We start from the raw sequence: 144179 nt of genomic DNA, 5'->3' as shown, positions 1-144179 counted from the left end.
CAGTCAAAATACCATTTTTGGTAGGTGACTGTATAAAGTGAAAAGACAAAGGAATTAACCGGAAACTGCCTTGGCGTGAAGAGTAATTCAGAGGGAAATGTCAATTCTGCCAAAGTCAATGTGCAGTTTTAACACAATCCTAGTAGAAAAAATCCAACACAATTTTCCTTGAAACTGTATGAACTTTTAGTAAAATTGATAAGAAATGTAAATAGGTAGGAATATCAAAGGATATTTTGAGGAAGAGGAGCAATGGGGGCTGTCAGCTCTGAAAATATATTTTAAAGCAACGATAGTAAAATAGGATCCAAATACTGAAGGAACACTAAACATAGATATCAATTAAATAGAATAGAAAGCCTGGAAAGACATCTTTTCATACATAAGAATGTAGTATGCGGTAAAGAAGTTATAACCAAAGAAAAGTAGAATTTAATGATCCTTGTGGGACAACTGATTACCATACTGGGGGCTTCATGTGTGTTCCCACCACACCCTTCCCCCGGTTTTAAGCGTAACTAAAGAATCAAACTAAGAGAAAGAAAAATCACAGAAAAAAGTACAAGGAAATGTGAAAGGATACTTCTGAGCTCTTTGGAGCAATGAACGCATTGTATGCTTTGAAGCAACAGAAGAAATTACAGAGAAAACAATCAACAGATACGACTACAAAAAGTTTACATTTCTGTAAAAACAAAAATAATTAAAATAAGAAAACATGGGGAAATACATTTGTAGCACACACACGCACAGAGCAATCCCAAATTGGGTTAATATGTATAATCACATGAAGGGTTCCTTCAGAGTGGAAAAATAATTCATGTTATATTCCTACAGCAGAATTCAGTTTAGCCATTAAAATGAGCAAAGTGGATCTTACAGTTTGTCCAACTGGATAAATCTCAACAACATAATACTTAGTTTAAAAAGAGCAAGTTGCAGAATGCTAAGTTTAGTATATTATCACTCATAAAATTTAAAAACTTAATCAATATTCTGTGTGTGTGTATCTATGTGTGTCTGTGTGTGTGGTGATCATGTGTGTGTGTGTCTATGTGTGTGATGACCACAGACTACAAAAATATTAAGACGTGAGAGGGAAAGATACAGAGCAAGTGTAAGTGGTTACCTCTGGAAGAGGTGTGGGAAGTGGGACCTGGGAAATTTATAAAGGAGCTCTAAAGTTATCTGTTACTTTGTTGTAAGTCTGGAATATTCCATAACTAAAAAAAAGAAGACTTATGAATTTCTAAGAAAAAAACCTTAAAACTCCAAAATATATATGTGAAAACAACATAAACAAATAATGCCCAGGAAAGGAGATACACACATAGAAAGACATGCAGGCTCCTTAGTGGCAAAGAAGTGGAGACTAAAATGAGACACCAATCACGTTTCTTCAATTAGTAAAAAACATTTTAAAAAGAAAAAACATTGTCCCACATAGTCCAAAAGTCAGTATGATGTTTTCAAATACTTATACAGCATACAAAATCTTGCCTTTTTGGACTGGAAAGTAAGACCACACTCATCATCACTCCTGAGTCTCAGCAGCACATTTTTTTTTGCAAGAACGTCAAACTTCCTGGAGACAAAACAGACTCGTGAAAGTAGATGAGGACAGAGTCTGCCCTAAGTGTTCCCCGAATGACCGGCTCAATCCTGAAATGTCCCTCAGGTGAAACTTCTCATTCTCGAATAGCCACCAAGTCTCCAAACTTTTCTCAAGACATTCGAGACAATTCATGCTCCTGCAAATCAAATCCAGACTCTTGTGGGGCCCCTCTCCCACCTACCCGTGAGCGGGCGCACACACCCCACCACACACACACACACACACACCAGCGTTTACTTGAAGTTTTGTTTCTAAGGGCTTGTCAGTCAAGACAGAGCCGTCTTTTGTGAAAGGGCACTGCCCCTTCCATGCAGGGACCTGCTCTACCCCCAGCCACTGTCATCAACACTTGGCTTTTTCCATTTGTTTTTAAAGAGAATGGCAGGAGGCGGCAGTGGGATAGAGATGTTGAAGCAGCTGGAGGCATTTTTATTTTTGTTTTTGTGTTTTCACAAGGGAGCCCTAGATATATATATACTGAGTTTCTGGCTCGGTTCAGCTCCCAAAGCTGTTTCTCTGGGATTCCATTCTTCTGTGGGGTTCTTCATCCTCCTGCCCCTCCAAAGTGGTTGAAAAGAGAGACAGAGAAGAAAAAGTCACACTTCTTTTAGAATCTAAATATTTGAGTTGACGAGTAAACGGAGACATGTTTGTGTGACAGTTCCCACCAGGTCGTGTGCCTTGTAGTGATTTCAGACTAAAATAGAAGGGCAGTGGGCGGTTGGCAGGTTCCAAGCCGTCTGTGGGAGAAAGTCCAGAGCCTTGTGCGGATGCGAGAGAGGTGTCGGGATACCAGGGCTGGTGAGAAGGGAGGCAGCTGGAACGAAGTCGGTGGAAGCTGAGTCAAGAGCTCACGGCAGGTGATTCCCTTGGGCAAAAGTTTTCAGCTCAGGTTTGGGCATGCATGGCACAGCGGCACAGGGAGAGTCGACTCTCCCAGAGGCTGCGCCATGTGCCAAAAACTATTCAAAGCACTTGACGTGGAGTCACTCATTTAGTCTTACTGGAAACCTATGTGGAAGATATCATTATCGCTCTGTTTACAGACAGAGACTGAGGCCCAGAGAGATTCCATAACCTGCTCAAGACAACGCAGCTAGGAAGCAACAGAGCCGGGCTTTCGCCAGGCATTCCAGTTAGAGGCCGTGTTATTAGCTGCTGAGCGGCAGTGCCAGATACGTGATCAGAAACCAGGTGGGAAGAGGGGCAAAGAGAGGTCAGGCTGAACTGTCTTGGCGCGGTACTGGCAGGTGTCTCTCAGTGCGGCATGGGGTTCAACCCTCAGGGCATGCACTCAGTGCCCTGGGCCGTATGGAGTGCTAGGGCCACACAGCTGAGAAGCTGGCGCTCTGCGTCCAGGGTCTCATGCCTAGTGAGCTGGAGGCCTCAGCTGAACCCAGGGGCTACGGTAGGATCCTGGCCTGTGAGAGCCAGCTGTTAAATATTTAGGAAGATTTTTAAAATAAGCTTTTTTTACACTTTAGAACAGTTTTAGATTTACAGAAAAATACCAGAGATAATATAGAGAATTCCCATATACTCTGCATCCAGTTTCTCCTGTAACTGACATCTCATATTAGTATGGTACATTTATTACAATTAATGAACCAATATTGATACATTATTATTAACTAAAGTCCCTAATTTATTCAGATTTCCTCAGTACCTAACATCCTATTTCTATTCTAGGATCCCATCCAGGGTACCACATAACATTTAGTTGTCATTTCTCCTTAGGCTGCTGTTGACTGTGAGAGTTTCTGACAGTTTACTTGGTTTTGATGACCTTGGCAGTTTTGAGGACTACTGCTCAGGTACTTTGTAGAATGTCCCTCACTTGAGATTTGTATGATGTTTTTCTCCTGATTAGACTGGGGTTTTACGATTTTTAGAAGTAGACCGCAGAGTTAGTGTCATTTTCATCCCATCCTATCGAGGGTACATTCAATCAACATGGTCTTTCTGTCAACAGTGATGTTGACCTTGGTTGCCTGGCTGTGATGGTGTAGGTCAGACTCCTCCCCGGAAAGTGACTCTTTTCCCCTCTTTCCACACTGTACTCTTTGGAAGGAAGTCATGCACAGCCCACACTTCAGGAGAATATTCGGGAGTTTGGTTAGCCAGTTGTTAAATCTTCAGTAGCTTAAAATCAGCCAGCATGGAAGTATTTACGCCATGGAAATCAGTAAACTCCACCAACCTGGGCTCTTTCTGAAGCACTGGGCTTCCACAGACCACTGATGTGTGGCTTGGGCTGAGTCTCAGGAGATGGTGAGTGGGCCGGTGCAAAGGCATTCGGATCAAGGCCTCACTGGGTGGAAAGGAAGACAACTTGGAGGCAGGAGCAGGGGCTGTGCTCGGGATTAGAGAAGCGTGGCACAGGGGTACAGCCACCTGGGAAGCTCACAGAAAACGTTCTCCAAAGGATTTTTGTATAAACAAGGCTGGGACCTCCACGGACACACCTTGTGTTTTCCCTTTCACAGTAGTAATAATTACCATTGATGGAGTGCCTCCTGTGCACAGGTGCTTTTCATATATACATAAATAATGTCATTCAATCCTCACAAACTTACAGGTAGCTGTTACCAGCCTCATTTACAGAGAAGACCCCTTAGGGGTTAAGGGACTTATCCAAAAATACAAGCAGCAAGCAGCAAAACTGAGATTTGAACCTCCTGTGTGCTCCAGCAGCCGTGCTGTTCTCTCTCTCCCAGCGCTTCCTCTTCCACCAGAACTGGCTTGCCCATCAGGTCTGGGTCAAGACGGTGGAAGGCGGCCCGACGGCGAGTCTCCAGGAGTTGACTGGGGTGAGAGTGGGCGGCCCTTGGCTGTTCAGGATGTCCCGTCAGGGTTCGTGCTCGAGGAGAGCTGGGGTGGCCTCCTCTCTACAGATTCTGGAGGTTTCACTTTGAGTCGGGCAAAGGGCACTGGCATTTGCTGTCTAGTCTTCGAGACTGAAGTATTCCTTCTGCATGATTGTCTGTATTTTTCCCGTGAACTTATCATTCAAGAAGCAGAAATTATGACACCTTCGGCTTCGTCCCTCCATGGAACACTGTGTCTGGGGTGTCTTTCTGGTTTAATTGGATGCATGACTTCATTCTTCTCGAAGGTGATTTTTGAGAAATAGACATAAAAATTCAGCACTAGAATTAGTCATTAGAGTTTTGGTTAATTCTACAGAACTGCATGATCTGTGTGCATACTGAACAAATACGTATAAAAACGCAATATACTTCATTTAAAAAGTTTGAACACAAAGGTCACTTAGAATTCATGTAATATTTAAGGCAAATGAAATGGTACTTGACTTGTTTCCATTTGAGTCAGAGAGTTTAAAGATATTTTAGAATAAATCATCTTAAAGTAGATTTGGAAGGTTAGAATGGGACCTGCTTGAGTCATAAAGAATATTATATTGTTTTAATACATTTCTGTGACTATTTTAAACAAAGACTTCATTGGGCTTATTAAATCTGGGCAATATTTAGGAACTGTTCTTAAATGATGGTAATGCTGTTTTTACTTTCTTTTCACGTCTTCGAGACTGTTTTTACAGTACAACTAGAGGTGCGATGGTGCAAGAGTTACATTCAAGAGAACTTTGTTTTATTTGGTCCACTTCCCTCTCCCCACTCCCTCAGCCCCATCCCCACCCCCACCCTGGGCCCCAGTCACTTCTTTCACTCAGAGACCTGGCCTGAGATGATTGGACCAGGGACAGACACCTGACCGAATGGGGTCTCAGTTTATAGGCCAGCTGAAGCAAGCCTCTTCCCAAGAGTATTTACATTTGGAGACAGAGAGACTTGAGTCAGCCTGTTGATGGCTGGGGAGGGACCAAAGGCCAGGTGGAGTCAGAGCTGGAGTTGTCCATATGCCAGTTGCCAGTCCATAAGTCATGAGGTGACCAGCCACAAGAAACGTAGAAGCTGCTCTGTGGAGACAGACGGGAGAACAGAGCCAGGGCGCAGAGAAGCCCAGGGCTTGAGAGCCCGAGGGAGGAGCCCAGCTCTTTATTTCCTGGTTCAGGCTCTGTGGCCACGTGAAGCGGGTTTTCTAGTTCTGAGCGCCCATGAGATTGCTTGCTATTCATTTTACCAAGTTCTCTAGGGAGGTTTCTCTCACTTCCAAGCAACTGATTCCAGACAAAAAGATAACTCCATAGACCAAATGTCAAGTTCAGGCTACAAAATGGTTCCCCACTCCTTCAGCATCACACCAAGTCACCCAGACTTCAAAGGTCCATGGGCAACACAGGGATGAATATAGGTGAGAGGTAGGATAGGAAATGGGTATATGAGGAGCTTTGCCACGATATAGCTTATCAATGCCCAGCTTCCAGTGTGACATTTCCTGATAGTATTCCCCACTAGTCTTTTTCACCTGCAACTCTACTGGCCAATGAATATGTTCTGCCAAGCTCAGGGCTTGGGACCCTCAACATAGCCCTCACCAAGTCGTGAGTGGCATCATTCCAACAAGGCCGGCCCCTCCTCTGTTCCTGACAGGTGATGGCAAAAATTTCGAGGGATGCCTGAGACAGAGGTTCATTCATTCAATAAATATTTGTTGACTGCGTACTTTGGCTGGGCACTGTGCAAGGTGCTAGGCACACAGCAAGGAGCTAAGCAGTAAATCTCTTACCCGCATGGAATTATATCCTGGGGCGTGGGAGGGGGCGCTGGTGGTGAACACTGTGAAGAGCACAAATCGGGCAGTCTTACAGAATAGCTTGTGCTGGTGGGGCTGGAGGAGGAACCTACCTAGCTGGGCTGGTCAGTAAAGGCCTCTCTGAGGATGAGAAAATTTAAAAATAGAGGAAAAGGTGCGCACAAAAAGCCATGTCCCTATCACGGGACAGAGCTTGGAGAGATCAAGGAACTCAAAGAAGGGAGGGTGATTGGAGCACAATGACAGAGAGAGCACCTGTGACCAGGTAGGTGGGGCGGGACCTCAGGGCTGGGCGGCTGGAGTGGGGAGTGTGGGGTTTAGGTACGTGCTTGTCAACCTTTTTAGCACAAGGGTGATGATAATTACCCTTTCATTACATTTTATTCTATTTTCCAAGGGCCTCATGTTTTGACAAATTTCTGTCCATTCTAATTAATTAGACATTACTACTAACTATGTCTTAGGCTTGTATAACTTAGAACAGTATAATCCCAGCTTTTAAAGGCAAAGAAACAACCGGTTTTGATTGATGTATTGGATTCGAGACGGCTGCAAATTCCGTGATAATCCTCCTATGGCCCCTCCCTGTGACTCAGGGCCAGCCTGCAGCTACTTGGACCAACAGAATGCGGCACCAGTGATGCGATGCCAGGTCTGGGCTGAACCTTAGAGAACTGGCAGTCTCTGCCCGGAAGGCTCTTGGAACTATGAGCTGCCATGTGAGAAGTCTCATTACCCTCCTAGAGAGCCTACATGGAGAGGCTCTGAAACCTCACGGAGAGAGGGGCCCAGCCAAGCCCACCGTCTAGCTGTCCTCGTCATGGTGCCAGGCCTGTGAAGGAAGCCGTCTTGGAGCCTTCAGACCAGGTTGACCAGCAGCTGACTACTGACTCACGATCCCATTCACGCCCCGTGGAGGAGAAGAATTGCCCCACACAATGTGACATACAATAAAAATGGCTGTTTGTTTAAGTCAACGGTTGTTGTTTAAGTTTTGGGGGGTTTGTTACACAGCAAGAGATAGCCGGTGAAGTTAGCATCTGCATTCTTAACATGAATGACAAAATGCGTATTTACATTCAACTTTATAAAAAATTGAAAATAATCCGCAGATCTTCCTTATCAGCGGGAGCTTCAGGTTGGGAACCATTGATTTGTGGTCTCTCCCATATGTACCCCCTTGGTGCCAGGCTGTCCCATATAATCTCCCTCTGCTTCTGATGTATCTGTCCCCAAGTCTGTTGGCTAGACCTCCACAATTTCTTTCCCATCCCACCCACTCCTCTCCTGTCCCATAGCTGCTGGTCCTGTCAGGCGTCCCCTTCATGCATATGGACTATTGCAACCACTTTCTGACTCTGGGGCAGCGACTCTGTTCTTGTCACTGCTGTAAATCAGCATGTGGTGTCTGGCAAAGTAGGTACTCAAAAGGTATTTGCTGAATGAATTAATGAAATGTCCGCTGCAGTCATCAGCCCGCCTCCTACATCCTCATTCTGCATCCTTTCTTTGCATGTTCCTGTCAGGACTGTTGCTCTAGAGCAGAGATCCAGTTGTATCACTCATCAACCTCAAAATCCCCTGGCGATTGGTCCCCGTTACCAAAAGACCAAAACCCTCAATATTGCCGTCAAGATTCTTCAGGATTTGATCCCAGCCTGCCTTTCAGGCTCGTCTCTGGAATGCTAAACGTAGCCCCTCGGAAACACCGTCACCGGAGACACCGCGCACCCCCTCTGTTCACGCTTTGCTCTCCCTTCTCCGATTGCCCACCTGTCACCTTCTCAGTCAGGCTAGATAGCCCCCATTCTTCAAACTCCAGCTCAAATGTCACCTCCCTTGCATGTCCCTGATACCGCCTTCTCCAGTAGAGACACTCGCCATCCCATCTGAGCTCAACATGCTTCCTTCATACTGCTCCTATGGCTCAGCCCATGGACGACCCATCACCTTGCAGCCGTCTGTCTCTCACAAGGGATGACAGAATCCTGCGGGCACAAGGTCCCATCCTACTCATCTTTGTGTCCTCAGTTCCTAACACAGAGGCATGTGCAAAATTAACAATGAAAGCTAAAATCTACTGAGCGCCTGCAATGTGCCAGATATTTTACACAATTGACTCTTTAATCCTCAAAATTATCATTGGAGGTAAGTCATATTGTGGTTCCTACTTTAGAGATGAGGAGACGGAGGCTTAGAGAAGTGGAGTGACTTGCCTGGGGTTGCACAGGTGGCAAGCGGCAGCAGAGCCAGAGCTGAGCCCAGGCAGCCTGACCCCACAGCGTGCGGGTAGAGCCGCCTCACAGCTGCATCCCAGAGCATCCCCGACTGCTCGTTAGAATCCCCTGGGGAAAGCCCTGCTGCCCGGGCCCCCTCCCACAGCACCCAGACCCCTGGACCGCAGAAGCAGTGGACTTGGGCATAGACATGTTCAAAAGCCCCTCAGGTTGAGGACCCTGATGACAAGTATCACCTGGAGCATTTGTTAAATATGTAAATGACCATGTCTCCTTTCCAGAAAGTTCTGTTTCGGTAGATTAGGGTTGGAGCCCAGCAACATCCCAGGTAATTCTCATCTTGAGGGAAGTTTGGGAAATACTGCAAGACATCAGAGTTTCCGGGACTTTTCACTAGGTCATTAACCATGAACTTGCCAATGGCTGTATAAAGACTCTGAGGAAGATTTTTGGCTCTGTCATCAAAACCAAAATGGATGAGCCTTGAAACTTCATTGCACCACTCTTAAGGGGGCCTGGGCTAGAGTACACATCTCTAAAACTGTCCACTGATGGTGCATGACATCAAAAACTAATATTTTGGCAGTACTCATTTATCTTGGGCATTCTACATACTTTAGCCAAAAACTGGAAGAGACGCCTGCACCCCCTTGGCAAGTGTAGAAGGGCCATGCGGGCATGGGGGAAGCAGTGCCTGAGGCTTCTCCACCTCCGCCTCCTCTTCTGAGGCCTCCTGAGCTCCATTTGCCAACAAACACATGCACGTGCATGCACACACACGCACACAGAGTGGCAGAGCAGCTGGTGCTGCGAGGCTGTGCTCTAGACTGACACAGTGCCTCATGGCAGATGCCGTTTTGCCTGCCCCTGCCTCCTAGAGAGCTCACTCCACGTTCCCTTTTGATTGTCTCCTGTCTCATCAGTGCCTCTCTGGGGTCTTGGTCTGCTTGTTTCTGAGCTGTTTCATGATCAGCATTTTGACCAACTCCATTTTATGCTTCCTGACTGTTGTGTTTACTGACCTTTCCCTACGTCCAGAAGGAAATGTCTGATCGTTCACACACAATACTTACAATTTGGCTCCTGTAACCAAGAAAAATCTCTCCTTTGCTACTTTCTTCTTCCCTCTTCCTCACCCCACGGGAAGTCCTAAATCCATCTGTGGACAATGTTCCAGTTCTAGAATTTACCCTGCCAGAATAACCTTCCTAATGGGAAATCTAGTGGGGCCTCCCACTGACAGAGGAGACCACCCCATCTGCAGCTAGGGACCAGAGACACTCCCACCCAGATGTACAGAGACGCAGCAGACCCGGGTTTGATGTATGTTCATTGCTTATTTAATATTCGAGCATCTTTTTCTAAAGATATTTCTATTGAACTCACTTGTGGTGTCACCATCTGGAAAGCATCAAGCCTCGCCCCACTGAGGTAAACCCCTATTGCGTATTTTTCCCTTTTTATGTGAGCCCAGTGGGCATGGAGTGTGCATCTGTATGTTTAGCACAGTTGGCAGCTCTCAAGCACGTGACACCCTCTAAATAAATCAGCCATTGTGTAGCGCCATTAGCAAGCCCTCCTAATGGATGCAAACAGAAAGACTAAATGGGGCTCCAAGGAGCTTCCATGATTTCTTGATGTGAGGTCCTTGTTACATTTTAAAGTAGTGGATTAGGGTTTTAAGAGAGAGTAAGCTATCCAAAAACACATTTTATTTCGTTACAATCAGTTTTTAAATTAGGCCAAATCTTCTCCTAAATCTAGAATCAGACTTATGTCTAAACCTACAAATAAAGGGTTTAGTTAACACTCAAGGACAAAGGCCAACAGGGCCATCCATGCGCTACGGCCGGTTCAACCAATAGAGACTAAAACACCATCCGTGTTAGACAAGAGGGATGAAGCAGGACGAGAATTTATATTTGAGTGGGAAGAGGACTCATATTGTGCTCAGCAGCTTTGCTGTCTTTGCGTCTTGACCAGAGTTAATACAGTTAATTTCCATTTTCTGGCTTTTCCTAAAGTGCTGGTATGGGGAAGTATCTCAGATGTGGTCCAGTTGGCAGATGGAAAATGAGTCTCGATTTTTAAGTTTGTGGCAGATAGGGCAAAAGTGGATAAAATTTATTCATTCAAAAATTTACAGAACACTTGCTGTGTGCCAGATAATGTGGTCACTAGAGAGAACAAGGTACTCCCACCCACCCCACAGGACGCATGGCCCAGTGCGCTGAGTTCCTCAGGTGGAGGTGCTGCGGGACGGTGAATTACGTCTTCCAGGAATGCATTCCAGGCGATTGCACTAAAAAATTACCCATTCATTTGGTGATAAACTAATTTTCCTCTAGGTCCAATAAGTATTATATAGAGACACTGAAAAAAAGTGATTGTAGGTAAAAAGGATAAAAGCGAGATTGATTGAGAAGGGAGGAAAGGAGACCAGCCTGTTGTGCTTTTGCCCTGAATCGCCACGGAGGGGAAGTCATGAAGTCGTGAGGCAGTGCACTCGCACAGGAGTGATCCCTCAGGCATTCTCTTCCCTCTGCACCAGTCTGGCCTTGCATTTCAGAGGTGACTCTCAAGTGACCGTATCACACAGATTTGCCTACTGAGAGCGCCTACCAGGACAGGGGTCCACGCACGAAGCTGTTGGCAATGCCCTCACACTCTCCTCCTCCTGGTGTCACTTGACCCCACAGACTTCACTGCTGATCTTTCCAGCTCCCCTTGTGAGGCTTCTTCCAGCCATCACACGCTCATTTTCTCTGTCATCTGCATCAGCACGTTGCTCTTCTCCAGGCCACTGGGCGGTTCATCTGGCATGGCTCTTGGCAACATTTGACCACACGGTGTGAAATCATATCAAAAACCATTTTGTTGACATAGGACTGAGACAATGTCAGAATCCAGATGTGATATTATGTCATCTGTTTGTCATACATACATCTGAGGGCTGAATTCTGATGGCTTGCCTGCTGTCCCCAAGATAGTTAGACATATTGCATGAAAAAGTATTGTTCTAGCGCAGTTGGTCCCAGCATAGGTTTTGACAATTCTGAGTATTGAAGTAAAATAACGTTTTTCAAAAGAGAAGTGACCCCGTGAGACTGTCGTGAGCATTTCTCCTTTCCCTGAACAAAGAGAGCCTTTCTCAGAAAACAGCAGGTGAAATGAGATTTTCGCCAGGAGGCTTTGTGGAGGAGTAGCACACTCTCTGTTTACAAGCACACACACTAGACGGACACTTCGAGGTCTGTATGCACCAGGAAAGCGCAGAGGAGCTGGATAGAGAGACGCCAGAGCCACACTTGCTCCTGCATGCGAGGACCTGGCAGACCAGCAGGGGTGTAGTACAAGTCAATGAGTCATGACTTCACCGTGTGGAAACTCCTGGAACAGAGGTCTGTACAAGTACACTGGAGGGTCCAAGGAGGAGTCAGTAAGGCTGCCAGAGAGGGCACAGGGAAGAGACAAGGATGAGGCTTTTGTGTCCTCATCTCCTGTCACCCAGCTATCCTCACTTATTGGTTTGAGGAGGTTTTATTGATTCTTTGGGATTTCCTACATAGACAATCATATCATTTGCATACGAAGACAGTTTTATTTCTTCTTTCTCAATTTGTATATTTTTATTTCTTATTCTTGTCTTGTTGCATTAGCTAAGACTTCTAGTATGATATCAAAAAGGAGTGGTGAGAGGTAACATCCTTGCCTTGTTCCTGATCTTAGTGGCAAAGTTTCTTACTATTACATATGACATTAGCTGTAGGTTTTTTGTAGACTTTTTTTTTTTTTTTTTGGTGAGGAAGAATGGCCCTGATCTAACACTTGTACCAATCTTCCTGTTTTGGACATGGGTTGCCTGCCATGGCATGGCTTTATGAGTGGTGTAGGTCTGTGCCTGGGATCCGAACCCCTGAACCCCAGGCTGCCGAAGTGGAGCATGTGGAACTTAACCACTATGCTACTGGGCTGGCCCCTTTTGTAGACTTTTTAAAATCAAGTTAGGAAGCTTCTCTTATCCCTTGTTTGTTGAGAGTATTTTTAATCATGAATGAGGTTGAATTCTGTCAAATGCTTCTTATGCATCTATTGATATGACCTTATGATTTTTTGTCTTTAGCCTGTTGATGTGACAGAATACATTGGTTGATTTTCATATATTGAACAAATCTTGCATACCTGGAACAAATCCCACTTGGTCATGGTGTTATAATTCTTTTTTGTACGCTGTTGGATTTCATTTGCCAACATTTTGTTAATGATTTTTGCCTCTATGTTCACAAGAGACACTGGTCTGTAGTTTTTCTTTCTTGTAATGTCTTTGTCTGGTTTTGCTTTTACAATAATCCTAGCTTCATAGAAGGGCATTGGGGAGTGTTCTCTCTGCTTCTATCTTCTGGACGAGATTGTGGAGAAGTGGTATCATTTCTTCCTTAAATCTTTGGTAGAATTCACCAGTGAACCCATCTGGGCCAGGTGCTTTATTTTTTGGAACACTATTAATTATTGATTCAATTTCTTTAATAGACACAGGCTTATTTAGATTATCTGTTTCTCCTTGTGTAAGTTTTGGTAGTTTGCAGCTTTCAAGGAATTGGTCTGTTTCATGTAAAGTCATCAAATTTGTGGGCATGGAGTTGTTCATAGTATTCTTTGATTATCCTTTAAATGTTCATGAAATTAACAGTAATCACGGCTCTTTCATTCTTAATACTAGTAATTTGTGTCTTCTTTCTTTTTTTCTTGGTTAACTTGGCTAAAGTTTTATCAATTTTATTGGTTTGCTTTTCCCAAAGAACTGACCTTTGGTTTTGTTGATTTTTCTCTATTGTTTTCCTGTTTCAGATTTCATTGATATTGTCTCTAATTTTTATTATTTCTTTTCTTCTCCTTGTTTTAGGCTTAAATTGCTCTTCTTTCTCTAGTTTCCTAAAAGATCAGGCTTTGAGCCACTTGAGCTAGGTATGTTAGTCTGGATGCTTTGAGAAGCAGACACCAAAATGGTTTTCAATATACCAAAGTCAAAATCAAATGCACATTTTCACTCAAAAAATATTCATTCATAGCGTAGCTTTATTTTTATTATTTATTTATTTGGTGAGGAAAATTGTCCCTGAGCTGACATCTGTTGCCAATCTTCCACTTTTTGCTTGAGGAAGACTGTCCCTGAGCTAACGTCTGTGCCAATCTTCCTCTGTGTTGTATGTGGGATGCCACCACAGCATGGCTGGATGAGCAGTGTGCAGGTCTGCACTAGGGGCCTGAACCCGTGAACCCTGGGCTGGTGAAGTGGAATGTGCAAACTTAATCACGACACCACCGGGCTGGCCCCCATACCATAGCTTTATAAATCTTCCACTGGAGCCTTGTTGGGTGGCTAGAAGGAGCAGAAGTAAGGTTCGGAACAGTGGCCCAGCCCCTCCTTGAGTGACACCATGTATCTCCACTTCTCCCAAACAGAGCTGAGTAGAACGTGTCTCAAAAATAGTATGGCTTTAGAGAGCACAGCTTTGTGAAGTGCTGAGGGAGAGCGCTCGTTCATTCCAGAAGTGGACTCTGGTGGTCATCTGATCATATTTTGAGAATCACCAGTTTCAAAAGAATTCGTAGGAATGGCACCCGGGCAACACTGACTTCATCTAACTCTTCTTGTATTGCCCTCAGTTCTGTTTGCCTTTTGCTTTTTTGTTTTTTTGTTTTTCTGTAAAACAGAGTTAAGCATGAGTCACCAACCTGGCTCTGAGTAAAGAGAGCTGTGTAACGAGAACTATGAGAAACAATAACGTTAGTCTTGCAATGCACGGATGAAACTTGAATGAAAAACGCTGTATGAGATCATGCTCGAGCGGATGAACTGAAAGGTTCGATTTTCCCATTTGGCATTTTCTTTTTAGTTGTGTGACTGTCACCTTCTGGGGTATCTGCCCAGCTGGTAATGACCCTTCTCACTGAGGCCTGCGATGAGATCTATAGGGGTGGGCTCCTGGCAACCATCTTCATGGGACATAATGCTTGCCCCCATGTGCTACTCCACAGGGATCTTCTTCATGACCTCCTGGGTCCCAACCCCTCCCGCAGTGCCTGGAACGTGGTAAGTGTTCAATAAGTATGTGTGGAATTGACAGTCCTGGGGACGGAGACCACAGGAGACAGCGCTCCTGTGCTTGAGGCTGGACTATGACCTGTGGGCTCCGAGCTGTGGCGGCCTTGCCTTATCCTGGAGGCTGAGGAGCAGGGCAAGGTAGAGGCCAAGGAGACTTGCAGAGAGAGCTGGGGAGTAAGAGCATGGGCTGGCTCCCACGGATTCTCCAGTTCCTGCCACCAGGCTTTTCCAAGGCCAAGCTGCAAACCACAATCTTTGAATCAATTCCTTTATCTGTGCTTAAACTAGCCGCAGTGTGTTAGGCCGAGGCAACGTAGAAAATTTGGAAGTTGACACGGCAAAACTCTCAGCATGATTAACGGAAAAGCGGGTCACTCACTACCAGCAGCCTTGGAGCTAAGATGGGTTGTAACCTCTGGGAAGTTCTCAGTGAGCCAGCCACCACCCACCCCCTTCTCTCCCACCCATGTGAGCTCACAAGTGTGTTCTGACAGTGACGTGAGGACCCCGGCTTAACACAGTGGGGGCATGAAATGGTTAAACAGTAAAACCCCAGTTTCCACAGAGATATTTGATAATGTAATACAGGAAATACTGTGGAGCCCATGTGGGAGCTCTAAAAGTGAGGTCTCAAGTGGAAAATTTTTTCTCTCGCCGTGAAGTAGCAAATAAACACCGTTTCTCACCGCCATAGCTCCAGGAGACGCTAAGACAGATCCCAGCAGAAATGTTTGGAGCAGAAAGTCGGACAAGAAGCTGCGATACTGCACGTAGAGATTGTGGTTCTGGTCATCAGTAATTGGCGGCAGGCCACTCTGCAAAGTATATGGGAAGTGGAGGGGGCTTCCGAGGTTCTGTGTAATCAAGAATTAACTTATGCAACTGGTGAAGTTTTGGTATTTCAACTCCGAACTTTGAGCGTTCACCAGACGACTCATAATTTTCTGCAGTTAATGATAAAAATGCCATTAAAAAGAAGCGCACACTGGTGTATAACACAAAGCATTCAGATGACAAAAGAAAATTCCAGGCAGAATCAGGACCAAGACGTTTCCCTTGGCCACAGCCGGCGAAGTCTTTCACCAGGACTGGCGAGCAGCCGCGTCAGTGGCTGCTTTTGCTAAGTGATGCTGCCGTATGGAACTGCCCGCCCGCGTCAGGGACTCACAGCAGCCCAGGTTTCCTTCTCACGCCTGGAGCCCGTCTGCTGCAGAAGATGCTGTAGCCCCACTGCTGGCCTGTCTTCCCCACCCGTGTCCGGACTAAGGGAGCAGTTCCTATCCGAGACGCGCTGCTCCGTGGCAGAGCGAAAAGGGAGGGCAGGACCACACCAGTGCTTTTAAAGCTTCTGCTCACAGTGGCACCACCACTTTCCATCCACATTTCGTGGGCCAGGACAAGTCCCATGGCCAAGCCTGCCTGCGATGGGGCAGCACATTCAATCCCCCAGGACAACCGCTAGGGTGCGGCCGAGTCGGGGGGGGGGGGTGCAGGGACTATGCTGACAATCCGACAATATAGCGTGGCAGGGGCTGGGTGTACTTCCACAACCACACTCTCTATGAGTGGCAGTCTGATCTGTGTAATTACGCTTAAGTTAATTGTAAACAGTTTACAGTCTCAATCCATAATGTGGGTTTGGTCTTCTAATTACTCCTTTTCTGGTTCCCCAAAACTTGCATATTAAGGAGTCTCTCAGGAGTTCATAAAAACCACTGGAAGGACCAGATGAAGCCCAGTTGGCAAGTGCAGGGTTCTGACAGAGGGAAAATGACTTCAGTGGGATCCCTCAGAGGAGGGTTTCTCAAGGTGTGGTCCGTGTTCCACCTGCAGCAGAATGACCTGGAGTGCTGGTTTAATAGGCAGATTCCTGGGCTCCATCCTAGATACACTGAGGCTGAGTTTCTAGGGGTGTGGCCTGGGAATCTGCATTTCACAGCATCGTAGGTGATTCTGATGTAGACCAACAACTAAGAATCACCACCTCGGAGAGTCCACCCTTACTGGGGCTCACGGCTGTCGGAGAGCGTCAGCCTGGGTGCTCCTGTCATCAGTTCCTGTCCCGCAGAGCAGGGTCCGGTGTGCTGGCCTGTACCCACGTGCCGGGGGGCCCACCAGGACTTTCAATTTCCCGGGAAGTCGGGGAGAAGAAGGTGCTTTATATGGGATGCTTCTTAACGAGGCTTCCACCCTTTCTTCAGATACATTTTGGCTTATATAGGTCACTATTTTTCTCATAAATCAACATCTGCGAATCATTTTGTCTATTTTTAGAAATGACATGTGACTACATTGAACAATGTTCTCATAAAAAATCCTCTTATAATAGTAACAATTGTTCTAAAACTCGTATTTTAACTGCTTCTCTTTGACAATGTACACTTGGAACAAAATCTGTGATGAAAGCCGAACCATAAGTTTCTAATCCTGATTTTTGTGAGGTTTGCATGTTGTTAAATATTTCAGTTACTGATCCCTAAAATGAAAAATACGATTTAAACATTGATTTTCTGACTGGGCTCTGCCTCTGACTTTCCTGGGCAGCTTTAAAGAGAAAGACAGCGTGTTCTGTGTGGGATGGTTTGCTGTGGACTTGTCGCACGGACCTCTGCTGCTGGCCGGGTCATCAAATTCAACACACTTGCACTTCCTACTAAAAGTTTCCTGGCCTCATTGCCTTAACTGGGCTGGTCTAGCACCCAGTGACACAAGCTGCCCAGAGGCTGCCAGCTCCTTTAGGGCAGTTCAGCCTGCAAGAGTCTTTGTAAGGCTGCTCCCCTTGGCCGTGGACTCTAAGGCCATCACCGTGCCCTAAAAGAGGGGGCATTTAAGTACAAAGCCCTTGAAAGTCTATTCTGTTGTCCAACCTGCACCTCACATATGAATTCCTTCCTAAATTTGGTTGAGCGAGAGATCCACAACATTAAGATCTCAAATGTTATTTTCAAGTTGTTTCTGCCTTTTTGAAGTCAAGTCCATAGTCAAAATGAGGAGGAGACAACTGAACACAAAGTTCAGTTGAGAGAAGGGAAGGGAGAGACGGAGGGAAAGAAGAAAGCAGGAGGAGGAGGAAAGACATTTTTTTTAACTAATTAAATACTTTACTGAATAAATGTAATACCACACAAAACACATTCAAATATTTTCTAAAAAAAGAAAAAATCAATTTGCAAGACCTTTCTATTCAGGCTAATGACAAACACAATGAAGGCAGACATCCTCGTCTAACATAATTGGCTGATTTTATACAGCACTTACACCTTTTAGTCTACAAGTATATTATTAAACGATGTAAAACATCTAATACAACCATTTCTACTAAACTAGGAAATAAATTTCTGAGAAAGAAAGATTTTACAGACCCCATCTTTAATACTCAGCCCCAGCAAAGGGAGGAGGAGAGAGGGAGGGAGGGAAAGCAGGAAGGAGGGAAAGAGAAATGGAAGGAGGGAAGGAGGAATGGAAGGAAGGAAGAAAGCAAGGAAAGAGGGAAGGAGGGAGGGAAAGAAGGAAGAAAGGGTTTCTGCTTTGTCCACTTTGCCTCCGTTCTGCTTCCGCTGTGCTGACCCGGCCTCAGAGCGCCTCTCAGCTGGATCCAGACATCCACACTTCCGCGTCTCTCCAATGACGGGCTCTCTCTCCTGTGGTTCCTAAATTCTGCACAGCCAGATACATGTCACAGGATGAAAAGCATCATGCCCAAGGAACTTCTGGATCTCCAGGAAGTTGGCACAGAAGAGCACCGATGGCGCCGTAGAGTCTCAACTCAGCACCGTTGTCATGAAACCATCACTCGACTCGCTCCCTGGGAAGGGTCTGCTCCCCTCTCTACTGACTGCAAAGCAACAGCTCGTTACGCGGCGTCAGGGTGAACGGTGCGAGTGGCAGACACTGGGCCAGCTTGGGGCACTGTCTGATATTCAGCAAACGTAGACTTAACTTCATTTCCTGGGATTAGAATGTTTCAATATTGCCTTATAAAAATATTCCATTCTGGCTCTTGGGCAGACATCCGTTCAGCAAAGCTGCAAGGTCTTAGCTGCCAGTTTCTCCTGCATTCCTGTTTTTGTCTGTAATTTCTAAAGACTAGTAAGTAGACATGGCACTTTACAAATACACAAAGACAAGGGCCTGGCCTTCGGTCAGAAAAACACAACCCAAATGAAAATAATCCAAGCAGAAGCAGTAACAGACAGCTTCGGGGGTGTGCGCTGGCTTTGGAAAGCTAAATTGAACGTATTTCTGGTTTTGTTTCTGTTTTGAAACGGGAGTGATTTGAAGGAGGGGTGGCCACGTCCTGAGGTTTGCTCGGTTTAATCTGCACAGGCTCGCGGTCCGGGAGGTCACTCAATTCAAAAGCAAAGTTGTTCACACTGACCCCCTCCCCCCAAAGAAACTGCTTTCTATGGCAGACAACTCCTTTTCTCCAAAGGCTTTGTGGCTGACCTCAGCCCCCCAGACAAGTGCCAGCTTAAAGAAGATAATTGCTTTCCAAGGCATTATGCGTCCTTTGTAGAAAATCTTCCTGAACACGCAGCACACCTCTGTCGTGAGGAGACCACACCTGAAGTCACGTCCCCAATTGGTCGTTTTATTTGTCTTCATCAGAAGCTGTACAAATGGCATCAAGCAAGAATCGGCGTTTAACTTCCTAGAAAGAAGCCCGTTCCCGGACACTGTGGCATAATCAGCTAATCCAAGACATATTTGTGTGCAAACCTCAAGTTATAACCCACATATGGTGGCACATCGTTATCCTAAGACTCTGAATTGAACCAGTTATATAGTTCAGGGTGGATCCATCCTAAACTGGAAAAACTTTTCTTTTTACTGATTTATTTTAACAAGTGTAGGGAGGAAATAAAACTCCAAAAGGATGACCTGTTTTACATTTTGAATTGAATGTTGATAAAAATGGAAATACTTCAAAATAAAGGACTAGTGGCAAGGGAGAAGGGAAAGATGCCCACAGAAATAAAGGAGAAAATGTGGAAATAAAAGGTTCTGTTACTGCTTTCTTTTTTACGTTTCCTGATTTAGCTAAGCGAAAAAGGCAAGATGTACAATCGTATAGAGATAGCATCCCTAATGGGAGAGAGACAGAGAGACAAGGATTAATTATCCCTGGGAATTGGGATTACACATTAACTTTCATTTTTGTCTTTGGGCCTTTTTGTGTTTTTCAAACTCCCTACAACGAGTATGTTTTTCTTTAACATAAAAAATCAATAAAATATTAAAAATTGTTTGATTCAAAATGCAATGACCTTTTAACACCAAGTCTGAGCATGTAAGCTGACAGACCCCAGGGTCGCTAACGGTGGAGCTTCTGTGCGCTAGGGCATGCCCGGGCGTGGAGGAGCAGAGTGCACACACCCATACTCCCACACATTCGTCTACAGCTCACAGATAGGTATAAAGACTTTTCCAGCCTAAACGTATTTTAGCAGTTCCAATGCCCCAGGCTGCAGTAAGGTGACAAGATAAAGTGTTCTTCAGTGCTGACCTACTGCAAATGCTCAGCATCCCCATCGGTAGACACCGCCTGCGAGGCTGATTCCGACTGTCAGTGACGCACTGCTTTCTACCTTACATGTGCGACATGCCATGAGCTGAACACAGTGGAAGCTGAAGCGCTGTGTGAAAGCAGCCTCACCCTGGCTGTTGGCTGAAGTTGTACTGGCTGCTTCAGGAGCCACCATCTCTAGATTCTGGCCATCCTGGTGCCTGGCGCAGCTGAGCTGGGAGAGCACGCAGAAACTTGCTCTGGGGGTCCTGTTCTGTCCACAGCGTGAAGTTGGCTGCACGGTGTCTCCTCTGCAGACCCTTCTGTTTCCGAGGCGTTTGTCCTTTGCATCACTTTGTGGATAAAAGGTGCCCTCAGAGACAGACACCAGATCGTTACCCTGGCCCACAGCTTAAAATTATTCACCCCGTTTGTTCCTATCCTTGAAAACCCTTGAATTAGAGGTTTATTTAGGTGAATAAAAGCCTTTTCACAGAAATGCAAGTGCTTCTAAAAGGGTCCCATCTAACACCTCATCTGCGAGGCTGGCTGAGAAACGGGAATTTTGATGAGATGTAAAGGGAGATAAGGGGCAGGTGGGGATGGAAGGACAGGAGCAGCTTGCACATTAAGGCACAGGGGGCACTTTGATGCTGTGGGCTGAGGAATTAGGCACGCACAGGCGTCTGAGGAGGAGCTGCAGCCCTCCACTCTCCTCGCACCTCTAATCCTCCCTCCGCCTGTGCCTTCCTCCACCAGCTGCCCAGCTCTTCAAGCCCCCTGCACTGCACCCATTCCCCACCGTCCTCCCATCTGGGGCAAAGCCCCCCGCCTGCTGGACCCACCTCTGCTGCCATCCCAGCCACCTCACTTGAGCTACTCTCCTTGGGTCTCCAGCATCTTCAACCTTTCTCTCCTCACCGGCTCCTTTCCTCTGTTTGCCATCTAAACCAAGAGACAAGCAACGCTCTCCCTGAACCCATGGCCCCTCCAGCTTCGCCCTCTCTCAGCCAGACTTGTGGGAAGAGTTGCTTGAGCTCCTTGTTTCCACGCCCTCACCTTCTACTCTCTCCTCACTCCTTCGTTTGTCTCCTGCTCCCCTCCCACGGGGAAACTGCTCTTGCCCAAATCACCAGTGACATTGTGACGAAAGCAATGGAAACTCCAATTCTTGGCTTATGTGATCTCCCCTAAGCCCTTGACCCTGGGACCTCCCTCCGCTTCTTAACTCTTTTCCTTGGCTTCTTCGGTCCCACTCTTCCTGGGTGACTTGGTCCACTCTCACTGTCCACATGCTGATGACCCCCATGTCTGTACTCTCGGCCCAGACCGCCCTTCTGAGCTGCATGCCCCATCCCCAACTGTCTACAGGACAACCTACATCCCACAGACATGTCAACCAACATTTCCAGAATGAAACCCATCACATTCTCTCCACACCCTACCAGTCCGATGTCCCAGGTCCTGGGGACGTTGTCCATGCAGATTCCCCTGCTCGGAGAGCATGCCACTTCCTCCTGACCCTCTGACCCGTCACCTAGCTAAGTCGTAGTCATCCTCTAAGTCTCAGGTTAGATGCCACTTCTTCTGGGGAGCCATCCTTGATACTCCAGGTCTAAGTCAGGTGCTCCTATGATTTCAGAAGCTCCCGCTGGTAATTCTTTATTAAATCATCTACCTTCCCACTAAAATATTCACTCCCTGAGGGCAGGGATCTTTCAGTGTTGTTCATTTTATCTCTTGGTCCAGCATGGCATCTGGCACATAGGATGCTCAATAAAAAGGCACTTACTTGAAAAAGGGAAACAGGCCATTTCCAACACTCAGGCCAGGGAGGCGGGGAAGAGGGTCTCCTCCGGCTGCCAGTCTCGCTCCCCACAGCCCCTGTTCCTGGGTTCCAGGCTCCGTACCCAGGCCAGCACCCTTTGCCCCACTGTGCCACCTAAGCACGGCTGTGCAGCCTGGTGTGCACATCCTGGCAGTCTTTCCACCATATATAATGACTTTTTTCCTATGAGAAAATGTATTCTTAGCTTTTGTAATATTTTTAAAAGTTGAGTATGATCTCTGCCATACATAAATCTGGATCACTCAGCACAAATACGTTCCAGGTTGGTTCTTCCAAGTGAGATCAATAACCTTGCCACAGGCTAACTTGTGGAAGCAGTTTGGTTATGTCAGTTTTTGTTTTCCTTTATGGGGCCTAACTTTGCTAAAGAAAAATGTTCAATTCCAATATGGTCATTTAGAAAATGTGTTTTTAAAGTTTCAAATGCTCAATAGTTTTTCCCTTTGCTTTGGCTGGTTATGAAGATTTTATAGGTCCAAATACATATACTTGGATGTTTAATTAAGGCTTGTGGCTAAACTATGAGAGAAAGAAATATTTTTAAAAGTTTATGCATGAGTCATATGATTTCCCCAACTGAAGCCACCACACAGGACACCCTGAACAGTAGGACATCTGTTTGTCTCTTTCAACAGGTTTAGTATGAGATTTTAACAGCAAATTTGAAAATAACGGCGCTAACTCATCACAATGTTGGCAAAGATCCGTCCTGGGCCCTTTTTTCCTCGGCCACTACATCAAAGGATACAGCCATTTAGGGGATCCTGTGAAGCTGTGGTAGACATTTTTAATCAATGATGGGGATGGGGGACCTCACCGCAGCTCTTTGGCCAAAGAAAGGCATTCGTTGAGGGAATAATGAGAGAAGAGAAGAGAAAATGGAGAGAGTAAGTGGTCTGAGAACAGATAAGTTATTCTCACTCTGGTTCCACCATTGGGTAAGATTTGCTCTTGGCGTCATGTGAACGTTCTTCCTCCCAACAGAACTTTCCAGCAGGTGCCTCATCACGCTGCTCAGACAACCACGGCCTGTTAGCCCAACTCTGAGAGCGTTTGCGAGCACTCTTTGTTCTCCTTCATTTTTCGTCTTCCATTTGTCCTCTGAGGTAAACAACTGCATGGAAGATAGGTCGGAGGCAGGACCCCGCCCTACTCCCCGCCTGTGGATCCCGATGGGAGGTTTCTCTTTAACCCCCCACCCACCCATTGATCATGAAGGAAGGCACCCCGTCCCCTTTCTCCTGTCGAGGAGTTTCTCTTCCTGTCTTCCGCCGCCCCCTGCGCCATGCCAAGGATGGATCGAGCATCCCATTGATGTTTAAGTCAGTGCTATTCGGTGTCGTTCAGGGACCAGCAGCGTTAGTCTCGCTGGAGAGTTTGTGAGGAAGGAAAAGCCTCGTGCTACACCTTGCTGGAGCAGGATCTCTGCAAGTGGGGCCCCGGAATCCGTGTGACGAGCTCTCCAGGGGGTTCCCACACAGGATGAGACCCTCGGCTCAGCCGACAGCTGTAGGAATGAAGGGGCAGAGAGGGGTGAGGATTCGTGCTCCTTCCAGTCCCTGGCAGCAGGTCATAAGGCTCTCCGGCCAAACAGGCAGCAACTCTGCAGTGGTCCTAGACAGACCACCTTCTGAAACCAGCCCCAAGAATGAAGGACTGAGCTTTAGCAGCTCAGAAGTTTCTCTTGAAAGTCCCAAATTCCTGTTCTTTTCTCCCAGCGCGCCCCCTGCCCATAGCCACTCTGCAGCAGCCAGTCTGATGTGTTCGCTGTCTGGCGATGCCTTGTCCTCCTCTCTGCCCTTGCCCTTCAGTGAGTTCCTCGTCTCCAGAGATCTGGAACCACCCACACCCCCTGGGAGGCTGGGTTCGGCCAGTCAGTGAACGAGCATTTACAGAGCACTTGGCAGGTGCAAGTTTCACTAACCGGCCCCTCCATTAACCCTCCGCTGCCCACTGCTGCCCGTTCCCTTGCGTAATCCCAGGACCTGGGCATCGCCTGGCCACCACGGGGCACTCCGTCACCAGAACTTAGAAAGCGCTGGTGAGGCCCCTCAGCAGTCGCCGCTGTACTGAGTTTCAAAGCGTTTAGTAAAATAACCATATTAGAGCACTGACCATGAGGCAGAGCAGTGGTTTACCAGTGTGAATGCATTTTGAAGTCAAAGTAAGTGAAACTGTAGGTTAAGCCATGAGTCTAAGGTTATTTTGACACCCCTGCCAATTGAAGTCGGAGGGATAAGAGCAGTCCAGTCTGCCTCTGTGTCCAGCTTATTTCTGGAATGGTTCATTACCCGATATTCATTAAAAACAATCCTCACTCAGATAAGTAGTTGCACATGGTAACAGTTTTTGGTTTTTTAGATAACTTTCCTCACAACCTCAGGACACCCTTCCATCGGACAGACGGCAGGACAGCTTCATTCCACGGTTTACCCACAGGAGGTGTTGACACGGCGCCAGAGGGAACACGCTGGCAGCCATCAGTGGGTTAGAATTTGGCACATGTCTTATGTGACTGTGTCTCTTGTCTTCCTTATATATAGTTGGAAAAAAAATTTAATGCAATTTAAATCAAATGTCGGTGGAAACTCTGAAACCCTTTGCAGCCCTCGGGGGCCTCAAAGAACCACAGTTGCTTCACAGACCAGAGACCAAGACGACAGAGTGAGGTCGCTTACTCAGGTCCCGGGACTTTTTGGGGTCAAAGCCAGCTGCATCTCCTGCCGCCTGACTCCTGGCTCTTCTGTGTTTCCCGTGGACATCAAGTGCCCCGTGTAGAGTCCAAGTGCCTTTTGCTCAGGCGGAAACTTCCAGAGCTGGAGCATGTTTATCCTGCTTAAATGAATGACAGAATGGAATTTCCCCAGAGCCATCTCTCATCTTCAGCCGGAGGGTGCCAGGCAGGGTGAGCGGGCAGCAAGGAGGACCCTGCTGGGCAATGCTGCCTCTCCCTGATGTCTGACCAGGGGCTGGCACTCACGGTCCTCTTGAAATAATACGGCTTCCTTCCAGCCGCTGGGGTCTGGCACGCTCCCCAGCTCTGCTCAGCCTTTCTTTCATCAGGCCTAGTCCCCGAAAGCACTTGCTCGTTTAGATCAGCTGCATCTGGCGTGTGCTGCCGGTGAGCCAACAAAGATATTATTCTCTCCTGTGCGGGCAGGGAGGCGGCAGAGAGGAGGTGGCGGAGAGGGAGAGCCATGGGTCCTGGCACCCGCATCCGCCGTAGAAATCACGGGCTGATCTTCCAGGGCCTTCCTCCTGGCTGCCTGCTGTTTCCAGACTGGCGCCCCGGGGTTGGGGGAGGCCTTAGGGAGAAGGCGGAGGTTCTTGGGGAAAGAGAACTGCTCCAGCAGGGCTGCTGTTTCTTGAGGAAGGCCGCGGAAGCTTCTACCTCCACCCGGGAGACCGGCTCTCCCTGCGGCTCTCCGTGCGGAACCTTCGCAGCCCGGAGCCGGGTGTCCCTCTGCACAGAGCTGAAACGCTGTCCGCCTCCACGCCATGCTGGAGATGCACCCATGTCACCAGGAGAGGGGGTTTCAGTCCCGCAGGCCCCCAACAGCTCACCCAGCAAAGCCACTCAGGTCTAGCAGCTCTCTGGGCTTGCGTTCCCCAGCTGCTTTTGCGGGGTGGAATTTAATTTAAAAAAATACGAGGGTCCTGTGAGTGAAACCCACAGGGCTGGAACCCCAGGCGTAGCTGACACCGATCTGCTGGCTGCCCCACTTCATGAGGAATGTGCCCAGGGCCCACTGTGAGTGAGTCTTTGCTTCCTATTAGAATCAAATGGATTGCCTTAGTATTTTTTTCTCTCACAAAGAAAAGCAATAAACCTAGGAAGGCTGCCTGCTGTTTTGCTCACGCCTAAGCTTTCTCACGCAGTCACCCCAGAGTATTGCCAGTATTTGTCCTCTTCTTCCTTGGCAGAAGAAATGGTTGGTATTTGCTCAGGTGAAAATACTCATATCTCCAGGCTCTCCCACACTTGGGAGCAGTCATGCCACCCAGTTCCAGCCAATGACATGTAAGCAAAGTCTACAGGGTGGGGTTTCTGATGAAAATACGCAAACGTAGAGAATATGGGAATTTTGCACATCCATTTTTCTGTTTTCTTCTTTGCTAAAATGTGGATGTGATGGCTGGAGGCAGAGCAGCCACCTTGCAACCATGAAGATGAAATCCTTACACTAAGAATGGTGGAATAAGTAGCTTAAAGGGGTGTGGGTCCTTGATGACTACCTTGAACAGTTGTGATGCCCCTTGACCGCTTACCTCAAAATGGTTTCTCAGCTGAGCTAAATAAAACCCATTTGGTTAAGACTTTGTGTTTGGGTTTATCTTAAACACAGATAAATGCAATTCTAACCAATCCTCTTTCAGAATACACACACTACACCATCACTTTAACCCAAGGGATGCTCTCGTCCAGCTGGCAGACAGAACGAGACCCTCTTTCCATTTCATAACTTGAGGAAATTGGGGCAGTGGGAGAGTATAAAGTGTGTAACTTCCCTCTTGCTGAATCTAGTCCACCTCCTGGCCCTTGACAGCCTGACCCTGTCTGCAACATTGGCTACTTCCTCCTCCTTGAAGGTTCCTCCTTCCTACTCCCGCGGTAACACTTCTCTGTGCTCCTCCCTCCTCTTTTTGGCCCACTTTCTAGTCTCCCCTGAGTCTCGCTTCTGCCTGCCCCTTAAATGCAGCCGTCCCCCAGGCTTCCCCTTCTCCCCTCATCCCACTCCCTCAGTGGCCATCTGCGGGCTGCCCGTGCATGGCAGCCACCATCACTGCCTAGAACTGGAAACCAAAATGGCATCTCCTGGCCGTGGAGAAGGACACGTACGACGCCCTGTGGAGAGGAAGACGGCCGCTCCCCAGAGAAGATGCACTGCTGGATTCCATCTCTGCACGGTGGGAGGAAGAAAAGAATATTTGCATAGACAAAAATGTCTGAAAGGCTATTTAAACAGAACCTTAACAGCAGGTGGGGTGGAGTGAACGGTTTAAAATCCTTAATTTAAATGTAAAATTAACTCTTTCATCCCTAAGGATTGAGAAGTAGAAATGGCTTCAATGGATCTCCAGTCATTTCTAATTATTTTCCCATTTTTACTCTACAGGTACTTTCTCACCCTCTAGACTGTCACTCATTTATTCATTCGGTGATTTTCTGTTGTGTGACTGCTCTGTGCCAGGTACGTGGGGAACATTGTAAAAACAAACCCTAAGTGCAAGGAGCTCTCGTTGGAAACAAACGGGGTGTATACTACATCATCTGTAAGATGACAGAGAAAGGGCATCATCTGAATACAGTCCTGTGTCACTTAACCATGGGGATATGTTTTGAGAAAAGCGTTGTTGGCGATTTCGTTGTTGTGCAAACGTCACAGAGTGTACTTACACACACCTAGACAGTACAGCTCACTACATACCTCGGCTATAATGTGGCACTAATTTTATGGGACCACCAGCGTGTATGTGGTCTGTTGTCGACCGAAACATCGTTATGCGGTGCACGATTGTGACCCCTGTAGGGGTTTTTCCAGGTAGGACACAACTTGTGTCACACAGCAGCTCCCCCTGGCATGTTCCTAAGTGAGCACCAGTCCTTCCCCCCCGGGCCCAGGCTGATGGCTCCTCCGTGGCCCCTGGAGAATTTCCTGAGCTGAGACTCTGCCCACAGAGTCTGCTGGGCCCATGTTCCCTGGGTGCCCTGGGAGGTGGCATCCCCAGGGTGTTTTCCAGTTTCTCTGATGAACTTTAAGTGCTCCAAAGAGAAAAGTTTAGGAAAGCTTTAAAACGACAACCCACCACACAAGTGTGAGGCATTCCTGACATCCGCCCTTGCCCTTTCAGAACCCTGAGCTCTCACCACTGTTCTCTTTCCCCTTGTCCAGCTCCAATTCTGCACTTGCAAAAATCTCAGGTGATCGAAGAGAACCCTCGCCTCGGTGCAGAACTGGGTGTGATGGTGAACAGCCCCACCCTCCGCCACGTCACTCCCGCCACCAAACCTGCAAACCCAGCTGCAGCCGCTGCTGGCTTCCACCGCCCCTCCCCGGGCAGGGAGAGACGCTGCCTTCCGCTGGTGACCAGTCTCTGCACTTGTCTCCGGATTCCAGCTTTCTGCCTCTTCAAGACCTCTCTCCGTTGACCATCCTCTTTCCGTCCTGTGTCTTCAGCCTCCCTTCCTCTGTACTGGCTCATTCTCATCAGCATGTAAACACACTAAAAGTCTCTTCCAGTTGGGGAACCGTACTGGATGGATTGATTAGTTTATAAATTTTGGATGAGGATGGAGCTCCATGCTGTTCGGGCTGCATCTTGTGCATTTAAAAAAGGGCTGGGCCTCCTGAGGGTCGTAGGCCCATTAGTGGATTGCTTTTCTGCTGAGGGTTCTGCAGCAGTCTTTCAATTCTGAGGTCCACCTCCTGCTGGGCAGTGGCTGGATGGGCAGCACGGATGGTAATAGGAGCTGCCAGCAGGCGCTGTGGACGGCGCACCATTCTCTCCACCTGGACGGACATGTCCTTGAACATGAGTCTTCAAGACCTGTTGGCTCCCGACGCCGCCAATCCTTCAACTGGGGGCGCGGGGGGCTCTGCATATCTAGTTCCCCTTAAATGAGGGCCACTCAAATGTGTGTTTTACGTCTAAAGAACTAGAACACATCCTTGGTGCATAACTGGGAAGTATTTGGAAAACTGGCTGAAAAATTTCATAAAAGGCGTTCCCACTTTCTGAGTATGTGTTCATTAATGTTTTTTGGTTTTTGACCCATCCTTCAGAATTAAAGGACTAATTTCTTCACTTGAATCAGTGTGAGGGAAACTTGACACATTTCCAGAAACTCTCCTCCGTTTACCTGGAAAGAAAGCGGCAGCGGGGCTGGAACCCACCAGCTGTCGACCAGCGTGAAACCGCCGCACCTGAGGAGGGCTTCACGGGGTGACCCTGGGGGGGTCTCAGGTGGGCAGGTGTATGAATTTGGGCTAGAAGCTGACCAAGCTGCAGGGTTTTTGAAGCATGCAGCATGACCTCAGTTTCCTGGGGCCTGGTTCCAAGTCTCATTAGGAAGCGAAGACCTCTCGTCGCTGTTGAACCTCTGCACCCACCATCATCGCCGGGTGTCCCATGGCCAGCTTGCCTAGTGCTGAGGCTTCAATGACCACAGCCCGAGGCTGCCAGCCTCCAGGGTCCCTTGTTGTGAATTTGGTTCCTGAGGTTGGCCTGACGCTCTTTGAGGCACAGAGATTTTCAAAAGTGTAGTGTCTTTCCCCCAGCTCCCCCCAGGAGCGGCCCCCTACCATTGCACGGCACCCCTTCCTCTCCATGAAGGATGCCAACCCCACAGTGCGGGCCACCCCTGCCTGAGCCGTCTGCTGATGTGTTCAATTGTGTTGAAAGTCAAAACAGAGGTCTGAGAACACGATTAGCTTTGAGAGACACCAGGAGAGGTCCCCCTGCAGTCTGTCACAGACGGAGGCGACAGCCTTGGAGGGCCCGCTTGCTTATCCGTGTTGAAGGTGAGTGTGTCCGTGTGTGATCTTCCCACCTGTGCCCAGGTGTGAGTGCGGGCTTTGTTGGTAACAAGTGATTTTGACTTTGAGGGTCTCGTGTGTGCATAACCTCTGGTGTGTGTTTGTCCAGGTCAGAAGGACACCCATCGGGGTCTGGATTGTCTTGTCCCCTTCTTGTCTCGACCCTTTCCCGCAGCAGCTTTATTCATCAGGAGGGAGGACAGCTCCCTGAATGTTTTCGAATCTTTTCCCGTGTGCTCCCGTGTGCTGTTCTCTGGACCAGCCTGTTCCCTTCTCGAGTCCTCCCCTCTGGGTAGAACTGCCGAAGTCCACTTTGTTTTGACTCCAGCAGCGGGACTGACTTGCTCTAAGTTTTATAGCAGGAAACCCTGCGGGTTCTAGCACTCCCTACCGCCTGTTTCCCAGATGAAACTTTCCTGGGGCAGAAGCAGAAAAGAATCAGACTCTTTTGGCTGCATAAATAGATGTGACATTCAAACCTAGAGCTAAATGGAACTCCTTGAATGTTGTAGCTTGTGCAGTGACCTCTAAAGGCACAGTCACTGGGGTTTTCTGATTAATTACTTGCATGCAGAAACTTTAATGCTTTAAGAAAATGGAAGAAACAAAGAAACGAAATACTTTGCAGCCCTGGCTACCTACTGAGATTTACTAAGATTCTGGTGAGGGTTACTTTCCTCTGATGACACTGAGGCCTTTTCTTTGTAAAGAACTGCTGGCAACTGAAGATTTGGCAAACAGAATTCAGAAGGGAGGAAAATATTTCATGCTGGCATGACTCTGGGCCAAGCATAGCATTCACCGAATGGCTGCCCCGTGGGGTCAGCATCGAGACTGAGGGGCAGCATTTATCAAGTCTGAAAGCAGAGGGCGAGAGGGTTCCAGAGCCGAGGAGACCGACACCATCACTGGCCTATGCAAGTGACAAGCGCCCTGCAGACATCAGGGGGTTAGTGGGGCACTCTAGAGCTGAAGTTGTAAAAATGTGAGGGAACATGCCGCTGAGTGTCGGACATTCCAGAAGGGGGTTACGGAGGGGTGGGGTTTTGGCAGGACCACAAGTCCTAACCCAGTCCCACTGGTTTGGATGAGAAGCGGGTTTTCTACATAAGCTGGGAGAAAAAAAATGAGAACAGAAACCTTAGCCAAAAAAGGTTTCTGACCCAGGCACAGCTCTAAGAGGAAGAGGAGATGCAGAGCTGAGTCGGGTGGTGAGCGCTCCCTGAAATGAAAAACTGCCCCGTGGTCCCAGGCTGGGTGGAACCCAAGAAGCCAGTTGGCTCACGAAACAGTTCTTCTTCCTGCCTGCCACGCTGAGGGGATCCTCTTCCTATGTAACGTAGTAAATTCCCCCTGTAAACTCAGCGCGCAGGTACAGCCCGGCCCCACTGAGAAACGGCCAGCTTCATGTTTCCTCGCAGAATGATTTCCTGTACATCCAGCGAGGGGCCCTGCCCACTCCCCTGCAGAGCTCGGGAGCCCAGCCGAGAAGGAAAAAACAAGGCTGATTCATGTTTGTGATTAACTTCTCACCTAATGCTGTAATCCCATACATAGCGCTGGCCCAGCTGTCAGAGCTCGGCTGGGAACGCACACAGCTTGTGGAGGAAGGGCGGGTGGCCGCAAATTCGGCACCAACCTGGGCTCCAGCCGCCCTGCCAGCCCCACCCTCTGCGGGCTGCATCTCAGACGTCACCCCTTTGGGGCCCCTTTTCTGTCTTCCTGTGGGATCTTTCCCTCCGGATGACCCTATGCCACTTTATTTGCACCTCCTTCAGAGTACTTGCCTTTGCTTCATTTTCACTTGAGGCTGGCGACATGTGCTCCTTCTCTTCAGAGCTTCCCAGGTGCCAACCCCAACGCCAGGCGCAAGTGGAGGCCTCAGTAAGTCACAATGAAATGAACTGAACGGCACAGGATGACCTCCCCTGAAAGACTGGACAGGAAAAAGCCCAAAGCGAATTCCAGCCCCTTGTCTGCAACTCAGCTGGTCCGGAGGGCAGCACAGAGGCGACCTCCCTCTGCTTCTCTCAGCCGTCATCCTGGCCCCTTGTTATGATAAACTGCTCGCTCCTAGCTCGGCAGTACATTCAGGAACTGGACAGCTGCCAAGGAAAACTCAGGAGCGATCGTAGGGCTATTGAAATAAATTAATGGCCTATGATAAATTCAGGGCAAACAGTGCTGGCTAATAAGCTTATAAGCCCACAACATCACACGGTTTTTTAAGAGGAGGGGTTTTTACATAAATACGATTTTCAGTAATAAGGCTGATTTTTTTAAAAAAACAAGTAATTTACAGCCTATTTAGCCAAGTAAATGCCAGCCCTTCAAAGCTGGTATCAATACCTTGGGAGACTCTAAACCAGCTCTGTTGTTCTTTTCGGACATCTTCAGGGCTGGGCCAGGAGAAAGGTTAGCTACATTGACTGATAATTATGCTTTTCTGGCTTCAAGCTCCAAATGGTATCACCCAACTTGATTCCCGGCCTCATTCACCGGACTTGGCTCTGAATTACTTTTGACAGCTTCCAAAATTTAAATCCACCTTTCAAAAAACAAACCTTTGCTATTCCTCAGGCATGCAGAGAAGGGGCTGTAAGTTCTGGAGCTCCAAAGAGAGATTCCAGAACTGTTCAGAGCAAGAAAGATGTCTGTGTCGACCTCGCAGGTGACGGTGGCAAGCACGTGAGTCCTGATTTCTGTGTTTGAAGGTCTGTCATGTCGTTTTAGAATCAGAGTTCATACTCACTCATTCTGGTCAGACCATCATCAGGTTCGGTTTGCACAAAGCAGTTGACCCGAATCAAGGAATTTATACTTTAAATACCCGGCCAGCTATGACATTTGCATCAGTGGGAGCCTTTGCAAATCAATATGAAAACCTGAGCAGCCCACACGGGTGTTGGGCCAGCTGGCCACCCTGCGGGAAGCACATGCAGGAAAATAACTGAAAGCAGCCTCTCTACTTGGAACCTGGCATACATCACGCTGATGCGATGTCGAGGGGGTGGGGTGCGTGCCAGCGACGGGGCGGCCCCAGCACTCAGTGGCTGATGGAGAACCTTGGTGCTCGCTGGGTGGCGTTCGGGGCTGGGCTTGGCCTTCACGACAGTATAATGCCGCGCTGTGACCCATTTCCAGATGAGAGTCAGAACCACCCCCAGCACTCACTCTGTGCTTAATGCAAATCAAATCCCAAAGGCCTGGCCCTGGTGGAAATGCTTGGCTGAGCCGCACCTCCAGGGGAACGGGGTGGGGCGGGGGTGGGACACGACTGTGAGCTGAGCTAGACTTCGGGGATTTCCCGGAGGACTAGGCAGAAACGCCTATTACCCGAGACTCCATTCGCATCGCCCCAGGAGGCCCACCTCCTCTCTCTCTCTCCCTTCCTGTCCCTGCTAAGAGCTTGAGTGAATGAAAGGGCAGAGACTTGCTGTGTAAATTCCCATTTGTTAGTGAAGATAAAGCTGCTCCCCCACCCCACCTAAGGCAGTGGGAATGGTACTGCCCTTCCTCCAGCGGCCAGCATGCCCCACCCCCTAAACCCGCCTGCTCTGTCACCCTCGGTGTCTGGTGTCCGCTCCGTAGACTGACGGTGACATGGAAAGGCCTGACTCGAGGGCTCCTAGGTTCTCAGGTTAGTGGACCTCCAGCTGGCCTGGCTTCCGTGGAGTCCTCACTGGGGATGAGCACACGGGCTGTGGCTCCTCGGGAAGAAGAGCCACTGGTCTCCTCTGTCACCACAGGGTCGATCTGCACAGAGGGCGGAAAGGGGAAGACAGAGGAGAAGAAGTTTGTGGTCTACACCCACAGGGCCTTGGCCGTGAAACCCATAAGGGGACGTAAGAGCTAACAACTGAAGCCACAGGGGCCCCTAACCTAAACCCACGGCCAGTACATGCCAGGTCTGGGGCAGCCACCTTACTGCCCCCTGTTCTTCAGGGAATGTCACTGACATTCTCGCCACTATGCTGGAGTCCACAGGTCAGTGGGGAGTGGTGGGAATGTGGCATCTGAGGGGCTTCCAGTCCACCCAGGATGGTTACAAGCATAGATTGTGAAGCTGAACTGCCTGGGGTTGAATCTGGGCCCTACCACTTACTGTGGGACTTTGGGCCCCTTGCTTAACCTCTCTGTGCCTCAATTTTCACTCCTGTAGAAAGGATATGAAAATAGTGCCTTCTGCATAGGGTCACTGTGAGGATTAAATGATTATGCGTATCCAGCTTAGAACAGTGGACACACGGACTGTGCTGTGCGAGGGTCAGCTATTATTGCTTAGAGAGACATGTCAAGAGTCACGTCCCATAAGAATGAGGCCACGTATGAGGATGTGCAGAGAGAGTACCTTGCAGATGGAGATGAAGGAGGGATCCGTGGGGTTGGAGCAGGCAGGGTGGACTTCTCGGGAAAGGCGGGCCTGAGTCAGGACCTTGAGGTTGGTCTACTCTGACTCTTTCCCTCCAGAAACCTAGACTGACCACCCATGAATACAGAGCTGCCACCCCTCAGAAGGGCCTCAGGCTTCTGTTGCCAAGCCCACGGTGAAAGTCGTGGATTCCCCGACTCTGCCCTTCTCCTCCCCACCTGGTGTTTTGGCTTCATCTTTGATTCCTGGCTTGTCCCCATGCCCTCGGGTCAGGTGAGAGATTTCAGCTCAGGTCAAGAAACTCTAGGACAGGCCTTTTCTCAGGAGGAGCTGGGGCCACAAAGTGAGCGTGGGACAGTGTCTGATGTTGCCCTCAAGAAGCTCGCCAGTCTGCCGACATAGTGGGACACAGCTTATAAGTCAGCGTGTCGGGGTGGTTGCCATGGGAGCACAGAGGAGTGGGGCATGGCCCTGGGGCAGAGAGAGGTCAGCAGTCTTCAAGGATGACTGGGAGGAGCCCGACCAGGGGTGGAGGTGGGGTGCAAGGGGAAGAGCTTGAAGTTTAGCTGGGACCTGAGACACTCCTGTGAACACTGGATGGGACTTCGTTTTGTCTCTCTCCTCCCCCAGCTGCCCCCCAGGATTCGCCCCAGCCTGCAGCAGAGTGCCCGCACTTGGCCTGAGCCCACCTGCATCTCTGCTGGGATGGACACAGGCCTCCTGTTGGGCCTGCTCCCGACAGGGTGGGGTGTGTGTGTGTGGCACTCGGGGCAGGAGACATGGCCTAAGAAAGAGCGCTGGGAACACGTGCGGAGTCATGGGCACAGCTCCAGCTTCACACCTGGCCCCCCCTCAGTCAGCTCTGTCATCTGGAGCAGGTTGCTTGGCCTCTCTTGAATTTCGATGACAAAATGGGCAGAATAAGATCTGATAGATTGGTTATGAGGGTTGAGTGAGATCCCTGAGGAATGTTAACAAGCCTTTACCACAAGCAGCAGGCCAGGAGGGGTTGTCAACCCCAGCCCGACTCTGTCCTCCTGCCGTCTGTGTTTACAACAGCATTGAAGTGTACTTAGATTGTTTGCTGTCAGAGCAAATCAGGAAACTCCAAACACCTCTCTTTGAAATAGCTTGTAAAGAGAAGCCCGTGTTCGTCAAAGATCGGGCAGTGAAGGTGCTGGTCTTCACCTCAGCAAGAGGCGAGCTGGGCTGTCACTGTGTAGACCTTTCCAGAGGGTCCTACTGCGATGGGAGGGCTGGCGCCTGGCCTGGAGGAAGGGCCTGCAGGCTGAGGAGTTACATTTCCTGCTTAGATTAAGGAAGTGGCCAATTAGGGCTGATCACGGAGAGGGTTTTGTGATGTGGACACCTGCTGAGGAGATGCTCTCTGCAGACCAAATCATTTCACAGAGGCCACAGAACAGCCACTGGACAAGAGCTTTCACTCAGTGCCAACCTGTCCCCTTTGATGGCCCAAGTGAAATGCTCCCTACCCCTGTACCAAACCTAAGCTATCCATGTTCTCTGTGACTGCGTGTTGAATCAGCCTAGCCAGAGATGCTGAGTCTGAAAATTGCCCAAGGAGAAGAGAAGAGAAAGAGAATAAGAATGTTATTTTCACTGGGCTTATGGCATAGCTTATAACATTTCTAAAGTTTGAGCTACTTAGACTAAAACATAATAAAAATGAGTGATTCAACATACAAGCAAAAATATGAAGACACAAGCCCTCACACAAGGCTGGTGGGAGTAGAAATGAATTTGACCCTATGAAAGGCAATTTGGCACTGTCCATCACAGTCTCACATTTTGACAAATGATCATTTGATTAAGCAATTCCACTTTAAAGAATTTACCTTTCAAGTGTCCACTCTTGCCACTTTTATTTAACATAGTACTGGAGGTTTTGGCCAGAGCAATTAGACAAGAAAAAGAAATACAAGGTATCCAAATAGGAAAGGAAGAAATGAAACTCTCACTGTTGGCAGACGACCTGATCTTACATATAGTAAACCCTGAAGAATCCATTAGAAAACTATTAGAAATAATCAACAACTACAGCAAAGTTGCAGGGTACAAAATCAACTTACAAAAACCAGTTGCATTTCTATACTTTAATAACTAGTGGAAAGAGAACTCAAGAACACAATTCCATTTAAAATCACAACAAAAAGAATAAAATATCTAGGAATACATTTAACCAAGGGGGTGAAAGACCTATACAATGAAAACTATAAGACATTATTGAAAGATCATAAGGAAATGGAAAGATACTCCATGCACATGGATTGGAAGAATAAACATAGTTAAAATGTACATATTACCTAAAGCAATCTACAGATTCAATGCAATTGCAATCAGAATCCCAGTGACATTCTTCACGGAAATAGAACAAAGAATCCTAAAATCAACAAAAGACCCTGAATATCGAAGGCAAGTCTGAGAAAAAAGAACAAAGCTAGAGGCATCACAATCTCTGACTTCAAAACATATTACAAAGCCATAGTAATCAAAACAGTACTGTACTCACACAAAAACAGACACACAGATCAATGGAACAGAATTGAAAACCCAGAAATAAAACCACACATCTATGGACAGCTAATCTTCGATAAAGGAGCCAAGAACATACAATGGAGAAAGGAAAGTCTCTTCAATAAATGGTGTTGGGAAAACTTGACAGCCACATGCAAAAGAATGAAAGTAGACCGTTATCTTACACCACACACAAAAATTAACTCAAAATGGGTTGCTTGAAGGTAAGACTTGAAACCATAAAACTCCTAGAAGAAAACAGCCAGTACACTCTTTGACATTGTTCTTGGCAGCGTCTTTTTGAATACAATGTGTACTCAGGCATGGAAAACAAAAGAAAAAATAAACAAATGGGACTACATCAGACTAAAGAACTTGCGCAAGGCAAAGGAAACCGTGAACAAAATGAAAAGACAATCTACCAACTGGGAGAAAAGATTTGCAAATCATATATCTGACAAGAGATCAATCTCCAGAATATATAAAGAACTCATACAACTCAACAACAAAAAACCAAACAATCCAATCAAAAAAGGGCAGAGGATATGAACATTTTTCCAAAGAAGATATACAGATAGCCAAGAGGCACATGAAAAGATGCGCAACACTACTAATTATTAGCGAAATGTAGATCAAAACTACAATGCGATATCACCTTACACCTGTCAGAATGGTCAAATATTACCAAGACAAAAAATAGCAAATGTTGGATAGGATGTGGAGAAAAAGGGCACCCTCATACACTGCTGGTGGGAGTGCAAACTGGTGCAGCCACTATGGAAAACAGTATGGAGATTCCTCAAAAAATTAAAAATAGAAATACCATATGACCCACCTCTCCCACTACTGAATCTTTATCCAAAGAACTTGAAATCAACAATTCAAAGAGATTTATGCACCCCTATGTTTGTCGCAGCATTATTCACAATAGCCAAGACATGGAATCAACCCAAGTGCCCATTGACTAATGATTGGATAAAGAAGATGTGGTGTATATATATATACAATGGAATACTACTCAGCCAGAAAAAAGACAAAAATTGTCCCATTCGCAACAACATGGATGGACCTTGAGGGTATTATGTTAAGCGAAATAAGCCAGACAGAGAAAGACAAACACCACGTGATTTCACTCATATGTGGAAGATAAACAAACACATGGACAAAGAGAACAGATTAGTGGTTACCAGAAGGGAAGGGGGTTGGAGGTGGGCAAAAGGGGTAAAAGGGCACATGTGTATGGTGACGGATAAAAATCAGACTATTGGTGGCAAGCATGAAGCAGTCTGTAGAGAATACTGATAAATAAAAATGTACACCTGAAATTGCACAATGTTACAAACCATCATGACCTCCATAAAATAATTTTTTTAAAGAATCTATCCTTTAGATATTCTCACATGTGTAACATGACAAATGTAATGTTACTTATTCATTGCAAAGTTATTTGCAAAAGATTTTTAATAACCTAAATGTCCATCAATAGAAGACAGCAAACTATGGAGTAGAATACTGTGCAGATATGTAGGTGTGTGTGTGTGTGCACGCGTGTGTGCACTCTCTATGTGTATAAATATCTCCAAGAAATGTTGTTAAGTCAAAGAAGCAAATTGCAGAACAACATGCATGGTGTGCTACCATTTGTACATATATTACGAACAACTCTGGAAGGATCTTCAAGAAATGAATTACATTGACGGCTTTTGGAGAAAAGAACTAGGTGGCTGGGGGACAAGAGCAGAAGGGAGACTCTCACCATTTACCTTTTTATACAATTTAAATCTTGAATGACATGAATACGTAATGTAGGCAAAACATTAAATAAGAAATAGTCACCTTAAAAATAAATGAACACTTGTCCATTGAGGGGTGAATGGATAAACAAAATGTGGCATATATGTACAATGGAATATTATTCAGCCTCGAAGAAGAAGGAAATTCCAACATATGCTACAATATGGGTGAACCTTAAGAACACTATGCTAACTGAAATAAACCAGTCACAAAAAGATGAACACTGTACGAGTCCACTTACATGGGCTTCCTAGAGGAGTCAGATTCATAGAGGCGGAAAGTAGAATGGTGGTTGCCCCGGCCTGGGGGAGGTGGCAATAGGCATAGATTGTTTAATGAGCAGAGTTTCAGTTTTGCAAGATCAAAAGAATTTTAGGAATTGCATGTACAACAATGTGAGTGTACTTATTGTGCTGAACTGTACACCTAAAAATGGTTAAGATAGCGTATTTTATACGCATTTTACCTCCGCCTGATTAGACTGATTTCCTCATCCCACCTCCAGTGCTCAGATTGCAGCCAGGTAGTGGGATGTGTTGGAGGATTTCAAGGATATGCTCCTCTGTCTGGACTTTCCCTTGGCCAGATTTTCCAATTATCTGACTGCAAATCCAGATTATCTGATTGCTTTCTGCTTTCATTTTTTAATCTGAAAAGTAGGACCTCGATTTCCCAACCCTGATACCTTAATTGGATTACTACATATAGAGGCTAGGCTGAGTAAAAAGGGTCCTTTTGACAACTGGGCGTGCCCGATTGGATGTCTTGTGAATGCTGTTTGTGTTGGTCATTTGCACACAAAGCAGGGAACAGAAAACAGAGATGGCAGAATTCTCCCGCCAAACTGTGAAGTTGGCCCTCAAGTGTAGAAGCAGTGTCACCACCCTGAGCCCCCGTGGCCACCGCCAGCCCCATGAGAAAGTCAGCAGTGAGGCGGGGAGGATGCATTAAGGCTCATGTCCATTCTCTTGATGCCCCGCCAAATGCTCTTACAACATCCTGCCCCAAACTGGCAAACCAAATAGTACATGCCATCCTCATGGGCTAAAACTTGTAGGTTACATTATACCCTGAAATTAACATTAAAAACCAAACAGCTTATTTTTGAAGTGCTTTTCACAAGCCAGCTAACATAATCCCTGACTAGCGCAGTGGGGAGCTGTCAAGCGAGTCTTACATCTCCCTGCACCAGCCATAATTAAGAGCCCCTGTCACCCCCTCACCAGCCTCCCCTCCCCGGGGCCAGGACTCAGAATACTCCTCTCCTCCCTTGACCTGGGTTGACCTGAGCGGGATGTTGAGGCTAGTCCCTGATCTCTCTTTACATGCCAAGGCTCGACTCCACGTCCCGCCTTTCCATGCCCCTCATGGCTGGACGCTGCCTCTCCCTCCAGCCAACTCTTCGCTCTCTCCCGCCTCATCCCGGTCCTGGAGGGACCCTGTAAGTCCTCCCTTATACCTCTCCTGCAAAGCAGGGCACCAGTCCAAACCTCCACCAGCCCAAACCCACCTTTTCCTCCTCTGAATTCCAATGGCGTTTATAGTCAACACCCTACAATTTACGGAACCGCTTAATTATACCCTCTCGGGGGCTGCTCGGCGATTATTTCCCGCATTTCAGTCTGGCCTCCTGAGTAGATATTGAACCCCAATGGGGCAGAAACCATATTTTATACATTTTTGTTATGTCCATAGAGCACATAATAATCATAATGGTGGCCTTTTATTAAGCACTTAGTGTATGCCAGATACAGTACTTTATATACGCTCTCTATTCAATGCTCACAATACCTCCAATGAGGCATTATCATGTCTATTTTTCAGGTGAGAAAACCGCTGCTCAGAGAGAATCACAGGGGCCCGACACGGGCTGACAGAGGTTGAGTCTGGTATCAGATCAGTGTCTCCAAGGGCTGTAACCAAACTTTTTGACAGATACAAGAAAACTGAAGGAAAGACAATACTTCCTCAGCATCATCCCCATATGAAGAGAGCGGCCAGGAACTACTCCCGACGTTCCTCCAAAATGCCGGCCCCACTAGAGGGAGGCTCCGAGAACAGGGACTTTGGTCTGCTTTGTTCACGGGTGTGTCCCCAACCCTTAGGACAGTGCTGGACTCACAGGAGGTGCTCAATAAAGTATTTGCTGCGCGAACAATGAGATCTAATGAGCAAGGCTCCACCCAGCGCCCACCCAGTGTAAAGAATTTCTAACACTGTGAGGACCGTCATGGCAGAAACACTCTAATTTGCTAACTTTACTTTGCTCACTGCAGAGCACTTGCAGAGAACCATCTAGAAAGAGGAATGTGATGCAAGCCCAGGTCCCCAACTTGGTACCAACTGTGTCCTTTTCAACTCAGGAGGGCTGGGGGCTTCCTATCTCCTGTCTGCTCCTCTCCTCCAGTCCTCCCTCTGTTAAAACATTTGGCCACGAAATGAAACACAAGTCCCTAAGTGATTATTTGAAATTATTTAGACTTTTTTTTTTTGCCTAGATGATAACCATGTAAAAGTAATGAAAACAAAACCAAGGCTTTTGGGCCTAATTACTGTCAAATTCTCATTCTCTCCAACTGCTTTGACGGTTTCTTTCTTTTTAAAATTCAGCGTAACTTTACAGGAATACGAGGCAGTAAGGGCTGGCAGACGGTGGCGACAGTGGAAATAGGAAAGGACGGATGGTAGAGACTTTGGGAGTAGCTGGGTGTGGGGCAGGAAGGAGGCGAGAGGACACGGGGATCTGAGGGTTCCCGGCGGGGCTTCAGGAGACTCGGATCATTGCTGAGAGGGTCAGAGAAGTGCGGGCTGTGTTAAGGGGAAAGAAAGATGACGAATTTCGCTGTTCCACACGCTCATGCTCCAGCCACACCAACCACACAACCCTCAGCTCATCTATTCAAATGAAAGAATATTTTTTCTGGAATATTCTTCTCCCAGCTCTCCCCTTGGCTGGCTTGGTTTCAATGTCACCTCTTCAGAAAGGCCCTCCTGAGCACTCGCCAGATGGACCATCAGTCTCCTGTCCCTTCTCCAGGGTTCGTTTTCCTCACGGCACTTGGCGCCACCTGAAGTTTTCTTGTTTCTAGCTGCTCATGGTCTACGTCTCTTCTGCGACAGTTGGAGTTCCAGGAGAGCAGAAACTTCCCTGTCTCCTAGACTACAGTGTGTCTGCAGAGCCTGGATCAGTGCGGGGCACGGAGAAGGCCCCCAGGTGGAAGCCTCGGGTGGCCACCTCTGGCTCACAGCGGAAAGTGTGGGCCTCCAGCTCAGGGAAGCGGGGTGGTTTGAAGATGTGAGTCTGGCGTGTGACCGATGAAGCCAAAATGCAGGCACCAACCAACTCTCCTTTTATGACCAATTGTGGATAACGAGCTTAAACCAGTGTAAGAAAAGGCTCCCAACAAAGCGTTTTTCTAGATCAAAGTGAGAAGAAACAGCTAAAATGATCCATTTTCCCTTTCTCTGAGGAAGGTTGGCACAGCCTCTGCTGCTTCCAGTAAGACTGTGTCCACATGTAAAACTGGAAAAACATTAACGAAGGGAAAAGCTAAGAAGTAGTGAGGGTGTGCTCGAATAGCATTAAGTTCTTGGCCACGCAGCGGCCGCCCGGCGCCTGGGCTAATGGAGCCACCGAATCCTTGTGGCAACTTCTGTGCTGGTCTGGAGGGAGCTCCGGGAGAGAGTTAAATGAAAAAGGCAGGTGCAGAGCGGTGTAAATCGTATGCTACCTTCTGCATACAAAGGATGGGATAAAGGATATACTTACGGGGCCGGCTCTGTAGCCGAGTGGTTAAGTTCGTGCGCTCCGCTGCGGCGGCCCAAGGTTCTGATCCTGGGCGCGGACATGGCACTGCTCGTCAGGCCACGTTGAGGTGGCGTCTCACATCCCACAACTAGAGGGACCTGCAACTAAGATATACAACTGTGTACAGGGGGAGTTTGGGGGGATAGAGCAGGAAAAAAAAAAAAAAAAAGATTGGCAACAGTTGTTAGCCCAGGTGCCAATCTTTAAAAAGAAAAGAAAAAAAAAAAAGGGTCTCACCCCTCCCTCTACATCACCCCCATTCCTTCCACTGTGAATTACTTAAAAAAAAAAAAAAAGATATACTTACCTTTGCATGAAGACTGGCGGGGTGGATACACCGAGGCAGGGGACGTGGGGAACGGGTCTCCAGGCCAGGACGGTAGCAGGACTTCTCAATGCACACTTCTCATATTGTTTTGGTTCTTGAACCACATGAATTATTTAACAATTATAAAAAATTAAATTTAAAAAACTGCACCTAAGGGGCAGGCCCCATGGCTGAGTGGTTCAAGTTTCATGCCCTCCGCCTTGGCAGCCCTGGTTCACAGGCTGGGCTCCAGGGCGCTCACCTACTCCACTTGTTGGCCATGCTGTGGAGGCATCCCTCATGCAAAGTGGAGGAAGATTGGCATGGATGTTAGCTCAGGGTGAATCTCCCTCACCAAAAAAACCAAAAAAGAAAAAACCCCTGCATACAACCGATAGTAATTGGGATCTTGTAGCTCAGTGATCACTTCACCAAGGTTTGGCACAGGTAGCATTGAAGATTCAAGCTGGGAGGGCTGCTGTCAGCGTCTTGGAGTAAAGAAGATGAATAAGAGAGGGCCTTTACTCATGTCTTCACACACAAACAGAATGAGACTGCAGTGACATTTCCAATTCCGAAGGGGGACACCCGACTTGGTTTCCTTCTTAGCCATCATGAAAAATACTGCACTGAAAATGACAAAGTCTAGTTATCGTTCCTTGCATGAATAGCGACATGACAGGTGAAAATCACCTAAGCTACACAGACCCGGGTGGGCCTGAGCCCTAATCTAAGCAGGGAGAGAGCAGTTTATCTCTCAGCCTCCCGCTGTCTCAGTCCCTTTGTTAATTCTAGCAGGAAAACTTTGGAAACAAAGTAAATGCCCATCAATAGGAGTCTGGTTAAAGAAAGCAGTAAACGTGGTCCATGCATGTAATGGAATGCCATGTGGCCTGGCCATTAAAGATGATAACACATCTGACAGTACCTACTAAAGCTAAGTATATACCTACCCTATGACCCAGCGACCCCGCTCCTGTGCATGTACCCAACAGGAATGTGTATATGCATCCACCAAAATTGTGCAAAAGAATGTTCACAGTAGCCCTATGCACAATAGCCCCAAACTGGAAGCTACCCAATGTCCATCAGCAGGAACCTGGATAAGTAAAGCGTGGACACAGTCCTACGATAGAATGCCACATGGCCGTGAGAGTGGGCGTACAAAATACACACGATAGGGATGAATCTCACAAACAGATGTGGAGTGGAAGAGGAAACAAAAGAATCCGCTGGATGATTCCATGTACATGAAGTTCCAAAGCAAGCACAGCCAGTTCCAGGCTGGTGGAGGTCAGGGCAGCAGCCATCTTGGAAAGGGGTGGTGACTGGGCGGGAGAAGGGGGGCTTCTGGAATGGCTGGAAATGTTCCGTTTCTTGATCTGGCTAGTGGTTACATAGGCGTGTTCGCTTTGTGAAAATTCATGGCTCTGTACATGTAAGATTTGTCGACATGGAACACGGAAAGATGCGCAGGCCCTCGCAGAGGAGAGAAGCTCGTGTGGTATGTTCCATTTATGTTGAGTTGTAGCTATCAAGCTGTAAGTACGTACATGCAAAGTGACCCAAGGAAATGGTTCTTATAAATGTTAACAATGCTTGCCTTTGGGTCGGATTTTGAGGTTTGTTTGTTTTTTTCCTTTCTTCTTTATACTTTTCCGTATTTGTTTGCGTTTACATAGCATATGTATCATTTTATACTCAGAAAATGGTTTTTATTTTTTAAAAACTCCTCCTTGATTGGAAAAAAGTAACAAAACCCTGGTTTTTATTTTCCCTAGAAGGGAACCAGGGAGTACCACGGCCTGCCCACCAGGGACATGGCGCACACTGTGTACAGCAATGCCCTTTGCAGTTGCCCCAGTTTGCAGGTATTTCCGAGGCTGGTTCTGTCCTTCAAGTCAATGGACAACGCACACCTGCAGCAAAAGCTGAGGGTCGACGAAGAGGTGAGGTCAGCATCTCTGAGAGTTCAGTGTGAACACTGCAGAAATCTTAGGCAACCCCCTTGAAGCAGAGCGCAGATGGGTCCCTTTATTAGAGGAAGTAACCTCCCTGCCATGCCTTGTTCCTCTGCCCCAGTCCCCGTGCTTCCCTCGCCACCGCCACCAGCTCTCTTAGGCTCCGCTCAGAGAGCCCACCGGTTTTCTCCCCACTCTGCACCACCAGCTCAGGAGGGAGTGTCCCATCTCTCTCAACTCTCTTTCCCAGCAAGAGCCTCCTCCACATGTTCGCATACTTGAAATTCTTTTTATGGGGATAAATTACTTTCTGCTACAATCAAAGTCCAAGCTTAAAATGTAAATAACCCTGGGTGAGTTAACACATGGCCTTAATATTCACACTAAGGTGTAAATGTCTAATATAATTTCTAACAAGTAAAATTCGGTTGGTGGTTGGGGATGGGGAAAGAGAGGCCCAAATCTTGCCCAGAGCTGGCCAGGCTGCTGATAGTCTCCGCTTTGCCTCCACCACGGCCCCCGGCCCCCACCCAGGCCTGCTCAGAACGTCCAAAGCCACCCAGAAGCAGAAGGCAGCTGCCACCACCCTGAGCAGATCCATATCCATTCCAGGCTCAGGATTACAATAATCTGGGAGAGGGTCACCCGAGTCAGAGCCCCAGATGGCAGACGAGCTGCTTTAGCTTAAGACTCTTGACTCTTTCCTCGGGGCAGGAAGGGTTTGCGACAATGAAGGCTGAGGCTTTCCAGGCCCAGGACACAACCTTGATCCAAAGCCTAGTCATGGCTTTAATTTTTGTAAATCAAAGCCTCACGTTTTTCTTCACTGTCTTAGCTGAAGATATGTTTCCCAGGATGCATGAAAAAAATAAAAGACACCAAACTTGAGCATGTGTGACAACGTGTGCCATGTAAACCCTTTGCAGGCAGGCAGAAATCACTGCTTTGCTAAATTCCCTTTCCTGAGCTTTTCTTCCTCCTCCCACCCATTGTCTTCACAAGATCATCCCATACTCAGAAAACATTTGTCTAATTATCATCACACACGATGGGCCTATTGCCAGCTGCTTTTTATTTTAACTTCAGATTCTTTCCAGGGTGTTTGTTTTTTTCCTTGAGGGTGGGGAGCAGGAGAGAGCAGCGTGTGTCTGTTTTTGCTATTACACAGAACCGATCAGATTTCCTTTTATAATCACAATTAAACTTCCAGACCCAATCATACGAACACTTCACGTTTGGAGGATTCGAAGGCCCATTGATTTGGTCAATCTCACAAAACCTTCCAAGTGTGGAGGTGAGAAATGGACCCGTGAGGTTGAGCAGATCGTTGCAGGGTCATAAAGGGCAGAGACGGACTGGAGGAGCCGAGGCTGGCTCCCAGCTCAGGGCTCTCACCACCAGCTGAGGCTGGGTACCATGGGGTGAAGCCCCAGACACATTTGCTTTGGTCCCTCCAGTAGGAAGGTGAGCCCCAGAGGGCAGGGCCTTTGTCTGTCTTGTTCAGCAGGTGGCTCCAGCACCTGTTTGGCTGGCATAACAAGGGGTGGGCAGCAAATACTGGTTGGATAATGGATTACCCTTTGCCATGCCTGCTACAGGTGTGGGGGTGGAGGTGGAGAAGGGCATACATCATGGAGGCTCCGCACAACGTAGGCTGGTGGGTGATAAAACTGGTCGGACAGTGACAGCTCCAGAAGGGGCTTAAGGAGAGCAATCTGGCTGAAGGGTAAGGTGGTGGGGCTGAGGAAGCCATGGGCCCAGCCAACACAGTTTTACTTCTATTGCATTTACTTCAGGGCTCCTGAGGGAGTTTATGGGGAGGGGACAAGGGGAGCCTGTCTGGCTCAGACCAGACTAGAGGTGTGAAGCTGGGCTAATGGGAACCTGGGGTCAAGGGACCAAAAAGATGCAGGGGACTCAGGAGAGATTTCCCTTCTGCTCCCAGGAGTCTGCTTTCCTACCCACTAAAGGGCAGTGAGCTCGAGGAGGGACATCCGTGAAATCTAATCTGGATAGTCATCTTAAGCCAGAACTTCAGTTAATCTGGAATACTTATACATTCTTAAGGGAGAGCATCTTCACCAGGCATCGAAAGCCTTTCAGAAGTGGAGCCCTGAGTCACCATTCACTGTTTGCTGCGGCAACTGATGGCTCCATGTGCCCCCCCCCCGCCCCCGCTAATGTGGAGATTCCCTGGAACAACCAGTTCTTCTAAAATGCACATGGATTCTAGAGGGGTCAGTCCCGTAAATTAGTCATACTCAGTGAGATGTACTTTAATAAGATAACCTAACAGCTAATATTAACTGGTATTTAAGAAAGAGAAAGGTATTTTAATGTTTATTGGAGTTTCCTTTCTTTTTTTGTGGGGAGGGGAGAAAGGAATAGTGTGGGGGTATTAACAGAAAAAAAAAAAAAATCACCGCTTGCTTTGTTTCTGCTAGGAATTAGCAGTCTATAAGCCAGAAGGGGAGCTAGGACAGACACCTGGCTGACTATTAAACCATCTATGTAAGTGGCATCCGGACGAAGCACTATGAGAGGTGGGGAGGGAGGGAGTTCAATGGCCAAGTAGGTTTTGAGCAAGGTCTTAGGGGGTTCTGACCATGGAGATGGGCTGGAGTCTGGCAGGTACTCAAAGATTTGAGAAAAGGTCTGGAGAAAGGAGAGCTGGAGAGACCAGACTGCTGGAACAGAAAGGGGGTGAGACAAATGCTCACAGGAAGTGCTAGCAGCAGGGCGGGGAGGGGAGCTGAGGTTGTCCCAAGGAGGTCTGAGTCAGCCCAGCCAGCCCAGCCGAGGACTGACCATCTGCAATGTAGCCAATGGTTTATGCGCTAGTGTGTGCAGCCTGGTGACTCAGTGGCAGTGGAAAGCCACGGAGGTTTTTGATCAGAACAAGGACATCAAAGTTGGCTGTAGATGATTGATGTGGTGGCAAGTGCATTGAAGGGATGGGAATGGAAGAGCAGGAGGCTGGCTAGCAGGCTGTCCCAAAGGCCCGAAGGAGAAACAGGGGCTGCCCTGGAGTAGTGGCACAGGAAATGGAAAGAGGAAAAGCCTGGACGTGGAGCACAGCGGGGAGAGGGGACTGGGCCTCCCCTTCGTGTGAAGGAAAGAGGACAAGTAACTCCCGTTGAACTTCGCTGAGATGGACAGGCTGGTGGAACTCGAGGGGGCTGTGTCGGACAGGACCAGGGATAAGAGAAGTTCGCAGCAACAACCTCCAAGGCAGGGCCGCCCCTTAGAGACAGTCAGCAAGCACACAGGGAGCGCCAGAGGGTGGAAGCAGAGCGGGGAAGAAGTGGGCAGGGGTTTCGTGAAAGCTTGCGATTTTCCCCCACATCAAATCACAAGACTCTAACAGTGGTCGCTCCAGCGAGGGGAGCAGGAGGCTGAGAGATGAGAGGCTTTTTCTATTAGACCCTGTTGTATCTTTTGAATTTTGAGCTTCTTGTATGTACTAACTGTTAAGATGGAATTTGAAAAGGCTGGCACCCAGGGCTCTGCCGCCCCACGCTGTAGTAAAGACAGCGCTTCCACCCACACGAAGCCCACCAGCCTGGCGTCCAGTGAACGGGTCAGTGTTTCACCCCCTCCCGCCCCTCATCCCCTCAACTGGTTGAAGGTTTCCTCTGTGTCGGGGCTGCCCCTTCGTGACCTCCCCGGAGAAACAGGACAAAGCGCTCAGTTCCGTCTGGACGTTTTAGCGGGGCCACCTCTCCGCTGGGCATCGCGTGCGGAAATCTGGAGCAGGGTGGGAGAGTAGCGGGGGCGGGGGGGGGTGTGGGGGGCGGGTGGGGGGGGTGGCTGGTTAGGAGAGGATGCCCTGGAGAGAGTTCCGCCGACGCAGGCAGCGTCCAGTCTCCGGGTCTCCACTTGTGCTCGCGCAGGCCGGGCGGCGGGAGGGCAGCTCCGCGCCGAGGCCGCTTTAGCACCGATCGAAGGCCGCGCCTCCCAGCGTGTCCACCTCGCCCGGCCGCCCGTCTTCCCGCACTTGGAACGGAGCCCGGCGGTCCAGGTGGCCCGCGGGCGCCCCGCGCCCCGGGGATGGAGCTGCCAGCCTGCTCCCCGCCCGCCTCGGTCGGTCGCCCAGTCGTCTCCAATCTTTCTGCAGATTCCACCAGGACGCCTTTTCCGTTGGCCGTCCCACCAGGGGCTCCCAGAGCCCTGCCGCCCTGGCACCCAACTTCGCTGGCGGAGGGTGAGCCCCGAGGAGAAAGCGCCCGAGGCCCGGCGCACCCAGCCCCGAGGGCTCGCGAGCTGCTTCCGCCCGTGGGTACGAACCCGGACTGTCCCAAATTCATTTTTTCCCTCCCTTATAGTCTGTTAAATTGACTAATAAACTCAACACAGCGTTCTCTGTGCGGCTTCAAAAAACTCGGTAATTTCGTTAGAAAACGTTGAAATTCAACCCCAAAGTATTCAGCCCAAATGTTTAGTTAAAGTAACCCCGTGGGTTAATAAACTAAACAAAGGCAACCCATGCAAAACTGGAGCAATGAAAACCAGGCTAAATAAACGAAGGGAAGTTTATAAGAACCCTTTCGGGGGGAAAGAGAGAGAAGCGCCGGGCACGGAGGCCTAATGCGAAGCATGTGAGCGGGCTCAGCTTTCAGGTGCGCGCCCACGGCGAGGGGCGCGCCAGGCGGCCTCGCGACTTCGAGCGGGCAGCGCCCCGGGAGGCCCGCAGAGGGCCGGGGCCGTGGGCCGCGCGCCTCCCCTCGGCCGCCCGCCCTCCCGCCCGCGGCGGCGCTCTCCTCCGGGCGGGGCAGCGCAGGCCGGGCGCCCGCAGGCGGGGGCAGCGCCAGGGCCCGGCGCCCACGCCACCTCCCCGCCCGCCCCGGCGCGGGCCGCCCCGCTCCAACGACGCAGAGGCGCGGATGCAAAGGAGGGCAGCCGCGGGCTCGAAGCCGCTCCACTTCTTTCCTTTTGCCTTTGCGTCCCCGAAAAGAAGCCGAGGGCGTGGAAGGGAGGAAGATCTGGGAGAGGCAGGCCCAGGAATCAGGAGTCACTGTGCTCCTCGTTGGGGAGAAAAGCTGAAACCCTGGGCCTCTGGGCCACCTCGCCCCCCAAGCAGGTCTGGCCATGAAAACAAAAGGCGGGCAAGGAGGAGGTTTCTTTTCGGACCCCTCGCAGCCCCTCTCCGGCTCCTTCGCCCCGGCCCCCGCCCGCTTCCAGGCGGCGTGGCCCCAGCCCTCGAGCCGACGCTGGGCGCTCCGCGCGGAGATCAGAGGCGACGCAGGTTCGATGCTAAATGAGCCTTCAGGGCGCGGGACAATGGCGAGGACCTCACACGGGGCGCCGCGCCCGGCCAGCGCGCCCGGCCCCCGCCGACTCTTTATTCCACGTGGTGCATCCTCCGCGTCCCCTGCGGCCGCCGAGCCGAGGGCCCGACCCGGGAGAGCCGGACGCGCGGGAGAGGGTTTGAAAGGAGGTGTGGGTTTTAATTTTTAAAGAGCACAACTGGGTTGAGGAGGGTTATTTTTTCCTTGACCAAGGGGGAAAAAAAAAGAGGAAGAAGAAGAAAAAAAAAGTCAGGAGAAATACAACACATTTATCTATCAACCGCTAGACAAGACAAAGAGGTTTTAACAACAGTTTGAAAAGAGCGGCCTGTGAATGGTTACTATTCAATTTGTATTTTATTCCCCGCTGGTCATGGAATTGAGATCAGAAGAAAAAGTGAAAACACATGGCTGAGGTCAGGGGCTCAGAGAACCACCACAGACAGCAAAGGGAAGGGAAAGCAGTGGGGCTCGTGTGAAGAAATGGATTATATAAACGGAGCTTCCCATCGCCTGGGCCCCATTATCCTATAATTTACCCTGCATGGGAGCATAGAAATATATTAAACTAGTGATAGGTTTTACCATTTCTTTACAACCCAGCCTCGTGCCAATCAAGCCTACTATATACTTTGAGACATGTTTAGAATTCTTGAACTAATGTGTTTATTTTAAATATCACAGGGAAATTATTACATCACCAGAAAATAATGCCAGAGCGGGGGTCTGCCGCCCTTTTGAAGTCCTGCTGCAAGAAACATGATTTTAATTACATAATCACTTTGAAACTATAATTATACAATAAACGATGAGGATTAAGCGGGAAGTATAGAGTACATTAAAAATTGCTTAGGTCTTGAGAAAACAAACTGAACATGCAGGGGGAAAGAAAGAGATGAAATCCGAGGTCCTGTGGAGGGGTTGATAAATCCTGCAGTCGCCTTTCTCTGAGCTGCGGCAGGGACCCGGGCCTGGGGTTCGCTTTGCTGGGTCCAAGGAAGGGCGAGCGGGTGGCCCCAGCCTTGTCACCGAGTAAAAGCCCTTAAATCTAAGACAGAATAAAAGGGAAGCTCCAAGCCCGGCTCGGGGGCTTTTGCTAACCTTCCTACGCAAAACAGAGTCGTTGTTTTGGCGTTTTCACGAAATGCGGCTACATTGGAACGCGTCAGGAATCGGAATGCCACGGGGGAGGTTGAGCGTTGCCGGTGATTGGTTTGTTTGCCCTTCCCTTCCAGGAGGAAGGACATCCAACACGCACGGCATCGCCGCTGCCCTGATGCCCGCAACGAGTTTATAAACAACAGCGCGTCTGGGGCGCCGGGGACCCAGCGCGCCTGCAAGCGTCCCCGGGCGCGCCTGGCTCCCGGGGCGCACACTTGGCTTCACGCAGCTTTCTCGCCCTGGGCCCCCTTCCTGAAAGCTGCTCTGCCGCTTCATTTTGCTTTTGCCTTTGTCTTTACCGTGGGGCCGAGGGCAGGCGCACGATTCTTCCTTTAAAAGGTAGAAACTTGGCTGCGTCCAGAGCCCACCCAGGCGCGTCTCTCTCTTTTCGGTTTCCCTGCGTCCCCAAAGCTTCTACACAGCCCTGGGCACAGGGCTCCGACCCTGGACCCTGCCCCGTCTCCTCTGCATATCCTTCATCTCTTCATGGAGGGGGGGGCCGAGGGGGGGGAGGACGCTGCACGGGAGCCCCGGGGTGGAGGGTTCTGGCCCCGGGTAGGAGTCGCAATGCATGTGGAAGCACCCTAGGGACGGAAATCCCTGCTCGAACTGCACAGGGAAAGGTTGGTGATTATCTTTTTTCAGTGGCGTCTATTTACCGCCGTGCTTTGCCAGGCCAGCAGCGCCCCCGGGAGGGAGGAGTTGCCCCCTCCTTGTCTGGAGCCTCACGAGCCGCCAAGTCCGCCTTATACGAGACTATCATCACCAACATTCCGGCCAACGACGGCATCTGCTCGCCTTTAATATTTCACAGCAGGTGCCCCGGGTGAGGGCGGTTTGGAATGCGGGAGCCTGGCCCAGCCAAGTTTCACATATAAAGGGTTAAAAGCTCCCAGCCGTGGCAGAGAGGGGCACCCGGGCGCAGGAGGGCACTCCCGCTTTTTTCTCAAGCAGAAAATTATGATCAAGAAGCAGCGATGTCTTTGAATTCTCTCACAACCCGGAGCATGTTTCCCCGGGAACTTAGACGTGAGGTATTGGACACGAGAGGGAGAACGCGACAGTGAGAATCTTTCCTCGCCCTCGCTTGGGCCTCGTGACAGCTCCCAGCCCTGCCCGGCAGCCCGAGGGCCTGAGGCTGCCGGCTGTCTTCAGCTCTGAACCATTAATATTAAGACACATCAGCATCCCATTAGTCTGCAGTGGACCATCAACGACCAAGAGCAAATACAAAAGAAATAACATAGTTCATCAGAAGGGTCCTGCTGTGGATGTGGTTATTTATTGCTTTGCTAAGCCCAGGATATAATTTACTCACTGCCCTCTTGGAAACAACAGGGAGGCGCGAGGCTGGCGGCGCTGAAGAGGCGCTTTCAACCCCCCAAGGAAATTACAACTGGGCACGCATCCTGCGGCCATTTTATATTGAGCCCGAAGCGCCACTTCGCACAGGTCTTTCCCTGATGAACACGTGAGGAAGCCAAAAAAAAAGAGAGAGAGAAAGAAGAAAGAAATCTGATACCCCGGGAGCAATAGTAATACTAATAAATATTATTTATCCGCCTACTTAACACGGGCAATTTACCTACGCTATCTCATTTAGCACAGCAACGCCGCGGGGTGAATATTATAATCCCTACCTTATTAGCAACATCAAATACGTGTACAGTGTTACTACGCCTAGCGCTGTGATGTTTTACACTCATTTAGTCCTCACCAAGCCCCACGTGGACAGGAATGTCACCACGCGCATTTTACAGAGGAGTTGAGACGTGCGGAGGTCACGGACTCTGTCCCAGGTCTCATGCCCGCAAACGGCCAGGCAGGGATGGGAGCCAGACGTTGAAATCTTGACCTCGACGCTGTACCACCTCAAGGAGGGCCGGGCCGTAGGCACTGAGGCTTATTTGAGCTTCCAGCGAAGACGCCATGGAGCCAAGACTGCAACCCAAGCAGGGGCTGTGGCGCCTCGCCCCACCCACGGAGCCACCAGCCATGCGCCCAGGAAGGTGGATCGCCCTCGGGGCCCACAGCGGGGTCCACAGAGCGGCCAAGAACCGTCGGCGTGGACTGCGTGCCCTGCCGGGGAGCCAGGGCCCGGGGTTGGGGGGCCCGCCCGACATCGAGCTGTTTCCTCCGCCGCCTGAGCCTTCGCGGCCTGGGCAGCCATTTGCTTTCTCAGAGGCACATCCGAGGACCCTCAAGGAGGGGCCGTCTGCCTGGGATCCCGGCGCGACCCTGGAGAGCGCGAGGCGCGGGGGCCCGGGGATCTGGCCTGCCAGATGCGGGGGAGGCCCGGCCGGCGCGCGGCCCGTGGGTGGGGTGCCCCGCCTTCGCGCGCAGGGGGAGCTCGGCAGGCCCTTCCCGCCGACCCCCGGCCCGCGTTCCCGCCACAGGTCGCGTCGGGGCTGGCTTCGGAGTGCGCCCCCCGGGAGTGCACGACGCCCCACGCTGGGCAGCGCCGGGGACCACGCGCTGGCCTGCACTTCCCCCCGCGCTTCGGATTTGAACTCAAGTCGGAGCGCGGGAGCTGGGCTGGGGTGGAGAAAGGTCCCGGAAATTGGCCAGCAGGGGGAGGTTTAGAGACTGTCTGCCTTCCGGAGCTTCCCCCATCTCTGCAGGATGGGACCAGCAGGGACCTGCAGATCTGCACGTGGAGACGACGGTCTGAGGACGCTGCTCCCATTTGTTGGGGCTGCCTGCCGGCCAGGCCTGTTCCAAGGCTCTTTGCCCTCCCACTTTGCCTCATTTCGTCCTAGCAGCTAATAATTTCCAAAGCAAAGGTTACCATCCCACTTAGAGAAGACGCTTTGTCCTAAGCGCTTAGCACAATGCCCATCCCCTCTGGGGGCGTGACCCAGGGCAGCTTCCTCCCATTTTGTAAGAGGAAGGCACCAAGAGGTGAAACCATCTTTCTTGGCAGACACAGCTGGGAGGCTCCTGGATGGACCTGTGCACTGTCATCTGAGGTCAGGATGCCTTTTCACTTCCCCACTGGCTGCTCAGAGCTGCAAGTCAACAGCCCAGTGTTTCTGAAAACTCAGGATGGGCGCTCTGGGCAGAACTGGGGTTGGGAAGAGGGAGGAAGATCCTTCCTGGAAATCCAAAAGGAAAGACGTCCTTAAGGGGTCTGGGAGGTTCTAGTAGAGAAGGGAGCTTTGAGTCGTCAACATTATCTTACTCATAGAGAAGCTGATTACTTGAGCGCCAATCACCCACCCAGTGCTGTGTGAGCTCTTTACGGCCGTGTTTTCCATCTTGGATGCACAGTTGGAAGCGCTTGGGAAATTTAAAAGTCCAGACTCCTGGACCAACTCAATCACAACTTCTAAGGATAGGACCCAGCCATCGATGTGTGTGTGCGTGTGTGTGTGTTTAAGCTCCCCCAGGTAGTTGCAATGTGCAGCCATATATGAGAACCACTGCTTTAGGGAAATTGTCTCATTTAATTCTCACAACAACTCCACAAGGCAGGTACCATTGTGATGCCCATTTCACAGCTAAGAAAGCTGAAGGCTTAAAGAGATCCATATTTGGTCCAAGATCAGCCCAAATTTCTCTGGTGCCCGAGAACAGGTATCCAGCTGCTATAGGCAGAGTCCCTTCCACCTTTAACAGCTCCCTCCACCCTGGAATTTTACCCCACTGGGGAGACACCTTGTCACAGCAGGCAGCAGAAGGAAGGCCACGGACATTTCGAAGCCTCAGGCAGAGAACCTCAGACCACCTGTATTCAGGGTCTTGAGTAGAGAGAGGAACAGGAGACAGAGAAGGCGACAAGAACACTTCAGCTCTCTACACATAGGTGCCTGGTACCTCAGTGTCCTATTTTCTGTCTCTGCCTTAGAATTACCTGGGGAGATTTAAAAATAACCATGTCTAGGTCCCATTCAGATCAATTAAGTCCATAGCTCAGGTGATAAAACCCACATGCAGGTATTTTTTAAAAAGCCACCATGATTCTAATGTGCACCTAGAGTTGAAAGCAATTGCTCTCAGTGCTTACAGAGCATCCATGCAAAGGCCAGGGGTCAGCCCGCAGCTTTAAGGAAACAAGTCTGGCTGGAGACCTAGATCTAAGGCTGAAGCCATGTGGGTGCCCAGGAATGGGTGCAGAGTCTAGGCACCCTGAGGAGAGAAGCTTAGGAAAGCACAATGCCAACAAGACAAGTGAAAGAAGAGACTACCAAAGACACCGAATTAGGGGACCTTGAGATGCGGAAGAAAAACCTGAAGCCATGATCTCCTGGCTGGAAGGGAGAAAAGAATGTCATGGTGGACAGAGAGGTCAGCAGTGACAGTGCCTCCAAGAGGTCAACTTAAGATTAGGACCCAAAAGTCTCTGTTGGACTCAACATCTGAGAAGTCTCGGGTGGCCTTGGCAGGAAGAGAAACGTGGTGAGGCCAGGGCCGCGAACTGCAGTGAGTTGAGATGCACGTGGAGATGAGTCGAGAGACAAGGAAACTCCTTTCTCCAGGCCCAGGACACAGTCATGCTTGGAACAGAGCTCCTCCCCGAGAGGGTCGGCATCTCTTCACCACCCACGGAAGACAGAAGAATTTGGCTGATATTTTTGATGCCCACATCAGATGGGTTCTCCCTCACAGGTGCACACGTGGACTCAAGCACCAAGAGCATGCTGTGCCGGAAGGAAGCCAAACACAGCTGGAGCCAGAACCTGCAACCTCCATCAAACATGCCCATTCTCCTCGGAGACAGTGTCCACTAGGGGTGGAAGAGTCCACTGCAGCCAGGTGGCTAACTAAGAAAACCCGCCAAGACGCCGGGCCACAGGAATCGGTGTGGACGCTGCGAGGCCTTGGAGGCCTGACTTTGCTGCCTGACAGGAAGCCGGTGGAGCAAAGCTCTGCACCATACTCCTGTGCTCCTCCCCCAGGACAGTTGACCACTCAGAGAGCCTACAGTGAGAGCAAACCCACAAACACCAAAAAAGGAACAGAAGCAGCCCTTGTGAACAGCCCGAAGCTGTCATGTACGACCAAGAACCTGGCCGTGGGGAGGAGCCTGGTGTCCCCTTCCAAGCCTTGGGCGGGGACCAGCTCTGCAGCGAGGGGGACGGCGCGAGGGCAGTCTGTGGGCTCGTCTCTCCTCCTTGGCTACGCCTTCTCGTCTTCAGGCCTCCTGCCCCCAGGGCGCTGCCCACTCCTCGTTGTCTCCCAGTCTGACCCTGTCGAGATCCACAGGCACTGCTGGGCCCAGCAGACTGCCAGGCTGGGCCTGCAGCGATGGAGTTGCGGGAAGAATCTGGACAGGCTCCACCACCCTGTCTCCTCCTCAGTTGCCACTTGGCTGACATTTAAAAGACAAGGCCGAGTCAGAATAGCAGCTCCCGGTGGAGTTGGGGTGAATGGAAGTGGATGGGGCCAGTGGGCGGGGCGGGGGGGGGGGGGAGGGTTATTCTCTTTCCTGGTCTGGGTGCAGGTTACCAGTTAGGGTATAAAAGTTCATTGAGTTTTATGATTTGTGCACTTTTCTGTTCACATATTGTACTTCAATAAAAAGTTGGGGGTGGTGGTGTGTGCATGTGTGTGTGTGTGTGTGTTTTAAGGCAAGATGAGCATGCCCAGTGGCCCACTGTCGCCAGGCCCCAAAATACCACCCTGCTATTTCTCCCTCTCTCCAGGCAGTGGCCTGCAATTTTCCTCTTGCCCTGCAGCCACCACCGTGCAATTTGCACCTCACTAATTTCCTGGCGAAGGCTTACTGCTGTCTGGTCGCTGCTCCACCCTCCCCGAAAGCTACATCTGAAGTCTGTCCTGGCCCGAGTTTGGGGTGTTTGGGGCTTAGGGCCGGCATCTAATTGGCCACCCGTGACCAGGACTTTTCTTTTTAGAAATGCAGCTTTAAAGAATCACACGAAGGAGCAGATGCCCTGGTGACACAAAACGACGGTATTGCAGCTTCCTCAAAACCCTGGAATGAATGGAGCTGAGGTGGTTTTGGCGTTGTTCTGAGCAAGCAAATTATTACATTTCACTTAGGTTTGAGGGGGTGTCGCCTGGCAGGACGAGTGGTTCATGCTGTTACTCTCCAATTTTCTGCTCGCTGAAGCGTCAAAGCAGCAAGACTGAAGTCAGGGGAAAGCCAACAGCCTGGGCACAGAGCACTCAATTCCAAGCTACAAATAACAAGCTTTTATTAGAGCTTCTTTCCGTCTCGTTTCGCCTTAGATCTCCAATTGCCCTTCACAGGGGTTGCCAACAAGCAACAAGCGGATTGTGAAGTCCTTTTGCAGGTGGCAATTAAAACAGTTGAGTTCTTCCCCTCCGTAATGAAGGGTTAGGAAAACTATATATAAGTGCTGAGTAAACACCTAGGGACGCTTTATTTATGCTTCCTGATTCTTAAGGCAGGGTGGGCGAGTGGAAAAATTCACTTGGGTTAGATGTCAGAAGAGCTGGGCTCTGGCACAGATTAGCTATGTGACCTCAGATAACTTATTTAGACTCTTCGAGCCTCAGTTTTCTCATCTATAAAATGAGAGGGTTGGGCTAGATAATAGTCAAGGGTCTTTTGTTGTGTAATGTTCCACTGATCTGTGACAATTTTACCTAACTAGATATACATTCATCCACCTTAATTAAATGTGCTACAGTCTCTAAGAAAAAATCCTGTCCACTTGCAGATGGCCATTCATTCTTTAAGCAAATATTTATTTAGCAGATTCTAGGCTGGCAAATGCTGGGCTCTACAGAAGACACAAAGATGCATACAACCAGTTCTTAGCCTCCCGTGTCTGTGAACAGCCGAATAGTGCATGTAGCACGGGTCTCCTTTGAAAGAGCAATGGTAACGAACGTGTAAACTCCCTCTGATCTGAGCACGGACAAGATGTAAACTCCTGCCCGGATCCTCTGTCGTACTCTGTGTAAAAGCCACCTCTGGAAAGTTTTCAAAGTCTAAACGTCTTACTAGGGCTTTCGAATGAGTTGATTTAGAAAATTGGCGTGGTGCCGAGAACATGTAAGTTGACGTTTGATTCGCTATTGACTTTAAATTGCTCGAGGTCTCTCTGGACATTTTAAGGTTTTTTGTGTATACATTTGTGTATGTGTGTATGCACGTATATACACACACATATGTTTGTATCTACCCACATTGGATCGATGAATTCATTTGTGCTTTGTGTTAAAAAAAAAAAAAAGCTCCCCACCTAAGAATTACAAGTGCACTTTCTCTGTTATGCGCTCGCACACCCGATACTTAGCCACATCTACACACCCGTGGATCTCTTGCCCCTCAGTCTGTGGAGCTGGCACCTGTGGCAAGGGTCCCCTGCCAGGTCTGTCCCCACTAGCTGTTGGTCCAGGAAGCTGTCCCCTGGCAAGGCCCCCTGCCAGGACTGGCTCCATAATTTGTAGGGCCCAGTACAAAATGGAAATGCAGGGCTCCTTGTTAAAAACTTATTAAAAATTTACAGCTGGTGACAGCAGAGCACTGAACCAAGGGTGAGGCCCGCCCTTCCAAGACGGCTGGTCCACAAGCCAGCCCTGCCCTCTGGGCGCCTGTCTGCTGCGGGGAAAGGGCATGCACTGGGGCAAAGGACTGCTGGGCTTCTGGGCGGCTCCAGCAATGGCACCGGCTCCCTGCTGCTGCCCGGAGCTCAGGCTCCCACCAGTCCCGCCTCCACCGGCTGACGTGGATGGAAAAATGGGAGAGGATGGCGGAGCTGGGTGCACCAGAGAGGGCTCGGGCTCACACGGCCGCTCGTGTCTGTGGGACCTGTCAGAGATCGTAACACCCAGCTCCTCACCTTTATTTTTTTTAATAGTTACAGGCAGCGGGCTGAGGTGGGAGGAGACGAGTGGTCATGTTTCCGGCATCTGCCCTTTGTTTCTGTCCTCTCGGGCCTGGATTCTGAGTTCCTCATCGGGCCGCTCCTTCACTCGAACCACATTTGTCTGCACGTAGAAGCCACCCACGGATTCATCACTCACCTCAAATAAATGTTTGTAGCTCCCCTCCTTGGGGCTGAGCTTGGAGACGTTGATAACCCCTTGCTTTACAGATAAGGAAACTGAGGCCCAGAGAGGTGCTGTGATTCAGCCAAGGTGACAGACCAGTTAAAGCCATCGCTGAGGCCCAGACCCTGGAACGCGGGCCCAGGCACTTCTTGCTGACACTTACGTAATCACGCCTGGATTAACACGTCCTCCGGGAATGCGGCCCGTTTATAAGGAGGGACATGGCTTTAAAATGTTCTCAAGTTCTGGGAAAACTTCTGCTTTAATTCTTCCAGCTGAAGACGAGGATGGAAGCCCCCAGAGTGGAGGGAAGCTGCAGCGTCTCCCTCACCTGTGTTCAGCCTGCGAAGGCTCCTCTTCTGGGGCCCTGTCACCACGTGGCAGCACCTTCCCCCCCAGCGTGCTGAGCGCTCAAGCTCTCCAAGTCCCCCTCCTCCACCTTCGTCCAGTTTGAGGACGGGGAATTCTGCTGTGAAGGGTTTCAGGCATAGGATGGGGGGATTTTCCAGCTGGGGGAAACCTCAGTGGCCTCTAGAAAGCAGCTCCAAAAATGGAATGACGAGAGGAAGGAGGAGGCGGGTAAGGACACCCCCTTTTTTGGACCCAGGAGGCATATGCTCAGAGACTCTCAGAACACCAGATGGAGCAGAGATGCAGACGCAGGGCCCCACCCCTTCGCTCTAACGGACATCAAACCCAAAGCTGGCAGGGGGCTTGCCAGGGTCAGAGACTAAAATGCACGGCTCCTGACTTCCATCCCAGCCTCTTTCCCCTCTGCCATTCTGTCAATGGTCTGTCTGCTCTTCCACTTTAAAATCTATGTCTTGCGGCTTCTTAGCCTTCCAATGTTTCTTTACTAAGCAAAGCCCCTGCAGTACCACCCCTGGGGGTGAGCTGGTGATCTTTCTCAGCTGCTGCTGGGGCCCCGAAGACCACTAAAGTCTTCTAGGACCTGGGCCAACTCCTGGAGGCAGGGTCTCCATCCTCAGCTCTAGCTGAGTAGAGACAGTTCCCCTTTCTCACCTCCTCTATTCTGAACCCACTCCTTGCTCTCCTCCCGTGGACCCAATGCTCCGGATACATCATTCCTGTTTTCTGGCAGGTTTGAGGTCAGCTCCATTAGTATTTAACAATTTTCCACGTCATGACCTCCCCATACCCGACACCCCCAAGCCTCCAGGGTGATCTCTCCCCAAGCTGCAGAGTTTCCGATGAAGGCTGCTCGCCTCGAGAAGGAGCTCTCTCGGTACAAGAAGTGTCAGCGCTCAGAGCAAGCCGAGCGAGACCGGAGCGTGAGCCTGCGAGCCGCCCCAGCGAGGACAATGGGACTTTTATTTCTGGCCTGGCTCAGCTGGCAGTCTCTCTCTCACACTCTTTCTTGGTTGGGCTTTGGTTTAAAGTTACCCTTTCAGGATTAGGTTGGTGTTTTCTTTCCCATGCCACCGGGGAAGTTTCTGTTTCCGAAGTGGACCGTACACAGACAGGTCAGTTAGTCACAGGCCTTGGCCGGACCACAAGCGTCGGTGTTCAAAGGCTTCTCTAAATCACCCTGGCAAACGGAGGCCAGCCCGGCTTGCTTCTTGCCATGTGGAAAGGCGTGTGGCAGTGCAGGCTAATCTTTAAATTATTGTTTTCTGTTGGATGTATGTTATTATAACCAAGCACCCCTCTCCCCATCACCCCCCAAGGTTTTCACAGAAAATCCTAGAGGGAGAATTGCTGTGTGTGTGTGTGGGGGGGGGGGGGGGGTCTGGTTAAGCAGCCTGGGCTCCTTGCTCCTCATTTTTATGTCTCCAGTCACCAGACAGTCTGGCCATCAAGGACACCCAGATCTCCTTTTGCCTGAAACTCAATGAAAAAGCAAAAAGGTTTTTTGGTTCCCCTTAACCCAGCTGTGATGGGCTGCCATTTTTTTAAAGAAATGCTAAAATCGCAGGGGGGTGAGGTTTGGGAATGCAGAAGCTTCGTGAAATCAGCGAAGCTCCTTAAGAGCCCCAAGGCCTTTATCCCACGATTTTTACCTCCTGTCCCTGTGGGGCTGCATAACCTTTCCTGAGTGGTTCCTGGGACCATGGGGCCGGTCCTCTCCTATTTTCTGCTTGGGGAAGCTCTACCCCCATAAACACACCCAACACAGGTACTGAGCCCATGGCCTCCACCCTGGGGAGTCTTATGGCAGCTTTCCCCCTGCAGGCCGGCAGTCTGGTGTTAATTTACCACAATTACCGCACGCGTAGCTCCACCTGACACGAGAGTGAGCACATCAGGAATGGGGCCTTCTCCCGGTTCCCCATAATCTTACCCGGGATTCATTGTCCTTTTCTTCTTCTTGTCAGTACGTAGGTAATGCCTTTTTGTAAGAAGGGCACAAAGCAACCAAACCGAAACAAAATTCTTTCCTCTCATCCCTCTTCCCAGATCCTGCTCCCTGGGAGTAACCATGACAACAGGGGTGTATGGCCTTTCAGATCACAGATACTTTCAAGGATCCAAATAAACACTCCAGGGCCAAGTTTTGCGGTTGATGGTGTTTTCAGCTCTTCTTTCAACACCAAGTTCATTGAGATAAATTTACATTCAGTAAAATACCCCCGTTTTAAGTATACAGTTTGATGCATTTTGGTAAATGCAAACACCCTTACAACCACAATCATGATACAGAACATTCCATCACCCAGAAAGCTGCTTTGTGCTCCTTTGCTGGCAATCCCCCACCCCAGCCCCAGGCAAACACTGATCCGCCTTCGGTCAATACAGATTCGTTTTGTTTTTTCTAGAATTTCATACATATTGAATCAGGCAGCGTGTAGTCTTTTGTGCCTGTTTTTTTCTCAGCATGATGTTTTTGAGATTCATTCATGTTGCTGTGTCTAGCGGTAGTTTATTCTTTTCTATTGCTGAGTAGTATTCTATTATATGGACACCATAATTCGCTCATCCACTCATCTGTTGCTGGACACTCGAGTTGTTTCCAGTTTGGGGCTATTATAAATAGTCCAAAAAGCTGTTATGTTGTTGTTTTTAATCATGAGAGAGAGAGAGAGTAAATCCAAATTTAGCTCAAGCCTATATATTTCAGAACTTAGCAATTAGCAGGCATATTTCTAAGGCAAATATCTATGTGTGAGTAAAAAGCACAGGTAGGCCATTTCAATCATGATTGTAACGATGGTAATCACTAGCATTCAATGCTTACGTTAATTTGCAGGTTCTGTGTTAGAGGCGATCTCTGGCAGTGACTTGACACTGTTTAGTAATTCTATAAACGCCAGACTCTTAATAAGTTCTTTCTTGATTTCTGAAAAATTTAGGGGCATTTATATATCAAGGTGGTGGTCTAGTGGTTAACACTGGGCTCTTTCACAGCCACGGCCCGAGTTCACGTCCCAGTCAGGGAGCCACCCCACCGGTCTGTCGGCTGTCACTCTGTGGTGGCTGCATGCTGCTGTGATGCTGAAAGCTCTGCCACGGGGATTGCAAGTACCAGCAGGGTCACCCCTAGTGGACAGGTTTCAGTGGAGCTTCCAGAGTAAGACCAGGAAGGAGGACCTGGCCACCCACTGCTGAAAAATCGGCCATGAAAACCCTGTGAATATCTGAGGAGCGCTGTCTGATACAGCCCCAGAAGGCGAAAGGATGGCACAGAAAGACCCAGCAGAGGTCTGCTTTGCCGTCCCAGGGTTGCTGGGAGTCAGAACTGACTCCACTGCACTAAAAACAAAATACGTTAAGGATAAAGTATCGCTGTTTCATGATACTTAGTACAGCTGAGTCCTTTTTCTAAGAGAATTGACTTTCCCAAAACTTTATACTACGGCCTGAAGCTGAGAAACAGCAAACTCACAAGGTCCTTGCACCTTGCTTTTGGCTGTCACTGGCAAGTCACTACCTGCTTTGCAACTTCAGGTTTTGTAAGACACCTGCAAACACATCTCCTTCCTTGATTTCACTCTTTAAGTAATTTCAAAGTAAGAACCCTAGGACCCCTGACTGAGAAGGGCTCTCGCTGCAGAGAGCGCTCCCCGCCCACCCTGGGTGCCTCCTGAGGCAGCCCAGTCCTGAGGGGGCTTTCTCCCTACCACACCCACACCGCTTTAAAAAGACTAATACAAAACATCTCACGATGAAAGTTTGTTTTCTAATGATTGCTTCAATCATAATATGGAAGATTTATTTATTATTACTCTCAACAATGATCTGGATTGGCTAGAAATAATAGGAACTATTCATTCCATAAGGAAATAATATCAATGATTATAATGTACCAAAACTGTTTGTCTCCCCTCCCCTTTTGTTACAAGTAAACAGAGAAAAAAAGAAAGGAAAAAGCTATGGAATGACCACGATGCAACAAATGGCAAGACAGTGACAAGGGACAGAGCCTAAGGAACTGGCCCCCTCCTTGGGCTATCAGATTCTCTTTGTTGCCTGGTCAAAGCCCAGCTGGTCACTGACATTTAATGGAGAGTACCGTGGACAACGTTCTCCCGGTCCTGCAGCCCGAGAATCTCTGCCCTCCAGCTCTTTGCTCCACTTGCAAAGACCTGGCTCCTTGGATGAGTCCAGTGCCATTCAGGCTGGCCCCAAGGATGTGAAGGAACTGCCTGGGGTGACTTCCTGGGAGTAACTTCACAGTCCTACGTCCTCCTCCACAGTCCGCTGGAAGGACAGGCAGGCTCCACTGGCACTTGGAAGATATTCGGGAGTCTAGTAAGAGTTTGGCCCGTGAAACCCTGACCTGTGTGCCTGCTCACACAGATCATTTAACTCCCGACTTAGATCAAGTTGTAGGGAATTTAATAAGGACTATTCCCAGAGACCCCTTAAAGACGGGTCTGCTATAACTACATTCATTCATTAAAAAGAACCTTGGAAAAAAATACAAAGTAGATAGCTCCAAAACATGGTCTGACTGACTTTGCTGACTTCATGAGGCAATTTGGATGATGGAAGACATGCCACCCAAAAAGCAAGACCATCTAGTGAAGTGGCAGAACAGACACACACATTCAAGCCATGACGTCCACACTCCCGGCCGGGAATGCAATTTTCCCCTTTCGATAATTCATTTCCTTTTTTAATAGGTCACGTCTCATTTACCTTGATTTAGCATCAGACCAAGTACAGTTATGTATTTGGCGTGGGGGAGGGAGGAGAAGGGAAAAGAACAAGAGAGAAGTTCATGTGAAATACGGTGACCTTGTCCCGAAAATCCAGGTCCATGCAGGTCAGGCGCTCCACCACATCTTCAATTCTTTTGATATTGTGGCAAGAGTCTAGGGCTTTGCTATGTTTATGTGCTTGAAAGAATAATGAGAAGTACGCTTGAAAATACCATTTGATGAATAACGCTTTTGCATGTGTCACGATGAGGAAGTATCATAATGCACATTTCACCACAAGGCCAGGGAGAATATTTGAAAAGAAAACTCCACTGTAACGTGAAAAATAGACTGATCCCTACATCTGTCTACAGGGTGAATAAATCACTAAACAGATATTTTAATGGCCTTAAAATACAATCAAAAACAGCAATTCCCTAAGGTGGTTAGCCTGAGTCCTCATTAGAAGGTTTATTTTCTTTGTGTGTATAGATTATATATCTACCATTGCAATTATAATAAATTTCCAGGAAAAACATCACATGACCACCTCATGTTAAATGGGCATTCTACACACGATAAGGAATAGAAAGAAAGCATTGAGGTGAAGAATAGGCCATAGCAGCCAACCTTGACGAAGGAAACGCCAGAGGCTGAGGCTCCCACTCTGACAGGAACTTTAGGTGACTTAAAAAAAATCCTTCTTGTGCCATAACTTCTTTCCACCACGTTAGCAGTCGTGTCCCAGTTGCTGCTGTACTTACAGCCCGTGAAGTAAGCGTAGCTCTCAATACATACCTGTCGGATAAACAAACGTTGAACCTGACATAGTTCTCAACATTCTACTGACTTTCTACAGCATTTTCCTGACTTACCACTGGCCTGGTGGTTGGAGACCATTTGATGAAAAGTTAGGAAGTTATCACGACCTTCAGAAGAGATGACCCTCCGCACATTTTGGTCTCTCTTTCGATAAAACATGAACATTCTTTCCCGTAGGATTAGAAGTTAGAGTGCTTTGAACATTTTTAAAAATCTTTATGTTTTAGCCAAAAAAAAAGTAACACACACTTAAAGTCAGTCTCAGTCCTCAGGGGTGACCGTCATAATCAGTGCAAGGTGGAATCTTCAGTAGGTTTTTTTTTCTATGCTCTTCTAAATACATAGAGATTTTTTAAAAGTTCTAAGCAAAAAAAGGTATCTTACTATACATATTGTTTTTCAGTCTGCTTTTTTCTTAGTGAGATTTTCTTAAGTTCGTGAGATAGAACAGGGTCCAGGCAGACCTGCAAAGAAAAGGATCCTCGTCATTCATTAATTCATTCAACAAACATTTACTGAGACTTCTTGTGTGCCTGGCACTGTTCTGGGCACGGGAGATACAGCTGGGAAGAGGTTCTTGCCCTGGCGGCTGACTTCCTGCATCAGGACTCAGGTCTCCTTCAGAGTGTTTGTCACCTACCCCCGGAAGCTTTGGGAACACACATTTTAGTTACTGGCTGAAGCGTCTGATTGCAAACCTTCCACAGGGGCACTTTACATTAAATTCTAAAATTTAATTAAACCACATACACTAGCTAAGAGGGCTTTATTACATCTGTTTTTGTTTGGCCCCAATGAAACCAAAAGATGTGTTTATCTTTGAGTTTAGACTGGCATATCTTTTGTCTTCCTGTTGTTTTGTTCACATCGCTGACGTGCTATTAACACAGGGTGGCTGGCGTCCTCTAACTCCCGGGGAAGAGTCAGGAATCCCCCTGAGACCGCCAAGTCAGGCCTCAACCATACGAGCAACCAGAGAAAGCACATTCCTCTGCAGGAAGTAAGCCTGTTCTCATGCTCTGCGGAGAAACTGCCGTGCGGGCTACTAGAATATTCTGGAATGGGAATATTAAAGCGTACAGCTTTAAAGAAAAAGGATAAACGCCTTCTGGAGTTTCCTGTTTCATGTGTTTCCATGATAAGAGGGAAAAAAACGTGTGTGTGTATGTGTGCACGCACGCACACTTACATGCACACTCTTAACTCCTTGACTGTCCGGCCTCTGAACTCCCAGACCCGGGGTCGGCATCAGTTCCTCGTGCCCAGGCCCCAGGAGCTTGCTCTGAGGCGGAAACGCAAACCCTGCAGTCAGGGGAGTATCTGAGAGGCAGTTCTTCCCGCTGTCTCACTCCACACACCTGCCCCGGCAGGAGGAGGCAGAGCCTCGGGCCCTCCTTGGAGGCTGCTGGTCGTTCCCCCAGCCTCTGGTCTCTCATGGCCCTCGAGTCAACCAGCCAGCTGCCTGCACAGAGGCGCCCTTGAGGCCAGCCTGGCCCGTCGGGAGCATCTCTAGCTGCCGCTGGCCCTGCTCTGCCTGGACGCTGCGGCATTTGTGCAGACCATGTGGGAACTCTCCCAGCCCTTGTGCAGTCCCAGCTCTTGACCTCCGGGAAGAACTCATGGAGCCCGGCAGCTGCAGGGAGCTGCCCGGAGGACAAAACGGCACTGGCTTGGCCCGAACACGTGCGTCTCCTGGGCCCCGCCGCCCACTGACGCTGCAGCTGGCTGGGGGCCCGAGGGTTGGCTAGGTGAGCTCCGCGGCCATCCAGCCGGCCCTGCGTCTGTGCACGTCCGTGCCCAGCGGAGCCTGAGCTGCTGCTGCAGCTGTAGCTGGTCCCGTAGACAGCCAAGCAGGTCCAGTGATGCAGCAGGACTACTGTCCATCCACTCCCTCCCGCATGAGGGTGGGGTTGCTATTGCTTGATGCAAAAGCTGCTGAGCGCCAGCCTGGGTTCCTTAACTGCAGCACGAGTCACTGTGGCCCGTCACATCTCCCCGGGACTCAGGGCGAGGGAATCTGCTCCGTGGGTGCTCCTGTGTTTGCTGTGTCGTCAAGAGTCCTCCTGCAACACCTCCGGAGCTGGGGCAAGCCAGCCGCCTGCCTGCTAGGTTCGTTTCCCATTGCTGTTGTCACACAAGCACAGTGGGTCAAACGACACCAATTTATCGTCTCATAGCTCTGGAGATCAGAAGTCCAAAACGAACCTTATGGGGTAAAATCAAGGTGTCCGCAGGCCTGCCTTCCTTGGGAAGGCTCCAGGGCAGAATCTGTTCCCTTGAGTTTTCCAGTTTCCAGAAGCTGCCTGTGTTCCTTGGCTCATGGCCCCTTCTTCCATCTCAAACTGCATCACTCCAACCTCTGCTTCCATCATCCTTCCCCTCCTCCTGTCTTTACACTTGCCTCCCTTTCACAGGGTCCTTGTGATGACATTGGGCCCGTCCGGATAATCTAGTGTAATCTCACCATTTTAAGATCCTTAATTACATCTAGAAAGTTCCTTTGCCATGTAAGGTAACATATTCACAAGTTCTGGGGATGAAGACATGGACACCTTTCGGGGGCCGTTACTCAGCCCGCCATACTTGCTTAGTCATCTCCTTTGGGGCTTGTTGCTTCTTGCCGTTCCCCGTGATGTCACCCCCCTGTCTGACGCTCCAGACCCCACGCTGACAGCAGCACACTCGTTAGCTCACAGCAGGACAAAACAGGGACAGGCTTTACCTGATGCTCTGGTAAGAGGGTCCGCTTGCTGTTCCTGGGCCGACCCTGGGGGCCTGTTGAGTAAAGCTCCGGGGGGCAGAGAACCTCGTCTGGCTTATTCACCAGTGAGCCCCCATGCCCAGAAACGCAGCTCCTGGAGCACCCGAGGTGCTTCCCACATGTGTGTGGGATGAACGCCTTTCTTCAGCTTGTCGCCAGCTGCCTGCTTCTGCTCACACATGAAGTTCCTCCCCACAGAGCACGCCATATCTCTGTGACACATGGGCTTCCCCTCCTCGGGCCCCAGGCTGGATGCCTGGTGGCGCTTTGACCAGAAGAGACAGCAAGGAAGATGGCAGGTTTTGGAGGAAAATAAGTTCTGTATTGTACATACTAAGTTTGAGGTGCTGAGAAGTCCACCAGGCTGAGCTGTCAAGCAGGAGGTTGGAGATGTGGCAGGAAAATGGCAAGGCTGGAAATACAGATCTAGGAGTCAGCCATGCCAAAGAAGCAGGTGATGGCACAGGACCAAGGAAACCGCCGAGGGAAAGTGTGTGGAGGGAAAGGCAAGAGCTAATTAGGTTAATTTTCCAGCATCCAAAATTAGCGTTGATGTCAACATCATTTTTGGGTAATATTCCTACATTTTAATAATCACACCCCCTGACACATATATTTTTAGATTCAAAAGTCCTGGTCAGGTCACAGGCCTTACCCATGACACCTGTTTCCTGTTCCCTCCTAGCCCCAAGCACCCCTTCCAGGATGGAGTTCCCCATGTCTCACTCACCCGCTCCTACTTAAAAATCTGTCCTGTCATTCCCATCCCACCTGGGGTGGCGGGCCTTTACCAGCTGTCCAGCCTTTTCCTTCTCCCTGCACCCCCTCCTGGCACCAGTCGCACCGCATGGCTTGAAGCCAGAATGTGGGATTGCCAAGCTCAGACAGCTTCTGTGTGGCGGTGCCTGCTTCAGTTTACTGCTACCACCACCACGCACAATCAGGTTTAAAAGGTATTCCGTTTTAATGGGTCTCCATTTAAATGTGCAATTTGTTACACAGCAATAGGTAACTAACATCACCAGGAACGGGTACCACCTCCAACCTGCTCCTCCTCTGGATGTGGCAGCTCAGCTAACCTCCACAGACCCTCACTGCTCTCGCCATGGGGTCACCTGCATTGAGCTGGGAGCATCTTTGTACCAGGAATCTCATAATCATCCTCAGCCTCCGTCCACGGGCTCACACAATGTCTACTTCAAGAAGGAATAAAATGTAAAATGCTAATAAGGATTTGAAAAAAGAATTACTTTGATAGCTAAAGAAGAGTAAATTAATGTAAATATGAAAGTCTACTTTTTTACTCATCAAAGTAGTAAGGTTTAAAAAAATATTCATACTTGGGTGAAAAGGTCACTCAATGTTTCTGAAGTGTATTAGAACATTAAACAATTTTCATGCTCTTTGATGCAGAGTTGATTACCCTTCTGGGAATAGCTTCTATGAAAGCAATAAGAAATACAGATAGAAATTTACAGCCAAAGAAATTCAGTGTGGATTTAAATGTTGGACACAACCTTTGAACTATAATACAGGATTTGTTTTTTTAAAAAAATTATACATTGATTTCATTTGAACCTGTGTTGCTATTGAAAACTAAGGTTAAACATTTTTTTATTATGTGGGCAAATTGTTAAGGAGAAATGCAAGATACAAAATTATAAAACTATAAAATATAGTTTCAACTCTAGAAATGCAAACATACCCAAGGTGAAGGCTGGAGGGCAATGTGCTAAAATGTTAGCGTCACTTTTTGTTTGAACAATTCTCCCAGGCAAGGATTTGGGATAATTATTTTCTTCTTCACACTGCTGAGAATTTTCACACTGACAGGTATTAGTTACATAATCAGAAAAGAAAACATTTAAAAATTGCAAATGTGTGGCAAATACCATTTCTTAAAGTATCTCGTATTTGCCAGTGCCCTCTATCCGTGAACCAGAATGTTTTGGGTGATCCTGAATGATTCACAGCAAAAGGCCCGGCCACCCCAGGCTTCACCCGGCTCCTTCCTTCAGTTCAGGGAGGAATGGACGTTCCCTAATAAGACTGTGCCTCGGGAAGCAAGTGTGTCACGAGCCCGGAGGACGCCGGGAAGGTGTGTCCACTGCGGCCTTCGGGCGTGGCAGCGAAGTGCCCGGGCGAGGTGCTGGGAGGGAAACCCCGTGAGCTGGGGATTGTGTTTCCTTTACTTACGGATGGAAGTGGGGAGAGAGAACACAATTACAGAAAGCTGGTCACTGATTCTGAAAAAGACTCAAATTACTGACAGCTTAAAGTAATCAACGCTATGAAAGCCATAATTATCCCAATACTGTAAAGGTTCGGAGTTTAAAAAAAAGGAAACTTCTTCCAATCTGTGTCTCTCTGTCTGGATCTCCCTGGTTACATAACTGGAAAAGGCCCGCTCAGGAATGAATCCCAGATGGCCGTGCTCAGTGTTGGCTTTGAAGTGTGTTCAACTCCGTTTATCTGGTCCGTGGTTGAAGATGGGGTGGAAGGATCCAGCGACGCAACTGTGTCCAGGCCCCACACTCGGGGCAGAGCATCTGGTCCTGGGCACAGTGTGTGAGGGAAGAATTAGCCCTTCTGGCCTGTTGATTCTGATCCCGGCCACTTGGCAGAGACGGGCAGAGGGTGTTGCTTCCTGGCCTGCTGGCCCTGGGGCCTGGGGGCTGGCTGAGCCGCTTCTTGCCATGCTATGTGAAGGCTGCGGCTCTGAGCATGAGCTGGGCTTGGCCTCACTGGTTTCTTCCAACCAGGGAGGCCTCAGACCACTCTTAACTGGGTAAGGTCAAGTGGGGCCCCGGGGTTTCAGTCTCCGTCGTGTGTCTTGGTATTTATAGCTTGCTGCTCTGCTCATTTTCTCTCAGGTAGTTAATTATATCATTTCTCTCTCCAGTTTTCCGAAAGGGATAATTGACTCAAGAAGCTGGAGCATCAAATATTTGTGGAGGGCCGTGAGAGGTGACTGTGGGAGGCAGCGAAAGTGAGAAGGTGCCACTGAGAATCGTGGAACCAGGGAAGGCCAGCCCCACAAAGGCACGAGGAGTCGTTTGCTCCGGGGACTGCAGACCAGACCCTACGGGGACAGCGGTTACCCAAAGGCTGGAACTCGGCAGGTCTGTCACAGCATGGAGCACCAGGGCTGTGGACTGCAGAACAAATGCACACCCCTCCTACTGGCATGCAAAACTAAAAATCAAAATTAAAAATAATGATTTGCGGGCCAAAGAAAACACAACTGCAGGTTAGATTTGGCCCAAGGGTCAGCAATTTGACATTCCCGGGTGGTCCTGCCCCTTCATTGTACATATAATAAACAGGTCCAGAAAGAGGACCATTCAGTTAGTGGGAAGCTGGGCCTAGAACTCGGGTCTTCTGGATCCCTGGCCACAAGCCTCCTGGTCTGGATCTCTGCTGAGAAACCGCCTTGATGGCAGCCCTCTGCTCCCTCACTGGGACCGTGTTAACAGTTTGACCACTAAAAAGCTCCCCCCCTGGAATCCTGCCTGTTCCAGGAAATGGCCAGCCTCAAAAAACTCTCCATCTCTAACACGACACGATCTTGTAAAATTCAAGGGGGTCGCTTGCCCCCTTGCAGCCAATCAAAGACTGCCACGTGTCCCCGAAGGCCAAGCGGACGGTCTCCGTGGTTCCAAAACTCCCATTTCGATAGCATGCCTGCCAATCTGTCTCAGCGTCTCCTCTTCCTGCTCCACGAGGCCACTGTCCTCCCGAACACCTTCCAGCCCTGGCTGAGACAGCGGGGCCTGTGGAGGGCCCCCTCACTGCAGGTCTACGACTCGAAAGCTGGTGTCCTTCTTGTCCCGGACTTAGCTTTGCCTTTGACACAGGCCTGCAGCTCTCAGGGATTTCTTCTGTGTCTCTCTGTTCCTGGCAGAGTCAATATAATCGGGCCCCTCTCACCGGGAAACGTTAGCTAACTTTCCAATGCAGCCCACATTCCTAGGATGCCAGCTGGCAATTTCTGCTCCCCCGCCCTGGAACGGCAGGAGAGGCACCCGGGCCACGGGGGCCTGGGAACGGGCCGCCTGCCCTCTGGGGCCTTGCACCCTGGCTCCCTCTCATGCAGGGTGATCTCCCGGAGCCCCAGCCACCCCTGCCCACGCTGCCCAGGCCCCCCATCCAGGCCCCCGCCACCTCCTCACCTCCCAGTCCTCGCTCGCTGGGGACCTGCGATCCAGCAAGTCACATAACCTCTCTGCACTGCTGTTTTCTCTCAGCTGTGAGAACGAAAACACATCCAGTCAACATCCACTTACTGAATATTTTCTCTGTGGCTCAAGTTGAGCAAAAGCCTGAGGGAGCCAGCCTCCCCAACCCTCCCCCACGAGAATCTGCTGAATGGCACCCTTACAAGAGCTGCATTTATCAAGCGCTTACTGTCCCCAGGTGCAGAGCTGAGCACCTTACATTCTTCCTCCTGTTTAATTCTCGTGAAAATCCTGTGAGGTAGGCATTCTGATCCCCTTTGTGCCAGTGATAAACTCCAGGTTTCAGAGAGGCTTAGCAAGTTGCCTGGAGTCACACAGGAGCAGAATCCAGATTTGAACCCAGTTTTAAGCTGGACTCTTGATCACCTTCCTGAATGGCATGTCTGCCTTTCACTGGGAGTCTCAGCCTCTCCTCCACCTCATCCCACATCACAGACCCGTCCCCACACCACCCACAGTCATCCCAGAGGGGCCTGGTATGAGTTTCTGGGGGGTGGAGAGAGAGCACCAATTTAGGTCCCGGTAAGTCCTAAGGCATACTAACTTTTACAGGTACCACCCACATGATGTCAACCATATTAAATGCTCCAGCATCCTATTTTAAATATAAATGCTGTTGAAAATTATTTTGAAAGGCAGTTTATGAATTTGCTTTTGAAATTATTTCTTATTTTTACTCGGCAACTTTATTTTTTTTATCTTGAAATCAATTTAATTGATTTTATCTGAAACGTTTTGCAGTTCCTGGAGAAGCCCTAGGCCCTGGGCTTATACAGTGCTTAAAGGATTTAAAGAACAATCCTGGGGACGGGCAAGAGGGGGGTGCACACAGCCCCAGGCGTTGCCACGTGCGTTGCTCTGCGTCCTCACAGGGCCGCACTAAATCCCCTCCCTGAGTGCCGTCTGGGACTTGCCCACCCCAGGTTGGCTGCTGTCAAAGAGCATTTCCAACCTGCTGGTGCTGCGGGAGGCGAGTGATGGGACCCGGGGGGGGTCTATGCTGTGCATCACAGAGTATCGGCCCCTGAAAAAGTGGGTGCCCACCGCCCCCCCCCGCCGAGTGAGGGCCAGAGACCAGACTGGCAAGGCCGCTCTTTAGAGACACTGGCAGCGCTTGGTCTCCAGGATGGTGTGCAGGGTCCCTGCTCTCCGAAAGCAGAGCGTCCCTCTGAAGCCTTTTGTACACCGAAATGGCATAAGGCGAAGAGGCAGTTACCATTCATTTATATGGGAAGATCTTCAAGCGTTCCCAGACCCAAAAATAACCTACCAAATCACACTAAGTAACGCATAAAACCTAAAAGAACGAGGGCACATAGTCAGAACGGGAATGCTATGATAGATACCCAGCGCATGGAAAGGAGCGATAAGGTCTCTACAGTGTGGTTTCACTCAGCACAACCGGGAAGACAGGGAGCACAGGGAGGCTGAGAGGGGCTGGTGGTGACAAGCATGTGTTAGGCTGAGACCTCGGAGGTGGGGGAAGCGGGGAGGAACAGGAGGCTGGGGTGCAGGAGAGAGAGGAAGAGGGTCTCACTGTGTCTGAATCCAACAGGGCAGGCAGGTCAAGGACGTCTGCACCTTCTTCTCTGTCTGCCCGTCTCACTGTCGAGGGTGGAGGTTCCTCATGGGCTTGGGGCTGCTGCGGCAGGCCTGCAATGTGACAGCATGCTCACTGCTCAGCCTCCGGAACGGCTCCCCGCAAAACAAATGCTGAATGCTATTTTCACTTTTCACCTTTTTTCGTAAAAGTGAAAATCCTCTTCTGGTTCCTTTCGGTTAGTGAGAACAGGTGCTAACGTATCCCTCCTGTAAGAGTGAAGTGGCGGACAACGAACTTTCGGATAGTGGGGGAAACCTGCTTAGTTTTCGGGGGGCCGTCATAGCAGACCCCACAGACTGGGGGCTTCAACAACAGAAGTTCATTTTCTCCCAGTCCTGGGGGCCAGAAGTCCAAGGTTGAGGTGCCGTGGGGTGGTGTCCTCTGCGGCCACGAGGGAGGGAAGGGTACGTTCCAGGCCTCTCTCCTCAGCTTGCAGATGGCTGCCGTCTTGCTGCCTCTTCACAGGGTCATCGTATGTTCTGCACGTCCCTGGTGTCTGTCTGTCTGTCCTGATCTCCTTTTCTTATACAGACACCAGTCACATTGGGTTAGGACTCACCCTAATGGCTGAATTTCAACTTCATCGCCTCTTCAAGGGCCCTGTCACCAAACACAGTCACATTCTGACGGGCTCAGGTTAGTTAAGGCTTTGATGTACGAATTTGGGGGTAAGGCACACTTCAGCCCATAACGGCTGGGTTTCATTGTCAAACACCCTGATAATGCTCAGGACCACTTCCTCCGTCTCTGCCTAGGCCTCGGGAGAGGGCTCTGCACACCCAGGGTGGAGCTGGAATGGGGCAGACTGAGTGCTCCTAGTGCTTCTACCCTGGGGGTGCTTGTTAGGCACTGTACTAAATAAACGCTTTACCAGCCTTAACTCAACATCCAGTGATGTAGTTATCACCCCCAGTTTGAGCATCAGAAAACAGAGAGGTTAAACATTTTGCCCACGGTTAGTCAGCTAATAGATGGCAGAGCTGGGATGTGAATTGAAGTGGTCCATGCTCTCAGCCTCCACAATATAAACACCCTTATACATGGCGGGAGGGGAATAGATTTTCATTTCCAAAGGACTTGGTTTGCCTACCGTGTGTGTGTGTGTGTGTGTGTTTGTGTGTCAGAGGAAGGTGTTCTTGCTGTCTGTTTTGTTGTTTGGTTTTCTGTAGGACGCTTCAGAGGATTTTGCCTGGGAGATAACCTATAGTTAGGCCCTTGGTTTCAAAGATGAAGGCCCCGGAAGGAACTCTGGCTGGTGGCCTAGCAGTTGGGAGGGGATAGGCACTGTGAGCTTGAGGTTAAAAGTAGAGCCCTGCCCCCCAGGATGGTCTCCCTCCACTTGCAAGGGGTCTGCACAAATGGCACACCAGGAGTGGCCTGAGCCCAGGCACACACAGGCAGCCTGATGGGCAGAGTCAGGATGCTCAGTGCCTGTGGAGAGGGATCCCTGTGACTCTGAGACCCTCCGTGACAGTCCCCAAGGCCAAGCCTGGCATGGAGAGAAGGAGATGCCAGGGAAGCCACCCTCCCTCAAAAAGACGGCAGTGACTGAGAGATGAGGACAGACCGTGCTGCCCCGCAAGCCCAAGACTTCTTACATAAGGAGCACGCAGAATCCGACAACTGGTCCTGGGTTCTCCACATCTGAGAGAGTGGACGCATGCATCAGATGTATTTTGATTTAGAAAAATAAATGTGACATTTCTTACCATTTGAGTGTCATGGAGCAATTTATATCATACATTTATTCTGGCTCTTTCCCAATATTTTCCATCTTGTTTAAGCCGAAGGATCCCAAACTGGGTGTGATAGGTGAGTTGAGAGTGTACAGAAAGGGGCTCAGAATTCACACCAACCAACCCAACTGATGCCCTGCCAGCAGGAGATGCAGCTTATACACAAGAGCCAAGTATGTGTTTAGCGTGTGGTCTATCTTTCCAAGCAAGGCATGAGGCTTCTCCAGATAGGAACAGGATCTTTCTGTTGTTCTCTCCCCCTATCTTGTAATGGTCAGCATGGATCCCAACACCTGCAGAACGCTCATAAATAGGAAGAAAAGTGTGCTTCAGATTTGAATGATCTTTGTGCACACACATTTTCTGGGTAATGACAGATCTGCCGCTAAAATGGGCATTAGTCCCAGCCAACTGAGATTTGAGTGGGGATTTTATGCTAGAAGCATCATAATCAGAAATGGCCTGGTAGCTCTGAGCAGGCACTGGACAAGGAGTGCCCTGGAAGTTGTCGGCAGCTTTCTACTGTCCTTCACGTGGCAGACTCTCACCTGGTCAGTGGGGAAAGGACAGCTGTAGAGTCCAGGAGGTGGGTTGGGAATTGTTTAACCTTGGTTGAATTCCTTGGGTAAATTACTTAGCCTCTCTTAACCTCCTTTCCTGGTTTTTAAAATGGGAGAAAGAGCACTTACACTAAGGAATTGCTAAGAAGATTAAATGATATAACTTATGCAAAGCCCCTAGCACAGAGAAAATGCTCATCATCGCTGGTCACCCTACCTCACCGCCCCCCCCCGGCCCCTCTCCATCCATTCCTCAGGTGTAAGGCCAGCATCCAGAAATGCTCCTGAGCAAAGTGAGCACTGGAAAGCATTGCTAGAGGAGAGAAGACAGCCCGGAGACTCGGATCAGGCTGACTCGCGAAGCTCACATCAATAAAGGGCACAAAGACTCAGGACGAGGAATACAGCCCATGTGGGGACTGCAAGTCATGCCCCCTAGGACCTGTCACTGGGAGCCCTTGACCCTGCTCACTTCCACCTCAGAGCCATCTATTGCAAAAGCAGCTAAGCATTGTAGGCTCCCATGGGGGCAGTGGCAGGATGGTTAAACTCATAGATTGGAGTTTAAATCCTCACTCTGCCACTTGCGACCTCGTGACCTTGGACATGTCACATAACCCATCTGAGCCTGTTTTATCCCCTGTAAACTGCATGAGGTGCTCTGCAGGGGGCCCGGCACGCAGCCAGCGCTCAGGGCGTCCTGGCGTCATAACATGGTGGTTAAGAGCGTGCACTTGGGAGCCTGGCTCTGCCACTTACCAACTTACTAACCCGGTCAAGTAACCGGCCTCTCGATGCCTCAGTTTCTTCATTTGCAAGGTGGAGACAGAAATGTTACCTAATGCTCTCAGTTTGGGCACCTCTGGAAGCTCTGAGACAAGGAGTCTATTTGGAAGGTGCCCCTAGGACACGCTGGCAGGGGAATAGCGGAGTGAAACCGGGAAGGGAAGGAGCGAATGGGGGTCACCTCTGTGGGCAGGCAGAGCTTCTTTGCTCTGGGGAACTAACTACAGGAGAGCATGTCGAACAAGCCCCAGTATTCCCACCTGAGGGTCAAGGCAGCGGGGGCGTTTATCCCTCAAGTCCCCATCTGTCGTTGCTTCAGGCTGTTCCTGAGGATCTTGACTCCCAGCTCCCCAGTGTCCCGCATGGGGGTTGAGCGTGCTCCTGTAGCCGGGAAAACAGAAGCTTACTCACGCAGAGAATTTCAGGCGCTTGCAGTGACAGTCTGCAGTGAGAGGAGACAACACGGACGGGGCACCACAGCATCGCTACACTCCCTCACAGGGTTGTTACCACAATGTAACAAAAGAAATATGAAAGTTCTTAGAACAATGCCTGGCACAGGGTAATCACTCTCCCAAATGACATTCATCCTAAACAGGTTCAAATAATGTTTTACTTAAAAACATCTCAAAGTACTTGTGAGTGTTCTTACTTTCTTATTTAATGAAAGGGGAGAATTAGGAAAAAGTAATTTAATTCAATAAATATTTGTGAAGAGGCCACCATGCCTGTGAAGCACTGTGCTCACACGAAATCAACAGAAATCAAGAACTTGCACATCTGAGACGAGGTTCTACGCCCACCCCGTCTTCCTAAGCATATCCTTTTGCTCGTCACCCCTTAGAAAATATTTTTTCTTTCTTCTTGACCCCTTCCTTGCTTCAGTTTGCAATTTGCAGGAGGGGTTGCTGGTAATCTTTGAAAGATCACGGCTAGAATAGGAATTGCCCAAATCACAGCGAAACTCACTTTTCAATTCTATGAAGATTTCAAAGAAAAAAATGGTCACCAGGCGCTCTCAGCAGGCTGCTCGACAGCAGAAGAGATTCATGCCATCCTCCCCTGTTACTGACCTAGTGCCTCACCTTAAATATGAAGGGGCCATAAAGAATGAACAGGCATTTGGGAAAAATCAACGGCACAAAAGAGGACTGAAAGGAACAAATAGAACAACAATGTACAATTGATAACAGAGGGAACGGGAGTAACGCAGGACAGAAAAGAGAAGCTTTACAATACGCTCTGAGAAACTTGAGACGTATCAAAGCACAAAACAAGAACAGGTTGCTATGAAAAGGAAGCAAATAGAGAACAGATCCAAGAAACAAGAGTGCTTGCATATTAAAGAACACCGAGGTGTGAATCTAACAGAACACACATGGGCTGGGGATACTAAAACACATCGTGACCTACGATCATGACCACAAGGAGACTTGGGCATTTCTATTTTATTGTAGGAAGACCTCAGACCTGGATTTGAAACTCAGAGTCTCATTAGCTGTGAGATTTTGGTAAATTAATCTCAACTATCTGCCACCAAAGCATTTCTAACATGACAGGTAATTCCAATATCTCGGTCATCTCAGTGTTGGCATCCATTGCTTGTCTTTCTTCATTGGGTCTGAGATCTTCCTGTCTCTTGTACAACAAGTGATTTTCAATGGAAAGCTGGCATTTTCGTATTATATTGTGAGACTGAGTCTTATTTAAACCATCTGTTCTAGCGCATCCTTTTTTTTACACCCACTCCAGCGGGTAAAGAAGGTGGGGACACATCCCCTTGTTACTTACAGGTGGAGGTTCCCCACTTGGTCCCTGTTGACATCTGAGGTGAAGGCTCCTCTTCACGGCACATGGGAGTGGTAGTTCTGGGTCCCCAGGTGGCCTCCACTGACACTGATGTGGGGTGGGGCCTTCCACCGACTGGTAGGGAATAAAGTCATGGCTCCTCATTTGACCTCCTCTGACTCCATCATGGTGGGGGTGGGGGAAGTGCCTCATCACAGCCTTGTGAGGGTGGGAGTCTAGGTTTGTGTTGGCATGGGTTGGGGGAGGGCCACAGTTTATCCTGGGTATTTGGCTGGAGTAGAGTGATTATTATCTAAGTTTCCTGTTTTGCCAGGCTATACCTTTCCTGGTCCTTTGGCTAAAGAGAGCAGGCATTTGTAGGGGATTTTTATGTCTGCACCATTGGCATTTCTTGGGTACCACGTTCTTCAACACCAAGTCTAGGATGTAAGAGGCAACAAGAAGACCCAAGGAGCTCTCCTCCATGTCATTCCTTGGGTCCTCATGTCCCTAGCTGATCTGCTTTCTTTTCTCTATCTTTCAGAGTCTTCTTATGCTTATTTCATAAATAATGTCCAGGGTTTTTAGTTGTATATAGTGGCAGGAATAGGCAAAAATATGTCTATTCTATCTTGCCTGAGGTCGAAGTCATCATTTTTCATTTCAGAGTAACTAGTATAACTAAGAATTTCATTGCAAGGCTTAGAAAATCCTACTGCTAAGAAATAGTCATGATTTTATAGAAACCCATAAAAGCTGATGTTCGGGGGCCAAAACTAACTTTTCTAATAGAGAGAGACTTTATGTAAGTTTTCGCTCAATGTTATTGTTTCGTTTAGGGGACCCCTTTCAACTGTGATAGATGTGACATGTCATAAAAAGAATATTAAAAGTGCCAGGTTGTCACTGTGCTTTAAATGGTTTGGTGATAAGTAAAGGAGCTTTTATTATATGTAGTAGCTCTCGGAGGTTTTGGGGGGATTCTATTGCCTGGTTGCTCTGAGTCAGAAGGTAAGTTATTCTAGGCCAAGCGCTACTTCTGAGTGGTCTGTTTAGTGCCCCAACTGATTACATCTCACTGATATATGTGCATCTCAGTAATATACACTGCAAGTCTCAAAAGGTGAGAAAAAACCTCCCTAGGTCCCCTCCACATGGAATTGCTTACATTTGGTTTAGGCTGGAAACGAACAGGCTGACTAGATAACTTAATGAGCCCCTAGATACAGTCTAAGTTCCATAAAGTCCACTTTGGATCATCATCCAAAGTGATGATCAGGTCACATTCTGGGATTCCAAAGAAATACTTCAGAAAAGATCCTATCACTTTTCGTAAGTTGCAAAATAAAACCATCTCTTTAGGAAAGGCCCCCTCCCCACCTTAAGAAGAAGGGACTGCTGGGGTCAGACTCAGATTTGGGAGATGAAGCAAAGAAATCATGCTGAAGCAGTCAATAATTTGCTGGTGTTTTAGTCCAAGCACACTGCAAACTTGAGCAATGGTGTGACTTTGGGGACTGGGGAGGAGTAAGAGAATGAAAAAGCAACCCAAGTGTTCTCCACCAGAGGTGAAAACAACTCTCCTTGACATGCATCAATTTTCTTTCCCAACCAGTCCTGACAGGGCCTTTTAGTACCAACTAGATATTCCCAGAGAGTGCCTAAGCCCTTCAGAGATCATTGTTTTCTTATGTCAGCACGCTTATTACCAGCGAAGATCTCACTATTCAGAAAGGAAAAATTTAAGTGCTGTTCAACCTAGGAGCAGTGGACGCTGATTTTATTTCACAAAGCTGAATTTTCCAAATCTTATGTAATGTTACATCTTGGAAACGCATGAAACATAAGCGTTGTGATTCTAAATTCCTACAGACCTCCATACAATGGCATATAAATGGATTTAAAGATATGCACGCTCAGCAGATAGTCTTGCTAGCCTGAGCCTTTCCTTCAAGATCTAACAATTAGCTCCCTGGTCCAGCAGTCAAACCAAAGGAGAGCACTGACATTCCAATATGAAACGAGCAGCTCCTTTAGCACCTCCCCTATCCCTGTCTAACGGGTCTCTAGTAATGGGACAGAACCACATCTAGAGGTGACATTTGCAAAACTTGACTTTATTTTTTGCTTTAGCTTCTTCAGAGGGAGGCCAGTGTTCCTCGTGTTTCTGAAGAGAATGTAAAAACATGGCAGTACTTAAAATAACATACTCTCCACTCTCAAGGACTCAGACCCCTGGTGCAAGTGATGATATAAAGAAAAAGCATCCAGTAAGACTTAGAGGAAGGGAACAGTCCATCAGCAAACAATAGCATGTGCTGTTTTCATAGCAAAGTGCTAGGAAGTGTAAAAGGGGAAAGATGAACCCGATGGTACCCTTGCCCGTGAACCAGATTTTCCAAGCCACCACACCATGATGAGTGATTAGTTCCTCCATGGCCTGAAGCATGTACACAGCTTACTAAAGGGTGCAGGGTGGAGTGGTGGGAAAAGCACAGCTCCAGAGCCATATGGACTGGGTCTGAATCCCAATTCCATTACTTATTAGCTATGTAAATGAGTACTGCTTGCCTAAACTCTCAGAACCTCCATTTTCTTATCTATAAAATGGGCATTCATTCATTCATCTAGCATTTATTCAATGCTGATTAGGTGGCAAGCATTGCATTAGGTCCTAAGTAATACAGCAGTGGATAAAACGTCTCATGTGTTCTGATTTAAATGAAATAACATATGTAAAGTGTCTAGTACCGAGATTAGCACATGAGAGATCTTTAATAGCTATCATTTCCGTTTTCCTTTTTATCTTTTGAGGGGTGTAGAAGTAGTTTAATCCCAAAGAGCCACTTGTTCATTAAAAGATAAATTATTTTTTTATATATAAAAAGGAAAAAAATATATATAAGGAAATAACCTTAAATGACACATTAGACCAGATGGACTTAGTAGATATGTACCGAATATTCCATCCCAAAACTGCAGAATACACCTTCTTTTCAAATGCACATGGAACATTCTCCAGGATTGATCACATATTAGGCCACAAAACAAATCTCAATAAATTTAAGAAGACTGAAATAATACTAAGCATCTTTTCTGACCACAAAGGTACGAAACTAGAAATCAACTACAGGAAGAAAATGAGAAAAGCCACAAATATGTGGAGATTAAACAAAATGCTACTGAACAATGATTGGGTCAATGGAGAAATAAAAAAATACCTGGAGAAAAATGAAAATGAAAATACAACATGCCAAAATTTGTGGGATGTGGCAATAGCAGTTCTAAGAGGGAAGTTTATAGCAATACAGAACTACCTCAACAAACAAGAAAAATCTTAAATAAACACTGTAACAGGACACCTAAAGGAATTGGATAAGGAAGAATAAAGCAAACCCAAAATTAGTATAAGGCAGGAAATAATAAAAATCAAAGCAGAAATAAATGAAATAGAGACTAAAAATACAATAGAAAAAATCAGTGAAACCAAGAGCTGGTTCTTGGAAAAGATAAACAAAATTGACAAACTTTTAGCTGGACTCACCAAGAAAAAAAAGAGAGAAAGCTCAAATAAATAAAATCAGAAATGAAAGAGGACAAATTACAATGGACATCTCAGAAGTACAAAAGGTTTTAAGAGAATACTCTGAAAAGCTATACACCAACAAACTGGATAATCTAGAAGAAATGGATAAATTCTTAGAATCATACAAACTTCCAAAACTGAATCAAGAATAGAGAATTTGAGTAGACCAATCACCAGTAAGGAGATGGAAACAATAATCAAAAACTTCCAAAAAAATAAAAGCCCAGGACCAGACGGCTTCCCTGGTGAATTCTGCCAAACATTCAAAGAAGACTTAACATCTATCCTTCTCAAACTCATCTCAAAAATTGAAGAGGATGAAAAGCTTCCTAACTCATTCTATGAGGCCAACATTACCTTGATACCAAAATCAGACAAGGACAACACAAAAAAAAAGAAAATTACAGGCCAATATCACTGATAAACATCGATGCAAAAATCCTCAACAAAATACTGGCACATAGAATACAACAATACATTAAAAAGATCACACATCATGATCAAGTGGGATTTATTTCAGGGATGCAGTGACAGTTCAACATCTACAAATCAATCAATGTGATACACCACATTAGCAAAATGAAGAATAAAAATCACATGCTTATCTCAATAGATGCAGAGAAAGCATTGGACAATATACAGCATCCGTTTACGATAAAAACTCTGAATAAAATGGATATAGAATGAAAGTACCTCAACATAATATAGGCCATATATGACAAACCCACAGCTAATATCATTCTCAGTGGAGAAAAACTGAAAGCTATCCCTCTAAGAACTGGAACCAGATAAGGATGCCCACTCTTACCACTCTCATTTAACATGGTATTGGAAATCTTAGCCAGAGCAATCAGGCAAGAAAAAGAAATAAAAGGGATCCAAATTGGAAAGGAAGAAGTGAAACTGTCACTATTTGTGGATGACATGATTTTATATTTAGAAAACCCTAAAGAATCCACCAAAAAACTTTTAGAAATAATAAATGAATACAGTAAAGTTGCAGGATACAAAATCAACATACAAAAATCAGTTGTGTTTCTATACACTAACAATGAAGTAGCAGAAAGAGGAATTAAGAATACAATCCCACTTACAACTGAAACAAAAAGAATAAAATACCTAGGAATAAACAACCAAAGAAGTGAAAGATCTATAAAAAAAAATAGATAAATTATATCATCTCCACCTCAAGTACGCAGAAAGCTTCAACGGACTCCTCTCAGGGAACTCGGCATCTCAAATAATTGGACCTCTCAGTAGGGCTGGAGATGAGGGGTGGAGGGAGCTCTAAAGCCTTTCCCTCCCCGTTCTGCCCTGACCATTCCCCCTGATTCTGAATCTATCCGTGAATGACTGTGATGTGGTATAAGGGGACGACGGAGGACAGAAAGTGGAGGACGTGCTGGGTCCCTTCATTCATTAGCCATGTGATGGCAGGTGAGTCATTGAAGCCCATAACAACAGCAGCCGTCACCTACCAAAGTCCTTAAAAGTGCCCCCGCTAGACTCAAAGTTCCTTGAGATGAGGACTTACTCATTTGTGTCCCTCCTTCAGTGACGAGCAAAGTGCTCGCAGTTGGCACTCAAATGCCTTTGTTGAATGTAAAATTGGGATCCTTCTGCTTTGGCCGTGTTGTAGGGTTTTTAGGAAGATCATATGAGGGCATTGCTATAAAACTCTTTGAGGTTGTAAAATACCGCAGCGATGTAAGGAATGAATATCTGCCTGCTTCAGGTCTGGGAAGGAAGTAGCAAAAAAGAGAGAAGAAATGGGAAGGGTGAAAGAGAGCTGGGAGGGAGCAGGCAGTTGGACTTGAAGGCGACCTGAAGCGGCTCTGAGGTGCAGGAAAGGGATTTTAATTGCTGCAAGAATTTAGGGGCCACTCCGCGCAGCCTGACAGCCTTTCAGAGACTGCTCCTTAAGACTCGCTAGAAGATATTGGGTCCTATGAGCAGCCTCGGGGCACTGGGGAAAGGAGTCAAGACAGTCATATAACATGATGGAATACCACATAGCCAGCCTTTCAAAGGTCAGGCTTTGCAGACACTGTCAACCAAGTGGCGAGATGCTTAAGAACAAATTAAATCATTTTTAAAGTAAAACAATTAGGATCTTAACTTTGTAAATAAATAAGTAAGCATATAGAAACAAGGAAAAAATACTGAGAGGAGATATTCCAATGAGTTAACAGTTATACATTATGAAAAGTAATTATAATAATGTCTTTAATATATATAATTATGTCTTTAATATATATATAATTATGTCTTTAATATATATATAATTATAAGTCTATAATAATTATATCTTTGTCATCTTGTTTAAACTTGCATGTATTTTATGTAATTGTCAATGAATTAGCATTACTTTTATGATCGAAAATATATCTGTGAGTGTAGATGGATATTCTCCTCATTGCTGGGTCTTGGGAACCGAGTCACACCCTCATCAGTTGTTCCAGAAACCAAATCAGATGGTCCATCCAAGTCCTAATTGGCAAAAATGAGACTCATTATTCAGCATTTTGATTTTGTCAGCTGTGAGGCTCTTCTGGGCTCTTTCCCCCTTTATTCTGACAGTTAGACGCCTGGGTTCCAGTCAGCGCTCTCTGACAGCTGTGCGCCCTCAGACATGTCCCTGCCCCTCTCTGGGCCTCCATCCTCCTCTGTAAAGTGAGGGAGCTTAGCGAGGGACTCTGAGGATCTGGGACCACCTGGGCAGTTTTTATACCATTCACCACCTCTCTGGCTCTTTTCCTCTGTGTGTATTTGTTCCATTCCACTCCCCCTGACAGTTCTTCCCCAGGAGAAAAAGTGAAGCGCAAATAAGCCTGTCTGCGTTTCTCGTTGACACCTCTAATTGCAGGCTGGAAGACCTCGTTGGCGGGAGCGAAGCGTTCTGCTTGATGGGAGAGTCAATAGGCCTGAGCCGGCCGTGTTCCCCTCCCTCCCTCTAATCAGCAGCCTGGCTGCTGAACTCCAGGCTGGCATCAGAACAGCAACCAACATTTGGTTAACTTGGGACAAAATTTCTCATCAGAGGAAGGCAAGAATGAGTACAGAAGGCCTCTTTTCTCCAAGCACGTCTGAGTATCTGCTTTTGGGTTTGTGTCTGTCTGTATCTGACAGAGCTGGTCTTGGGGGCGATGTAGCATTTGTGATCAAATGGTGAGCCTCCTTCTCCAGGATGGAGGCAGCACAGATCGTCCTTATCTGGGAGTGAGGACGCGCCCCACACCCAGAGCTCCCCCACAGCTCGAGGAAGGTACGCAGTCCTCTTCCACTCCAGTCACAGCAGCCTGTGGCCGCGGGGCCCTGACAGCTGCATGCCTTGCATCTCCCAGCTCCAGCCTCTTTTCAAAGGCCCTTTATTAAACCACCAACTATTTGCTGTCGAGACATTTAGGATGAAATCATTGTGTTAAACAAATAAACGCAGCTTCGTCCAGATTTCTGCTCTGGGAGCAGAGAAAGAAAATAATTTCTGTCTGCTCGCCACAAAAGCGGCTGGAAAGGCCCAAAGAAAAATATTATTTTTACTCCATTGTGTGAAATATTGTCCTGGAGGATCTGACGCACTGAGCGTTTGAAGAGTTTGTGCTGGCAGGTTTCAAGGGTCCCCCGGGTCGGCCCCCTGGGATTGTTTTCTGCATTAATAAAGTTAGCATGATGTGTGTTAAAAGGAACATTCTGTTTGCTTTGTAAATAAGGGATGTCAAACAAGAAGCAGGAGCCTTGCAGACACTGGGTGATTTGCTCCCAGAGCAGGGAGGGAGGCGGAGAGGGAGAGGCACCCTGGAAAAATGGGCATTGCTGGGGCTCCCTGAACTGAGCTGAGGCCACGTTGGGAAAACAAATCAGTCTGTTTTGAGTCCAAACCAGGCCATTTCCTCGCTGATCCTGGTGGGAAAGCTGCACACTTTGCCCTGAACCAGCAGGATACAGGCTTGGGAAGAAAAGTTCTCAAGTGTCTGTCAGCTGTGTGGTGGAGGGGGGATGACGGCGCCTGGCAGAGGCCCTCCCCCGGCCCACACCCCCACCCATCGCTTTTAAAGAAGTTTCTTGGCTTGTCAGGATCTCCCAGAGCTGGCAGGCAGGAGGGGGCAGAGGTTAAAGCCATATCTTTGGGAACGATGATCTGACCGTGGCTCCCTCTATCTCTCTCGTATGCCTTTCTCAGATGTCCCTGTAGCCTCTGAGCTAGTCCCCCTGTCAAATTCCTGACCAGGCCGTTGGGGACGCTGACACCGTGGGAGACGCATCGCCCTCGCCCTGTGATCCCTGCCTCTGTGGGGAACCTGTAGGAGCCAGGGCAGGATGTGGACCGTCTCTGGCTTGAGTATTTGCTATTTTCACAGGTGCCTCCCCCTGGCCCCACAGCCCCCTCCGTTGTCCGACCCAATGTTATTGCAGGCTCCCCAGACCTCCCAGGCGTTTCCATTTCGCCCGCTGCCCTGCTGGCCTCTTCCCTTTCTCCCTAAACTCTCCCTTCCCCTCTGCGGTCCCGGGAGGACTCCCTTGACATCCATTTCTGTCCTGGAAAGCCCTGGCTCTCTCCTGCTCAGAAGTTCACAGCATTCCTTGAGGCTTTGGAGGAAGGCGATGACAGGGAATGCTGAGTTCTGTTCTGTGAGACTCACAGACTCTCAGAGCCTTGAGGGTGTAGATGTGGAAACCAGGGGGTCTGCACCCTGGGCCCCCCTCCAATCACCTGGAGAGCTTTCACAATTGCTGTTTTCTGAGCCCGCACCCAGGTGGTTCTGCTTCACTTACACTGGGGTGATGCTCAAACCTCGAGGCGTTTTTAAGTTTTGGTGACGCCAGTGGTAGGTAATTCCACTGCAGCAGCCAAGCCAAACCTTGGTCTCACCCCACACACTCATTGCACGGAGGCGTAACTCATGTGTCCAAGGTCCCGTCCCGCGTGAGTTTCCTGTGGCTGCTGTAACAAATACCGCAAGCTGGCTGGCTTAAACAACAGAAATGCATTCCCGAACAGATTCTGGCCAGAAGTCCAAAATCGAGGTGATGGCATGGCCGTGCTCCCTGTGGAGGCACTGGGGAAGGATCCGGCCTTGCTCCCCCAGCTTCTGGTGCCGTCGGCATTCCTTGGCTTGTGGCCGCACCTCTCTCTCCGTTTCCACATTGCCTTCTCCTCTGTGAGGCTCTCTGTGTTCTCCTCTTCCATCTGTGTTACCTCCCTCTGCGTCTTTCCTATAAAGATGAAGGCATGCAGGTCCCATCCAGTAAGCCAGGATAAGCTCCTACTCTCAGGATCACTAATCACATCTTTTGCTGTTTAAGGCAATATTCTTTCTTCTCCCATACAAGGCAGGAATCACAGATTATAAGGATTAGGACATGGACATACCTTTTTGTGGGCCACCATTCAGCCCAATACAGTACCTCCATCAGCGGCAGAGTCAAGGCTAGAACCTAGGTCTTGTGACTTGCCATAGAATTTGCTGGCTGTACGTCAGGCCCTCAGGCTGTGCAGTCCCTTCAAGCAATCTAGTGTAGAACATATGCTCAGGGTTTTTCAGTCAACAGACCCAAATTCAAATCCCTGAGTTCACTTAGTTTACCACTGTTTCCTGGTCTACAAATTTGGTATAATTACTTAGCATTGTCTGAAGGATTAAATGAGATGTATGTAAAGTACTTAGCAAGCCCAGCACATAGCAAAGGCTGGATGTTAGTTACCAATACTATTGATAACTGGTCCGGTATGGGTTAAATATTTATCGTTAAAAATTATAGGGGCTGGCCCCGTGGCCGAGCGGTTAAGTTCGCACGCTCCGCTGCAGGCGGCCCAGTGTTTTGTTGGTTCGAATCCTCAGTGCGGACATGGCACTGCTCATCAAACCACGCTGAGGCAGCGTCCCACATGCCACAACTAGAAGGACCCACAACGAAGAATATACAACTATGTACCGGGGGACTTTGGGGAGAAAAAGGAAAAAATAAAATCTTTAAAAAAAAAAATTATCAGAGGGAGAAAATATTTGCAAATCACATATCTGATAAGAGATTGATATCCAGAATATATACAGAATGCCCAAAATTCAACAGCAAAAAACCTAATTCATCAATGGGCAAAGGAATTGAATAGATATTTCTCCAAAGAAGATATACAAATGGCCAGTAAGCACATGAAAAGATATTCAACGTCAATAATCATTAGGGAATGCACACCAAAACTACAACGAGATACCACCTCACACCCACTGGGATGAAGATTATCAAAACAACAGAAGACAGGCGTTGGCAAGGATGTGGAGAAAGCAGAACCCTTGTACACTGTGTTTGGGAATGTAAAACGGTACAGCGCTGTGGAAAACAGTCTGGCGGGTCCTCAAAAAATTAAAAATAGAACTCTCATATGATCCAGCAATCCCACTTCTGGGCATACGCCCAAAAGAATTGAAAGGAGGGTCTCAAATCAGTATTTGCACACTCACGTGCATAGCAACATTATTTATAATAACCAAAATGTGGAAACAGCCCAAGTGTCCTTCAACGGATGAATGGATAAGCAAAATGTGGCATATACATACAATGGAATATTATTCAGCCTTAAAAAGGAAGGAAATTCTGACATACGCTATAGCATGGATGAACCTTGAGGACGTTATGTTAAAGGAAATAAGCCAGTCACAAAAAGATAAATACTATATGCTTCCATTTACATGAGGTTCCCAGAGTAGTGAAAATTGTAGAGACAGAAAGTAGAATGGTGGTTGCCAGGGGCTGGGAGAGGGAGGAATGGGGAGTTAGTGTTTCATGGGTGCAGAGTTTCAGTTTTACAAGATGAAAAAGTTCTGGAGATGCATAGTCATGACAGTTGCACAACAAAACGAAAAAAACCATACTATAATATGCAACAGGTATATTGCTAACGCAAACTTAGCAACCTATGGACTGAGATTGAACAAAGAGGGTCAAGGTACTGGAAGCCCCCACTTTGGAGGTAGGGGGAGAGCGGGCCACCTGAGAAAGGGGCCTAGAGTGCAGGGGGTGACAGATGAAGTGTGGAGTGATTTCAGGGAGCTTCCCAGAGCTCCTTTCCTTGGCTTCATGGCTGAGTGGTCTTCAAGGAGCCAGGGCTGCCACCTGCACAGCACCCTGGTGACCCTGGGCAGCAGCTGCCCCCAGCCTGCTATCCTTCACTGCTTGTCTTTTTTAGTACTACCCACCTGTCTGAGTAGGATGAGCCAACAAAAGGCAGGGAGACCTTCAAGTTATCTTGAGAACTGTCAGAAATGAGAGGCTGTGTCATCTAGAGACCTTTTAGCGATTTCGTGCTGCTTTTGTAAAATCTCTCTGACCCTCAGCCAGTATTAAAGGGAGAGTCTTTTGTGGCCAGAGTTCAGAGCAAATCTCCCATATCATGGAGCTGCTGACCTTCCTCATCGTGTTGCCATTTTTAGCAGGCAGCACAGTCATACTGAAGGATCTGTTTGAAAAGGTGACTTACTCAGAGCCTTGTCTCCCCTCTCCCACCCCCCTCAAATGCACACACACTGCCAATGTGTTTCCCACCAAAGCCCCAGCTATGCATCTGAAAATACTTGCAGCTGTTGGCGTCTGTCGTAGCTCACTGCACACCGCGGTCTCAGACGCACCCACCAAAAGCCCAGAGGGAATCCAAGACCTACAGAATGCCGCCTAACACCCCGGCTCAAAATGCAGCTTCCCTGAGCTGGAGGGAAAGGAGCAGGCTCCCCAGGCGCCTCACACCACGAGTCTGCTCCCCTCCTGGTGGCCCACTCTCCCAACAGAAGAAACCAAGCAGGAAGGGGACAGCAGCTTTAGAAGGCTCAGGAAGCTATGGCCACTTCTCCATGCCGCCCTGCCCCCCAGGGATTTCCTTCCCTAACATTGCTGCATGAGCAGTGTATTACCAGAAATCCTAATCCGGCTCTGGGGGAAAGTGCAAGACAGCAAAAGAAGGGTGAAGTCTGAGAGTTAGGACCACTCCACCTCCGTCACAGTGAGGGAGCAGGCTGGCCCAGCCTCTTCCCGGAGCTTCGCACCAGAAGGCAGCCCATCCGTGCCAAACCCACGCCCGGAGGACGCGTGCCCTGGGCAACCGTACATCATCAGCGCAGAGTGGTAAGCTTCTCCCTCTCGAATGTTTAAGACACGTCCATTTTCCTCGCTGGCTGGTGCCACTTGTTTTCCTTTTCCTGACCTCTCTTTAACTGGTTGTCTTTCATATAAATTTCAAAGTTGTAGCTAAGCAAATGCTGACATCACCCCAGAATGGCTCTGTAAGATACTGCAGAAAAAAAGTGGAAGACTCAATAGTTTCCACACTATATCCTGTATCTTCCCGCAGCTTCTTTTAATGGTGCCTCTGGCCCATCCTCTCTGCACTGTGGTCCCTGCCTACAGGCCAAGCAAAGCTGGCCCAGGGGTGTAGTGGGGGCGGGGGGGGGGGGGGGGGGGGGGTTATTTAATAATAGCAGAAAATAGCTCCAGCTATGGACATAATCAGAATCAGGACGTGGTGACGATGTTTCCATGGAGGTTAAAACGATGCTACGGTGTCACTCAGCGTCTTACTGCTGCTGCAGCCTCCCCTAGGGTCCTGCCCAGCACACTCTGGAGAATGGGATTGCTACACACTTGTCCTAGGAGGACGTGACCACAGCACAAAGCTCTGGGTAAACTGAAGCAGTTCCAAGACCCCCTTCAACTCAGATATCTGGGCGTCTACGGGTCAGACCCAAGCAGCCACCTGCAGGGAGGGAGGAACCTAAGAGATGACCAGAACCTCAGGGTTCAAGATTTGCTGTCTGCAGAGAGCAGTAGAACTCCTTTTTCTTTCTATTCCTATCGGGCTTAATTTGTTTATTTAAGTAGGTTTATCAATTACGTATAATAAAATTCACCCTTTTCAGTGTCCAGGTTTGCATGTTTTGACAAATACACCAATCATGTAACTAGTACCGTCAAGATATTAAACAGTTACATCACCCCCACCCCCAAATTTTTGCATAACACTGTCGTTCTCTCAGTCCGTTTGGGCTGCTAAAACAAAACAAGAGACTAGGCGGCTTATAAACAGCAAACATTTCTTTCTCACAGTTCTGGAGCCTGAGAAGGCCAAGATCATAGCGCCGGCAGATCTGGTGTCTGGTAAGGTTTTCCCCGGTTCACAGACAGCAGTCTTTTTGCTGTGTTCTCCTAAAACATGTGAGGCAAAAGGGGCTAGGGAGCTCTCTGGGGTCTCTTTTATGAGAGCACTCATCCTGCTCACGAGGGCCCCCCCCCCATGACCCAGTCACCCCCCAAAGGCCCCAGCTCCTAACACCATCGCATGGGGGTTTAGGTTTCAACACATGAATTTGGGGGCAACACAAGCATTCAGACCATAGCAGTAGTCAACCTCTTTTCCCACCCCAGCCCTGGCAATCACTGCCTTGCCCAGAACATCATAGAAATAAAATCGTACCCTGTGCTGTCTTTCGTGACTGGCTCCTTTCACTTAGCATAATGCATTGAGACTCATCCATGTTATCGGGAACATCAGTAAATTGTTCATTTTTATTTTTGAATATAATTGTATTTATGGAATTATTTGTGCTATTTGTATATTTGTTTATCTTTTCACAAGTTAAAGGATATTTTCCCCCTAGGTTTTGGTGATCATGAACAAAGCTGCTATAAAAATTCCCATATAGGTCTTGGCGTGGACGTAAGTTTTCCCTTCATGTTGGTAAGTATCTGGGAACGAGGCTGCCACATCGTATGGTAAGCGTGTGTTGAACTTTATTCAAAACCGCCAAACTGTTTTCCACAGCAGCTGTGCCACTTTGCGTTCCCACCAGCGCTGGATGGGAGTCCTGCTACTCTACATCCTAGCCAGCACTTGGCATTGTCAGTTACAATTTCTTTTGAAACACATAATAATCTTGTTCCGTAGAGAAAGAAACTGAGCCAGCAAGGCTGGGCGACTTACTCAGTTGACTAAATAGTTAGGTCAGAATTTGAACCCAGAACCCTAGACAATCCTAGATGGGGTTTAGCCAGTGGGGTTTTTTTGTTTTTTCGGTGAGGAAGATTGGCCCTGAGCTAACATCTGTTGCCAATCTTCCTCTGTTTTGCTTGAAGAAGATTGTCACTGAGCTAGCATCTGTGTCAATCTTCCTCTATTTTGTATGTGGGACGCCACCACAGCATGGCTTGATTAGCGGTGTGTAGGTCTGTGCCGGGGATCTGAACCCACGAACCCTGGGCTGCTGAAGTGGAGCACGTCAACTTAACCACAACGCCACGGGGACAGACCCTAGCTGGCGTTTTAACTTGCTCTAATTCCATCTCTCCTACACAGCTCCATGGTAGTCAAGTAAGAAATAAGAATAAAACAATAAGAAAAAAACAAATAACCCAATTAAAGAATGAGCACAGGGTTTGAATAGACGTTTTTCCAGAGAAGGTGTACAAATGACAAATAAGCACATGGAAAGATGTTCAACATTGTTAGTCATCAGGGAAATGCAAATCAAAACCATGATGAGATATCACTTCACATCCAAGAGGACGGCTATAATGAAAAAACAGAAAATAAGAAGAGTTGGTGAGATTTAGAGAAATCGTGACCCTCACAGGTTGCTGGTGGGAATGTAAAATGGAGCATTCACTTTGGAAAACAGTATGGAAGTTCCTCAAAATGTTAGTACATACATAGAGTTAGCACAGGACTCAGCAATTCCCACTCCTAGGTATATACCCAAGAGAACTGAAAACATATCGTCACACAAAGACTTGTACACAAATGTTCATAGCAGCACTATTTCTAGTAGCCGAAAAGTGGAAACAATCCGATATCCATCAACTAATGAATAGATAAACAACATGTGGTATATCCATACCATGGAATATTATTCTGCCACAAAAAGGAATGAAGTTCTGACACATGCTACCACACGGATGAACCTTGAGAATGTTATGCAAAGTGAGATAAGCCAGACGCAAAAGGTCACATATTGCATGATTCCTTGTATATGAAACATTCAGAACAAGGCAAAGCCACAGAGACAGGAAGTAGATTCACGTTTGCAAGGGGCTGGAGGAGGGCAGAATGGAGGATGATTGCTAATGGGTATGGGGTTTCTTTTGGGGGTGATGGAAATGTTCTGGAATTAGAGAGGATGATTACAACTTTGAGAATATACTAAAAACCACTGAATTACAACTTTAAAGGGTGAATTTTATGATATGTGAACTATATCTCAGTTAAAGTGTTATTAAAAGAAAAAAAATAGGTGTACACGTGTCAATGTCCTAACTTGGGGAAAAGCGTGGGGAGAGGAAGGTTGAAGCGGCAAGGACCAAACTTGGGGATGAAAGAGCCAACTTCACTCCTTATTGCTCTGTGACCTGGTGGAAACGCGTTGACCCCTGGATTCTTGGTTTCCTCACTGGAAAAACAGGGAGAGTGATACCCCTCAAAGTGTTGTCATGAGTCAGGGATGAATTGTCTGTAAACGACATAGCTTTATATGCCTCGTATAACCCATACATTGCTCTTCGATTGTTCCTATATCTCTAAGGTCTCGACTTTTTCTCTGAAATGGTAATTCTCTTTCTGTAGGACTTGAGCTGCCCAAGAGTGGCGGCCACTTTGCAGACTGCTCCTTGCCCCGGCCTCAGGGTTGAGCAGAGTGCTCAGCACGGTAAATACACAGTAACCTTATTCAACAACGGTGCAGCAGTGAGGCCTGGGCTGTGAACAGAGACAAGAGTTCACCGTGCCTTCAAGAAGGTCATTGAGTGGGGCGGGGGTAGGAGACAGATTCTGAGTTTACAAGGAGAACGCATGGCATGTAGTTACGAGATGAGCATGTGATCGGGTGCACGCAGCCACCCACTTCAACGTGCGTCTCCAGGAGTTCAAAGGCCAAGACCTGATGGTGGGGAGTTCGTGTCTCCTGCACTGGGTCCTGCACGCTTCCAGCAGAAGGAGAGGGTTGAATATGGTTCAAAAGCATTTCTAAAGGTTTATAATGTTGGCTATTTAAGGAAATAAAAACATCGCTAACACACAATTGCTAACAGAATGGGAACTCAAAAAATATCATATTACTGTAGTAAGGGGCCATTCTTAGCTCACTCTCTTTCCTGGTAAACTTTCAATTATTTTGTCTTAAAAATCCTAGTGAAAACATCATGTAATTCGCTCCAACACCATGTTCAAAGTGAAGCAACAGAGAAGGGATCAGCCCGTGTGTTTTCTAGGTTATTTATAGGGCTAATGCCCCACAAGGGAGGCACTGCATGCACCCACTTCTATTAGGTCATATGTTGTTCCTAATGGGTTCCTGGAAATCCAGTTGTCTTTTCCTAGGACCCCAGGATGTCATGACCAAAAATATACATTCTCAAACCTCTCCACTTCCAAAACCCTGCTCAAAAGGAGTTCTGCTGCAGCTTTTCATTCTTAATGTTGAAATATGTCCATTGATGATTATTTGGCATAGCAAGTTTCAAAACTTTAGTATTTGGAATAGCTTGCTAAAGTTTTCTTAAATCACACCCTCTTGTGGGTCCATAAAATCCCGAAGTTATTACAAACAAACGCGTGGAGTTTCAGTGAAGTCACTGAGGGAAGTTTGGCTTGGATGGAAGGGGCGCCTCCCCGGGGCGAGTTCTGCTCTCCGCTCGCTGGGGGCTGCCGAGGCTGGGCAGCAGCTGCTCTCAGGCAGCCGGATGGAGCAAACCCCCGCTGCTGCGTTTCTTGTTTTAACTTCCAGCGGGAAACTCAACGTTGTAAAATGCTCCTTCTTCTTAAGGTCCTCTGGGTATGGTGACCAGGGCAAGCGTCCCCGGAGCTGGTGAAGAGAGAGGATGCGTTGGTGCTCACTACCCACATCCCTGCCCCACAGTGGCCCACATGAGGGCCTGGGGCAACCCTGCAGCCCGTCAGCACCCCCATGCTCGCGTACCTTGCCCTGAGTCACAGGCTGCGGCCTTCCCCGGGCACAACAGGAAATAAGTTGTTCAGGATGAAAGAAAGGTGAGATGCAGACTGCTCGTAGGAGGGCAGCGGGCTCCAGGCCTTGGTGGGTGGGCTTCTGGGGCTCATCCCGAGGGGCAGCAGTTCTCTGGACCCACCTCACAGGGAGTGTTAGCAGACAGCCTCCTGGATGCCTGCAGGCGGCCCCAGCCTCCACTGAGGCAGGGCACTGGAGTACAGGCACGCATACATGCATAATACGTACGTGCACACACGCATGCATGGCTGAGTGCAGCCCAGCGTCCGTGTGGAAGTAACGCCCACTCACATACGCAGTTTGGGTCTGAGAGCCACATCTCACGGCCTTCCCTGGCTGGACAATTCCCTTTTCTGCTTCTGCTTTCTCCTGTGCTCATGGTCACACAAAAATATACTTTTACAATGATAATTCAGAAGTGCCGTCAAGGACTCAGAGCGTAACTTGGAGCCAGGACTATGAGGGCGCTGCTGCTGATCATTGGGTGATGTGGGCAGATCGTTGAGCTTCTTCAGTCTTTCCTTACTGCACAGTGGGAACCGGCATCTAAAGAGAATGTGAAAGAGCTCCAGGACTCAGGGTCTTGCCTTTAGATTTGCATCTGTAGCTAAATGGAAATTAACCTGAGAGCCAGATGGCTTAAGGAGGTCAAGTGGTTACAGAGGGAAAGGCTGGTTTCCAGTGAGGCTGCAGCTGTGGTGTCACTACATGACCGAGTTAGAGGGAGAGAGCTGACGGTCCTGACTCCATCAGCACCCCTGCTCTCAATAGAAGCTGAGAGGCAACGCAGTGTAGTGGTTAGGACAGTGGTCCCTGAGGTCAGAGACCCGCACTCCAATCCCTGCTCTGCAAATTTAACGCCGTTGTCTTGGGAAACTCACCCTTTTGAGCCTCTCTAAGCCGGGGCTCAATACTACCCACTGCACACTAGGGGGTAAGCTAGCCAGCATGTTGAAAACAACTGGCACGGGGCAGACCCTGAGTAATCAGTCCCTAAGACCCGTCTCCCTCTGGAGGTCCAGTTTTGCCACCCACCTAGGAACCACGGCCTCCTGCATAACACGCATTGCTTTCTCTCCTCTAGAATGTCAGGTCCCCGAGGCAGAGATGTTTATTTCTTTTGTTTAGAAGCATTTCCTCAGTGCCTGGAACAGTGTTTCAACCTATGAGGTGCTCAACCCCGTTAAATAGAATTCTCCATGCCCTCAGCATCTGCTCTCGAGAACTGACACGGATCACTGTCTTCGATTTTATTTTCCATCAAGAAATCTCCAAGACAAGGATTGCGGTGTGAATAGTTTCTGGGAAACCATCCTAGGAAACATCAGTCGAAGAGCCAGGGGTTGGGGGAGGAGGACAGAAAACCAGTAAAGATGTACCAATAAGCAAGCTATCGCTGCAGGTAACTGGGGCTCCACTGGGACCACAAGTGTGTTGAACGTGACTCGGCAGTATCTCAACCGAGTGCTGAGGAAGCTGGGTGTTTATCCGCCAGAGCCCGCCGTCCATCATCGGTCAAGAGCTCCTTCGGAGGCAGTAACTCCTCAGCCCTTCCTGAGCAGGCCCCCGCGGCCAGAACAAAGCCCTCGGATGGAGAGCTGGCAGTGTTCGTAGTCATCGTGGAAGGGGATCACCAGGAGGATGGGGACAGGGCACCAGGGGGCCTCCATCACCAGCAGTCCTACACTTACTCACGGCTCTCAGCCTCACAGAGACTGATAGAGCTGCCTGACAACCTTGTCGCATTTCTCTAGTCAACTCCATCTCTCTCTCTTTCTCTGACTCCTTCACCTCTCTTCCTCTCTCCTTGATCGCCAAATCCCCCTCATGCCTCACCCTCAGCCTTTGACCTTGCTTCCTCCTTCACCGAAACAACTGAAGCCATCACAAGACAGTGCATCGCCTCCCACCGGCATGACCACCCCTCTCTCTGCACCTGTGCCCATCCTCTCCACCGCCTTCCTGTTAGCTGTGGTGAGCTCAGCACCATGGTCTCCAAGACCAGCCCTCCACCTGTATCCCATGGCACCATCCCCTCTGCCTGCTCGAGGACGGCACACCTGCATGTGCCCCGCCCTGCCCGTCTCGTCCATGTTCCCAGAGCAGCACCCAAACACCCTGGAACTTGTCCCATCGAGACCATCCAAGTACTGCCCATTTATTCATCTCCTTCATAGCAGAACTCCTCAAAAGATTTGTGCATTTCTGCTGCCTCTAATTCCTTTCCTCCCATTCACATCCTTTAAGTTTTTAAAAACTTTTTATTATGAATACTTTCAATCATATATAAAAATAGAGAATACTATAACATCGCCCAGGGTTAACAGTTATGAATGTGGTACTTATTTGCTTCATTTCTTTTTTTCCGCACTGAAGTATTTTAAAGTAAGTCCCGGACAACATGACATTTCTCTCAAACACTTCAGGACATGTCTGTAAAAAATAAAGAATTTTCTTATATAACTTTAATACTATGTAAGAATAACCATGTAGCAATATCGTGGTATATATTATGTAACAATAATTTCACCTGTTCTCTCTTAAAACCAACCCATTCTGCTCAGGGTTTGGGTCCCCACTATTCTATGCAAACTTTTCTTACCTACATCACTCATGACCACTTCTCACTGGCAGGGTGACCAACTGTCCCAGTTTACTTGGAACTGAGGGATTTCTTAGGACACAGGACTTTCAGTGCTAAAACCAGGAGAGTCCTGGGCAAACCTGGACAGTTGGTCTCCCTATTCCTCAGTTCTCAACTTTCTCAATTTTTTAGGAGCAGTTGACAGAGGCAATTGCTCCTTTCCTCTGGAACAGCATTCTTTTGTTTTCTGGGACACCCGCTCCCCTGGCTCTCCCCCTCCGTCTCAGGCCACTTCTTCACAGTTTCCTTTGCTGGTTCTGTGCATCGGCACGTCTCACGGTTCTCTGTCCTCAGTCCTCTTCTCATCTTTCCTCACTTCCAAGTCTTTGAATACCACGTGTGCACTAATGACTTGCAGATTTCTCTGTCCAGCCCAGACCTCTCACCTACACACAGACTCTTACTCCAGCTGACTCCTTGGCATCTTCCCTTGGAAGTCTCAAAGGCATCTCAAACTTAGCAGTTCAGAATCACACTCTTGAGTTCTCCCCTAAAGCTTGCTGTCCTTCCAACCCTCCTTATGGCAGTCAATGGCGAGTCCATCCTTCCGTCTGCTCAGACGGAAAACCTTGGAGTCACCTCTGACTCCGCCCTCACACTCACACGCAATCCTCCAGCAAAACCTACTGAGTCTTCTTTCAGAAATTATTCTCGATCCAACTACTTCTCACTGTCTACCTTGCACCACTGCCCACTCAAATTGTTATGCCAGCCTCCTAATTGGTGCTGATACCCCAGTCAATGACCCCTTCCATGATGCTAAAGTGCTGTGATTTCATATCCTTGTGTTAAAGCTTGAGAAATGGTAAGAATCATGTATTAACGGGGACATGAACGTATTTGCCCCCTGAATCTAACCAAGAGGAATATGTTAGGTCACAGGCATAATATTGACTCTATCTTAATGTTTGATTTTATAAAGAATCCATTCTAGGCTGTGTCTAGAGATTTATAATTAAAAGATGGAGCTTTCTAGGACTGTGAAATACTCCTTCCACATTTCTCCGTTTTTTAGAAGAAGCTATATTATAAGTGAGACAAATACTTTAGTCACTGCCATTTCAATCCTGTTCAAATTGACACAGATTTTAAGTATTTTCAGAATATTTTATAAACTTGTATGAAAATACATGGTTCTTGTATTAAAAAGCCCAAGAATATGAGGGAACCTGGATAGTTGGACTCCATTCAACATGCCGGCTCCTTGAAGCCAAATTTCCTGGAGGTGGGGCTGCATAACCATAGCAACAAATCTTATGTTTTAGTTTTTTATTACTAATTGTACTTCTTACAAACTGATTTCTAAGTTGTCCAAGCAAATCATTAATTTTTTTTTTTTTAAGATTTTATTTTTTTCCTTTTTCTCCCCAAAGCCCCCCGGTACATAGTTGTATATTCTTCGTTGTGGGTCCTTCTAGTTGTGGCATGTGGGACGCTGCCTCAGCGTGGTTTGATGAGCAGTGCCATGTCCGCGCCCAGGATTCGAACCAACGAAACACTGGGCCGCCTGCAGCGGAGCGCGCGAACTTAACCACTCGGCCACGGGGCCAGCCCCAGCAAATCATTAATTTTAGCATTGCATCTTGGTCTTTATTTTAGAAGCCTTTCTTTAAAAAGAATTAACCCAAATTCTTTTAGAAGAATTCCTTTAAAACTAACATGACAATTGTTTCATTGCCACGACAAAAATATGTTTCTAATCATCTTTCCCCAGAAGCTCTCCAGCAAACACAACCATTATTATTCATAATTCTCAACAATCAATAAAACATTGCCCAGGCACTTTATTACTAAGATTACATGCAAAGAGGCATGAAGACTGTTACCTGTGGTTTATCCACCAAGAGTCCTCATAGAATAGCTATTGCAACCACAAACCCACGCTGAATCCTATAGAGATAAACGGACTGCTCTTCTTCTAAAGCCCCGCTGACTTGCCCGCAAGAGTGGAAAGCTGAGTCAACTCTCTGAGAAACCATGGGGAAAGAGCAGCTCCTGGAGGCCGGCTGCGTCTTGGTACAGGCGCCCTCCCTGCAGTGAGGACAAGGCGCTTCCGGGAGAGGGGGCCCTGCCTGATCCCTCGCTCTGGACACTGAGCGGACTGTGCCCTGGCAATTGCACTTCTGTTCTTTCCAGCTCCTTGAGGTCCTGATGTGCCTCTGGAGACAGTTCCTCCAGCTCCCGTTCACATAACTGTTGCTAAACCCTCCGAGGCTGCTGTGATATTTGTGATCTCTTCCACCATGTCAAAGAACTTCCACCAATCCCTAATTGCCTGCTGAACTTTACCCTGTGTTTGCTCAACTGTCTCCTTCAGGGGGCACGAGCTGCTATAAAATTTAAAACGTGGTCCAGCATGATCCTCGCCTCTGTTTCTTTGGAACACGTCTGACACGATCACGGTAGACCTTTTTCAGCCATCAGGGTTCAACGCTGTTTGCCAGAACAAAATATAAATGGCAGGAGAGGCCCCAGCAACGTAAACACTGCACTTAGCAATGTTGTCTAACCCAGGATCACCCAGCCGGCCCTCATCAGCTCACTGCACGTGCAGGATGATGAGATGCTCTTGGTGCCATGCTGTTCTCATTGGCTGAGAGCACATGTGAATGGGAAATACATGCATTCTCCGCAGATGCTAAAGAATTACATAGAGGTCGTATGTGCGTTATGAGTCTCTTTGTGCCACCCCCTCTGTACCTGAAGTGCCATCACCTATAAAATCTTTCAACAGGAAAAAAACGACTGAACACCCCCACACAAAGTAGGTTTACTCAGCTTACCTCACCTAATCTGATTCAGATTCACTATATAATTGCTCCATGTTCTAGCTCACTTTGTCTCCACTGCAACAGGCAAATCTCAACCAGCTGAGCAGGAGAGTGAGGAATGCTTCCAGATACTCCTTTAGTTTATACCCAGATAGCACCTTTGCCAGAACTTCCATAAAATCAAGGCCTCAGTGTAAGCACTTGATCATTTCACCCCAGATAACTGGACACCCTCATTCAGAGAGAAGTTATCGTTCAATTTAGCTTGTTTCAAGTGATTTCCTTTCCTTCAAATGAAAGAAACAGTGGTTGATTTTGTCCACCTAGTATCCGTCCCCTTCTCCTAGTTAGCACTCTGATTTCCTTGAGGGGATGCACCTCGTCCCCTTGTGTGTAATTGTGGTGGGTCTGTATCCACTTCCCATCACCGAAGCTGAGGGACTTTTCCCTCTCATCGAGTTAGATTAGCTGCTGGCGTGCCTGTGACAAGAACTCGACCAATTGGATGTTTCCTCTCAGGACTCTGAACACCCAGCGACATAGGGCAGCAGCTTTGCCTTATCCAGACTGTTCCTGCCATGGCATCGCCCCCATACTATGAGCTTCCTCACTCTGGAGCGGTCTGCGTTTCTGCTGATGCCCAAGCTGCTTCTCCGGGCTCCCTGTCCACCTGTGATCACAAGAACCACCAACAAATTCTCCCAACTTGGGTCCTCCAGGATCCCCGTCTGCTGCTTACACCACAGCCTCTGGCTAACCCACCAACACAACTGAGGACACACGCGCCCAGCCTGCAGGAGACAGCTCAGCAAGCTGCTCCTTATCAGGGCTCTGTGTGTTCACTAAACCAGCCTTGTCCCACCGGCACTCCTCGTGGACCAAACAGTGGCCAGAGTTCTGATGCAAATCACTTGAATATTTTCAACCCCCTGCACTATTCTGGGATTTATTCGTCAATAAAAAAGATAAATCCAGACCTCCGTTTTCATTAATCTGCTTACACTACTTTGGTGGGGATGAGCCAGCGCTGCGTCAGTGGCGTCTCCTCTCCAGGCACGCCTGCTTAAAAGCCTCTCCTGAACTGTGAGCTCCCTCTCCTCGCCAGAACCAGGATGATAGAAAGCTTCCCATTCTACCTGCCCTTCAGAGTCACCTCTGGAATAAAAGGGTCCCTGAAATGGGTGATGCGCTCATCTGAAATGGGTGAGTGGTAAGCGAGGCTCGGGAATGCCCAGAGGGAGGCACCTGTGACAGGGAGGAAAGGACGTGGTCCACCCAGAGAGCAGGGCAGGAAGTCATGGATCAAGGAGGTGGGCAGGGAGGGGCGTGAGGTCGCAGCCAGGGGACCTCTGTGAGTGGGCACAGCGAGTGCACGAGCTGCCACTGTGATGGGGTCTGTGCCCTGAGAAACCCTCACACTTGTGTCTAAACAGATGTGTGGATTCCACACAAGCGGCCTGAAGGAGGAGCGTGTGGTGGCACCTGCTGAGGAGGGGGCAGGCAGAAGGGGAGCAAACTGAGGGGCCCTCAGGATTGCCACGATGGAGGCATCTCTCCACCCCAAGGTTTTGTCTCGTGACAGCAGAAATGACAGCAGCAGAAAAGAACAGACTGCCTGAGCTGGCATTCTGCCAGGTCTTGTTTCTCGGTCAGTCTGTTAAACCGGCCTCCCCACTGCTTTCCAACATCCGGGAAATCCCGCTTCCGCAGGAGCAGGGGCGCCCGGAGACAGAGCGGTGATCAGCACTCTGTCTAGATGAGCCAGGCCCCCAGCGCACAACGCAGGCCCGAAAGGAACCTTCAGAACTGAGGACCTCCTCGAGTCGGCAAGGACCGTCGCTGGAGAGCAGAGCTGTGGCTGGAGGGCAGAAGCAGAGATGGAAGAGCCGATAGACGGGCCCAAAACGCAGGTCTGGGGTGTGCAAGTGTTGGAACAAGGTTCCCAGTTGGCTCAGGGAGGGCAGAAAGAAGGAAAGGGGGCTGCTGCTTCCTCGAGATTGGACTTCATTACTTTTTTTTTTATTGCATTTTTTTAAAATTTTCTTTTTTTTTTTAGATTGGCACCTGAGCTAACCTCTGTTGCCAACCCTCTTTTTCTTCTTCTTCTCCCCAAAACCCCCATACATGGCTGTATATTCTAGTTGTAGGTCCTTCTGGCTCTGCTATGTGGGACGCCACCTCAGCATGGCCTGACCAGCAGAGCCATGTCTGCACCTGGGATCCGAACCAGTGATCCGAACCAGTGAAACACCAGGCCACTGAAGCAGAGCACACGAACTTGACCACTCAGCCATGGGGCCCACTCCTAATTGCATTTTTTTATTGAGATAAACTTCACCATTTTAAAGTGTACAATTTGGTGAGTTTTAGTATATTCACAGTGTTGAGTAACCATCACCATACATAATTCCAAAACACTTCCATCACCCCAAAAAGAAACCCCATACCCGTTAACAGTCACTCCCCATTCTCCCTTCCCCCAACCCTTTGCAACCACAAATCTACTTTCTGTCTCGTCTCTGTGGATTTGCTGATTCAGGATAGTTCATCTGAATGGAATCATACAATACGTGGCCTTTTGTGTCTGGCTTCTTCCACTTAGCATAATGTTTCCAAGGTGTATCCACATTAGAGCGTGTATCCGTACTTCATTCCCTCTTGTGCTGAGTAATATTCCAGTGTATGGACATACCACACTTGTTGATCCATTCCTCAGTCGACAAACATAAGGATTGTTTCCACTCTTTGGCTATTATGAATAGTGCCGTTGTGGACATTTGTGTGTAAGCTTTTATGTGAAGATACGTTTCAGTCCTCTTGGGTTACCCATACCTAGGAGTGGAATTGCCACATCATGAACTTCATTACTTCTTGACGTTCTTGTCCTCAGTGCAGGAGTGTGGGGCAAAACGACCGCAGTGCTGTCCTTGCTGCCACGCTTCTGGGTATGAAGCTCTGGGCATGGAGGGTGCCATGTGAGCCCTTGGTGCCCGCAGGAATGTGGTCGGGACTGCAGCCTCCCTGGAAAGGGGAAGTAGACGGTGATGTGGCAAAGGAAGCCAGAGTCAGAGGACCCTTGCACGGAGCTCCCACTGCGTCCTGCCTTCTGCTCCGGTCCTCCCACAAGCCTGTGGTCCCATCCACATTGCATCCACCGCTGTTCTTCCCAGAAGCACCAAAACGTGGGTCAGGTAGTCGAGTGAATAGATGCAAAGAGTCGATAAGATTTTTTTCATTTTTTTAAGTACTAGCCTGATGTCTTTGTTCTGGCTGCTGTAACAAACTACCATAGATTGGGTGGCCTAGAAACAACAGAAATTTATTTCTCACAGTTCCAGAGGCTGGAAGTCCGAGGGCAGGCTGTCAGCACAGTCGGGTTCTGGTGAGGACCCTCTTCTGGTTTGCAGACGCCCATTTTCTCGCTGTCCTCACAGGGCGGAAGGGCTGAGGGAGCTCCCTAGGTCTCTCTTATAAGGTCATTAATCCCATTCATGGGGCTCCTCCATCATGACCTAAGCACCTCCCACAGGTCCCACCTCCAAATTCCACAATATTGAGGATTAGATTCAACGTATGAATTTGGGGGGACACAAATTTTCCCTCTATGGCACCTGGAAACTTTATTTACTTTTCGAAGTCTTTCTTCCCTTGATCATTGCACTCTGTGGTGAGTTAGAGAACTACGAGGCTGGACCCCTTGCTAACGCTCTGCCTTGGCCCATCTCATGCCCAAATTTTCCTTCTGAGACAAGAGGGACTTAGTGATGCTCCCTGCACCTTCTGGAAGAATGCACATAGGACATTTCTGAACTAATATTATGCTCTGTGCCTTCCTCTTCATTCCCTCTATAAATTGCTACCCGGGTCAACCGGCCAGAAGAAAAGGCACACCTGTCTTCTAATCTAAGTGTGTCTTCCTCCAGCCTCTCTATTTTATGTTCTGCTCATCAAATTAATCCCACAGGCACTGCTGCAATAGTTCAAACGGATTCTCACCCTCAATGCGCAGATGCTGAGGAAACCCACAGGACGATGATGAAGGCTGGGTTTTTTGTAGCGGTGGTGGTGACGGTTGAAATATTGTTTGTAGAGTTAATGAAAATGAAAAAGGAGAGTCTTCCTAACACTAGGTACTAAGGCAGCTGTCCGGGGGGAAGTGTGCCTTCACCCGCACCTCGCAGCTGCGCACACCTAGCCTACATGGTTCGTGATGCCGGCAGCTCAGAAGGCCCTACGTCCACTTGCCCGAGGACCTGTTTTAACCACTGTTTTTCCATGCCTGACTTTATGTGGTGGGTGCTCTGCTAAGAGAGGGGATGCAAAAATGAATAAGACAGTTCTTGTCCTCAAGGAATTTATAATGTTGATAGAAATATGTGAGGGAACATAATGTGTTGGGCAAAAGAGAAAAGCTGAAGGTTAGGAGGAATGAGGAGGGGCAGAGGCTGGCACAGGCAAAGAGCACTTGGCCTCACCGAGTGCCCTGGGGCTTGAAAGTCAGCAAACCATTGCATGGATCTTGCCTCTGCCTGGACCGCTTGGTGGGAGGTGGGGGGAGAGTAGTTTTGGGGATCTAATGAGTCCACTCGGGCCTTTTGGTGGCCTTAAACTCAGCAGAGTCCCCTCTCTAGACACCACTGAGACCACAAACCCTACATAATCCTTATGGTGGAATCATTGGCTTCAAAAGCAGAAAGATGCTAATGGCTTTTTTCCAGAAATGTGTATGTTTTTGTAATTAATTAAATAAAGTGAATCCCTACGGTCTATGGGAGGCATAGCCCCTCTAATTACAAGGGCATCAGTGACCCAAATACTGATGCTAATGCATTTAAGCCAGTGAGTGCAGGGGGCGGGGGCCTGTGGAGGGCGTGGCGTGTGGCAGTACAAGCAGCTATGAAAGGCTGCTCTCTGTCGGGACCTGCGGGCCGGCCTGGAAAAGGCCACCACAGCATGCTACAGCCTGGAGGGGGTTCTCCCACCAGGTACCGGATTTCAGCAAGTTTTTCAGATCCTCGTCAAGTGCTCTGAAGAATTTCAGTCACCTAGCTATGTCTGGGGTCAGCACTGATGAGGTCAGCTGCTGGTCCAGGAGATGCTGTGGTAATGACGGCTGACAGGAAAATGGCGCTTTTGGAAGGACACGTCACTTCCTCAATGACTGTGTTTTTGGGGAAATGTTTTATATCCCTCGGGACCTTTCATTGGAAACCACCCTATAAACACGGACCTCCTTGCCACTGCCGTGAGGCGGGCATCCCTCTCTGAGGACACCAAAGGAATTCTCCCAGGGTCTGAGGGTGAGCATCGTAAGCAGGACTGGAAATTCATCCCTTGCCCAGGACTCTTGAAACAGTGCTCTCCTGCTTCACCCCCTTGTCTGCCCCTCAGAGGGCAGGGAAGGCAGACGCAGCTCCAACAGGATGCTTTCAATGCTTAAACTGTTAACGAGCGTGTTTCCAAAACGTGTTTCTGGTTAGTTTAAAGAAGGATAAACAAGATTTAATAGCTGGCAATGAATCACATTTTTTTCTCCCTAAATGCTATTTGGATCCACTCAAACGCCTGTCGTTCTCTTTTTGTACAAATAAATAAATCTCCTTTTCTTTCGTGCATTTTTCTCTGTCCTGCATTTCCTAAAGTACAATTTGTTTGACGGATGAGTTAAGCAGTTCTGAGGTTTGTGTTGGGCTCTGCAGGCAACTGGGTTGTTTTCTCATCATAATTCAGTCAGACAAGGTGATCACCCCACCAACACTAACACCTCATTTAGAACCAGAAGCACCCCCCACAGAAGAAAGCGATTGCTAATGTCCTCGGTAGAGGTTTCGGTCGTTACCAGTGACGTTTCCCTGTGTTAACATCCGTGCCCCCCAGCCCCGCCCGCCTCCTGGTCTGTTTTGCTGGGTGAACTTGGCACACACAGACATTCTGAAGGGGAATTACACACAGACAGGAAGTAAACCGGAGAGCGAGGCCCTTCATCTGCTTAGGCTTGGGGCTCTAGAACAAGAACCTGACAAATGAGGACACATCTCCTGTAATCTCAAAGCAAATTAACCCAGAGAGTATTGTTTTTCTGAAACATAAACCCCGTATTAGTGGATTTTTTTTTTAAAACAAGACAAAGACTTGTGAAATAGTTAAACTGAAATTAAACCTATATATTTTCCAAAGTCATTGTACTGGAATGAACTGAAATATTCTCCAAACAGACTCTGAGTCCAGCTGATACTTCACTTGGTTTCGAGTCCTGGTTAAACAGAGAAGTGCCTTTTAGATAACCGCCCATCATCATAAAAGGTGAGGCAGGCCTACAAAAACATGCTGAGGGTCCTGTTCTCAAGTTCTCCTCACTAACGCAGAGCTTCTGTGAGCCTGTTTCAGGCTCTCTCACGGCTTCTCACAGGCAGAAATGTTGCTGCCCGGGAAAAAGGTGGGAGTTTCCAAGAGGGGGGCAGACCCCGGACCCAGAAGTGGGCTGGTGTTTCTGCTGCTTCTCAGCTGGGCTGTTGGGGAACGAAGAGTGGGGAGCAGGTCTCCACCTGGGAGTTGTCCTGCTGCCCCATCTCTCCTCTCCCAGCCCCACTGTCCAAGTTCAAGCATGGAGCCTTGAAGCAACATGGCTCAGTCTGAAGATTATTTCCCCCAAGTTTTTCAGAAGATTTTTTTTCTACAACAGCCCTGTTTAAATCTGCCTTTCAGTACTTGTTATATTGTACTGCAATAATCTGTTTATAGCAATCCTATAGTTATCTCAAGAACAGGGACCCCGCCATCTTTGGATCTCCCAGTATCTAGCACAGAGCATATCAGATAGCCAATAAACCACTAAATGAGGGATTGCAGGAATGAAAGAACACCGAATGGCATTGATTAATCATTCATTTCCTTTCCTGACTTCCATTTATCAGCCATATGTAATGAAATATGCAATTTTTAAAAAGTAACATTAAGAGTATGATTTCCACTAAGTTTCAGGACATTTTGAAAACAGCGTATGGAGTTTCATCATTATGTCCACTGGGCCCTGGGGGTCAGGAAACCTGAACTGGGACCTTTTGGCTTCGCCAGTCGTTATCAAACCTGAATGTGCATTAGAATCACCTGAAGGGCTTCTTGGACCAGATTGCTGGGCCGCACTCCCAGAGGCTCTGATCCAGTAGGTCTCGGGTAATGCTGGTGCTGCTGGTCCGGGGACAGCACTTTGAGAAACGTTGGTCTAAGAGAGTGAGCAGGGGCGGTGGGTGATGAGCTGGAGGTTCCTGTGCAACACCTTCCACAGACCGTTCATCCACCTCGCAGTGGCCCATAGTGGAGATAAGGAACAACAGTGGCACCTTACGTCCACAGAGTATTCAAAACATGGCCCTGGATCAGCTTCCTCAACCTTCTTCACAGGGATGTAAGCTACAAGTAAGAAAAGAAGCAAATACGACCAGTGCTTTGGAAAATCAAAAGAACTATGGAAAGGGGCTGTTTTAGCATCACAAAGATCCCAACTTTGTATTGGGCTCCCCACCCGCACCCCAGAGGCCTTCCTGGGTTGGACTTCTGGCAAAGAAACACTGATGTTAATTTAATGGAACAAACGCCCTGCATTAGGGAACATGAAAAATGGCTGAAAAGTTTTATGTGCCGGAGTTTGCACACTGGAGGAGTCCACAACTCTCTGGGCGTTGTACGAAGCTGATGCAGAAGGCCTGGCGTCTGTTCAGTATCCGTGCGTCTGTCTCTACCACTGATGCCACAACCACCAGGGTTGTTTCCTGGGGATCTGAGCGCTCAGGCAGACTGGCTGCTGGCAGCCCTGACTCCTACATTAATCAGCTTGACATCTGGAACCAACCTGAGGTACCCCATCTGATTGCCACAGATGCCTTTACTTTTCAGCTGTCAGCAAAGAGATTATTCAGTTCAGGGTGCCAGGTCTACAGCACACGATCTAACTGGAGGGCTGTGTTCAAAAGTAAGCTGAATAATCTGGGAGAGTGGGCAAGACAAAAATTTCCCTCAGTAATCTGTCAGCTCAAACCTACACCGGGAAGGCGTTTTGCCCACAGCAGCAAAATTACTGTGGTTGGGTAGATCTGGCCAGATTAGGTTCTACACATCCTTGGAGGGCATATTTTGCCCATTTTTGCAAACGACAATCCTCCTAACTATACAGCAGCAGCGGCAGCTACTTTCAAAACCCTTTAGTACCTGGGCCACTGCCGCCAGGCCTGCGTCCTTTAGTGATGCTGGGAAAGACATCTAAACGGCTCCTTCGGTAAGTTCCAGAGAAGCATGGCCCTGCTCAGTGCAGAGCGACCTACTCATGCCATCATCGTGACAGCAGCGTGGGCCTGGGCCGGGGGGCACAGTGTCATCCCTTGTTACCATAGCATTTACACCTTCTAACGTGGAAAATGAGGCGCAGGGCATTATCCAGAAGAGCCACTAGTTGGAAATTGCTCTGTGATGTGTCAGGATGCAGCTCGCAATAGGACTCACTCTCTACCTTACGAAGGAGAAAAAGATCTGTAGCTAACGTTGTAAATCAGCCAGGAGACAAACGTCTGCGTGGATTGTCACCCACCTTTTCACGGTATGGATTTCCCAAAGCCCCTAGCCATAAAGAACCCAAACCGGAGTGGATGGGCCTCCTGGCTCCCCTGTTTGCTGATTTAATTTTCCTCTCTGAACATACACAGCCCCATAATCAGAACATTCACCGACTGTAAGCACAGCTTAAACTCCGTACACGTGTACCTGCACGTGGAGAAGCTCGGGCTGGGGTACGGTTTCAATACAAACAGTCCTTCTGCGCTGATTAGAATGTGTAAAGAGTAAATCTGTTTATACCACAGTCTACTCAAAACTTGTGTTGGCAGCAACACTCTCAGTGAATAAACGTCAATAGCAAGTCTACGTGGAGGGTATGACCTAAACTACTCAGTTTAGAGACTCAGCACTTAGTCTAAAATGGCATGTCCAACCCACTCTGCTGCGTCCATCAGGAAGGCCTGCCAGAGGCCCTTGTCTGAGCCTCAGGCTGCTAATCAGGCAGGCATGCCAATGACGCTCGTTCCTCTGCAGAGTTCAAGTCCACCCCCAAAAGGAAAGGGGTGTTGGGAGGATGCTGCAGTGTTTCCTGTGTTAGAGTCCTGCAATGTTTGGGCAAGGCGTTCCCCATCTCTTAAAATAACGGTGGGATCATTCTGGGTCTACAGTAGCATGAAGAATGAGATTATTGAATTAATTAAAAACCAGCAGGGCATTTAATTTTTTCTGATGCTCCATTTTTCATTTCCTGTTGGTTTTGTAAAAATCAGAAATCAAGCACTGTCTACTGAATCTATCACCCACCTACTGATCCAGACCAGTCCCAGCCCCGGTCCCATGAGGGCAAGAGCCCCTGCGGGTCTACAGGATGCAGAAGAACCCTTGGTCACACTCAAGAACCCAGAAGGAAGAGGAAAACACAAGTGGAAGAGCTGAAGGTGGTGACAAATCACAAGTGGAAAACGGAGACCACGTCTAGGTGGAGCCGGGTGTGATACGGGCTGCCCTGCCGGGAGGGGTGAATGCGGCCCTCCACGGAGACTGCCCTCGGGAGGGCGTCGGCATCACCAGTGGTACTGATGCGAGCCAGAGAGAGATCTCCGGTGATGCACAGTCTTCTCTTTCAGCTTGGCTGTGCGATCCCCTCCATTTATTGAGCTGGAGGGAGAGGGGAGGGGGCAGCTTGCCTTCAATAGCAATAATAAAACAACAGCAATAATAATAATCTCAGCAAATATGTACTACCTGCCAGATACTATTTTAAGTGTTTGACATTTACTAACTCATTTAATCATAACCACCACCACCCTAGGAGGAGGTATGATTACCATCCCCGTTTTACAGGTGAAGAAACTGAGGCACAGAGGCGCAGGAACTTCCCAAGCTCCTCCAGTCAGGAAGTGGTAAAGGAGACTCAAGCAACTCGCTCAGTCACGCGCTTTGGCCCAAGTCTCCGTTGCCCGAAAGTCCCAGTACCCAGCACACCGAGCGCAGGTCTAAGCCCTTGGCAAGCCCTCACCCGGTTAGTCTTCACTGCAGTGTCGTGGGCAGGTGCTGCCACTCTCCCCGTCCTGCAGGTGCGGGCCTCAGGCCCTGAGAGGGAGGCCAGGGCCGCAGGGAAGAGGAGCCCAGGGAAGGTGGCGAGCCCCAGGGCCCTGTGCTCCATCCTCCTTGCCACACGGCTGGCAGAGGGCCACTGAACGCACCCGCGTCGTCGCCACCCTCTCCTCCTGCCCCTTAGACCTTCTCTCACTCCAGGCTCTGACAGAACCCCTGTCGCCCTCCTCAGTGATGAAGTTTTTATCTGCACGCCCCGTGCTGGCAGATGGGGTACAACATGGGGGGGCCCCACCCCCGGAACAGGCTATCTTCCCTTCCCCAGGTACTTCAGGCATTTGCTCAGAGCCGAGTCACAGTTGGCAAAGGCTGTGCGCACACAGAGCAAGTCCAGGCAATTCTTTCTGACAATTTACACTCCAGAAAAACTCCAGTTAGAAATGTAGCCATTTATAGAGCATTATAGAGGACTTTCAACATACATCAGTGATTTCATACACGTTATTTCATTTAATTCTCATATCATATCTCATATCATATCAGTGAGGCAGCCATTGTTGTCTCTGATTTTAGTGGGAAAAATATGCATGATTCAAGGAAAGCTATGTGACTTGTCCAAGATAGTAAAAATCACAGCTGGGGCAAAAATCCATATCTGTATTGCGATGCTGCAACATTACACATCAATTTATCCTTCGGCCCTTTACAAATAACAATGACTAAAAAAACTCTCTGCCTTTAGCCTGTTGGACGAGGGTGGTTACCAGCTTCACTGGGCCACATGTGCCTACTCCTCTGTGCAGTCAGATGTCCACGTGAGCTGGCACAGGCTCCGTGTCGCTTCATCCCTTCCATCCGTCTCCTGGAATGAGACCAGTCTCCACGCCCCGCTCTGGAGTGCACGTCTAGGGAACCGCAAGCAAAGGGGCTTCCATAAGGGGCCTCCTCCCCATTCCTCACGTCCTCCTGAGAGCCCTGGCTAGCTGACCTTTCAGGCATGATGAAAGATAGCTCTTTTTGGTTTATTTTCCCCAGATACTTGGAGGAATGTTGTTCTGGGCTTGTGTTCAGTGGGTTTGTGTTTTTTGTTGCTGTAATGGTGTTTTGCTACAGTGATATTACCATATTTTGGAAGTTTTCTAAACCATTGCCCATGCACCCAGGGGTGACTATTAAAATGATGAGGACATTTTTATAAATCACAAAAATAAATAAATGCATAAAAGCGCAGTTAGTAAAATGGGCAAAGCTAACTCAGCCAAAGAAACCACTGAAAGTGTTTTTCAGAATCTAAAAGGAGTTTCATGCCTAAGAAAAAGCCCATAGAATAAAAATTCTGTACATTTTAAGGGAAAAAAATAAGTATATATGAATAATATGATAAATGGTAACTGCCGACTTTGATTTTATATTTTATCTAGGTATCTAGATGGAAGAAATACAGATAGAAAAAAATAAGCATATATGCATTAGGAATAATTATAATGTTATGTCTTATGAATGTATAATCATTGTTTTGCTAGAATCAAAAATCATTACTTGTAGGATAATTTTTTCTTTTTAAGTTACTTTAAAAAAATAAAGGAGTCCTTCTGTTCTTTCTCATCTAACATCTATGATCTGTAACAAATCTGAAGACCTACCAGATGAAGCGATTATGGCCAGAACCTGCTAAAAACATCAGAAGCTAGAATTTCTGGATCATCTGCCCAGCCCTCTCCCTGCCTCTCCCCATCCACTGCTCTGCCGGGAGCATGGCCTCTACCAGTTGGGGCTTCACTGACTGCATAGAAACTGAATCCTAGTCTCCCTGGTCATCCTTGAAAACTCACATAGGTGGTTTTCCAAAAGAGAAGAAGTTGATCGCCATATGCTCTGTGTGGTGGGCAAAGTTTCAGTGAACAGACACGGAAGAACCTACACGGAAGAAATGAAAGTTGAGTGCTCAATTTCATTAACGGGCAAAAATTCAACTGTTCACAGGTTGACAAAAGTTTTAAAATGTGTACTTTGTTTCAGGTATTTTAGGGGCAGGCAGGGCTTTTGGCCTTCTGATGGGGAGAGGGAGACAGGGAGGTGAATGTAGGGGTGCGGCTGTATCTCACCTGCAGGGCTCCCCATGGTGGAACTGCCCCAACAGCGGGGCAGCTGACCCCGGCCTGGGCCCCAGGCCCACCGGCACCTCGGCTGGGCAGATTTGAGGCCACAGGCTCATTATAGATGAGTACGGTTAGAGACCTTGTGCAATATCTGAAGAAAGCAGGCTTCAGACCCCCTGGACTTAAACTAGCTATGTTTTAAACGGCAAAGCAGATGGGCACAGAGAGTCGTCCCAGCACATCCCACAGTATTAAGGGAGGGGAACATCTTCCCACAGTGCGATACTGTGAAGGGGCAGGCAGTCAGAGAGCAGGCCTTCCGTCAGCTATAGAACTGATAAGACTCTGTCACTTCTGTAACCCTCAGGTCTGCGTGTGTGTGGTCTGAAAACTCAAACCAAAGAAAGCGTGTGTTTTGGGGGGGATGCAGGTAGAGCCAAAATAGCAGCTGTGTCCAGATTTGTTTTTAAGTCTGCCAAATGCATGTGGAGTAACAGAATCAAACATTCTTCTCAAGCAGAAAGAATTATTTTGCTTCCAAACACCAATCACGTAAAAGTGGTCTCAAAAATGATTAGAAATGCAGCGTCGTTATTCTTTCTAATCACGTACAAAATTTCAAGTACTGTCTGTAAAACACTCGCAGGCAATCAAACCTTGAGATTCCTCCTGTGATGGTAGCAGTCTTGTTGGGCGATGTTCGCCCTAGAACAGCTGCTGAGATCCTAGCAGGAAAAAGAGCCACATGATTCTTCAGCTCATAATCCAGTTATTTTCCCGAGGTTACGTTTGGGCATCACAGTGGTGCAAACAGCAAGGCAAGTAGCTCTGGGTCAACAGCCAGAAAATGGGGCTCTCCAACCTCACCAGGGGGAGGGAATGAGCAGACGGTGTGTTTGGACTTTCTCTCGCCCAGCGCACCCTTATACACACAGACACCCACCATGCCTTCCAGACTTGCCCTTCCGTGGCTTCCTGGTGCCCACCGCAGGAGCAGAAGGGGCAGGAAGAGAAGCCCAAAGCTGAGCCAGGCCTCCCCTAGCTGCTGGCTTCCCAGGCCTGGCATCGATTTTGCTCTCTGATGAGCCCTGACAACCATGTGGGTGACCCGGAAGAGATTCCCGTGACCTGTGCCTGTTCTTCATGCTCTACCCATGCTGCCAAGAAGCCGGTGCCTTCCTCACTCTGCTCCCTTAGCAACACCATCAAGGCCCTTCCCACTCCTTAATGGATACGAATATACCAAGTTTTCTAAATCTTTTCTCCCCAAGCAAATCTCCAAGAGGGCAGGAAACATCTCTTTCTTGCTTGCCCTTCATTATCGCTAGGACAGTGCTAAGCAAATAGCAGTCTCTCAGAAACAAACTGTGTGAGGAGTCTCTCCGGTGTAAGTTTTGGTCAGTTGTACAGGATGGATAAGGACAAAAGAAAACAAACATCACAAGTGACAATTTATAAGGCAAAGTCAGCCTCTCCTAAGAAATCCTATTAAACTAAAGCCTTGTTTTCACTATTGCCCCGGATATGTGAGCATGGGGCTCTGGGATAGTCCTGTTCTTTCCTCAAGCTTTGTGGCTACACCGACTGTGAATAAAAAGTAAAATCTGAATCTTAATGTCATTGCTTTTCAGGGCAAACCTTGCAGTTCACCTCCACTAACTGACTAAAACCAGCTGTGGTCCCTCCACATCCTCTGCGGATTTGTTCTTGGTAGGAAGTACTGAAAAGCCCACAAAATAAAATACTCGCCGATCTGAAAAGAGAGATTGCCCTTTATGATTCGCACCTACAGCAAAGAAGTTCTGTAAATCTAAATTCTCACTCCTTTGGAGGGGGAGTGTCATGAGTCAATGGATTATTTTCCTTTCTGAGCTTTAAGGGGTGGGGTAGTTGGAATTTTCACTTTCTTTCCCCCTGAATATTTTGATTTTTAAAATCACTCAGTGCCAGTATCTACATGAGTCAAACGGAATAGGGCATGGAGGGCGGAGGAGGGAATTTGGGGCTGGCCAGCGTGAGGGGGTGTGCACGAGCTTCTCTCTTCCTACCTTTGCAAAAGATGGACCCTCTATCTGTGGGGCACAGCTTCTGGTCCTGCATTCTCCCAGGAAAAGGCGTCCACCCTGACAGCTAGCAAAGGTCACTTCTCTCACCGCTAAGCCTACAGTCTGGTTCCTCCTTTGTGAGTGCTTTGCTGACCTGATGGCCTTCCGCAGAAGATTCTGACTGTTTCTGGCACAACTCAATATTGCTGCCCTAGCACCTTCACCAAGACAGCCTTGGTCACATCCTGCACTGTGTGTAAAGAAAGCATCACGGTTCTCTCTCCTCTACCAACATTTCCTCCCCTTGAAAGAGCAAGTTAGCAAGAGGTGCAGAGGAAATGGCTCCTTTCTACCCGGGACACTGGGACAAGAGCCCCAATTAGGGCGACAGACAAGACTGGCAACAGCTTCGTTTTCACGATCTTCTCTCAGTGGCCAATCCTTGGGCTAAAAAGAAGCCCCAACATCAGACGCGCACCCTCACCCGGCCACCGACCCGCCCCGGGGGGCTCAGGGTCCGCTCCCCAGCCCAGACCGGAAGAAGCCCGGTGGCGGAAGGTGGGCCTGTCACCAACCGAGGCTTTCCACCGCTGGCGTGGATTAAGTAACACCCGAAAAATCAGCATTTGCACACATGCCAGGGGCTGATTACGGGGCCTTTCAGCCGGGGCAGCCGACGCGATTTCAGAGCAATTTCTCCGATTACTCAGCCCAGGACCGCCCGGGGCGCGGCTCCAACGACACTCCCGGGCCCGCGGAGCCCCCTACGCAGCCACCTCGCGGCCCCGGCCCCCCGCTCGCGGGCCTCGGCAGGAGCCCGCGACAGGCCAAACCGAGACCGCCACCCACCGGCACCGCGTCCGCCGGCGCTTCAAGCTCCAGCGATCGGGTCCCTTTCTGCGGCCCCAGCCCTGGCATGGAGACCTGTGCCTCCCCGGGGTGCAGCGAACCGGCTCCCTGCGGCCCCGAAACGGCCAGGGGGCCCCTGAGGCCTCCATCCGTCCTCAGTCTGCGAACTCGCCGCTCAGAGGCCCATCCGCCCCGGGCTCGCGCCGCTGCCCTGCGCTTTCGTGACCTGTGGCTCGCGGAGCTGGGCCCCCAGCTACGAATCGCGGAGCTGAGAAAAGGGACGCAACTGCGTCTGCGGGGCGGAGGAAGGAGCTGCGGGGGCCGCTCAGGGTCAGCCTCGCCCACCCCACGGGAGCCAGAACGCCAGGGGGCTGTGCGCCTGCCGCCCGACCGCGCCCTGGCCGCTCGGCCACCTCGCCTGACCCGGGCGCCTGCGGCTCTGGCCATCTCCGGAGACCAACTGGTTTTCAAATGGTTATGATAAACCTCTATCTTAACTTCCTTTATGGGACCGACCTCGAGGCTGTGTGAATGTCTCCTGACAGACGAAATGGACGGTTATTAGCAGTACAAAGCCCGTCGGACCGTAGCGTGAGTTCAAGGGAACATTTCGGTGTCGCACCGAAATTGCTGCGCATGTAAACCAATTTCTCCGGCAGAAGGGTAAACACAGACTCGTTTGAACCGCGGGATGGAAACAGATGGCATATCGCAAACAGTTCCCCGAAATACAACAGACTTCTGGGCCAATTACACGTGGTTAGCTCTGAATGGCAGAGGAAATAGTTTTCTTTGCTGCTAAATGTCACAGAAGTCACCTAAAGGCACAGAAGGAGGCTGCTTTGTTTTTGCGAAACTTGCTAAAATCAATCTGAGCTGGAGCCACTTGTAAAAGGCAGACCCACGTCCTGCTCCCCGCCGCCGGTTTCAGGCCTTTGTGAAAGACAGAACCGGGAACTGGGGAGCCGGGCGCCCAGCTTCCAAGGCTGAACCCGCCGGTGCAGACGACGGGGCGAGAGAGAGGAGACGAGCGCGCTGCCAGCTCCGGTCCCCGCCCCCGCCCCGCGCCGGCCGAGCAGGGAACCGGCCAACCAGGCTGCCCAGCGTCCCGCCGACGAGCTCCCGTGCGCGAACAGCATGGAGCCCGGGCACGCGGGACGGGACGCCCGGCCGAGGTCCTCGAGAGCCAGCCCTAGCGCCCACGAGAGAGGCCGCAGGCCCGTGGGCGGGGCCCGACCCGGAGCGAGGCCCGCGGCCAGCACTGCCCTCCGGGCCGCCCGGCGCCGCCGGCCGGGTGCGGGGTGGGGGGTGCGGGGTGCGGGGCGCGGGCCCGCAGGGAGGCCGGGCCGGACCTGCGCCCAGGGACTGAATCTCCGCGGCGGGAGGCCTCGGATCGTCGGGCCCAGGCCGGGCGGGGCACCGGCTCCGAGCTGCGGCCGGGGGCGGCGCAGAGCCCGGGTCACCGCGTCCCCGGCTCCGGAAGGCGCGCGGGCGGGCGCGGGGCCGGAGGGAGCGCGCGCTCGGAGCCGCGTGCAGGGTTCAGCCGTGTTTCGGTTGCCCTCTGACCTGACCCTGGGCGCACAAAGGCCTCCCGGGTGCGCCGCCATGGCCCAGCCTTCAGTCGCTGCCAAATTAATGAGCCCACGTCAGGTTGGGTTTACAGCTCGGCCGGGAAGCAGCCGAGTGGAAAATGAGCCCGGGGCGGCCGCGGGGCCGGGGAAGTCGAGGCCGCGCCGCGGCGCCCTCCGCTCCCGCTCTCGCTCTCCCTCCTGCCGCCTCCCGAGGGGGCGGGCCTGCCGGGGAACCGGCTGGTCTGCGAGCAACGGGTCTGCCCTGCTTCCCGACGCCGTCGCAGACCCCGCAGGTAACATCTCCGCAGCACAGGCCAGGCGCGCTTGACGCGGGTCGTGGGGTTGTGGCCTGGCGACCCTTCAGTGTCTCTGCGGCGCCCTGGGCTGCCGGGTTTGGGGGTCCAAGTTCGCGTTCCCGGGAATCGGTTCCTCCTGACCACGGGGACCCGGGTGGCCCCAACGAGTATGAGTATCCGCCCGAGGGAGGGAGGGAGGGAGGGGAGAATGGTTCACCCCTTCCAGGAGCAAGGGTCTGCAAGGCCGGTTCCCAGAGGCGGCATTTTCAGTCTGCTGCGCGGTGCCCGGGTTTGAAAGCCAAAATAAGTTGGAAACGGATTTGTCGTTTGTCTTAAATAGAAGTCGATCTGCTGGTTCATCCTGAAGTCTGGAAGACTGGCTCCCTGTGCTGACGGCTCTGCTGTCCTATAGCTCTTTAAACACTGTGGGGAATTCCATTCAAGAAAAATGACCAGACTTGAAGCTGATAAAGCGTAAGACATTGATTTATCTTATTCCTTCCAGGTTTTTCAAACATAGTATAAGAAAGCACTTTCATTTAAAAACACCCAAAAGGTCAGAAGAGCAATGCTCTGAAGAAGCCCTCTTCCCCTGCAGCTTTGTCTGCTGGCGAGAAGCGAGAAGGTTAAGCACTGCGAGCAACTGGCATAACTGCTGCCTCCTGCACCTTCCTCACCCCGGCTTCAAGGAGCACTGCCTTTCAGCAGTGGGGGGCCCTGCCACAGACCCCTTTTCTTCTAGTACCCTGAGCAAGGGCAGGACTAGGTCACCGCTCATAACCCCCCACACTTACCCATCAGATGCCTGGTCTAGATTCCACACACACCCCTCCTGCATCCTGGGGGCGCTTCTAACCCTTGCAGCCCCGCTGCCTTGTCTGAGTCCACACCCTCCTCTGGAATCTCAGTGTACTTAGAAGGTCAAGTTGCCTTTATGATGTCGAATGGTCACTCCCTTTAAGGTGTTTAGTATCTCCAAGAGTGCACACAAGTAAACTATGATGCACTATAATTAGCTTTTTAGGTAAACTATCCCCTCAACTAAAATTTTAATCCCTGGGGGGGGCAATGACCAGGACCAACTGTCTGCATTGTGCCACAGTGCAGTGCCAGATCAAGAAACGTTACCTACGTTGATTCCACCCCTAATTAGAACTAATATAGTCTCTTCTATAATGCTAAGAACTAGAGTGGTGGCAGTCGGTGGGGGGACCAACTCTTTCCTCATCATTCATTCCTGCTTCATTCTAAATTCTGTCAATAGACTTGTGTATCTTCTGAACCCAAACTGAGATAGTACCATTGAAGGAACTGAAATTTTGATTGGAGGAGGAGAAAGGGAGTGGGGAAAAGGAGAAGAAACTTAGGGAGGCAGAGGATTTTGAGAAATAATAGGATGGGTATCAGTACAAAGTGAAGGTAGTGAAGGAAACAGGAGGTGCCAAGGAATTAGGGAGCAAGAACACCACCCAAAGGTGGGCCAGAGAGAGAGAAAGGAGGTAGGCTGAGGGCAAGTTCACCTACTAAGAGGCAGCATGGTATTGTGGCTAAGAGCTCAGGTTCAGCACTCTCTGGCTGTATGTCCCAGGACAGGCTAAATGACCCTATGATCTTCAGTTTCCTCACCTGTGAAGTGAGGATAGTAATAATACTTATGCCACCAAGGTATGAGGGTTAAATAAAATAAAATGTACTAAATAAACATTAGCGATGACTGCTCTTAATTTCAGCCAGGGCGCCATGTCATAATGTGAGGCCTTTGGCATGCATCTCTGTTCTCATATTACAGTCTACCTTATTGGTAGATAGTGATGTGGGGAAAAGAGCTTTCTTCTCTTAAATATGAGAAAGTGACAAAGTATCAAAAGATACTTTAAGGAAAACTTTCTAACAAAAGACAAAAACCAAAATGGAAAAATAAGTAACTGGGAGGAATTAGAGAAAATTTTAAAGAAACACACATACACACACAAATAAGTCTTCCAAGTAAAATCTTTGGTGAGATGAGGAAAGGTATTACATCCATGGAATTAGAAAAGGATATTCTAAAAAAGAAACATTGAGAACAAGAAAGAGATTTTGGAAATTAAAAATTTTAAATATGGCAGAAATAAATTCAGTAAGAGAGTCAAGACAAAGTTGAAGAAATCTTTCAGAAAAGAACCAAAAGACAAAGAGATGGAAAATAGGAGAAAAAAAAGGATAAGAAAATGAGAAGAGAATACAGGAAATCCAACACTCAAACTGAATTCCAGGAAGAAAGTACAGAGATAATACAGGGGAAATTTTTTTCAAAGAAACAGTACAAGAAAATTTCCCAGAACTTACCGGGATGGTTCTCAGACCAGAAGGGCTGATTGGGTGCCTAACACAAAGAATAAGAAAAGACTTATACCAAGGACATAATCATGAAATTTCAGAAACTCACAAATACATAGAAACTCCAAAACCCTTCCAGAAAGAAAAACAGGTCCCATACCAAAACCCAGGAACCAGAATGGCATTGAACTTCTCAAAAATAACACTAGAAAAAGGAAATAGAGTAATGCCTTTATAATGCAAAGGAAAAATAATTTACAGTCTAGAATTCTATATCCAGCTAAACTGCTTGTCAAATGTGCAGATAGAATAAAGACATTTTCAGACATGCAAATTCAAAATTTTATCTCCAGGTACCCTGCAACAGACACTTCTGACCCACCCAACAGCCATCATAATATTTCCTTCATATTATTTTTTTAAGGCATCACATAGCCACGTGCTTCTAGGAAGCCAAGCCTTTTCCCAGCCCCAAGGAGTAGCCCTGATTAATCTAAGCCAACAAGTTATTGGCAAGCCCTACCCCTTGCCAATGATTGGCTTAGAAATGGGCATGGAACACAACTCAGATCAATTAAATCTAAGGAAAAGTCTTCAAGGGGTATAGGAGGATTTTCTTCACCGCAAAAAGGGGCATAAGGAAAGGACTTGTTCTGTCAGCCAGCCTTTGTATGAGGCTGTGTGAGGACATGATGATCCAAGTTGCAGCAGTTATCTCATCAAGGAGAAAATCCAAACATCAAGGATGGCAGAGAAGAAAGATGAAAAGAACTCGGGTACTTGATGATGTCACTGCATTCATCACACCTGAACTAGCCAATATCCAGACTTCTTGTTATGCGAGTGCCAGACTGCAAACTCTATGCACTTGTGCTCCTTTCTCAAGCTGAACTGTATGGTGAAAGCAATAATAATTAATAAAAATACCTACTGTTGATTGAGTATTGCCCTATGGTCTTTTGATTAATGGCTACAATAAGTCTGTGAAATGAGCGTATTGTGTCCTTTTTGCACATGAGGAGATATAGGCTCAAAGAAGTAGGTGAATGAGCCAGGTTTGTACCCATCCCTCTCTGACTCTAAGGTCTGGAGATTTAACTCTGATTATTTTCTTAGGGTTTGTCAGATGATGCTCAGACAGATGTGAACGGGGCTTGGGAAAGTGTTTGGAAACGGAATATGCCAAGTTCAAACATGCATTTAATAACCACTTTTAATTCACCTAGTTATTTGTCAACGTAGTTCAGGTTTGTGTTAACCAACTGCCAAGGGAGTCCCCAATGACCCTCACTTCCTGGTTTTCACACTTTTGTGTAGTCCATTCCCATAACGAATAGGGCTGACCTGTGTAATCAATACGATATCATGACAATGGGTAATTTCCAAGGCTAGGTCATAAAAGCCATCATGGCTTCTGCCTGGCTTTCTCTTAGGTCACTCACTCTGGGGGAAGCCACCTGCCATGTCACGCACACTAAAGAAGCCCTATGGAGAGGCCCACGTGTCAAGAAACTGAAACCTCCCGCCAAAACCCATGTGAGTGAGCCTCTTGGAAGTGGATCCTCCAGCCCCAGTCAAGCTTTCAGATGCCTGCAAGCCTTCATGGAAGGCCGTGAGCCAGGACCACCGAGCCGAGTCACTCCTGAATTCTTGACTCCCAGAAACTTGGAGATACTAAAGGTTTACTGTTCTAAACTGCTCAGTTTTGGGGTGATTTAGTACAGAGCAACAGATAAATTAGTACACGGGGTAACTGAACAAACCTCCTCTTAAGTTAAACGCAGAGAAGGACCTGATATTTGTTTCTCATTTTGTGTTTTCTGAAGAAGACATATCTGGTCCTCACTGTGACTCTGAAGGGAACGGGGAAACAGCCATTTCAGAAACCTGATCATCAGACAGACTCGCTCAAGGCACTCAAGTTAACCAGGGACAAAATGGACAGAAAAGCATTCGGGGTCTTTTTCGCCAAGCCTTTCCAGTATCCCTATTTAGAAGTTAGCTTAGACAGAAAGACCCTAAGAATCAATACAAAAAAAAGCAAAACTGAAAACTATCCCCAAAGAGTCTCAAGAGGCAGGCGGCGTCACCTAACACTGCTGCTGCTCCCACCTCACCGCCCCTCAGGTCTCAGAGCACACGAGAGTTTGTGACCTCGGATCTAGCCCACAACTGTAGACGGTCAGCTTTGAGAACATTCACACATTCTGAACAGTGAAACAGTTCATGGTCATGGTGTTTATAGCCTGGGTTTAAATAGGAAACTAATAAAGATACAATCTCCATTTGAGAAGGTGCTCAAACCCCAGTTAATGGAAAGTTTCCTGTGGCTCAGTGAGTTCTCTGAGTCCGTCATGGGGCTACTGGGCCCAGCCTCAAAAAACACACCCGGGGGGAGTGAAAGCTAACAGAGCGAATGTGTGTCTGTAGAAGTAATGTTGAGGTGGTAAAGTGCTACTTTGGACAATAACGAGTGAGGGAGTGAGTGGCTGGCTGAGTCTGGCCTTCGTCGGGCATACGCCCTGGTTTGGGTTTCCTGGTTACTTTGAGAAGGCAGGCAGGGTCTCTGCGGCCAAAACTGCTCTGACGGAAACCTCAGTTGATGACCTTGGCTTGAGTTGGGGCAAACCCTTGCTAGTGAAGTCTTCTCTCTGCTCCAGAGGCAGTAAAGTTGTAATACACGTGGCCTTGCAGGAGAATCGTCTACAGCAGGGGACTTGGCAGAAGGGCACTCGGAGTTTGATTCTTAGAAGTAAAAGCATGAAAGTCCACGAGGGACTGCAAAGCACACACCCATCTGCAGTGGATGTTGCCCCAGGTGCAGAATGTCGTGGTCTCTAACATCTTACATGTGTTCTCTAAACAATACCTCAAGTGTCTTTTTGTCTCTGGCCTATGTGGTTTCCTGCATTTCCGGCAGCTGATCCTATGGACAAAGGCAGCTGCCTGCAAAGCATTACTGAAAATTACGGATTAAGACACATATGCAGAAAAGGATGTTGGCTCTGAAAGAAGCTCATCCTGAGCTCGGAGCAGGATGGAGCCTGCAGCCCTTGTTGGAGAAGCCGAAATAAGTGCCAGGCCTGAGCAGCTTCCCAGCACCCCAGGAATTCCTCCAGTTCCTGAGCCCTGGAGCTCCACAGCAGATCGGGTGATAGGAAACCGAATTGAAATACGGGAGGGAGCCGGAGGGTAAAGGGAAAGGAAGGCTCCCGTTAGTGAGAGCTCTTGCTAACACTCCAGAGCCCAAGCAGGGAATGTCAAGAAGGTTTAGTGTGAATCATCAAAATAATAAATCAAGTGAGCTTTGGCCCTGGAGCCGTAATCTCAGGTGCCAGAGAGATGGCTCACAAATACCTAGGGTGTGGAGCTTAAGATACTGGACAGCCAGGTGGTACTTTAAAAAGCAAACACACAGACAATCCTGAGGCCTATCTACATACAGTCAGTTCATTCAGACTTTCATCCCATTCCCGCCAAGCTAAGGGTCCTCCCCCAACCCCACAAACACCCTCTTGAGACTAGGCAATGCCAGTCTTGAGGATTCTTTCTGTTTCAGGTTTACGTGATATTCATTCAGGTCTCATTTGCCCTTTATAAAAGCATTGATGGGAGTGTGTGTGTGTGTGCATGTGTGGTGGGTGCGTGTGCATAAGTAGGTAGTTGGAAGCACCCATGTAAAGCCCCTACTAAGAATTGACCCCATTGGGAACACTTAGCTTTAAAAACTTTAAAATCCTCTCTTTTTCTCTTTCCCTTTCCAAAAAAGTGATGGAAATGGGAGGCAGATTAAACTGTCTCCTCGCAGGGATGTGGTCATCCACTTGGCTCCTGAGAATGGTGACCTGGCAGAATTCTAGTCCCTGACCCCATAGGCTGGGCGATCCTTCGTGGACTAATGAAGTATGTGCTCTGCCCTTCTGTTCCAGAGTTGTGAAGGAGACCAGGAAAAGGAGAGGTCAGAAAGGGCAGCTGGAGCGGCAATCCCATGGCTGTGCCACAGGCTAGGGGAAAGAGTGGACTTCTTAGAGTTTCAGGTCCTCCTCTTCTGTCCCCGGTTAGGGTCTCTCCTTCTCCCATTTGTAGCCTCTCTGTTATTACCCAGCACTCAGCCACAGGTGAGCAGGGTGGAGGGCTAAAGCGAGAGGCTGCGATCCTCTCTGAGACTCTTGGGCTGGGAGTAGCAGCTCAAGAGCACAGGGCTTCCTCAGGGCCCCTGGCCAAGATGGCAGTGATGGGAATCAAGGATCCAACCCACAGCTCAGATATTGAAGAGAACTGACAAAGGTATATTTTCCTTTTAATTTAGCGATTTACAGGAGGCCCTAGACTGCATGCATGTCAGGCACACAGAGGAAGCTTTCTCTGCAGAACATTACTTCTATTTTTTTCTTTTAAAAATTAATCAGATTACTCAGTGGACTTCCACCTAAAGACAACTGGTGATATACACACATTTGCCGCCACTCTCTCCAGAAACTCCACCGAAGTGACAACTAAGGGATTAAACAAACAAACAAAAAACAAAAGGGAAACAGAAGAAGAGAAACAATAACAACCTTTGAGAAGCCGAAAAGCCTTTGGAAGAGTGGAAATGCCTCAGTAGACTCAAGAAAGCAGGACGGGCTAAGAGGTAATCCGCTTTGCACGTGGAATCCCCACAAGGTGTGAGAATTGGCAGCACCAGTTCCCTCTGGAAGTGGGGATACTCATGGGGCTAAAAGCCAGAGGATGGGCTGAGCGTACTTGGAAGCTGTGAGACCCCATATCTCCTCCTCCACTCTGACAGAAGACTGGAGACTTATTCTTTGAAAATGACAAAACAAAGGATCTCCTGGACTAGGACAACAAGAATAGTCAAGGTGGAAAAAGTGCCCCCAAAACAGGGAGAATGAGTGAAAGCTGATACACTGAATGTTGAATTAACCCCACAGGATTTTGCCCTCTGAATTAGAAGAGACTTCTTTGGGGAATCTGGCCAGCTTAAGAGAAAGACCCAGAGACTGACATCAGGGATTCACCTATGAAATGGCCTCACCAGATCACCCCACTGAGAAGCCCAGAGTTGGACAAGCCCTGTGTTTGCATACAGAACTTCCTACCAGCTTTGTAGTACCCTATGCTTACATAGGAACAGAGAGCCAAGATTGCCAACATTTGAAGAAGACCTCTCACAGGAAAGGAAGAGGCCACATCAACAAAGAAACAACAACAATTTGGAAGAAAATAATGCAGGGAGATGAAAGCTTTAAAAACTGACCATCACCTACAAGAAACCAGGAAAAGATCTTATATAAAAAAACAAGAACCTTCAGAGAATTAAAAGTAGGAAGTAAAAATGAAAATATCAATAGAAGGTTTGAAAATGAAGTTGAGAAAAATATCCCTGATGGTAAATCAAAGAGATAGAAAACAGGAGAGAAATACTAAGAGATTTAGAGGACCAACCCAGGACATCCATCATCTGATGAGCAGGAGTTCCAGAAAAAGACAAAGAAACAAATGGGAAGAGACCACCCAATAGCTCGTTAAAGTCAATGAAGCTAAAACCCACCAGGTGTGGCCACAATGGCTGGAAATACATCCACACCCAGCCTCATCCCTGTGAAATTTTAACACTTTAGGACAAAGAGAAGATCCTGAAAAACAGGTACAAAGTATCAGAATCGGAGTAGCATCTGACATCTCAACAGCAACACTAGAAATATGAAGGCCAAGAAGAAATGTGTTCCACTCCTGAGGGAAAATTATTTCCAGCCTAGAATTTTATACCGAGCCCCAACATTAATCAAGTGGAGTGGTGGAATAAAGATATTTTCAGAAATGCAATTCTCAAAATATTTACCACCATTTACCCTTTCTCAGAAAGCTATTGAAGGATGCGTTCCACCAAGACAAGTGAATAAATCAAGATAGAAGAAGACATGAGGGCCAGGAAACAGGGAATTTAACACAAGACAGAGGCTAAGGTAATCCCCAACATGAGGGTGAAGGGAAATCCTGAGACAACAGATATGTAACCAGCCTGGGGTCCAAGCAATCCAGATTGGAGCAGCTCGGAAGGCTCTCAGAGTGACTTCTGATGGAATATCTAACGTGCTTGAGCATATTGAGAGGAGATTTCCATACGTGAAGGAGAGTTTGGGGCTTATTTGGTGATAAATATATGGAAAACCGAGCAGAGGAAAAAGTAAGACCAGTATCAATGCCAGGGAAAACAGTAAGTTGTGGAAGAAAGGAAAAACAATCATAGTATCTACATAGCTCAGCGATGGCGTTGTCAATGGTCATAAAATGAGACTGTATATATTGATCTATCTAAGAGCGTGTGAAACTATTCGGGAGTACAGAGTTGGAGGGTAGTGGGGTACGTGAATATAGGTAGTGGGAGGGGTGAGAAAGAGGGTGAAATCCTTACCTTCCGCTGTAGGAAGTCAGTAGACAACATTCAAAAGTGAGAATTCAAGAAGCAGCAATAAAAGCAGGTGATTCAGAGGTATGGATGTAAATACCAATACAATCGTTTGGCAAAGTCGAGTGGGTTTGCCTTCAGAAAACGGGAAGCGGAAGAGGCAGAGAGGGTGGAGACTTCATCTTTCATGCTGGCCTGATATAATGCCTTGCCTCTTCACGTGTGTGCACAAGTACCTTCGACAAAAGTAAAAACTAAACACAGAACCACATCAACACAGGGCTTCTGCGCGGCCCGCTCGTGAAGACCACTTACCGAACGCAGATCTGTGGGTGCTGCTGTCTAAAAGCCTTGGTGGTCCCTTGCGCCCACTGGTGTTTGTTTTAGTGTGAGACTCCTGTGATCTTCATGATTTCCTAATCCGCCATGATACTCCTGAGACCCCTCTGCAAAGTGAGGCTGATGAGTTAGAGGAAGAGCTGAAAGTCACAGCGCTCAGTCTCTTCTCAGAGGCACAAGGAGGGAGCCACACAAAGGCCCTTCAGCAAGGAGGGCAGCTGACAGTGTCGCAATCGGAAAGTTGAGGACTCTCTTTTTTTTATTTCCATGTTTTCTCATGAAGATTCTCACAGTGAGTAATCTTGCCTTCAAAACCGGACTAACAATTTGGTCTACTGATGACTTTTCAAGCATTTTCAATTAATTTCAGAATTCCAAAATTCAAATTCAGTTCAAAAGCATGGTCTCTATGAAGTTTTCCAGTTTGAGTTACACAGACAATCCGACTCCGACAAAAGACGGTGCAGATAAGGATGCGGTGAAGGCTCCAAGGATGGATGTCCAGGCTCGTTTCTGGGTCTCCTGGCAGGAGGCAGCCACTGAAAAGCTGTCCCAAGGAAGCAGCCTGTCCAGGACGCAGCAGAAGCAGGGTAACCCATGGCAATGCCCCAATTTCGGAAGAAGGACTTGGGGTAAACTGAGGGAGGGGGGTTTTTCATTTTTTTCTTTTCAAGAGGAGAGTTCAGAGAGAAGACACAAAAAGAGAGACAGGAGAAAAGTTTACCTTTTCTTTAAAAGATTTTGAAGGTAGGGGCTGGCCCCGTGGCCGAGTGGTTAAGTTCGCGCGCTCCGCTGCAGGCGGCCCAGTATTTCGTTGGTTCGAATCCTGGGCGCGGAGATGGCACTGCTCATCAGACCACGCTGAGGCAGCGTCTCACATGCCACAACTAGAAGGACCCACAACGAAGAATATACAACTATGTACCAGGGCGCTTTGGGGAGAAAAAGGAAAAAATAAAAAATCTTAAAAAAAAAAAAAAAAGATTTTGAAGGTAAATTTCAGAGGTAAAGTTTATCCCATCCTCCCAACATTTGGAAATCCTATCTCCACAGAATCTTCCTGACACCAATTTTGTGCAAGACATTGTACTGATTGTTATGGGAGATATAAAAATGAATTACAAAGGCGCTCACCTTAAGAATTTTACCAGGTCTGAAACTCCTATGACTACCTATCTCTGAAGTGGATTTTCTCCCACTGTAGATTGTAGGTGATTAATCGGGGGTGCTTCCCATGGCCATCTCCATTACGGTTGTCTTCTTTGGGTGTAAATTCATTCTGATCCTGGGAACACTTACAATATGATTAGGTTTGAACGGCCTTTGGTAGGCTTTGGAGATGCTGAAGGTGATTATGAGAAAGAAGAACAATCCTTTCCACATGTGCTAAAGAGAGAAAGTCGTTATTCCTCAACTGCCCATGTGGTAATCTAGATCTGCTTAAACTGGCACCGTTTTGCAGGATCATCTCTGTAAACGAGGCTCTAATTTCTCCCACTGTCCTTCTCAAGGCTACCACGTGAGGTACATGGTTGAAATAATCTTAGATGGTCACTTTTGTTTTAAATTTGAAGTCTGCTCTCTCTGTTAAAACGAATTTTCACGTGCTTATTTTTTCATCAGGTGGTTAGGTAGAGATAATATATGAAGTATATGGCAGAGATGAAAAATAAACCTCGAACTTGCTCTTCTGCAGTTCACAGCTCAGACTCATCTTTTGTGAGGATGTGACACAGTACTGCACTGCTCAGGGCCTAGTCTGCAAAGGCAAAGCCTACGACCCTCGGGCCCAGATTCTTCTTCATGTCTACCTTCCCAAGACATCTGGACTTTGCGTCCTGATGGGCAGGCGGTGCAGAGTGAAAGCATCTAGGCTCGTTTATCTACAAATGGCAAGTGAAATCAAGAGCAGAAACTCTGGCTGGGGTATTTCCAGTGAGAAGCCTACTAGCACAGGGGAAAGGCGGGTTTCCTCTGTGTGTTTGTGCAGAAATGTCTACCCCTCGGCCTCCACTGAACACTCAGAGAGGCTGCTCTGCTTGTCACCAGCTCTGTCAGCACAGACCAGATGCCACCTTTGTGTCCAAGTTGTGAATGAAATGTTACCATGCCACTGGGGCTTGGAGCTCAGACCCAGAGCTGCCAGGCCACGGTCAACAATGCTGTTTCAAATTATGAGACCAGGAGAATTCTTTGCTCTGTCCTCTCTATGTGGGGGGTAAGAACACAGGCTTTTTCTTCTCAAATCCAGATGAGTTTTAGTCTGGATATGTCAGACAAAATTTGTCAAGTTATTTACATTTTTAATTCACAATTTGAAGGTCTGTACTACAAATTAGTGAAGCTAGAAAAAGGTTAGAAAATAGCATCCATGCTTATGAGCAATTCGGCATTCAGTTCTAATTTTAAACTGTTTCTTTAAATCTCAAGTCTTTAACTCCATCCTGTTCATTTTTCTGAGAGAGATTGTCATGTTTCTAACTGCCAGGGCTGTTTCTGAAGGACTAGAAGTATTGTTTTAGCAGAGTTTCTCCCAAGGTGGCTATGAAAGTGAGCTGGGCTTGTACTCTCCCCAAGCTGATGAGTTAGGGGGACCCACTTCTGCATAGCAGGAAAGGTCTGTGTGGAATATTCTGCTGATGTGTAGTGTAATCTGATGTTAAAGTTTAACAGCTACCAGGAAAAAAAGTTTTATTGAGTGTTAACAGCAGTGCTGTGGGGTTGTACTCTCAGAAAGGAATTTTAAAAACACACAGTAGGAAGCTCACAGGAAGTTCTTCAGCTGGATCCAGAAGTGAGACAGCACCGACTTGGCAGAAGCTCAGGTGGAAGCATCTAGAACAGGGCTCTGAACAATGCCCATAGCAACCCAGGCTGCACAAAGTGGCCAGTTTTGCTTAGGAAAGCTCCTGAAGAGAGGCAGTTAATTTTTAAACGAACTTGTCTTAACGAACTTATAGAAGCTATTTGCAGAGGTGTTATTTCTCTCAGTGGCACTCAACCTGAGACCTCCCAGACAAGCTGAGTCGTCAGAGAAGACCAGAGACTTTCCTACTCCATTTCCAGTACAAAACAAACTTATCCAAATTGGAGGGAGACATCTCCCGACATGATCCCCCACCTCCCTTTCTACAGGGGTCTGCTTCGTTTTCATGCACGCATTCGTTCAACAGACACTTATAAAGCATCTATTATGTTCCAGGCACGGGTCTAGGATTGGGCATTCAGTGGTGATCAAAACAGGCTCAAACTCCAGCCCTTAGGACCCTTTTACTCCAGTGGCACAAACTCAGAGAATGTGAGAACTGATCATGTTCAGAAGTTATAAACTCAAACGACTATGAAGGCCAGACCCGGAGTGAAAATACACAAAGGTGACAGGAAGGGACGGTGACTGTAGCAAACCAGAGAGCATGTGTCCAAAAACGCAGCCAAAGACTATTTTTTTAGAATACTGTGCAGTCTAAACAAAACACCTTTGGGCGTGAGAGGTTTCCCATGGCTGCTATTCAACTCTCCAATGTCCTCAGAGCAGAAATAAAGGCCCAGGAAGGATCCGTGCCTTGCTCAAGGTCACACAGCCAGGCAGTGACAAAGCCAAAGTGGCCTGGCCCTGGCCCAGTGTTATTCCACTGTGCTATGTTCCCTCTTGTCCTATAGTTCAGTTCCTTGAGGAGTCTCAGAAAGTTACTAGTGTTTGACTTGATCTTGGCGAACAACTCGTTCATCCTCTTAGTAATTATTTTATTAAGCTCTGTCATGTGCCAAACACCAAGGAAAGCTTGAGAGTGTTGAACAAGACCAGCGTCAGAAACGGGCCTTAACCTCCCAGAGCTTAAGAGTGTATTGCTTCAGCAATCTAATGTATAATTAGTAGGAAACAATAAATTCCTTTTTTCCCCTTTGGGCACTTCTGAGGCAGTAGTTATGACTCCAGGCCCGGATACACACATGTGCTTAACCTGAAGAAGAAATAAATGTAACATTACATAATTGATATCATGTGTCCTTAAAATCACCCTAGTTTGACAGCCGGTATGAAAAGATGAATGTGGAATAGTGACTGGGGACATAGTAGTTGATCAATACAGACTGGCTGGCTGTAGCGTGCATGTGTTATGTAATCTCAGCTGCTGAACAGATGCATGAACTTGTTCTGCATTTGGCTACTTTCTGACACGCTCAGCAGTAACATGGTCAAGTGCCAGGGCTATCCCTTCATTGCACAAACATTGATGGAGTGCTTGCCTACTACGTGTACGACTTGTGTTAGAGTGCATATGGAAGTACTATAGTATTCAAGGATCAGTGTTTAGGAACCAAAGGTAAGTTGGAAACTATTTTTTGCTAAGAGTTTCCCAGAAGTGTAATAGAATCCGTTGGAAATAGCCAAAGTCAGGTCTCCTAGGTCAGGAATTCGGTTTGTACCATCTGCTATAGCTGGAAGAAGAGATGGCTAGAGGTACAATCTACAGTGATTCATGGGCTGTGGCTAAGGATTTGGCTGGATGGTCAGGGACGTGGAAGGACCATGATTGGAAAATTGGTGACAAGGAGATCTGAGGAAGAGGGATGTGGATAGACTTCTCTGAATGGGCACAGAGTGTGAGATATTTGTGTCTCGTGAATGCTTATAGAAACATTACTTCAGATGCAGAAGATGGGTTATTCTGTGGATGTCAGTGTCCTTCTCTACCCATTCTACGCATTGCCCAGTGGGCTCATGAACAAAGTGGCTATGGTACGGATGAAAGGGTGAAGTTTACGGGTGGGCTTAGCAACATTGACCTCCTCTCACCAAGACTGATCTGGCTACAACTGCTGAGTGCCCAAACTTCCAACAGCCCTTGAGCTCATAATATGGCACAGTTCCTCAGGGGCATCAGCCAGTTACTTGGTGACAAGTTGATTGCATTAGACTGTTTCCGTAATGGAAGGGACAGCACTTTGCTCTTACTGGAAAGAATGCTTATTCTCCTTGCCTTCCTTGCCTGCAATGTTTCTACCTAAACTCTTATCTGTGAACTACAGAATACCTTATCTACTGTCATGGTATTCTAAACAGCATTGTTTCTGACCAAAAAATTCATTTCTTAGCAAAGGAAGTTGTAGCAATGGCCCCATGCTCATGAAATGCACTAGTCTTATCATGCTCCCCATCATCCTAAAGCAGCTGACTTGATGGGATAATGAAATCGCCTTTTGAAGACTCAGTTATGGTTGCCAACTAGGTGAAAACACCTTGCAGGGCTGGGGCAATGTCCTCCCAGGATACAGTATATGCTCTAAATTGATGTCCAATACATGGTGATTTTTCTCCCATAGCCAAGATTCATGGGTATGGGAGTCAAGGGGTAGAATTGGAGACGGCTTTCATCACTATTACCCAGTGATTCACTAGCAACATTTTTAATTCTCATCCCTGCAATTGGGCTCTGCTGGTTTAGGAGTTTTAGTTTCAAAAGGAGCTAAAAGTAAAAAATGCTTCCGCCAAGGGACACAACAATGATCCCACTCAACTGGAAGTTGAGACTGCACCTAAACACTTTGTGCTCCTTACGCCAACGAATCAACAAGCAAAGAAGAGGGTTACTGTACTGACTGGCGTGATGGATCCTGATAATCATGGGGAAATTGAGGTTACTATACAATTCAGCTAAGGAACAATGTATTCAGAATGCAGGAGATCCCCTGGGGTACTATTAGATCTTACTAAGTACTACTAGGTCTTATTATTCCTATTTCCTAGGATTAAGGTCGATGGAAAACTACAACAACCCCAATCAAGCAGGACTGCTAATGACCCAAACTCTTCAGGAGTAAAGGTTTGAGTCACTCCACCAGGCAGGAACCGCGCCCAGCGGAGGTGCTTGCTTATGGGAAAGAGGTGGGTAGGGAAGGAAGTCAGAAAGTATGCCAGCAATGACCACATGACCACTGCATAACAAGGACTGTAATAGTTTGAGTGTTCCCTCCTGTTATTTTGATGATTTATGTGTTTGTATATATATTAGCCAAACATGTTTTCTTCCCCTCCCTCATTCCCATATCACCTAACCTAAAATGTGTTATATAGTAATTAACTTTATATACCAATATTTAAGTTACAGGTATTGTGAATCAACTAAAAGAAGAACTAACATCGCCCCTAAACAAAAAAGGGACTTTGAGTCCTCTTCTGGGAAAGGGTTATCGTGTTGTGAAGGTTGTACCATTTCAGGCTGAAGCGTGACTTTGGTGTGGTTTTCATTTGGAGATAAAATATGGCTTAAGGAGCTGTGTACAGTGTAAGCTGACAAAGGGTCATCTCTGGCGACTTTGCAATGTGTCAGTGTGGCTAGACTGAATTGTGTTTCTCAGAACTTCACTCCGTATGTTTCCAGTTAGAGTGTGTCACAAGAGAGATCCTGGTGTGAGATCTGGAGGCCCCGAGAGAAGCAGCAGCCACTGTTGCTGACGTCCTGGTTCACCCTATAGTGTCATGCAGCAGCCGGGCCTACAGCTCCTCCGCCTCCTCCTGGGGCTTCCTTCAGCTTCTCTGACTCCTGGGCCGGATGCGTGTTGGGTCCACAATGAAGGACATCAACTTCTGCGGACACTCAGACCATCAAGGTCAGAAGCAGCCAAAGCTGCCAGCTTATGTTGTGGTTTCGCCAATCCTTGCTCTACCCTGCTCTGCACTCACCTTCCCTTCCCAACTGCCTACCCTGCAGACTCTGATTTCTAGCATCAGTCACAGAGGCGGCGTTAAAGGAACTGCTTAACCAGCTCCCCCACTGCATAAGATCCAGTCTCTGTAACAGTCCCTCTCACGTATCTACCTCGTGTGCCTTTGCTTCTTCAACTGAGCTCTGACAGGTGCAGAGGCTTAAAGAACACGAGAGTTTATTTCCTCACACGCAACACTTCAAGGGTGAGCAATCCAGGTTTGTAGGACAGCTCTGTTCCACAGGAACATTTAGGGACCTACGGTCCTTTCACGGGATGGTACTGCTATCCTAGGGCAGTGTCTTCACCCACCTGGTCAAAGCTGAGTGTCCACATCCAAATTCCAGCCAGCAGGAAGGCACGCTCAACATGTAAGGCCCAGCCCTGGAAATGGCCCACATCACTCTGTCACATTCTGTGAGTAGTTCATCACATGGCTTTACCCAACCCCAAGGAGGACTGGGAAATCTGTTCAGTGAGGTAGCCATATGCCCAGAAAGAAAGGGAAAAGGTATTCTGGTAAACAACTAGCTGCGTCTCTCATGCAGACAGTCTACTTCTAATAGTGTGAATATTACTACATGTAATAGATAATATTAATGTATAATTATATAATACTATATGTACTAGATATAAAAATACAATATGCATTATATATTACTATATATCATATATGCTATATATAATACACATATAAAGTATAGTGTAGATATACTATGCTATAGTAATAATACAGCATGTAATATTATATACTGTGATGCTGACCCCAAAGTCCTAAAAAGACCATAAAAGAACCATGAAAAATGAGCTGAGTTACTCTGCAGACCAAAGCCAGGAGCAGCCCAGTGCAATGAAAAATTGAATTGAATGCTTCCAGATTTAAGATTCTTTGTGCCAATAAATAAATAAATAAACTACTACTGTAACAGCAAACCCCAGGAACTTCCCCAACTAAAAATCCTAATTGATTACAAGCTGTTGCCCAAAGTATTGAGTTACTCTTTGCCTTACCCACTAAATGCCTCAGTAGTTAAAATGATTTTGTTTGAGATTCACATGGATTAAATAGCCTAGAACACATCCACCCTAGACTTAATCTAAGAGAGAGGAGATTTGGTTCAAATGTTGCTTCTCAGCATGTCAGGAAATGTTTTCTTCAATTAAGTAATCTTATTTTAGAGTTAACTCTGTGCCAAGAAAATAAACAATATATCTTTCATGAACACATCCACTCTGTTGTATAAAAACTTTTATTTTCTGGGAGGCTGCTCTTGGAATTTGTACATATAATGAGATCAGAGCTGGAAAAATCCTGTTTTCTTTAGCATTTAATGGCTTTGGAAACTATAAGGGAACCATGTGACACAGTATAATGACAGAGCTCTGTGAACAAGTGACTATCAAACATGAACAGATAATCTCTTTTCCCTCCCAAAAAACTGCAGTTTTACAGGAACACTGCATTAAGTACAGTGGGATGTTTCCACTCAATCTTTAGCTGCATAAAAATTAGTTGCAAGAGAATCTGTTGCCAATCACAGACCAAATGCTGTTATGCTTTCAACACATGTTAAGGGCTTAGGTATTATGGCTATGTGCTTCCAAGATCAAGTTGCAATAATGGGAAGTCAGGCAAAACCCTCAAGGTCCAAGTGCCTGGTTGTCTGAAGGATGGCATCGTAGAGGATAGAAGGCTAAAGGTTTCCTTCTTGGAGGTCTCTGCCCCCCACCCCAGAGGACGACTCCGGATGGAGCCTGGAGCCAGAGCTGTGTTCTCCTGCTGCATCTCCCACTGTTCCCAATGCCCTCTGTTATGCTCCAGCAAAGCCAATGCCTCCCGCTTCCCCAGACGTGCAATGCTGCTTCTCTCCTCCACGCTTTTATGTATGCTGTTTGCTACCACTAAGACTCCTCGATGTCCTACAGAACCCAGCTCCAGCATCACTTTCTGTATGAAGCCTGGGTAGTTAATTACTCTCTCCTACTAATTTTCTTTCTTACTCTTTTCCCTGCTGATGAATTTATTAAAGGCAGGAAGCGTTATTGACATTGTTTCTCTTACATTCCAGTTGCCTAACAAAATCTAGACTCGTGGTGGGTTCATAACATGTGTTGGTGATACAAACAAGTGAATGTTAAATCCAAAAAGGTGGGATAAGGAAACTTCCCAGTTAGCCAGCTGGGCTCCCTTTCTGACATAGTAAAGGGCCAGGCCCAGAGTTCACTGGGGAAGACGGGGAGAGAAATTCCCCTGATCTTTCTCACTCTCCCCTCAATCTGTACCTGGGTCAACCAAGACCAATAGTTAGCCTCCAGTTGCCAAAAGAGTTGTATCCCTCACATGTCCTTGACCGCTCGTGGAACGGAACTAATGAACACGTGCTAGCAGGAACTACAGGGTAGACTCTCCAGCCTTGGAACCTCAGCTGCACGTTCCCTTTAGGGACAGAGACCAGAGCGAGCACTAGGATGAAGCAGCAGCACAGACGAAGACTTTCCCAGACCTGCATGGAAGAGCCTTACTCTCTTCGGCAGGAAGAGCTGACTTTGCCCTGCCTAGCTTTTGTAAGCACAGAGTTTAGATGGGAAATTGGGACAGAGCTTGGAGGGTCCAGCCATAACAGACTCATGTACACTGTTCCATCACTCCCAACAACTGTTCCATGGGCCTTTCTGAGAGGTAGCAACTAAGATGAAGAGCAAAGAACCCTGGGATGGGAATCAGGAGGACTGTGTCTAAGTCCTGGCTCTGCCCCTGTTTGTGCAACCTTCAGCCATCCTCTTAATTCCCTGGGCCTCAGTTTTCTCACCTTTTTTTTTTCCCTGAGGAATATTAGCCCTGAGCTAACATCCACGCCAATCTCCCTCTATTTTATATGTAGGTTGCTGCCACAGCATGGTTGATGAGAAGTGTAGTTTGGTGCTCAGGATCCGGGCCTGCAAACCTAGGCTGCTGAAGCGGAGCATGCCGAACTTAACCACTACGTCATGGGGCTGGCCCCTTTCTCACCTTTTAATTGAAGCTGCAATATCAACCCAATCTCTTTACAAGGAGGTACTGAGCTTTGAAAGAGTTAGTGTCCACAAAACCTTTTAAAAACTTAAAAGTGCCATCCCAGTGCATGGCTTCTGCTCCCTTATGAGTCCTCTACCTGTCAGCCCACCCGGACATTCTCTAGTCCACAGACACCTGTGCACTGACCCTCTCACCTGTGAGGCAATCTCCCCCATCAAAATTCTCCTTCTGGAACAACGTCACCCATGATGTCATGCAGATGTCGGGTGTCCCCCGATGTAGTGTGATAAGGAGGGAGCTTCTCCTCTGTGGGGTTCTTCCCCCAAACCCACAACTCTAGTCTAACCATGGGAAAACCATCAACAAATCCACACTGGGGGATGTCCTATAGGGACCTGGCTGGTACTCCTCAAGAATGTCAAGGTCATGAAAACAGACGAAGACTGAGAAAGTGTCATAGAGCAGAGAAGACTGAGGAGCCGTGACAACCAAATGCAATGTGGTTCTCTGAAATGGATCCTGAAGCAGACATTAATAGAAAAACTAGTGACGTCCCAGAAAGTGTGGAGTGTAGTTAATAGTAACGTACCAATCTTGGTTTCTTAGTTCTAACAACTGTACCACAGAAACATAAGACGTTCAAAATGGGGAAACGCAGTGAGGGATATATAGGAATCGTCCGTACTATTTTTGCAACTTTCTGTATATCTAAACTTATTCCAAAATAAAAGTATATTAAACGTCATTCTACGTCCCCTTCAAGCTCCATCCAGCAGCACCTCCCTCGTGATGCCTCACTGAATCCCCCATTTAGCTGGGATTTTTCCTTCTTCAGAACCCTCCCAGCACTGTGCTTCCTTCTTAAGTGGCATTCTACGTGTTACAATTGTTGGTGTCCTGTTCAAACCCCCAGATATACACACACTGATATGTGAGCAACTTGAAGGTGACTTTTTTTAATCTATGGGGCCTAGCCGAGTTCTGACATGTGAGGAATATCCCGTGAGTGTTTACGAATCGCTGGCTGGATGAATCGCAGCGACCTGTGCTGTCAGAGTGTAGGATTGCAGCAGCAGGCTCATCCTATCCAGGCGTAGCTGGACAGGACGTTTCCCAAAATAGGATTTATTCTGCGGGCTAAGGCCATGTCTGCTACTAAAAGCATTGCCATATATTTGCAAAATACCTTCCCTTTTAGACTTTTAAAGCAATTTAGAAACCACAACTTATTAATCTTCACACCGCCCTCACATGAAATGCTTTGGGCATAATTTAGTAATCCAAACTGTACATACCACAGGAGATTGCAAAGTGCCTAATTAAAGATACAAGGCTGTGCTCACCTTATCCTAGGCTTAAATCACTGAAATTAGTGAGCATTTGGACTCAGAGGAGGAAGAATGGAGGCATATTTTTATGTGTGAGGATTTGAAGGAATTTGGGGTATCAGTACGCTAGGCTTGAATGAGAAAAACAGGCTAAAAATCAGGAATGAATGAGATAGTCGGAAGCCACACAGGATGTCAGAATTAAGAAAGAAAACTGGAAAAGAACGAGAGCATTACACCGAACTGCTAAATCAAGGCTGCGGGAGAGGCCAGCACAGGGGGAGGGACACGGAAAGAGACAGAAACGCTGTCATAGCTGAATGTCCTCCTTTCTAAAAAGCAGAGCTCGAGACGCGGGTTTGCACGCGGGCAGCCCGCTTTCACAAGGGAACCCAGGGATGAGGAGCGGAGAGCTGGGAGGCACGGACGCGGCTGCTTCAAAGTCCTCGATGTGGAGAGAAGTAAACGGCGAACGTGACTGTAGCAAGCGGGATTGCACAGGATTGTGACAAGCTGCTATTGTAGTCATGCAGATGGTAACAGTTCATGGCGGCTTGGCTAAATTTTGTATGCTTTAAGGAAAATTTTCAAAAGGAACTTCTATAGGTTTGAAAATCCTATGACATCGAGGGGATGGTAAACCGCCCTGACCAGTGGACTCTTCCAGGTTCCTAGGTGCTATGTTAAAAGTTTATACATCCTTCAACCAGCCAGGTCCAGAGGCAGGATGCAGCACTTATACAAACCAGCATCGTTATTTTCACTTCTAAGCCGACCGAGTGAGAGCACAGCCTGTGTAAAACCACAATTACTACTACTATCGAGTTAGTGGGAGCCGAGGCATTTGTCGTCCCAGATTCCTGTGTGCCACGGTGACCCGCTCCGTGACAGCTACCTTGCAGAAGCTGATTCCACGCATAGGCAGTCATAACAGTTGCTTGATTACACATTGCTTCAGCCCTTTCCCCTGAGCTGTGCATCCAAACATGGTCAGATTAGGAGGCTCAAGGGTTCTGAGGTCAAAAAAGAACTCCAGCTGTCAGAGGCAGCACTCTTCAGAGACAGTGGGTCTGGACCTCTCTTGGCACCACGGCGGCTGCCACTGTTCCTGTGGTATGGCGCCCCAGACTTCCAAAGTGGGTCAGGGCCATCAGCCCTTCACCCTTTGCTGTCCACGTTGTAGTCTTGCGCGGAGCGCTTTGAGAAAGGTGCCTTGAATGAGCCCTCCGCAGCAGCTGCGGGATTCAGCACCCGCACCAGCTGGGAAACGCAGCCCCGAGGTGTGTGCTTTGGGGCTTTTATTGGTGCTGTGCCTCAGCGTTTCACAGAGACCCACTCCTCTCCTCTCCTCTCCACACTCAGAGCTTACCCAAGCTGCACGCTTCGAGAAAGGAGACTGCACTGGGAGTTAGTGACTGGTTCTGTGACCTCAGGTAATTCACAGCCTCCCCCACCTCGGGCTCCTCATCTGTGAGATGTGAGTGGAGGCTCAGAAGGTCTCCCAGCTCCAAGATGTTATGATGTAAAAATCTCGCCAAGACAAATCTCTTAAGCTTGTTTTCTTGTATCTCCACATCTCCCTCCTCTTTACTCGACCTGCACATGGAAAATATCTGATGCCTCACCCTTCCACACCCTCACCAGACACTTGAGAAAATCTGGAATGTTTCTTTTATAAAACAGTTTGAGCCGCATTTTCTACATATTTGGCTCCCCTTTGCCAGTAAAATCCCTGCCACCTCTTCAGATCCTGGGAGTTAGCACTGCGTCAGGGAGCTGGCTGATTCACATCAGGCTCCTTCAGTCGGCTATCAAATGCGGCTTTGAGACCCCTTTCTCCGTGGACCAGGTGACGGACTCCAGTCTATCTTTTCATCTCTGATTTACACCAAGGGAATTTGAAGTAGGATGTTTCTCATGGAAAAAAAATGTATTTTGAGAATTCCTCTGCCTATTCTGGCCCAGCAGAATTCCGGTTGACAACCTCTGGGCAGAGTTGCAAACCTACATTTTTATTTCCATAGATGTTGTTTACCATGAGAAAGCTGTGGGGAGCTGGTGGGGGATGGTGGTAACAAGCAGCCCTCTTGTTCCAGTCTTAATAGAAAGTTAAATATCCACTCTTTCATATAGCCCATTTCATCTAGAATCCACCACAAGTGTGAATCCTGATAGCCACGTCAGCCTGAAGATACAGAACATCCCGGTTAGGGAGGAGATCACCAGCTTCACGAGAATGTCTTCCGGGCTGGTTTCCTCTGAGTCTGGTGCCCTTCTGGAAGCCTGAGGCAGGGCCCACTACTGCACGCGCTCAGTTCGGATGGGTAGTGCCTGTTGCTTGGCTGCTGCTGGACTGCTCTGGATTCTCTTCCTGACCATGCGAGAAGAGTGTGCTGCTACTCAAACTGTCCGTCTTCAGGGGACAGCACCAGCGAGGGAGGTGCAGGGAGCAGGCCCGTCAGTTCCCCACGGCACGAAGAGCGGCGCTTTCTCCTGAGGCTCTGCTTAGACCCCCTGACGACCTGGCTCTGAGTTGGAAGACGAGTGGACGCCAGGAGCCCTCACTCCAGAGGCTCCCAGGAGCTGGCGCTGGGGTGAGCAAAAGTAACACGGCAGCCGACGTTTCTCAGAAGTGAGTTGAAAAATCAAGCGCGGTCTTCCCTATTTGTGTCCCAACCATGCCCAGAACGTTCTTCCTTTTGCATTCCTTAAATGTTTTTTTTGGCTCATTTACGATGCATGAAGAAGTTTCTTGTCAATATGAGAGTGGAAAGCACTTCTCTTTGTCTGGACACTTTGAACGTGAATTCACTTTGCAGTTTTGACGTGGAGAAGCTGGTTCTATTCTTGGCTCCCCCTGGAAAGTCACGTACCCTCACCGGACCTTATTTTCTCACCTAAAGTAAACGGGAGGTTTACAATAGACCATCTTTTGCAGAACTAGCTACATAATTTGCAAGTCCCAGTGTAGAATAGAAATATACAGAAATATATATAAAGTTCAAAAATTCTTAAGAATTTCAAGAGGAAGCGGCAGAGCGCTAAACCCAGCGCAGGGCCCTTCCGTGGCGGGGCCCTGAGCGCGAAAGCAGGTCGCACACACGGTCGAGAGCTGGCCTCCATCTCCTCTGTGCCTGGTCCAGCACCAAACTTCTCTAATATCAAGGCCTTTTTTTCAACTCCACATATACAACCCACATGCAAAAATCAAACGAACAAACAAAAAAGCAAAACCAAAAAACTTGAGTTGCATTTTTTGCTGGAAGTCTATCTCACTTTGGCTTTTCATGTTCCTTTGACCAAAAGTTGTACCCCAGCCCTTCCTGACTTCATTTTACTCTCCAAGATGGATTTTCTTCTTTCCTGTCTAAAACATCCAAGTGACCTTTGCTTTAGGCTTTTTCTAAATCACCATATGTTAGATAATTGTGCCCAAAGGAATTACTTCCAGAGTGGCCTAAACACAAAAGAAAAACACACAGCCAACTTTTTCTCTAGAGCAGTGCAAACATTGCCTTAAACCTAAGTGTCTCAAGAGGAAAATTGACAGAATAAACCTTTCACCCAGCGAGGCCACTCTGCATAGTGCTGGCACCGAATCCTTCTTCTTGCATTTTTACACCCCTGATTTATCTACTGTTTTGCCAATAAAAGCAGTCATGTCCTTTGATTTAAGTTTTTTTACAATGGAAAAGTGGCCAGAGAAAATGACTCAGTTGAGTGTTTTATTAACGGAAAGAACTGATTTGCCAGCAACAATTCGAGTTCTTTGCCTCCTCTCTATCGTGTTACACCATGACATAGCACCTATCTGAGAAGCAGGAGATGGCAAGTTAAATGATAACAAATCCATGGCCTTCCAGATATTAGGTTCACTAAATGCCAAGCACAAAACGTAAGGAAACTTCAGCATCGAGAAGTAAAATCTACTTATGTCATTTAACAATTATAAAGCTACTACTAAAAAAGAGAGGATTCTCTTAACATGTCTTATAAGAAAATAAGTGTGATTTCTGGCATGAGTTTTCCTGCTAGGTTCAAGTTACTGAAGTCTCATTACAATATTTCAACACCGCTTCAAAGTGGTGGAAAGTCAGATTTGTTCTTGAAGTTAACTTCTAGAATGTTAAGAGAAGAAAGTGACTTCAAATCTATTCCTGACTTTCAACCCAATCTCAAAATGAATTTATTTTCTGTTATGAAAGTTTGGAGTGTTCTCTTTAGTATTAAAAACAAGTACATTTACTCTTTTTCTTTAATCTTATGAAAAATCAAAAAGTCATTTGTTTCAAATACTCAAGATCATGTATGTTCTGTTTTAAGGGTCAGTTTAGGGCAAAGATGTCATAAACACTGATAAACCACCGTCCAGTTTATGACAATTCCAAACATTTGAATACAAATGTCCTTCAAAATATGAGCAAACAAGTCTATAAAACAGTGAATGCCAATATTGAGGGCTCATCCACTCCTCTGCCTCATGGCAGGATTCTATCTGAGCCCCTGTTTTAGTTTCCCAGGGTCACTGTAACAAAGTACCATAAGCTGGCTGGCTTCCAATGATAGAAATTTCTTCTCTCGCTGTCTCAGAGACTAGGAACGTGAGATCAATGAGTCAGCAGGGCCGTGCTCTCTGAAGGCTCTGGACTAGGACCCTCCCTTGCATCGTCCTAGCTTCTGGTGGGTGCTGGCAATGTTTGCCATTGCCTGGTTTGTAGATGCATCGCTCCAGCCTCTGCCTCCGCTGTTGCACGGCATTCTCCCTGTGTCTCTTCTCTTCATCGTACAAGGACACCAGTTGCATTAATCTGCTCAGGCCGCTATAACAAAACATGATAAAGTGGGTGGCTCAAACAGCAGACATTTTTTCTTGCGGTTCTGGCTCTGGAGGCAGTAAGTCCAAGATCAAGGTGCCAGTCGATTTGGAAGGACAGGAATTTTGGAGAGACACTATTCAGCCTAGCACATCATCCTGGACAAATGATAATCTCCTTGGTGTTTAAATGAAATAAAACGAAAATGTCTTCACAATGTGTTCCAGAGAAGAAAAGCTCAATGGGTCCCCTAAGAATCCATTCCATTCAGCCATCCCCTGCCTCATCAGGTCTCAAAGTATGATCCAAGGACCACCTGCCCCCATTCAACTTCAGGAGGGGCTTATTAAAAATGCAAATTCGTAGGCTCAGCCCAGATCCACCAGTCCAGAACTGCTAAGTGCAGAGGCCAGGAACCTGCAGTGTAAACAAGTTCCAGGAGGGCCTGTGCACCAAAATCTGAGAACCGCTGATCTGTAGTACCACATTCCCCATGGTGCTTCTTAAACTCATTCCTTTTTTCCCCTCTTTTCAGGTAAAGTTGAGAACAGCTGGTCAATAAATTTTTTAAATGTTTGGATGTCATTACAAGGGTACTCCTCATTCCTTTTATCCCGCCAGACCAAATAATATAAATGCAAGTAATATTAATTCATCAGTCCTGATAGGATGTGTTTTCTAATCATGAAATCATTCATAAACTCTGGTCAAATTCTTTTCAGCTCCAGAATCATAGACAATATCTTTGGCTGTGGAAGGAGATAGCACTGTTTCATACTTCAGATTAGAAACCTCTGAAGCCTGGAGAAGTCACACTGAAGCCATCCTAGTCAAGGTTATTTCCAGCCGTGGAGAGAAGGCACATAGTGAAGTGCTAAGAGCCTACTAGGTAGACTCAGCCTGTGATTCCTGCTCGTTTCCTGTCAGCCGTTTGTGCTAACTTTCATCCACGAGAAACAAACCTGCCAGCTCATGGACTGTTTGTGTTCTGAGCCCTGGGGTGGGGAAACAGGAGGACCTGATGGTGATGAGACTGGGAAAAGCGGGAGTCATGAGACAAAAGCAACTTGTCCCCTGAACTGAAGCTTCTGCAAGGCTGAGGAAGCAGTCGTGGTTTTTTTGAGCAACACAAAAATAGCACTTGGTGAGGGCCAGACACAGCACTCTGATTCTGCTAGAGCCAGAAGGTTCGGAAAACCTTGCACTGATCCCTATGACTTCCAGCCTTGAATTTTCCTCTCACACGAAATACGGCTCCGTGCGGATCATTCACTGACACGTTCATCAAATATCGGTCAATGTCTCCGGAGCGCTCACAGGCTGGCAAGGGAGGTAGACACATAAAGCCAGAGTTACAACATGTACTATGAGTAAGAGAATTTCCAAGTAAGAGAGAACTTTGATGGGTTGGAGGAGAGGAAGAAAATAGGAAGTGATATTCAGATCCAAAACCACACTCACTTACCAGGGAAGCCAAACTACACAAGCAAAGGCCCGGCAAGAAGAAGGATGGAGAAGGTGTGAGAAAGGCTGTAAGACATCTGGACAGACTGGATAAAGAGACTGTTTGGTAGAACTGGAGTGGGAAGAGAAGACAAAGCCAACTGGTGGGATTCTTCAAAGACCAGCCGAAGTATTAGGTTGACCGTATGAAACTGCCACTTTTATAAGTCAATGCAGTCCATTGTGGGGAATTTCATATGGTTCAGCGGGAAGTATGGAGTTTCGGAAATGACAAGGTGAAGAAACTGATGTTTGGGGAAGATTTATCTGGTGGTGGAAAGGCAGTAACTTGGCTGTGCTAGAGGCTGGGGGACAGTCAGGCACTACTCTGGCACCCTGGGCATAAGCCAGTCAGAACTCGGACTCGGCTGGCTATGGCCATGGAAAGAAGAGTCAAATCTCATAGGCATTATGAAGGAAAAACCTCGCCAAGTCTTGGTGACTAATTGCATATGGGCAAAGAAGGGAAGAGAGGAATCAGCAATGAACACAATCTTTTGAGTCTAGGAGACTAGAAGCATGGCGGTGCTATTGACAGTAGAAAAGTACCTTGATTTATTTAATAAATGTTTTCCTAAAAATCTATGTGTAACACAAAATTTTACAAATCAGGCCATAATTTAAATACACTAAGAAAA

At 48.1% G+C, this 144179-nt stretch overlaps 3 long non-coding RNA genes across 5 annotated transcripts; 1 reads left to right on the top strand and 2 right to left on the bottom strand.

Moving 5' to 3' along the window:
* Nucleotides 1-61253: 61253 nt before the first annotated feature.
* Nucleotides 61254-117988, bottom strand: LOC111767922 (uncharacterized). Of its 3 annotated transcripts, XR_011425234.1 has the most exons (5): nt 117897-117988; nt 107246-107548; nt 71598-71672; nt 64718-65128; nt 61254-64640 (listed from the first exon to the last, which is right to left on the bottom strand). It is a non-coding gene; the product is annotated as an uncharacterized lncRNA (long non-coding RNA). The 3 variants fall into 3 exon arrangements; XR_011425235.1 differs by lacking the exon at nt 107246-107548 and having other exon boundaries at nt 117897-117982; XR_002799873.2 differs by lacking the exons at nt 107246-107548; nt 117897-117988 and having other exon boundaries at nt 71598-71714.
* Nucleotides 110677-112207, bottom strand: LOC138917367 (uncharacterized). The gene is made up of 2 exons (XR_011425237.1): nt 112075-112207; nt 110677-111147 (listed from the first exon to the last, which is right to left on the bottom strand). It is a non-coding gene; the product is annotated as an uncharacterized lncRNA (long non-coding RNA).
* LOC111767921 (uncharacterized) lies at nt 116741-118991 on the top strand. The gene is made up of 3 exons (XR_011425236.1): nt 116741-117099; nt 117443-117576; nt 117701-118991. It is a non-coding gene; the product is annotated as an uncharacterized lncRNA (long non-coding RNA).
* The last annotated feature ends 25188 nt before the right edge of the window (nt 118992-144179 follow it).

This window comes from Equus caballus, chromosome 14 (genome assembly GCF_041296265.1).
Source record: "Equus caballus isolate H_3958 breed thoroughbred chromosome 14, TB-T2T, whole genome shotgun sequence".
NCBI lineage: Eukaryota > Metazoa > Chordata > Mammalia > Perissodactyla > Equidae > Equus > Equus caballus.
This window is presented reverse-complemented; position numbering and strand designations above follow the sequence as displayed.